The sequence below is a fragment of the Furipterus horrens genome, unplaced genomic scaffold (assembly GCF_987537825.1).
Source record: "Furipterus horrens unplaced genomic scaffold, mFurHor1.1.pri manual_scaffold_6, whole genome shotgun sequence".
NCBI lineage: Eukaryota > Metazoa > Chordata > Mammalia > Chiroptera > Furipteridae > Furipterus > Furipterus horrens.
In genome coordinates this window covers 81,293,897-81,434,544 of record NW_028327176.1, presented here as the reverse complement: position 1 = coordinate 81,434,544, position 140,648 = coordinate 81,293,897, and the positions used below count along the sequence as shown (strand labels likewise).

The 140,648-nt window shown below is 41.9% G+C and overlaps 1 protein-coding gene, 1 non-coding gene and 1 pseudogene across 6 annotated transcripts; 2 read left to right on the top strand and 1 right to left on the bottom strand.

Annotated features, from left to right (window-relative positions):
- The first annotated feature begins 2,564 nt into the window (after nt 1-2,564).
- Nucleotides 2,565-2,768, top strand: LOC150006615 (ubiquinol-cytochrome c reductase complex assembly factor 6 pseudogene; annotated as a pseudogene).
- A 33,018-nt stretch (nt 2,769-35,786) lies between these two features.
- On the bottom strand, nt 35,787-35,893 carry LOC150006614 (U6 spliceosomal RNA). The gene has a single exon (XR_016512049.1). It is a non-coding gene; the product is annotated as a U6 spliceosomal RNA (small nuclear RNA).
- A 24,442-nt stretch (nt 35,894-60,335) lies between these two features.
- On the top strand, nt 60,336-104,250 carry IL1R2 (interleukin 1 receptor type 2). 5 transcript variants are annotated; one of them, XM_090281881.1, is made up of 9 exons: nt 60,336-60,420; nt 80,316-80,443; nt 81,250-81,514; nt 92,729-92,909; nt 96,078-96,252; nt 98,315-98,377; nt 100,121-100,256; nt 101,742-101,884; nt 104,052-104,250. In XM_090281881.1, the coding sequence occupies exons 1-9, from the start codon at nt 60,407-60,409 to the stop codon at nt 104,231-104,233; spliced, it is 1,287 nt and encodes a 428-aa protein (XP_090138007.1). In that variant the 5' UTR covers nt 60,336-60,406; the 3' UTR covers nt 104,234-104,250. The 5 variants fall into 5 exon arrangements, with proteins under 5 accessions (XP_090138007.1, XP_090138010.1, XP_090138009.1 ...); XM_090281884.1 differs by lacking the exon at nt 60,336-60,420 and adding an exon at nt 72,627-72,662; XM_090281883.1 differs by lacking the exon at nt 60,336-60,420 and adding an exon at nt 74,253-74,316.
- The last annotated feature ends 36,398 nt before the right edge of the window (nt 104,251-140,648 follow it).

Below are 140,648 nucleotides of genomic sequence, written 5' to 3'. Positions count from 1 at the left end.
AAAAGACAGAAAAAGAATCAAGAGGTTTTAAGAGAGCTACAGGAAAACATGAAACGTAATAATATCTGTATGATAGGAATACCAGAAGGCGAAGAAGAGGAGCCAAGGGATAGAAAACCTGTTTGAAAAATTAATGACAGAAAACTTCCCTAACTTGATGAGAGAAAAGTCATGCAAGTCCAGGAAGCACAGAAGGTCCCAATGAAGATGAATCCCAACAGGCCCACTTCAAGACACATCATAATTAAAATGGCAACATTCAAAGACAAAAAGAGAATCCTAAAAGTAGTGAGAGAGAAACAGCTAATAACATACAAGGGAGCTCCAATAAGGCTATCATCAGATTTCTCAGCAGAAACACTACAAGCCAGAAGGGAATGGCAAAAATATTCCAAGCAATGAAAAACAAAGGCCTACAACCAAGACTACTCTACCCAGCAAGGCTCTCATTCAAAATGGAAGGTGAAATAAGGAGTTTCCCAGACAAAAGAAGGCTAAAAGAATGCATCTCCACCAAGCCAGCTTTGCAAGAGATGCTAAAGGGTCTGCTTTAAGATGAAGAAACAAAGAGACAGAGAGGAACACAAGTACAAAGAGGAAAATGATAATGAGTCAGTACTTATCAATAATAACAAAAGAACTTATGCATCCCTATGTTCATAGCAGCACTATTTGCAATAGCCAAGTGCTAGAAACAGCATAAGTGCCCATCTATAGATGAGTGAATCAAAAGTCTGTGGTATGTCTACACAATGGAGTACTATGTAGCAGAAAGAAAGAAGGAACTCCTACCATTTGTGACAACATGGGTGGAACTAGAGAGAATTATGCTTAGCGAAATAAGCCAGGAAATGAAAGAAAAATACCGTATGATACCACCTAATACAGGAAACTAATGAACAACACAAACAAATGAGCAAAAATGAACCAGAGGCATGTAAACACAGAGCAGACTAAACAGTGGCAGGGAAGGAGGGGAAGGGTCTGGTCAAAGAACATGTATAAATGACCCATGGACATGGACAATGGGGAGGGGGTTGACTCTGGGAGAAGAGGTGGGCAGGGTGGTGGGGAGCAATGGGGAAAAAAGTGAGACAACTGTAGTAGAAAAACAAAAATTTTTAGCAGGAAAAAAAAGAAAGCAACATAAATAAATAAATAAATGAGCCAGCAAATCCCTCCACCCCCATCCCCCCACCCCCCAAAAAAACTCACATGTAGGAAAGTGAACAAATAAAATGTAAAGCATGGAAAAGCAATTTTAGTGAATATTAGAAGGACAAGGATTTTCCTTCACACTGTATATTTTTCTCCCTACCTGACCCCTCCAGATTTTGGCATTCTGAAGAAGTAAGTAATGGCATAAGGTTCTTTGCATAAAACTAATAGGACCAGTTGTTAATAGAAGTTTTGTTAACCATGACTTTGACTGGAATGTCATGCCTAAAGGAGGCTTGCTTGAGCTTTGGTTGTTACCAAAAAGCCCTGAGGAACTGGGATTGACTTTCAAGGGTAAAAGGCCACGAGAAAAAAGGCCTGGTACCTTGGTCGGTGGTGCAGTTCATGGCAATCTTTCCAGGGAAGGAGCGAAGGTTGCTTTCCTGAACAATGGCTAGAAAGAACCTTAAGACACAATGGAAAACCTGAAGGACTTGGAAAAGACAGGTGTTTATAGGCAAGGCTGAATGGCAATTATGTGGCTCAGCTTCTGTGCCCTGAAGGGCAGACTGAAAGTCACCCTAAAGCTTCCTTGTGTAAGTTCCAGCAAAGCAGACATAAAAATCATATGTGACCCTTTGCTCCTCATGTTGTGTTTATGCAAACGAACAGGATAAATTAAAACTGGACTTAATGCAGTCCCTTTAATGACAAGGAGGGTAATCTTAGGGAGAAAAATCGCGATTCAAGGAAAATCACAATGAGCAGTGGTAGACTATAAAGAAGTGCAGCTAACTGTCTTTAAAGTTTATTTTCACTTAAAGTTTGTTTTCATTTGAAACTTAAACTAGGTCTGTGGCATCATCAAAGATGCTTAATTTACAGGCAAAAAGAATGTCAAATGCCTTGAAACTGGATGTTTTTCCAATAAGACAGTCTCGCAGATTTAGAGACTGGTTTGTGGGTTATGTTGCATAAATTAACATGTGCAGTCTGTTTTCATAGGGCATAAGCCTGTGATCTCATTACCTGAGTGATTGTACGTATAGGCCTCACTTAATCCTGTCTGCATTGCTGCCTCCTGAGACTCAGTGGTTTGGCTGAACTCAGTGGTTGGGTTGGTGAAGCATGGGGTGGTCTGTGAGCTTCACTTTAAAACTGGTTTCTCTTCTATCCTAATGACTTGGACAGAAAGGGCCCAGAGGTCTGAGGGGGGGGGAAACCTAAAATATTCCCCTCAGCTCAAACTAAGTATAGTGGGCAAAAGAGCTTTGGACAGGTATGATGTGCCTTGCACACCATCCTCCAAAGAAGCCTTTTGTTTTTTTCTAATGTGGGACATTGAAAAATTAATCCCTGCTCTGCTGCTGCTGGCATGAATGGCTACTCCTGCCAGCCCCCTGACCATGCCTGCGGGAGTGTCCTGGCCCAGCTATGTGAAGATGGTTGCAGCCAGCCTCCAGGCCATGTTCTCAGGGGCCCAAGTGGTACACAGGTACTACCTGCCAGACCTGACAATACCTGAAATTCCACCAAAGCCGGGAGAACTGAAAACGGAGCTTTTAGGACTGAGAGAGAAACAACACAAACCTCAAGCTTCTCAACAGTAGAAACCTAAAAATACAACTATGCCAAGAACTCTGTGAATAATAAGCTTAAATATATATTTCTGAAATTTATTGAGTCAGACTACTACTCCTTAGCACCTACTGCAGTGCTAACTGCAGGAAGACGTGTGCATTAGATAGTAACTGATGCACTGAGATCTATTTATGGTTTGACCAATGTTTCTTGAAAACTGCCAAAGCTTATATCATCAGCTTCTTAAATGTGGTTTGATAGATATTTAGTTGTGAATATCATGTGTGATAGAATATTTGTAATGACTCCTGCTCTTATAATTCTTATATTTTGTATTTTTTTGTTATTTGCACTTCCATGTTTATCATATTAGCCAATATATAAAAACAACCTCAAATCCCCATCAACAGGTAAATGAATAAGAAAGATGTTGTACATATACACGATGGAATATATTTAGCCATGAGAAAGGAGGATATCCTGCCATTTCCCACAACAGGGATAGACCTTGAACAGACTATACTAAGTGAAATAAATCAAACAAAAAAAAGTATTGTTATGATGTCACTTATGTATGAAATCTAAAAATGTCAAACCTGTAAAAATTAAATCAAGAGCGTAAAGTGGTGGTTAGCAGGGTATGGGGAGTGGCTAAAAGAGTGATGGTGTTTAAGGGTGTAAACTTGTAACAAGCTTTTAAAAAGCCATCTCTAATGCATAATATAATGGATCCAGCCCAACTATTTTCAACCGGTGTGCCACAAGAATTTTTAAAACATGCAATACCTGACTCTTTAGCCAGAGGCACTGACCTCTTTTCCCTTAGATTATCAAATAAAAAGATGACAACAGCCAACACAATAGCCATCTGATTTGAATGAATTAAAATTATACCTACCTTTTTTTTTTTAAAATATATTTTATTGATTATGCTGTTACAGTAGTTCCAATTTTTTCCCCTTTACTCCCCTCCACCCAGTATCTCCCTCCCCCAGCATCCCCCCCCAAGTCCATACCCATGGTTCGTAAAAAATAACTATCCCTCCCTCTCAGATATAAAGACCCTTTGTAATCTTGTAAAGGACAATGGGCGAAGGTCTCAAGCTCCTCTAGCTGCTTCAAGCTGGACATGGTCATCGTCCTACCTACCCTTGGGTCCAGAAATCCCTAATAAGAGTGGGGGTGTGGAGGGGACTACCTTTTTTTTTATATCAGAAAAAAATATGGTATATATTTTTGGCATGCTGCAGAATTTTAATAATTAGTATATGTGTGCCATGAGATTTAAAAAGTTTGAAAATTGCTGATTTAAACAGGAATATTGTATTATAATTAAGTAATGTGATAAATATTGTTACAACAGCAACTATCTACAATATATAAATGTATCAAAGTAACACGTGAACAGCTTAAACTTATATAGTATTACATGTCAAATTTACTTAATAAAAATAATTTCACCTGGCTGCTGTGGCTCAGTGGATTGAGCATCGGCCTGCAAGCCAAGTGTCGCTGGTTCGATTCCCAGTCAGGGCACATGACTAGGTTGCACATCAGGTCCCCAGTTGGGGGCGCAAGTGAGAGGCAACCACACAGTGATGTTTCTCTCCCTCTTTCTCCTTTCCCCCCTCTCTCGTCGTCGTCGTCGTCGGCAGCCGTCCGTCTCGAGAGACGATGGCGTAGCTTCTTGAGAGTCTATCTGCACCGCCGAGAATGGCTGTGCAGTCCGACTCGGGAGTGACAATCCCTGCCGCACTTGTTACAGGTGAAGGCAGATGGCCGTTGTTGCTGCTGTTGACGCTGCTTCCGCCTCGATCTTTTCTGGACCGCCTCCTCGTTGCGCGCAGCCTCCGCGCGTGACGTACCTTGCCTGACCGCGAGCCTCCAGGCTAGGCGGTCGTCTGCTTGAACTTCCCATGTGTTGAGATTGATGGAGCATTGTGTCATGTCCTTTTTGCAGATGTCTTTGAACCGCAGTTTTGGGCGCCCTGTCATCCTCTGGCCTTCTGCTAGCTCGCCGTAGAGGAGGTCTTTGGGAATACGGCCTGCATCCATTCTTTTGACATGGCCGAGCCACCTGAGGCGTCTCTCACTAAGAACTGCATGCAAACTGCTCATGTTGGCTCGCTTCAGCACCTCGGTGTTGGGAACCTTATCCTGCCAGGTGACATGCAGGACGCGTAGCAGGCACCTCATGTGGAAGCTGTTGAGTTTCCTTTCGTGCCTTGCGTAGGTGGTCCATGTCTCGCTGCCACCCCCCTCTCTAAAGAAATAAAATAAATAAATAAATAATTAATTAATTAAAAAAAAATAATTTCAAACTAAAAAAAGGAAAATTAATTCCTGCCTTCTGTCATCTAGTGGTTATGGGTTTAATGATGCCTTTTAACCCCGTTGCCAAATCTGTTGCCCCCAGAATACAACAAGGGTGCCAGACTGTTAAACTAATCATGCCGTTGTCCGGGGACTGCCAACTGACCTGGAGTCTGCACGATCCTTCCCCATGTGGAAAGGCCACTCTCCCCTCCACTCCCCCACTCTTATTAGGGATTTCTGGACCCAAGGGTAGGTAGGAAGATGAAGCACCTAGAGGAGCACGAGACCTTTGCTCATTGTTCTTTATAAGATTATAAAGGGTCTTAAGTCTGAGAAGGGGGAATTGTTACAGAGCGGGGTCCCTCCCCCAAATTAAGTAATTAATTAATTAAAAAATAAATAAACATTAAAAAATAAGGGTGGAGGGGGGAAGCACAGTTTCCAGCCACCAATCTCCAGTTGGGGCCACAATGAATGGTGGATATGCTAGCGAGCCTCTGGCCTGCCACTTGCTGAGGAACTCTCAACCTTGAACATACTGCTGTGATGAGATTAAATGCCTTTTCTGATTTACAGTGGTTTTTAAGCGAACAGTTCTTATCCAAACATCTGCAAGACTAATCACTTCATTTGCCGTAGAGCCAAGCAAGCCAAGTAACACAGACAAGAAGGGCTGGACCTTGGTTTCCCCATTCAGGATCATGCATTTTTCCAGGTCTCATCCACTTACCTGAATAAGCCTCCAACCAACATTTATAATCGCTTCCTTTAAAAGTTACAATCATATTTAAACATGTCTTAGTTTTCGTAAACACATGTTTCAGGCATAGAGGAACATCTGACACAAATGGTCAAAATATTCTTAAGGAATTGTCTGTAAATTGATTTTTTTTTCCAAATTGAGCAGTGTAGAGCAATAGAGAGTACGCATTATTTACTGAAACTCTATGACTAATTCTTTTGCAAAGTTCCCTTTTACAATCTAAACATCCATTCCTGATTTATCTGTTTTGTAATTGCCAATTTTCTTATGTCAAGCATATCTAAAAAGTGCCTACCACAGCACCTGGCAAATAGTAGTCATAAAAAAGAAAAACTAAACAAACTATACATGAGCCACTGTGTTACACGCTGAGATTATTGTAAAGAGTAAAGGAAGAGGATATAATTTGTCCTCAGATTCCAAAGGGAAGTTTATTATAAGAGATTAAAGGACATGGCAGCCTCCTCACAGAGTATGGAGAACCCTGAGGCACAGAGGACAGTGCAGCAAGGCCTCAAGGGAGACAGAGAGGACCCCTTCCAGCTGCAGACACTTAAGTCATCTAGGCTAGTGGTACCACACCTTGAGCATCCATCGGATTATCTAGAGGACTTGTTACAACAGATTGCTGGGCCTTATCCCCTGAATTTCTGACTGAAGTGGTCTGAGGTAGGGCCAGAGAATTTGCATTTCTCACAAATGTTCAGGTGATGCTGACGCTGCTGGTCTGGGGCCACACTTTGAGAACCACTGTTCTATAAAGATTGTCTTTTACTTTTTTAAATTGTATTTTTTTCATTACCATTTAGTACTCATACCACCCTTCCCCCTCACTCCCCACCCTGTTGCCCATGTTCATGAGTCTTTTTTCCTTATTGCTCAATCCCTCCACCCTCTACCCACCCCCGCCTTAGCTGTCGCCCTGCTCTCTATCTATGAGTCTGTCTATTTTGCTTGTTAGCTCAGTTTGTTCATTAGATTCCACATATGAATGAAATCATATGGTGTTTGTCTTTCTCTGACTGGTTTATTTCCCTTAACATTATGTTCTCCAGGTCCATCCATGTTGTCACAAAGGGTAAAACTTTCTTTTTGTTTACAACAAGTAGTATTCCATTGTGTAAACGTCCCATAGTTATTTTATCCATTCATCTACTGATGGACACTTGGGATAATAAGTTTTTTTTTAATGCACGCTGATGTGACAACTGTCACAATACAATCTAATAAAACTGTTTTGAATGAAGTTAAAAGACAACTAAGTACTACTAAGCCATCATATGGGAAAAATGTAACACTTTTTGGCCAACCCAATAGATGTACATTTATTCTATATTGTGTGTTTTGCTTTCATAGCTGTGAGAGATACTAGAAGGGTCTGTATTGGTTCTTCTTGCTCTAAGGCAGCCATGATAGGCACCTAGAAGATAATTTCACTACCAAGGCTTCTGTTTAAGAGTCCAGGCCTACTGAGGAAGTTTGGTGGCAAGGGGCAAAACAGGGTTTGTTAAAGACTGAATTGTGTCCTCTGCAATTAATATGGTGAACCCCTAACCCCCAGTGCGACTTACTATATTTGAAGATGGAGGTAATTAAGTTAAATGAGGTCATAAGGGAGGGTCCCTAATCCAAAAGAGCTGGTGTTCTTATATGAAGAGACACCAAGAGTGTCCACACATGGAAAAAAGGCTATGTGAGGACACAATGAGGAGATGGCTGTTTGCAGGCCAAGGGGAGAGGCCTCGGGAAAAACCAAATGTCCCGACACCTTGATCATAGACTTCCAGCCTCCAGAACTGTGAGAACATTTGTTGTTTAAGTCACTCAGTCTGTGCCCTTTCATTATGGTCGCCCAAACAAACTAATATAGGGTGCAACCAAGATGAGAAAGTGAGCGTCCCAAAGCTGGGGAAGGGGAGAGATTTAGAAGGGTGCTCTGACTTATTTAGCTCCCACCAGGTGACACAATATCTGAAGAGCTGAAGTGTCATGGAAAAATGAGCCTGAAAAGCTGAGGCCATAGGAGGCTGAGCCAGAGTTCCTCAGGGGACAGAGTCTGCAAGTTGACCAGTGAATGGAATGTCTGTCTCATGGCCTGAAGACTTGAGACTCATCACCTGTTTTCAGCTGACACAAAAGCTCCAATGATTCTGGTACAGTCTCACAGAAGCTTGAATTTCTCAACACTTTAACTAGAGGAGGGTTGGAAAGAAGTGGATCTGATGTTTAAAAATAACAGACCATTTCTTGCCTTGAATGTTGTGGAGTAAATTCAATCTGCTATGCAATGTTTATATTAGTAATCTAAGCTTTAACAATTATAAAAACTTCTTATTATGGAAAAAATTTAATAAATGTGAAAATAATAGAAATAATGGACCCTATGTATTCCTCACCCTGGTTCAACTATTATTTAATTACGGTTATTTCTTTAATGTAGTCTCACCCAACTTTCCTCATGAATTTTTAAAAAAATGTAATCCTTACCGAAGGATTTTTTAAAAATTGATTTTAGAAAAATACGAAGGGAGAACGGGGAGAGAGAGAAACATCAACATGAGAAACATTGATCAGAAAGCACCAAGAGTTCCAAACAAGATGGACCTAAGAGGACCACACCAAGATGCATCATAATTAAAACGCCAAAGGTTAAAGATGAAGAGACAATCTTAAAAGCAGCAAAAAAAAAGCAGAGAGTTACCTACAAAGGGGTGCCTATAAGACTATCAGCTGATTTCTCAAAAGAAATTTTGTGGGCAGGCAGGGACTGGCAAGAAATATTCAAAGTGATGAAAAGCAAGGACCTGCAATCAAGAATACTCTATCCAGCAAAGTTAGCATTTAGAATGGAAGGGCAGATGAAGTGCTTCCCAGACAAGGTAAAGCTAAAGGAGTTCATCAACCCCAAGCCCTTATATAAAATGTTAAAGGGGCTTATTTAGGAAGAAGAAGATCAAAACTATGAACATTAAAATGACAACAAACTCACAACTATCGACAACAGGATCTAAAAAATAAAACCAAAAACAAACTAAGCAAATAACCAGAATAGGAACAGAATCATAGGTATGGGGAGTATTTGAAGAGTTATCAGCTGGGAGGAGGAAGGGGGAATAGGGGGGAAATGGTTCAGGGATTAAGAGACATAGTAGGAGGGTGCACAATAGACAGGGAGATGTTAAGAACTGTTGAGGAAGGGTAAAGCCAAAGAACTTATATGCATGACCCATGGACTTGAACTAAGGGGGATGGGATTGCTGGAGGGAGGGATGGGGTGCTGGGCAGAGGGGAGCAAAGGAAAAAGAAATTGGGATAACTGTTAACAGCATAATCAATAAAATATACTTAAAAAAAAGAAATGAGTACTGAAGTATATATGGGTGAATGAGAGAATGTTTGGGGACTGCTTCACAATAATCCATGAGGCGCTGGCCAGGTGGCTTAGTTTGTTGAAGAGTCACCCCATACATGAAAAGGTTGCAGGTTCGATCCCTAGTCAAGGCACATATGGGAAGCAGTTGATCAATATTTCTCACATTGATGTCTCTCTCTCTCCTCGTTCCTCCTTCACTCATCTGAAAGTTACAGTTCAATTAGTTTTAGTATATTTGTACAGTCATGCACCCATTGCCACAATCCAGTGTTAGAATGCACCCATCACCCCAGAAAGCCCCGCGCACTCTGTGGACCCAGCAGAGATAATGGCCTCCCTCTCACGTCATCACAGGCAACTGCATAGTGTCTGTTTGTGCATGCCTTGTGCTTCATTTAGCCAGCCCCAGAATCCTTCAGTTAACAGCCTTGTGCATATCTCATTTAAATTATTTCTAGGGTGTCTTTTGAATAGATTCCTAGAAGAGTTTCTGAGTCTAATTGAAATTGGAAAAGCCAGTGTTTGTGCTGCCTGTCACTACCAGAACCAATAAGCAGAGACAGGATTTGAATCTTTATGGGTGCTTTATTCAGATAGCTGGTGATCTGAGAAGAAATTGGGTTATGTAACCTAAAAGACCATCTTAAATTCTATTTTAAACTGACCCTTTTTATAAGGAGAAGAAAAGTGTAGGTAATGGGTTTGAAATTCAGGGAAAAAGTTAATTAGATAAAAGCTGCAGCTTTCTTTTATCTGTGTCCTGGGTGGTGGTCACCTCACTCTGGAGCACAATGGCTCAGATACCATCTTGATTGCTTGCAGTCCTCCTGAGGCACAAAGCTGCTAATGTTTATGGTCTCCTGGATTCAGGGTCCGTCATACCTTCAGTTACTGGCACAATAGCTTTTTACATGCATTGATTGCTAACTTATTAGCTATTACCTATACTAAAAATTTTCAACTCTTGCGTCCCCCATCAAAATGGTCAATGAATATGTAATTTCTCTAAGTAATGCCCAGTCCCTCTCTGAAGGGAATGTTCCATTTTGCACTTTCACCAGTAATGTATGAGAGTGTCTTGCCCCACGGCCTCACTGGCAGAGTAGATTGTAAAACACAGAAATGGTATCTCAATTTAGTTTTAATTTGCATTCCTCTTACCATAAAGAAGGTTGGACATGTTTTTCAAGAGTTTAAGAACCATTTGCATTTCTTTTTCTGTGAGATGTCTGCTTCTTTCTCTTGCCCATTTCTCTATTAATTTCTTTACTATTTTTAGAATCTCTTCACAGATCAGGAATAATTCTTTTGTGTTAGAAGTTGCAAATTTTTTTCTCATTAATTTTTTAAATTTTCTATAATTGTATTTTTACACTGGATAAAACATTTTATTTTATGTAGTCAACAATCAATCATTTCCCTTGTTTCATCTAAACTTTGGATGCCTGGGAAAACTTTCCAATCCTGGTTGTGGAATAATTTGCTTATATTTGCTTCCAGTACTGGTATGGTGTCTTTTTTTTTTACTTTTCTTTTCTTTTCCCTTGAACATTTTATTTTCTGACTTGTCTGGATTTATACTGATTGCAGTGTGAGGAACAAATCTGTTTTTAATCTTTTTTATGTATGGTTATCTTGATACTTCAGAAAACATATTAAAAAAAACCAGCTTATCCTCACAGGTTTGAGTTGACATCTTCATCATATACTAAATTTGTACGTGATCATTGGGACTATTTCTGGGTTTTTGGTTTTGTTCTGTTACTTTGTCTACTCATGTACAAACCTCACTTTTTTAATGATGGAGACTGTATAATCTGTTAAAATGCTTTTTTTCTTGATTTATCAACTTTAACTATTTATCGACTCCTTGTTAAGAAAGACAAGGCTTTGCCAAATTTACTCCTCATTTCTTATTCTTCCCCCCACTGTGGGTACTCAGTCCTCTTGAGGGTAAGAGGACTAGTTAGGTTTCAGGACTTACACAGGAAATCACCAGCTCACCCCTTCATTCACCATTTCTGTCTGTCTGTCTCTCCCTGCAGCCAGCCCTGTAGAAAACCAGAATCCTAGGCCCTCCTCAGAGAATGTGACACAAACCTGTCAGCTATGCAGCTCTGATCCAAACCCAGGCTAAGGAAAACGACTTTAAGAAAGATCACCTAAAACAGCATTTCCCAAACATTGCTCTGTGGAACACTGGCTTTGCCAGATGGCAACAGGTCTTCGCCAGCAAAAGCAGTTCCATGATTAACAAAATGCATGAGTGCACAGCAAACAGCCTAAAAGGGAGAGAGCGCCTCAGAGGGACCAGTGTGTTCTGCTTGGTTTAAACCAGCCTTGTTGCATAGTCTTTGATGCTGGAACTTTTACTGACAAGTTTTTACTAGAAGTGTACACAGAAAATCTACTTGTCCACTTGTCACCCAGTGCTGTTAGAAAAAAAAACTATCTCTTGTGATGTCCAAAGTGTTCCACAAAATGAGTTTCTTTCTGAATTTGTGTGGAGGAGTGAGTGGGAACTAGGGTGTTTGTCCCTTCTGATGAGCAAGCACAGCCACATAACTTGTTCCCCTTTTTGCTCAAGGAAACTCTGAGTCAAACTTGATATTCAGTTTTTGTAAAGGTATCAGTCCCTATGATTAGCATATTTACTTCCTTCCTCTTTCCATGTTCTTACTGTCTTGCTTTTATTTACTACATCTTTTGGTAAACCCTCTCAAAAATATTTTAGGAACAGTCAAGGCCGAAATGTGTTTCAAAGGGAAACATGGCTAAGAAAACCTGAACAAAATATGACATTTGGCGCTACAGGTAATAATGTATTATCTTTAATCATGTAGATTCCATAAGACAATTCTAGTTTAATCATACATTGCGACAAGTTCCCAGACTTCAAATAATTTTAAGGTGTTTCAACTGTAAGATAATATTTGGCTTTAAAAACCACTACAATGTTCTTGTGCCTTGGCATCATATTTGATGGCAAAAAAAGAAAAACCTCAGGGAAACTATAGTTTTACATTTCCATCTCTTGAGGGAATGTGGACTACATTTAACTAAGAGAATAGTTTAGACATGTTTTATTGCAAAATGCAAATTTATCATCAGAGGGGGTTGGCTGTTTCCCTAGGCTCCCCTTGAATGTATTTCCACATCCACCACATAACCATTCTGTTCTTAGGAAATAGTCCCAGTTGGTCGTTTTGAAGTCACAGTGCGTAATCCTGGCTCACGAGAGAAGGGAAGCTGCAACCAGTGGGAAACCAAGTCCCAGGCTCATGCTGCCTGTCACCACTCAGCCAAAAAGCAGAAATAGGGATTAGATTTGTAACTGTGCTTTTGTTAATATCTGAGAAAGTGGCCGATAAAAACCCTAACATCCACCTTCCCTTGAGTTTTCAGAAGCAGGTTTATATAGGAGAAAATATGGGGATTTGGGAGGGGGAAATTTCTAAGGGGAGTGCAGACAAGCAGTTTCTCTTGGGAGTAAGAGGAGGGGAAGCTTAAAGGGGAGTGGCACAGCTTTCTCCCAAGCTCTCTCCCTTTGTTCCCTTGGTGGTATCTCTGTTTGCATTAGCATTCCGCTCTTCCCTGGACACCTGTGGTTTATGGCCATGGAAGTTTTTTTTTCTTTTTTTTTCCTGGCACCAGAGTCTAGGACCTTTAATTTGTCCCAGAGTTGCTGAAGCGAAATCATGATAAAACATTCTTTCCTTTATACCCCGCAACACACACACAGAAACCTATTTGTAGGGAAAAAAAATGATTTTGTACATGGGAAGAAACAATATAAATTCAAAAAGCTTTGTAGTCTCTGGTTAAGGAGGAGAGGTATAAACCATTTGCTCTTAAGTGTCCTTGGTTGCTGGAGATACGGTCTGGGGATTTACCAGCTGACTGTAAGTTGCTCAAACTGGGCCTTGTTTAATTTTCTTGTTTCAGTTTCCCCATTCCACTTGCCCAGGGATTTCCCTAGCTTCTCACTAACCTGTGTCAAAGCCAGGAGTGAAGAGGAGGATTCAGAGTTGAGGTTTTTAGTAACAAACATTGACAGTCTTTTTCCTTAAAATCCATTAAACCACTTCTCTCAGGAGATTAAATCAGAGGAAATGTGGGTTGCGTTGGGGGGGGGGACCTAAACATCTGATAATATAATACCAGTTAAATAAATTATGGTGGAATATAACAAAACTGGTAAAACCGAATTATACAAAAACATTTAATAACAGTTTTAAGCACTTGTGAATTTGGAATAACAAATGTTTAATTTTTTTATTTTTGTTTTAGGCAACATTTGCCACCTTTGGTCAGAGATACTTGAAAAAAGGTTAAAACGTATTACCCTGAATTACAAAGAACTAAATAAGTCCAAAAGAAATTTAAATAAATTATGCTATTTTGTAAATTTGTAGATTTATGTTCCTAAGTTCATTAAAGCCTAAAACAATGCTAAGACTTTTGAGATGCTCTGTATTATTTATTGAAGAGTGTAGGCCACAGTGTATCCAGGGTGTTTCAAATTTTGTAAAGTATAACCTACATGTCTATATGTTATAGAAAAAAGTCTAGAGAATTATAACCATGCATATTTACAAAGCTATTTTCTCCTTTGTGAGGTTTTTTTTTTTTCCTTTTGTGCTTTTCTGGGTTTTCCACATTTTCTACAATCAACATACTTAGAAGTTTTAATATGGAAGGGAAGAACCTTTAAAATGTCCATGGTGTAATGGGTCTGAGGAGATGCTCCTGTTTAACTGCCCTTTGTCCCACCAAACTGAACTGATTTGGTTCAGGTGTGTGCCCCATGCTGCCCACCACCTCTGACCCGGGCTTGGTGGGGTGAGGTTCCCATACACCTGCAGCTGCGTGAGCAGGAATGGGTGTGTGGCTGACTCTGTCAAGACCTGTGGGCAGGTTTGCTGGAAATTTCTGAGAAAGTGTCTTCACTTTTGAGGAAGAGCTGTAGAAGAGACAACTACTTGCTGTTCCTCTGAAGTCTTGGCAGCAGGTTGAAAGGCCTGGACCTGAGGCTGTCGTGTGATGAAGCCAGCTCACAGGGAAGCAGCAGGAAGGTGTCAGGAAATGTTGCTGGGGCCTCCACCAGCATGGGCCGCCTGACTGCCGGCTGCCTGGGCAGGAGACCCAACAACTGCCCTCTTGTTCACACCAATGTGAAGTTGGATTTCTATTTCTTTCATCCCAAAGCATCCCAACAAATATAGACCCCTTCTGAAATCTTTGCTGCTGTTGGCCATCACACAAAGTTCTTCAGCCCAACCGGCCAGCGCCAGCAACCAGCCATGTTCACTTGATATGAGGCCAGTAAGAAGATGGCGCCTCCCTGGAAAATAGATTTACCTCCTGGAGCTTAAGGTTTTTCATGCATTTTCTTTTATGAAGAAGAGCATTTTATTTTTAACACACTGTGGGGAAGAGTAAGAAGGTCCAGAATCACCCTCTTCAAGTGAAACTTTACTCTCTGAGCTTTGTTCTTTACCCTAAAACCAGTTAGTCCACTTGCACTCTCATCTTTCAGGAGTGCCAAATAAAAGTTGCAGGGATCTGAGTGTCAGTCAGGGTTCTGTAGACCAGCCACACTCACCTGTTCCCAGAGGCTTGCAGGGGAGCCTTGTGCCAAGAAGGAGCTGGTGCGGATGTGCTGGGGATCATGGCACCCCAGGACGGACAACAGCAACACTCTTCCTGAGGGCAGCCCAAGCAAGCTGGTGCCTGGTCAGCCATCCTGGGCTGCCTGAGGTCTGCTCCTATTCAGACACTGCACCACAGACGTGTTCCAGCCAGTGAAGGGCCTAGTGAGTCTCTTCATTCCTTCAGTCTGAACAGCGTGTTGTTAATAATGCAACCTTGCTGTCCTTTGCTGGGGATACTGTAGCCTGTGCTTGCATGGTGGGCTGCCTTTGGAGCTGGATCAGTCCAAATTCCCAAGGCTTTTCCTTCCAGCTACCTTCATGCTGCCCTTTCTCATCCTGTACCTAAACAAGTGAAGAAAAAAATACTTGTCCTTCTCATGCCTGGCGGCATGGACCTACATCATAGTAAAGTCATTTTGGATTATCCAAATGGTAAGTTATTTGTATGCAGGTACTTCATTTCTTGTTTTGAATCTGTATTAGATAAATGTCCAACAGAGACTCTTGGGTTAATAGTATTGACATTTTATAATTCTCAATATGGGCACAAGAGTGAGGGTTCTTTTGTTTGTTTATTTGTTTGCCTGTGTAATCCTAAATGAAGAATTTAGTAAGTTCCACCTTATTAGTTTATGCCCATAATCCTAATTTATGAAAATTTTTCCTGCTTCTGAATCTGTTGTTCACTAAATTAACTATTGATTTGTTTCATGTCATGTTTGAGAAATAAAAATGTTCTTTTGGTTTTGAGGCAGAACCCAAAACAGGCCTGTTTAGGAAAGGGTCAAGGGTAGAACTCTGTGATATGCCCGCAAAAACCTCCTTCTCACTGTTCAGGTGATAAAAATCCAGCTGAGGGGTCTGTCAGCAGGCCCACATTTCTACAGCTTGTCCAGAAGAAGGAAATAAAGGATGATCCAATACCACATGGACAGAACACTTGGCTAATCCTGGAGCTTTGTCATAAAGCATGGAGATCAGTGGGGGCCCTGGCCAAACTGCAAGTACTTAGTCTGTGTCATACTCCATGGGGCTCCAGCTGCCAACTTAGATCAAAGGTGTCCTTGCTTAGCAAGGTCTTCTAAACCCCTAGGATGTAAATAAAATTTCCACAATAATCTTTTGCATCTGTACCGTTTGCTTTTTTATATTTAAGTTTTAATTCATTAGAAATCTATTTTTGCATATAATGTGAGATGGAGAGTCAGCTTGTTTTTTCCTGGGGGATAGGCAGTTGTGCTAGTACCTTCCTTTACCAATAATTTGGGTAATATTTTAAATATTAACTAAAAAATACTTCCATTTATAAGAATCATTTGTTTATTCTTTCTTTTTATCATTATTATTATTGTTATTACATTTTATATCAAAGTGATGCTAGGTTTGTAAAGTCAATTGAGAATATTGCCACGTTTCTATAGTTTGAAATAGATTAAATGACATTAAAATTATCTAAGAACTGGGATTCAGTTATAAAGCCACTTGGTCTTAGGCACCCTTTCAATCGTGTATTTTCAATTGCCCCTTCGGGAACATGTATGATCATTGATTTATTCAAGATTTCCACTTCTTGATTTAATTCTGACAGCTTCATTTTTTGCAAGGAACCCATCTGTTTCTGATATGTTGCCATGGAGTTGTAAGTAGTATTCGTTTACACCAGTCCCACCTGTCCTTGTATCTATGATTATCTGACTTTTTCTATTCATTTTGCTAATTTCTTTTTGCCTTTATTAGTCTTGTAAGATGTTTAACTTTATTATTGGTCTATTTAACATTGTACTGGAAGTTCTAGTCAGAGCAATCAGGTAAGAAAAAGAAATAAAAAATCAAAATTGGAACAAAAGACATAAAATTATCTCTGCTTGTAGATGATATAATCTTATATGTAGAAATGAAAGAATCCACAAAAAAAAGTATTACAGCTATAAACAAATACAGCAAAGTAGCAGGATATAAGATTAATATGAAAAAAAATTCAATTGTCTTTATACATTACAAATGTGACCTTAAAAAACAATTCCACTTACAATAGCATCAAAAAGAATAAAATACTTAGAAATAAATGTAACCAAGAAGATGCAAGACTTAGTAAATTGGGAATGACAGAACATTGCTGAAAGAAGTTAATGAACATTTAATAAATGAAACTATTCATGTATTTATAACTAAATATTAAGATGAAATACTACCAAATTGATTAATGCAACCCCTACCAAAACCCTAGTGGCTTTTTTCCCCTTCAGAAGTGGCAAAGCTGCCCTGACTGGTGTGGCTCAGTGAATTGAGCACTGGCCTGCAAACCAGAAGGTTGCCGGTTCAATTCCTAGTCAGGGCACATGCCTGGGTTGAGGGCAAGGTCCCCAGTTGACGGTGTGTGAGAGGCAACTGCACATTGATGTTTCTCTTGATCTCTCCCTGCCTTCCCTTATCGCTAAAAATAAATAGATAAATTTTTTTTTTAAAAAAAAGAAAGAAAGAAATGGCAAAGCTAATCCTAAAATTCATATGGAAAGTAACAATCATCAAAATAATCTTGAAAAGATGAACAAAATCAGAGGACTCACACTTCTTGATTTTAAAGCTTAATCAAAACAGTATGGTAATGACATAAATATAGACATATAGGCCATTGGAGTAGAGTTGAAAGTCCAGAAATAAATTCATAGATCTTGGCCAATTGATTTTTTTTGATAAGGGTGCCGAGACCATTCAATGGGAAAAGTCTCTTCAACAGATGGTGCTGAGCCAAGTGGATTTGCACTTATGAAAGAATGAAGTTGGGACACTACCTCATACCATCTACAAAAAACTCATAATAAATTGAAGACCTGAATTTAAGAGCTAAATCTGTAATACTCTTAGGAAAAATATAAAGATAAATCCTCAAAACCGTGGATTTGGCAACAGATTATTAGTTATGACACCAAAAGTAGCAACAGAAAAAAAATTAGATACTTTGAACTTCATCAAAACGAAAAACTTGTGTGCATCAAGAAAAGACAACCGGCAGAAAAGGGGAAATAATATGCAAGTTGTGTAACTGAAAAATAAAATTCCAGATATATTATCCATATTATATTATAAAGAATGTACACATCCAGAATACATTAAAAGAACGAAAACTCAACAACAAAAAGAAAAAAATTAAAAAACAGGCAAAGGTCTTGAATATACATTTCTCCAAAGAAGAAATATAAATGTCCAAAAAATCATGTGAAAACATGCTCAACATCATTAGTCACTAGGGAAATGCCATCAAAATCACAATGTGATACCTTCCTTTAGCCATTCTTTGAGGGTAATTCTGCTAACAAAAAAATTCTTAGTTTTCATCAGTCTGAGGATGTGCTTGGGCATGTCTTTCCAGAGCATTCTTCCCTGTAACTTACTGAATCTTCTCATCCCACATACTCATATCTTTTTTTTTCAGCTCAGGGAAGTGACTCTCCACTGTGCGTTCACTGTTTCTCTCCCACTTGCTCCTTTTCCTCCTTCATGAACTCCTACCCTGAGTCTGTCCTCCAAGTTTCCTTTGTTCTCCTTCCTGACTTCCTTTCCTCTGTATTTGGGTTCTTTAGTTTGGCCTACTTGTTTCACTGGATTTTCCACAGCACCATTTTTAGCCAGATTGCCTGCTCTAGGTCTCAGGAGTGTCTACAGCAGTGAATCTTTCAAATTGACTACTGGATTTTCGGCTTGAAAATTTTTTTTAAAGAAAGGTATCTTTTTCCCTTGGAAACCTTGAAGTACTCATTCTGGAGTCAAATTTCCTGGGTTCAAATACTAGCTCATCCTCTCACCAACCACATAAACTTTGGCAAGTTACTTAACCTCTTTGTGCCTCCATTTCCCTTCTATAAAATCAGTATAAGAATAATGCAGTTGTGCCCAAAACTGGAGATTCTTCATAATCTCAATTTTGTACAATTTACAAAATTGGACCACCGGTTCCATCTTTCTAGCTAATTTCCTCTGCTCTCGCAACCATGACTATCCTTTGGCCTCACATGTCTTCACTCCCTCTGCAGCTCACCCCTAGCATCAAGACTCGTTGTAAGCAATTATGGGCCCTCCCTACATGCACCTTTTCTTCCCCCGCTCCCTCTCATATTTAACAATTGTTTTACAAAATCACAACTCTGGTTATATGAAACTCTCCTCCCTTTCACTTGTGCATTTGAATTTGACCATGAACACAGAAAAAGACACATTCAAGCTGAGTGGTGTCCCTTTAGATTAAATCCACAGACCTTCTTTGGCCCTTGTTGTGCCTGGCATTTATTTGTACTACGTTTTTCTTACTCTCTCCATCCCTTCCTTCTCACTTCTGCTATAATGATCACTAGCAAGGATGCTTCCACTTCAGTGGAAGCTGGTGAATTAAGTACTGTGATTTGTAATCAAATTCAATTCTGGAACTCTTCAAGCATCTTATGCACTTAGATTTTGCCACCAAATCCTGAAAGAGCCCAAGATAGTAGAGTGCTTAACCCATCTGCATGCTTAATTATTTAATTCAAATAAGAAAAAAACTTTTCACAACAAGTGCTGATGAAGATGTGGAGAAAAAAGTAGCCACTGTGAAAAACAGTATGGAATTCCTCACAATATTAAAAATGGAACAAGCTTATGAGCCATTGATTTCAATTCTGGATATATACCCAAAGAAACTCAAAATGCTCATTCAAAAGAATATATGCACCCCTAAGTTAATTGCAGAATTATTTACAACGTCTAAGATATATGGAAATGGCATCAATAGACGAGTGGATAAAAAAGCTGTGGTACATTTACACAATGGGATACTACTACTCAGCCATGAAGAGTGAAATCTTACCATTTGGGACAACATGGATGGACCTAGAGGGTATTATGCTGAATGAAATAAGTTTGTCAGAAAAAGACAAATACCATAGAATTTCACTTATATAAGTGGAGTTAAAAGAGCAAAATAAATGAACAAACAAAATAGAAACAGACCCAAAAATACAGAGAACAAACAGATGGTTGCCAAAGGGGACAAGTTTGGGGGGGTTGGGTGAAAAATTCGAGGGATTTGGAACTACAAGTTGGTAATCATGAAATAGTCTGAGGATGTGAAATACAACAAAAGGAATATAGTCAATATTATAATAATTATGAACAGTGTCAGGTAGGTACTTGAAATATTGAGGGAACACTTTGTAAAGCATATGATTATTTAGCCACTATGCTGTACACCTGAAACTAATATAAAATAATATTGAATATCAACTGTAATAGAAAAATAAAAATTTTTTAAAAGAAAAATATTTTGAAAATTTCTATGCTAGACCACATTCTTGACTGGACCCCTCTTGGTGCCCCTGCCCTAGACTTCCAGAAGCACATGGTGAAGGACCACACTGTCAGCCTCTGGTTGTATTTGTATCATTTTCAGGGAAAGGTTTTAAGAAACCCAAGTGGGGAGCAAAATTAACAAGTGGTAGGGTACCCAGTCCTACCAGAAAGAAAAACTAGGAACTTAAATTAAATTATAGCTACTCCACACAATGCTCCAGTGAGTGGAAAGTGTTCTGAGAATCCAGAAAAATAAAGTTTGGGTTAAAACATTTCTCCCGTTGTTTCTCCAGGAAATTAAAGTCAAGTCTTGAAACATCTAGACTTCTCAGAATTATGAGGTCATGCTCATTGACAAATACATTTTTACAACGGGATTTTTTTCCTTTGTGCTGCTTCCTAGAATTCTTCCTACAGCAGGCTGCTCCTAGCTGCAGGGCATTCCCGTGGACTGAGCTTTTGGTATCCTGAAAGTGGTGATTTAGGAGGAGGGCAGCAGCTAGACCACCTCGGGCAAGACTTTTCAGGGGCTTATGAAAAGCAGGTTTTCAGGGGTAATCCCAGGGAGTTTGGGACTTACTCTTTGGGCACTGTGACCTGACCTTGGAGCTGGTTCTGAATGAGCAAAAGCCCCTACTTCAAAGATCAGAGTGCAAGGAGAAGCAGGTTTGGTGAGCAATGGCTGGGTCGTGTAATGCATGGAACCCTCTCCCATTTTGTCTGTTGCCACCAGTAGGGATAATTTGCTCCTCACAGTGAGTTGTTTCCCCTGAGTGGTTGAGAAGACAGGATTGAGTGTGCATCCATGGGCTGTAATATACAGACATGTCCTTTTTCTGCTGATCCTCACTGGGATCTCTCAGGTTTGAGTCCAAAATCAGTGACCAGGAAGCAAAGACAGAAAGGATGGAGAGGACCACTGGGCCCCATGTGCCTGGGAAATGGAGGTGAGAACCTGCAGCACGGTATCAGGAGGGGTGTGGAGACAAACCCACTTCTCTCTTTGGACATTTGCTAGAAGAGAGTAATGCCATTCTGGACTGTTTGATCAGCAGACACTTAGGAAGCCAGTCGAACCCAGCCATTCTACACCCTTGGGTGGCTTAAAAATGTGTTTGCCTGAGTCCAATGCCATGGTTAGGTTATTCCAGTGTGCAGTCCAAGATGAAAACAGCCAGGCTCCTTCAATATTTGTGAGGCTCAGGGAGGGGGGACATCTTTCCAGCCTGTTGGGCACTGTGAATAGGAAGACTGGATGGGGCAGGAGGTGGATGCACCAGGCCCCCTTTCCCTCTGTTGCTCCTTTTATCCCCCCCAACTCTGCATGGGCAATGTGGCTTTAAGAACAGTAACGTCACTCCCTCATTCTCATCTTCTCGCCCTATATACCTGAGAAGAAGTTAGCATCTGAAGAGAAGCCACAATCACTCAGGATAAACTTCTGGCACCAATCTAGGGTGAAAAAGGTAGAAACACAGATCTCCAGTGTTCAGAGCCATTTCTCAGATCCTGTCTCCCCAATGAAGACTGTGTGCCAGTAGGTGCCTCACTCCCTAGCCCTTATCTCCCCCTCCATGTAGGTGGAAGGTGGGTGACAGACCTGTTTCTACAATAAAATTCTTTACCTGGAAACATGAGGTCCTTCCCCAGCATTACTGTTTTACTTTAATGAATAGGTGAATATTTGTAAGGACCATATTTGTTTCATTTCTAACCTTAATTCCATAAACTACTCTTTTCGTACAGTATTACAGTCTCCAAGAATTGTTCAAAGGTTGATTGTACACTAAGCTCATACATACTCAAATGGCCTTATAAACAAACACAAAGTAGACCGGCGCTGAATTTCTAAGGCCTCAGATAACTTACCCACCTTGTCCATTGTCTGGCTAGTTGGCCCGTGTAACCAGGAAAAAGCTGAACAGATTTGGAAAGGAGGAATTGGAAGATGACCCCAATTTCCTTCCCACAAACTCCACCAACCACTCACTTTCTTTCCTAAGCCCAGAAGCACTGGAACTGGCCAGCAGGTAGAGTTGGGAGGGAGGGCCAGGCCTTGGTTCTGTAGGATTTTGCCCCATTAAGCAGGATGAGAGTCAGGGGACTATAGCTAATGACCCTGGGGTAAATATACAGTTTGTGGATGGAGATTCTAAATCTCCCAGAGAAACAGTGATGGATAAGTGAAGTTCTGGGAAGAACTGCTAGTCTCCTTGTCCCCCAAATCCTTCCCTAGACTGGATTAGGCATTTGAGAGACCTTTCTATCCCCAAGACTTGTAGAGTAAGAGGCTTTGTAGTTGAAAAATACCAGGACTGAATCTCACCTAACCATGGTCTAGGAACAATTTTATAAAATAAGTTTCTTTATGATTCCATTTTACAGAAGAGGGAAGTAAGGGACAGAGAAATTCAGTGGTTTTCCCAAGATCACACAGCTACCAACTGACAGACCAAGGATCCCAAATCAAGCAGTTTGGCTTCTAACCACCATACCATGCTTTCCTTTTGAGTTCATTTGTGATTTACTTGGCACATGCTGCTGGAAACTCTAGTGACTCACCAAAGGTAAAGTTAAATTTATTTCTTATTCTATATTAAAAAAGAAATTCCAGATACATTAAATGCTAAGTGTAAAAATAATTAAGTCAAAAATCAGGAAAGAAAACTTAAGCAACTATGTTTTACCCTTAAGATGGGGGAGAATTTTTAAGTCAAGACAATAAATTTGAAAAGTATATTAGAGGAGATAGATGTATTTGATTACATAAAATTTGCTGAATGACAAACTATACTATAAGTGAAGTAAATAGAGTAATGATAAAATTGCAAGGGGGAGATGTATTCTCAATGCATGCTGAAAGATTATTAAGAAAAGCTTTTACATTTAAGAAAATTTGTAAACAATTAGAAAATGGGCAGAAGATGTGAATAACAATTCATAGGAAAGCAAATCAAAGGCTGACAAATATATAACAAGATGTAGAACTTCTATATAGTAGTTAGGAAAATGCAAATTAGAATAATATGATTATCATAAATTAAGAGTAACACCCATTATTGACAATAATTAGGAGAAAGATTTCATATTATTGGTGGAAAAATAAATTGTGTTGACTTTTGAGAAAGCAATCTAGCACACAACAAGAAGGTGGATTTCTACAAGCCAGAAAGAAAGTTCCCACCAGAAACCAACCCTGATGGAACCTTGATCTTAGACTTTCAGCCTTAGGAACTGCAGGAGAATAAATTTATGTTGTGTTAGCCAAGCAGACTGTGTCTTTCTTTCCTTCTTTACTGTCTTTCCTCCCACTGTCTCTGGCTGTGATTGTTTGTCATACTCTTCCTCTTTTCCGAGACCGTTATCAATGGCTGCAATTTTCAAAAATCTACTCCATGTAAAATCTGGTCCTCTCCATTTTATTACTGTACCCAGAACGTCTTACAATGCACTTTTCTCTTCTTTAAGGACTCCTCCCCCAAACCCCTTTTCTGCTTTCCTCAGTGTGGTTGTCATGTTTGTAAAGGCGCTGTTAACCCAGCCTGGTCTCCTCTGGGCACACAGCAGTGTGTAGCTGGAACGTAGCTGTGCCAAATAATATACAATGGTTGTTTGTTCACATATGATATTTGATTTTCCTGAAGTTAGTAATCATCCCATATTTTCATTTGCTTATATTTCTATGGACTTAGCAATCATTAATATTTCTTTCTATTGTTATAAGATTAATTTTAGGTCTATCAGTTTGTACTCCAGATGGTAAAACAAATGAAATAACTTCCCAAATATACTTTTTTTCCATGAAATCTTCCTCTTGGGGTTCTCCAACCTGCTGCTACAGCCTGGGAGGCTTGCTTTATAGGACGACTGACTGTACCACCATCAGTACCATCCTCAGACCAAAGTACGAGGGACCCACCCCAAGTCCTGTGCTTCTGAAAGCCCTCTTCCAGGGATCTGTCTCCCCACAGAGTGAGGAGTCTATGAGATAAAGGTGTCAGGCCAGCTAGAACCTCTGTCCCTCCTCCCATACCAGACCATACGCTGGGTACCTTGGGTCCTGGAATCCCCAGATCATATTGCCCTGAATCTGTTACCCTGAGTATGGGCCTTGCTCTGTGTGTGTGTTTTCGCATGTGTGTACTTCTTGGCCTAACCCTGGCTGGTTTGGCTCAGTGGATTGAGCGTCGGCCTGCGAGCTAAGTGTCGCTGGTTCGATCTTCCAGTCAGGGCATATCAGAGAAGGAAAACTCTGATTCCAAAAAACTTCCGCTGCCTTGCGGCATACCTCTTCAGGGGAAAGGCTAAGGGAGTAAACCCCGACAGAAAATCCGGAGCCGGAGTCCCTAAGGCGGTTTGACCTTGTAGTCAACACTGGCAACTCCTGCAGCGCACCTGAAGCCAAGCTGTATTGACTCCGTCTTTCCCTTGGATCCTTCAGCTGCGAAGAGAGGGGGGGTCTGCTGCATGGGCAACAGCAGACCCTCCATATCACCCTGCCCAGGCTCTGTAGCTTCAGCTTCACTGGAGAGGACACTCCAGCGTCATCGCAAGATGTCGATTCAACACGGGAGGAGACAGATACCGTGTCACTCCTGAGTCGGACTGCACAGCCATTCTCGGCGGTGCAGATAGACTCTTAAGAAGCTGCACCATCGTCTCTCGAGACGGACGGCTGCCGACGATGACTTCTTGGCCTGAGGGATGGCCAGGGGCATCTGTGGAGTTGGGGATGCTGCTGGACTAGAGAGTGAACAGAGCTTCTTGACTGGTGGGCTAGTAGGTCCACCCTTGCATGTGATAGTCCTTGTGCTGCTGGGCAGAATATGGGGTGAGAGAAGGAGGAGATGGGCTAGGGGTTAGCTCTCCTTAAGTCTTCACTTTCCTGCCTAGAGCTGCAAGTGGGAGCCTGAGATCTCCCTCCTTCCAGGTTGGTACACTGGTGAATTGGCTAAGGTAAGTGTACATGTATTTTATTGAACTATTTGTCTGTCACTTGAGTTATATCTTTTAAATACCTAGGTTTAAAGTATGTAAGCCTCCATTTGTAATCTTGCCCCAGGTCCAAAATGTCATAAAGGGAATTCTTTTCTTTGTAGCTTTCTTGAGATAAGCTCTCTATTTGCTAGATCTAGATCACATGTTGATCCATTAGTTTTCACTGAGTAACAACATTTCAAAACTAAGTGACTCAGAGAACAAAGATTTCTATTATTTCTTAGCTGCGTGGTTCCTCTGGTGCAGGCTGGCTCAGCTGAGGCTCCTGTACCTGGCCCCTCTGCTGGGATGGGCATGGTAGCTGGAGCCATTCTCCCCGTGCCTCTCATCCTCCAGCAGACTAGCCAGGCTTGTTTACATGGTGCTGGGGGAGTAATTTCCATCACATTCTGTTGGTCAAAACAAGGCACGGTGCTAGCATGGTTTCAAGAGTGAGAAAACAGAAGGAGCTGCAAAGAATTTGTGATCTTTAAAAAATATTTTTGAAGTCTATCACACCATATCCTCTTCCTTTTTGGTTTATTCTCTAGTTCTCCAAGGGCACAAATTCCAGTTGTTTCTTCAAAGGGGTGCATGGGAAATAAATGTTTTGAGTCCTTTCATATCTATTAAAACCAACGATGTATTTTAGTGTAGGGATTGGTCACACCAGAAAGACCAACAATGTGATTCTGGGCTGAGGCTTTGTGTCATTCCTGAAGGAACTGGAGACTAGAGCCTGAGATCAACCTTGTAAACTGATTTGCGGACATAACGGAGCCCCAGTAAAATCCTGAACAGAGAAGCTCAGGTGATCCTCCCTGGTTAGCAATGCTTCATGCCTATTATTACCTATGATCACGAGGGAAATAATGCACCTTGACTCCACAGGGAGAGAACAACAGAAGCCCTGTAGGTCGTACTTTTCCTGGACTGTTCCTAATGCACTTCTTTCTGTGGCTTATGTTAATCTGTAGCCTTTCCCTGTATTAAACAGTAACTGTGAGTATAAGCGCTTTCAGTGAGTTCTGAGTCCTTCTAGTGAATTACAGAACCTGGGGATGGTTTTGGGAATCCCTGAAACTTGCAATTGGTGTTGGAGGTGAGGAAGGTCTTGGGTGGTCGGTGTCCACTAATTTGGAAGTTGGATAAATTCTTACAGTTTCCCAATAAACATTTCTTGTTCTCTGATTATTCTTTTGTTTTACCATTTTATTTTTATAATATGTTCATGTAGGGTGGGTACAATATCTTCCCTTATTTCTCAAGGACATCCTAAGGTATTTATTTCCTGTTCCCCATTTCTTCTCTCTTCAATTTTCTGTGAACTTTTTGGCCTGTTTGGTTCCTCTCTTCAGGTTGGGCACCTTCCTGAAATGTCTACTCATTCATCACTAGCCGTTCACGGGTAAGAATGAGGCATGAGGTGGCAATAGAAGCCTCATGCCTTGTGGACTTAGTGACCAGGTGGTTGGTTGGCCTTTCCAGAGGAGGATCTCCAAATCTGGAGATGTTTTCTCCGGGGATTTAAGATGTGCTGAATTTCTTATAAACCCTCTGATTTCTTGCAGTGGAGGTGATATAGACCTGCTTAAGGGAACTCTGGAAATAAAACTTGATCTGGGTCAGATTAAAATTAATTTCTTTTGTCTTTGCCCTAAATTTTTACTTCTTTTAGTATCTTGAAGTCTGACACCTTTATGGTTCAATTTGCTCAGAGAATATACCTCACTCTATTGTGGGTTGGGTTGGGGGTGGGGACAAGATTATGAAGAAAAGGTAGTCACATTGTTGCTTGCAGTGGGACAGAGGCCTGCCATTCTTGGTTGGTAGTACTCAATTCAGCTCTTACATATGACTACCATGGGCTGTTCTCAGATGGCTTCTGTCTGTGCCTTGTCTCTTCAATAAGTATCATTCAGTCATGGCATTTACTACAAGTATCAAGCATTAGGCCAAATGTTGGGAGAAACCAGAAAGAAAAAAATCCTGGCTTTCAAGGAAGTTAATTAGCATCTTAAGAGAAAGAATAACTTAATGCGAATAGCCACAATACCAGGTGCATGTGCCATCTACTTTAGGAGAGGAAAAAAAAATGAATCTGTTGGAATCACAGAGAGGAGAGAATGCTTCCAGCATGCCATCAAGGAAGGTTGCCTGGAGGAAGTAAGATCTTGATGAGTTTTTAAGGGTTAGTTGGATTTCAATAGGCAGAGATGGGCATGGGGCAAGGAAAGAGGTGTGGAGAGAGAAGGGGGCCTACCAGTCTCTTTCTACGTGTTTCTCTACCTGGATCATCAGATTCATTTTTGTTGCCATGGTGTGAAGATCGGTCCTAGGCACCTTCTTCATGCTTATATTACAAGGATTGTGTGGGCCTGGTCTAGAAGAAGCCTCTAAGACTGAAACCATAATAACTTGAAAGAACTAGTCCATCAGGGGAGCTGCTGCCTCTGCCATAGTCAGGCAGGTGGAAAATCAGGAGGCCACTCCTGGAACCATTGAGTTAACGGGTTGTTGCATAGCTTGACCTGGGAATTGAAAAGTAGCCTCTATCTCTACTACAACTAGTTCATGAATGGCCCCTGGAGTGCTCTTCTGAAAAATCCAATGTCTTTATGGTCATGCTTGCCAGTAGCAATAGCAGAAGCTACTAAGCAATGGCCATACTCTCTTTTGGCATCTGGAACCAAGAGGAAATGCATCTAACATTTGGCACTTATTCTGCATCTAGAACCCTAGCAGCAAGGGCTTTTAAATATGCAGAACAATACTTTCACATATGTGATTGGTCTTGGGCCTCTGAGATCCCATTAAGAGTGTTTGTTGCAATACTCCCTTCAGCTTATAAAGCATATTTATAATGATAACCTAGATGGTGATGGATATTTATCTGGGCTGATCTTAATGCCAAGGCTCTCCATCAGACCTCAAGTATTGTAGGAGTCCTGAACAACAGACTTTTTTGTTGTTCACAGAGATTAAAAATCCTGTGTGAAAGTGTTACTCAGGAATAGGGAGATGGTGCCTCTGCAGTGGGAAGGAGGACGTATTGGTAATATACTCAAGATACAGCTTTGGGGACATTTGTTCAGGAGAACGAACCAACCATTTTCCTGTCAAAGGCTCCTTCAACATACAACATATTTCTTCTGCCTAGAACATCAGTTCCTTCCTCTTTGTACCTAGCTCCTCACTCTTTAAAGCTCTACTTTCCTAGAAAGGCTGAGCCTGCCATTGGGAAGCAAGTCTTGATGAACCAAACAGGAATAGGGGTTTGCTTGGTCCAGGGACCCCTTTCTACATGGTGATATTTTTGTCCTTTGCCCACCTAGAAGAGGTGGAGATGGGTATTATCAGAGACAATGGTGAGTTTCCAAGGAGGGGATGTTCTGTTTGAGAGGGTCTGCAGTGGGCTAAACCACTGGGAAAAGAACAAAGGAGGAATCACTTGAGTGTTCTGGCTAATGCCTCTGCTATCAGTCTAGCCCTGGCCAGAAGTTGCTATAGGGCTGGATTCCCCTCAAGCATGCAGGTCAGCAGCGTGACAGAGGCCTCCCAGAACTTTTGAGAAATGAAGAGTCATCTCCAAGGTGACCTCACCCATGCCCCTCACTTGACAGAGGACGAAACTGAGGTACAGAGAGGCTGTGACTTATGTCTAAAGCCATTTACTGAGTTCTGCAGAACTAGACTCTGATTTCCTCCCCAATGCAAGGATGAAAACATCTTGCTTTTAGCTAATAAAGCTGTAAGGGAGATTGCTTTTTTTTTTTTTTTTTTAAAGTCAATTTGTAAAAGCAATGTTGTGATCTTGGTCTTTGCATGTCTTGAGGTACAAATCTACCCAAACACTCCCGAGGATCCTGGCACCTTGATATCTTGAAAGGCAAGAGTAGCTGACTGTACCTTTTCTGAGGAAGTGAGAACCAAAGGAGGCTAAGTGACTCACCCAAAGACGTATAATGAAATCAGGACCAGACAGTGCAGTCTGAGCTCCCGCCTCCTCTCCTCAGTCACCATGACTGCTCATGTATCCTCTGAGCTTAGAGCTTCCCCAAAGATAACCAATTATTTTCTTTGGAAACTCTGGGCCGCGGGCCTTCATCTCAGTATTTTGGGGAGTCTGTAAGCCAGCCCTAAAGGACTTAGGGGGCCTCTGGCTTGGCCTAAAGCAACATTTCCCAGGACCCTCCTGCCTCCCAGTCTCTTCCCTGGAGATGAGAACAAATCGTGGCCACCTGGGCTCTGGCGAGCAACATTTCATAACATGCTTTTATTTTGTATAGAGTAAACCACATGCTGTTTCTCAACCTGGTAGAGAAATTCTGGCATTGCTTCTCTGCAAGCAAAATACTGTTAGGCAACCCCTGTGTTGAAACACAGTACAGCTTCTAAAGCAAACCTGGGAGTTCTGTCTTTTTTTCCTGAAGACTCCGCCCTTTCCATGTCATCAGTAAACAGAAGAGATATCAGTGTAGAGAAAACAGGCCATGCCATTTATAGGTTGAGGGAGCCTTTATCAAATCACCTCACACCCTCTGAGTCTCAGTTTTCACATCTTTAAAATGAGAATCGAAGCACCCATTTGTTCAATGTTAGAAAATGAGTTGAGGTAATATTTTGGAAGCACCCAGCTCTGCTCCATTTCTGACTTCCCCACCCTGACCAGGTGAGTTTCCAGGTCCCTGCCCCACAGAATGCTTGGTGGGATTGAAGAAAGTCACAGCAAAGCAGAATTAGCCAAAGTATCTAGAGCTAGGGTGAGGTGGGGAGGACCGACTATAGCACACAAACTAAAGGCACTATAAAACAGTGGAAAATAATCCAGCTCAGGGGTGAGTCTGCTTCCTGCTGGCCTCCTGTTGACATAAGAAACATACCAACCTGTAGAGAATTTTTTATGAGTTTATCTGAGCCAAACTTACAACATCGATGGGTATAAAATCTCAAGAGATTGAGAAAATGCTCCATAAAATGGCAATTTTGCAGCTTATTTTATACATTAGGATCAGAGAAGGAAATGTAATGGGGTTACATGAAATCAATTGGTGGGAGATTGTGGAGGTTGGAGAAAGCAAAGCAAGGAAATCTCTGAGATTGGATAAAGAGTAAAACTTTTTTTCACATTGGGGAGTAAAGGGTAGCTAACAATCAACAGTTACCACATGTAGAAATGGTATGCAGGAACAAGATAACAATGAGGGACTGTGTGGTCTTCTGCTCTGGTGGGAGATTGTGCCCTGAGGGGTCTGGAAAAGGGAATTACTCTGACATTTCAAAGGTATGTTATCATAGATGCCCAAAGACAACCAACAGGCTCAGTGAAGGTGAAGACTGACTTTTGTCAGGGAAGATACTGGCCTAGGATATGACCACTCACCATGACTCGCTTTTAGTTAGAAGATTTTAATTTCAGATCATCCTACGGCCTCTGAGTTTGTCCGGCTGCCATGTAGGCCTCCCCTGAGATTATCAGGTTTAGTATGTGGGTCCTTTTTGTCTATTGGAGGAAGAGGCGGCTTCCCCTGCCTGCTAGCAGTGAACGATTCTGGAATGAAGACTTTCACCTGGGCACTCAAGGGTCTTGAGGTGTAATGCCAAGGGCTGGGCCTGGAAGGCAGACAGAAGGTTATTACTAGTTGTGTGTGGCAGATGCCTAGTGTCAGTCAGGAAGCAGACACACCCCTGAGTTTCTCTATCTTCCAAGGTGTGGGCAAGGTAGGGGGAACCACAGGGAAGTTGAAATAGCAGAGAGAGCTGACCCACCCCCAAGGAGGGCAATAAGAAAAAGGGGAGTTTCCTGAGTGAGGAGTAGGGATGTCTTTCCTGTCTCCTCTCACCTCTGGTCTCCTTTTGGGGCTTCCTGTGGACTGAAGAGAAAGCCTACATGGCAGTGTTTCAGGGCTCAACCTGCAACCCAGAGTAGGGCAGTGTGTGAGCAACGTGTGTATGCATGCACATGTGGGTACACATGATGGAAAGTACCAGGCTCATCCCTTACCCTCTCTGAGCCTCATATATACAAATGGGAAGACAATTCCTGCCCTGACTATCTTGCCTGCTGGTTCCGTAAGGAAACTTTCCAATTAAGGCACCTCTGCCAGGGATGAGACGGTGAGGCAGAGGGCAGAGGTAGCTCTAAAGATGAAGCATGAAATGTATTTGTCTTCTCCAATGTTAGCTTAGAAATTAGTGTAAAAATGTCGATCCAACTGCATATTTGTTTTCATTACAAATAGTATTTCAAATTACTTACATGATTTACTTTTATTACTTAAAATATTCTTAACTACCAAATGTTGGGTACATTGGGCACTCTGGGAACATAAAGCATGCTTAGTTTGTGGCTTTCTGTGTCCTCCATTTCCCCCACCCTCACCCCCAACCCAGGGGTCCTCCCAATGCAGCAACCCAACCCAGCAGCACCACAACCACAGTCCTGACGCCCTGAGGCTGGATTCCCTGAGCAGCCGCCTTGTCCTCCACTGGGTCACACTGACAAGTGCGCAGAAGGTCTTGTCCTCTGTGTTCAGCAAGGTTGGAAGGCGTGCAGCAGCTCTCCAGCCCGCAGCTGTCAACTGCCAGTCATTATCAGAGGTGAGAAGCTGGGACAGCGCCACAGCTCACTACTATCAGGGGGTCCAAGGTTTAGCGGTTTTCCACTCCACTCTTAGGAAATGGAGGTGAGACTATTTTGCCTTACTTGGGAAACAGAATTAAAAACAAGATCTGCTGACCCAAAAATCTCTCACAAAAGCAGAAGAGAAACAAATACAATTTTATTATTAAATAAGTATTAAACCAGAGTATGATACTCATCCCAGACAATCCTCTAAGAACTTGCAAAAGTAGAAAGAAATCTCACTGCTCTTCTAGCCAAGCAGATACAACCCATTATGTACATGTTTTCAAGATAAACAGTAACTAGTCCTCATGTAAGAAAACTTATCAGCATCACCTGTCACTCAGAATTCATTGTAAATTTTCCAGGTAACTGGAGTCACTGTCTGAGTTAGTTCATTGATTTTATAAACATAAAAAGATAAACTTCTCTTATCTTTATAACAGGAAGTAGTTTTGCAACTTGGAGCCAAGCTCTTGTTCTCCCACGGAAATTTGGAGAAAGACTATCCCTCTGGATATTCTGTCTCAAAAAAATGGCTCCCAATTTCTTGAGAAAGATATGCGTGGGTCATAAAGCTTGCAGAAAGCTTATTTAGATTCTAAAAAATATTTACAAACACTTCAAAGAGACAGAGAAATAACTTAGACATTTTCTAAGTAAATGCTTTAAGAAAAGCGGGGGCAGTCTCTGCTTATTTTCAACAAGAAAAATTCAGCCTCTCATTTTTTTTTTAAAGATTTTATTTATTCACTTTTAGAGAGAAGGTAAGGAAGGGAGAAAGAGAGGGAGAGAAACATTGATGTGTGTGAGAAACATCATTTGGTTGCCTTTCATTTGCATTCTTTCTGGAACTGAACCCGCAACCCAGGCATGTGCCCTGACCAGGAATCAAACTAGCAGAACTTTTGCTTTGCAGGACGATGCGCAACTAACTGAGCCACACTGATCAAGGCTCATTTTTAATTTGTATTTATACTTACCCCTCCTAAGTGGAGAAACACACTGCATCATCCAATTGGCTGGTATTCTCTTTGGCACACTGAGAATATCTCAGGGTATGATTTAGATTAGAGTGAGGGTGGCCAGCCAGAGTAAGGCCGGATGTACAGAGGAGTGGCAGCAGAGGATTCAGTTCTTCCATGGGGCTTTTTATGGCTAATGAAGTGGTGAAGGACTGCTTTCCATCTTAAACCCACATGTCACAAGATGAAGCCCCTCAGCAAGAGGGCTTTGGACAAAGCTGATGTTTGAGTTAGGTGCTCAGTGGGCAGTGTTCTTAGATTCATATGAAAGATAGCCTAGCAGGAAGCTGGAGAACCTGAATCCCACCTGCTTAAGTCCTTCATTGAAGGACAGCAACATGCACTGGGCCTGGCTGTCTGAGCTCAGCAGGCTCAGCTCTCCTTTCAGGCCATCTGGTTTCCTCCTGCTTCTGAATGTTGCAGGTGCTCCGGGTCTCACTGCATTATGCCAGCAGCACAGGAGGGTGCTTTTAGTTTCTAATCCTCTCCTTCTCTGTTCTGTACCTATGCCTTCAGGGAACACTTCTGCTTCCTTCTAGGGAAGACACACTCATCATTTGGATTGCTTTTCCACCTCCCTCTTTTTTCACATGAGTTTCTTTGTTCTTTTTCCTCAGAGATTAGAGAGGGAGAGAGAGAGAGAGGGAGAGAGAGAGAGACAGAGAGAGAGAGAGAGAGAGAAGGAAAAAGGAGAAGGAGGAGGAGAGAAGGGGGATGAGAGGGAGGAGGAGGAGAGATAGAGGAGAGTGAGAGCAAGAGGCTCACTCAGTGGTTTTTCCTGGGGGTCCAAGGCAGTGTTGAATAACAAAACTTAAATCAAGGAGAATCTAAAGATCTAATTGGCTTTATTTAATGATTCATGAATCAGGCAGCATCCCATCTAGCAAGCAGAAAGAAGTCCATTGAGCTGTAGAAAAGGAAAGATTTATAACTGGGAAAAGGAGATAAAAAAAAGGAAATTATTAGCAAAGAATGCATTGCTTCAGGTAAGGTTGCCCTCCTAATGGGATGGGAGGGGTCTATCAGTCGATTACCTGAGTAGTGCTAACCAGAAAATTCCACATTAAAGGTTATATTCCTGGAAAAGGTTGAAATTGTAATTATGTTATGTATTAAGTCTTGATTTGCTAATGCAGGGCTGAGCATAAGTGACTCCACTTTGGGCTTGTTGCCTCCTTGTTAACAACAGTCATATTTTTTTTTCTTACATATAGTCTCTGATTTACATCAGACACACCTGAATAGGTTAAAAATGCTGATTCTTGGGCCCTGTGTACTTCCAGAACTGGAAACTCCGGGGGTGGGACTGCATTTCTAACCAGACTCCCCTATACTTCTTTCATGGTAGGAGCTGGAGAAAGGGGCTCTTCCAGAGACAGCCCGCCTAGGAAAGGGCACTGCCCTCTGAAGCAAGGAAGGCAGGACTGCCACTTACTGTGCGGGTGACCTTGGCAAACCACCTAACCTTCCTCTGTCAAAAAGAAAGAGCATTGCACACAGTTCGGGAAAGATTACGTGAGAAAACATATGTATAAAGGGTCTTGAAATCGCAAAGGGCCAACAACAGAATTAGTATGATACTGTTTCTATGTGGGAATCTTCTGGGCCTTTAAGCATCCTTTATGTTTGGAAATACTGAGTGCTCCAAAGCATGAAGCCCTTTTGTCCTACTGGCTGGGTCCACTGCAAGGTCTTACTTTTAAAGATGTCCTAAGGAAACTTCAAAGGGAATTTCAGGATCAACCTGCTCTACTTGGAGAAGTATACCAGCCCCCCTGATCCCCAGTCTTCCCATGTTTGGACCATGTGCTACCTGGTGACTTCATCTACACCTTGTCCCAGCAGGAGGGAGCTGTGTCTACTTCCTCCACTAGAGGCACCATTGAGGTCTCAGTGTTGGGGCTCCTGTGGCGTAACAGCTCATGTTATTTGTGGGTCTCCATTAATGTCCAAATGAGTAATGAGAAAAGAATTGAAGGAATAAAATGGAGTCACTATGGTCAAGCTATTAAAACTATTAAAATCAAGTAGGCTCAGGCACAAAAAAATTATTCTGTTCTTGCATTAACTAGCTGGAAAACTTAAAACTTTTGAACTTTTCAGTTGTGCATTAGTTCCTAGATGTACCTAAACTCCAGAGCTAAACCTCCGAAGGACTTAAGAAAAAAATTTCAGATGCTGGAGATGTATATACCTCTTGTAGATAATCACTTGTTATGCTTAAGAAAGAATGTTTTATTATCCAGACCACAGAACATCTGGAAGGTTATAATCCTGAGTCAATCTGTGCACTAAGAATTCAAGACTAACTTTTCTCAAATGTGTGCTTTTTACTATAAACACTCTCAAACTTTTCTTTCTCTTTTGAAACACTTTGGGTGTTACCCGATAGTATTTTTGATTTGTAGATCCTGAGATCCTTGAAAAAATTTTTGTCATTTATTTCTAGTCAAAGTCTCCTGGTTCACTTATGCTCAGTCAACAGCAACTTATACTACATGAGGAAGTAGGGAATAAAATACATGGTCAAAAACTCATGGGTCCTATCTTCAAAATGTGTTTATCTCCCCAGTGGTTTTGTTTTTTTACTAAATGGAATTATTAACGAATATAAACATTATTATTATTTTTAAATTTTTGATTTATTTATTGTTTTTCTATTACAGTTGTCCCACTTTTTCTGCCATTGCTCCCCCCGCCCCAGCCCACCCCTTCTCCCACAACCCCCACCGTGTTGTCCATGTCCGTGGGTTATTTATACTAGTTCCTTTACTAAACCCATCCCCTACTTACCCCTCTTCTCTCCCCCCCCACCCCCCCATCACTGTTACTCTGCTCCTTGTTTACGTGCCTCTGGTTCAGTTTTGCTCATTTCTTTGTGTTGTTCATTAGTTTCCTGTATTAAGTCATATCATATGGTATTTTTCTTTTGTTGCCTGGCTTATTTCACTAAGCATAATTCTCTTCTAGTTCCATTCACGTTATTGCAAATAAAAATATGGAATGCCTCACGAATTTGCATGTCATCCTTGCACAAGGTCCTCACTAATCTTCTCCATATCGTTCCAATTTTAGTATATGTGCTGCCGAAGTGAGCACCCTGTGGAATCCTAGACTTGCTGAGGCAGTAGACTGGGCTGAATACTCTCATTTCTATACAATGCTTGGCACAATGCTAAATTAACACTCTGTAAATTCTTGTTGAATTGAAGAGTTTTTAGTATGTGTACCTTGATTTTCTCAGATATGGTCCTGTGGGGATCTAATAAAATTAATCTTTAAATAATAATAAAGAACTTATGAGTGCTTCCACCAGTCAGACACCAAACCTAAGTGGGTTACCTATGAATTATCTCCTTTAATTCTCCCAACAATTTATAAATAGGTATATCACCTCTTAATTTACCAAAAGTCACACAACTATTGGTAATGGGGCCGAGATCAAACCCAAGTCAGTCTTATCCCCCAATTCTTTTTCCCTTGAATTAATCAGTAGCCCTTTATAAAGTGCAAGTACTGTAACAGTGGCTGCTACCCTCACTCCCAAACCCCTCCAGAAGAATTATAGTAAGAAGGAAGGTGACGTTTTGTAGGCGATAGTATTTTCTATGTGTATGGCTTTGGTTTTTAAAATGTATTTATTCATGTGTTTTGGTGTTTATTTTGTAAATCATTTTCAAGGAAGATTTGCAAAGTCCATGTGATCAGATCCCCATATCAGCCTGGTAAGTTAGTTAGGATAGGTATTGCTGCGTCTTCCTTGAGAAAGCTGCGATTTGCTCAAGCACTGTAGACTGGAAAGTGACAGGGTTGGGCCTGTGAAAGAAAATTGCTCACTCCTGAACCAGTAAAGGCAAGGGTGGGGGCCAGAGCTCAGGGGAGCACTTACAGGGGTTAGGGGATGGGCTCGCTTGGACCTGTGGTCTCCAGTCTTGGGTTGGGGGATCAGAAGCTGGGAGCAGTAGCAAATCAGTCAAAAAAGCTTCAGTCTCGTACTTGATAAAAGTAATTGTGTTTAGAGTATTAACTGAGAAATACACAAATATAAAAAGTTACAATGAATTAAGCAGTGCTTTAGATAAAATTTTATTTTATGGATTAACAACAGAATCTCTATACGATTGGTAAATAGTAACTTACGCACATGACGGTATAATTAATTTACTCTCCTGATGACTCCTAGGGGGTGGTAAGGATTTCAGAACCTCTTGCTATTCCTGTTTTCCCCATTCTTCACCCCTGCCAACCTCTGCCCCTACCCTTACCCCAGGTTTGTAAGAAAAGCTTCAGAGGAAGACTCATTTCAGGGCTACTTGCCAAGGTGTTGGGAATGAGGCCTCCTGGGGCCTAAGATGAAAAGGTGAACCACCCAAAAGAAAAGCGTCTCAGAATAGAGCCCCCATTGCTGGCTGTTACCTGAAGGGCAAGTTCAGTAGTGGCAGTCAGTGTCAGATAAAGCAGCTGCAGTGACCCAGAGCAGGAATACAATGGGATTTGGATGGTGATCTTGTTCATGAATATACCAGGAAGAGAGGCTTAGACTGTGGGATGTTGTGTAGGGTACAGGCAGGTTTGGGAGGGGCTGGGGTGTTCAAATACTTTTTATAGGAGTGTTGTTTTGGTTCTCCCCTTCTGCAGTCTTCAGGGGCCAGAAAAGGTGGGGACTCATAATGCTGGTCACAATGCTGATCATGCACCCTTCCTATGAGACAAGATGAGAGGAGAGTATACTGTCTTCTTATTGCTTCTGCAGAGAATGAACAGGTAAGTTTTCTCTTCTCTCCAGTAGAGCTAGGCAGTCAGAGACTTTGGATTTTGAATTCTGGTCTCTCGTATTGTAAGGTGTAACAAGTAGTTTATATTCCACTGCACAAGATATGCCCTGGGAAAATAAATGGACACTACCCAAATGAGAAAAGCAAAGGCTGTTTATTCAAAGCTGGCTATAAAAGGGGTCAGCTGCTATCACTTGGATTTTGACAAAGACTCAAAGGCAGGCAGAGGAGTGGGAAAGCTCTATACTGGAAAACGGAAAAATTTCATGTATGCTCTGATTGAAGGTGGTTGGCCCAAGGAAATTGGAGGTAGGCTCACCGAAGCAGGGTGTGCTATGTGTTTGGTTAGGGAGCGTATTTGGCTTTCTCTGGTTGGTCCTACGTTAGAAGCACACTGGAGAGGGGGGCAAACATTAGGGCAGCTATCAGTTACTGATCAAGTCCTGGCCGTTTGGGGTGATTGTTATAGGCGTTCTTGTCTGTCTTCCTGGAGTTGGTGATCAGACTTCCTGGGCTGGTTACTGTAGATTGTGGGTCAGAATGCTGTTATCATTTGTGGTCTGGCCATTGTATATTCAGTTTTGTACTCCTTCCCCCTTCAGGAGGTCTGGGCCCATTGCAGGAAATTACCCTGGATTGAGCCACATGAGGGAGGAACAGAAGAGCAAGGCTGGAGCTCAGTGAGACTTGTGCATTTCAGTGGAAAATTATGCATCATCTAAAGTTTTCCCTTCAGGGCTGGGTTATCAGAGTCTAGCCCTGTTCATTACCTTGGAGCTATTCTGCAACTCTTTGTAAGTTGTAAGGACCTGATAGACACACGAATTCTGTCCTGCATGGCAGAGATTTAATTGGGTTCCCCTGATCCCCTTGTAAAGACCAGTTTTGTCTCTGTTTGCAATTCATCCCAACATTGTTTTCTGCACATAAATCTGTGTTGTGTTAACTTTTCCTTTGATTTGGTTATAACATCTGTTTGCATCCTTCCTAGCTTTTTAATACACATTTACTGTTATATTAGTATGAGAGTCATGATTTTACTTCTTTCTCAAAAGTATTTTTCTTTCTTTTAAAGATTTTATGAATTTATTTTTAGAAAGAGGGGAAGGGAGGGAGAGAGAGAGGAAGAGAAACATGAATGTGTGGCTGCCTCTCATGCACCCCCCAACTGGGGACCTGGCCCACAACCCAGGCATGTGCCCTGACTGGAATTGAACCGGCAGCCCTTTGGTTCATAGGCTGATGCTCAATCCACTGAGCCACACCAGCCAGGACTAAAAAGTATCTTCTAATGCTCTGTGTGTATGTGTGTATCGGTGTCTGTGTGTAGGGATAGATGGCAGCAGGCATCCCCAGAGACCAGATACAAAGGAGGATGGCCTTGAGAGTAATCAGGGTCTTTGGGGTTCATCTGTGACAGGGAGTGAAGAAAATGGTGATGAGGTCCTTCTTGTGGATTCTTGTTTGATGCTGGACTTGAATGAGTTTGCATTTCTCTTCAGCTCTGACTACGGTATGCCTGTGTGTGGTGAAGGGGGTGGGTGGACAGGGTCAGATTTAATTTAGTGTGCAAAAATTAAGAATTGTGAAGTTTCTTGCATGTAAGACTGATGGAGCAAACGTCATGGCTGCTTGACCTTGGAGGTTAGTCTGAGTTACTAAGAACATTTGTGCAGCAGGTACCTGTACCACAGACTCACTATTACTCCAGTTGATTTGGAGACCAGACATGTTTGAGAGAATTTGTGTGCAAATTACTGCTAAGAAAAGGAGGGCATGGAAGTGATTTTGAGGATCCTATTTCAGACTCTGAATGATTAAAAACAGCAGCTGCAACAACCATAACATAAAAAGTTCCCAAAATAAAACAGAGTCAAACTCTGCACACCAGAAGAACTTCCTGCTGTTGAAAGTACTAAAAATAAATAAATAAATACATAAATAAAATAAAAAATTCTGGAATCTTTACTAGAAATAAATGATAAAGATTTATTCAAGGATCTTAGTGTTTACAAACTGGGAATACAACTAGGTCAAAACCCAGAAGTATTTCAAAGAAGAAAGAAAAGTTATGAGTTCTTATAGTAAAAAGTACATTGAGAATTATCAGTTCTGCATTCTTAGTCCTAGGATTGGCCCTGGATGGTTACCAGTCAGATGTCAGGCCATCTGGTTAATGGATGTCAGGTGATCTGAGTCCTTCAAGGGGTAATCAGAAGGTTATCTGGAAATCTGTTGTATGTCCAGGTGCTGACACACACAAATTGATGTATATCTATGCATTGACACAGAACTGGAAAGTTCAAAATTTTAAGTTTCCAGGCTAGTTAGAACCAGAACAGAATCATCTGCTCATGCCTCAATCTTCTTAATGTTAATAATTTTAAGAGCTTGGTTAAAGTGACTCCATCATCTATATTTGTTATCTTCACCCTTTCTTCACTGGAGAAGAGACATGGGCCAACATATTGGGCAGAGAGCAGGGCTAGCTGTGCTGACAACGATGAAAACAGTAAGCTACCAGTAACTGAAGACATTTTTTAAGAGGCTATGCCATTGGGAGGCATGGGTAGAAGAGCTAGAACCTTGACTCAGCTAAGATGCTGTAGCAATGGCAGCTCTCAGAGGTTGAGAAATACTGTTGTTGAAGAAATGCCCAAAGTTCCTGGTGCACACGAGCCAGTGATTTTGGTTTGGTAACTGAAGACTCAAAAACACACCAAAACACATCTTTGGGCACCTACCAGAAGACTGGTCATTCCAACTCCTTAAAAACCTTTCAGGTATGAACCCTGGCTGGTGTGGCTCAGTGGATTGAGCATCAGCCTGCGAACCAAGTGTCGCTGGTTCGATTTGCCAGTCAGGGCACATGACTAGGTTGCACATCAGGTCCCTAGTTGGGGGCGCAAGTGAGAGGCAACCACACAGTGATGTTTCTTTCTCTCTCTCCTTTCCCTTCTCTCTAAAAATAAATAAGTAAACAAACAAACAAACAAATAAATAATTTAAAAAAAATTAAAATAAAACAACACACCTTTCAGGTATGGGTTGAGTTTGGGTCTTGAGATCACTGTGTACTGGCAGAAGGTCTTTGGTCTTATAAATGGAGAGACTGAACACACAAATAGATACTGGCTAGAAAATATATGAAAATACCACTCTGACCAGTCTGCTGTCTATATATCAGCACCATAGGAAATCTGCGTATTTCTCCAGAAAGTCAAAACAATAAGCCCTACCTAAGTAGTCAGCCCCCCAAAGGGGCTGACAGCTTCCTTAATTTTTGCTCCTGCTTCCAACTTAGGACCACATAGAGAAAGCCAAATACACCCCCATACAATCACATAGGATGTCCTCCATTCAACTAGCTCCCCTCCCATCAGGGCATAACTGAGCCTTCCCTTTTTTCAATTATAAATCTTTACCACTTTTCTGCCTGCCTTTGAGTCACAGCCCAGACCAAGTATTGGTGGCTGATTCCCTTGCTATAGTGAGTTCTGAATAAATAACCTTTGCCAGTTCTCATTTGAGTGGTCTTCATTTATTTCCGCAAAAGCATTGCTCTGATCCATGCAGAAACCTAACACAAAATGGGCAGGCCAGCTCAGAGGGCGTCTCACTCAGCTCTCCTCTCAGGTTCCTCAACTCCTGGAAGTGGAACAAGATGGGGGAGGGGAAGCAAGGCTTAGGGACAATTTTAGTGGCTCCTTCCCATGAGGTACTGATGGCAGGGAGACAGGAGGAAGTGTCACCAGAGCTGGGGTCCTGCTGCTTTAGTCACCTGAGAGCTTCAGAGAGCTGGGTCCCCCTGAAGCCAGTTTCTGAGTCAAGAGGTCCCTGGAACCTGGGAAACAGGCTTGTGGGGTTGCCCTCAGTGGGGTGGCCTCAGGTGTGTGCAGAAGGCCTGGGACTCAGGTCTGTGAGCAGATGAGGAAACCAGCTAGGTATGATGGTGTCAGGGAGCTGGCTTTTTTACCTTAAAAATTATTTTGACATAATTTTACATTTAGAGAAAGGATACAAGATTAGGAAAAATAATTTTCACATTATTCACCCAGATCTCCCAAATGTGTATGTGTGTGCATGTGTGTGTGCTATTTTTTTCCTGGTGATTAGGAGTGGCCTGGGCTGAGAACCTCAGTAGATTAGAAAACTGGGACAACTTTCAAGAGCAGGATCCACAGGGCACCAGGGAGAGACTAGAATGTCTTTCTTGGGGTGGATGTTGGGCAGGCAAGGGAAGTAGCTATGCTATGGGTGCCACCACACTGCCCATCACTTTGGGGTATCTCCTCCTTTCCTCCTCTCAAGCTCTTGGAAAGATCCAGGTGTGAACAATGGAGGGACAAATAGCTTGGACAAAGAAGGGCTGGTTGTACATTTGGAATGGGATTGGCTCCCCAGTACTAGTAAATTTAATTCTCACATACCTGTCTTAAAGGCAGACAGCAGCTCACTGCCCATCCTAGGAGGGTGTTCATGTTGAGAGGACCACGTCTAAGGGTCTCTGGAAACTCTCTTCTGGAAGGTAAAGTTTTTGTCTGATGTTCCTGGAGCCCTATCTTCCCTTCCTGCATGGGCACTACCCCATGGTGGGGCTGTGGTGGCTCAGGGCTTCAGCATCACTCTGCCCTCCTCTCTTGAGGGTACTGGGCAGGGCAGGTTTCCATGCTGGCCCAGATCTTCTCCAAGAAAAAGCTATTGAGACATTACTTTCCATTGGTTCCCAGGGCAGTAGGAGGGCCTGAAAGAACTTAGTGAGGTCTTCCTTTGCTTATTTAGGAGAGGCCAGCAAAGCCAGTGTTTAAGTCTTGGCTCTCTGGCTCCAATTTTATGACTTTGGCATTGTAGGGACAAAAGTCAACTGTGACTCATTTGGGAGTAAAGTCCCACTGAGTGTGGCTAACCTGGAGGGTGAAGGAGGGGTTTCTCTGGGAAAGGGGGCAAGAAGACAGTCTTGTCTAGGGGAGCAAGTTCTGGTGCTGGCCAAGGAGGGGTGCTTGTCTGTAGGATGAGGACCTCCAGTGAAGGTCTGGGCCTGTAGTCAATGGACAGGATGAAGGAGCCAGAAAGCTGATGGTGGAGAGTGGCAGCCCTGTGGCTAGACTGTGTCCTGATTTTTTCCACTAAAAAGATGACCATGGACTCCAAGTTCAGTTGTGACCCTGGTCACTGTGCTGGCTTGGTAGACAGAGTGCATTCAGGGGGCTTTGAGTGGCCAGGAACTTCTTTGGAAAATGAGAAACACTGTCAGCTCAGAAGACAGCTACTCTGAGTCCCTGAGCACTTTCAGAGCAGAGGCTCAGACCTGCTGGGGGGTGGTGATGGTCAGAGCCTTCTGATGGACCACATGCCCCTTTATCACCTGCCACTCCAAACCCAGGAATTCCCAGAGGCCCCCTTACTCAGACTTCTTAACTCTGTCTACCCAAACTGAATTTTAAAAGTTATTAAAAGTTCATCATTGTGAGGACCAGTGCTCCAAGGGATATAGACTGATCAGACCAGGGAGAAGTGTCACTCAGTGATGGGCCTGAAGTCCCCTGACAAGTGGGAGAGGTTAGAGAAACAGTCAGAAGACAGAGGCAAGGCAAGACTCCATTCCATCTATACCAGGGAGTGGGCCAGGGGCCAAGGGGCATGTCTTGCAGGAGAAGGGTCCAAGCTTTCCCCAGGATCTAGAAGCAGGAACAGGGCTGGAGTTCAGAGGCCCTCCTGGGGTAGAAACCTGGCTCTATTCCTTACTAGCTATGTGACTTAGGCTCACTGTCTCTCAGTTTTCTTATCACCTCCATAAAGTGAGCTGACACTGCTCAGTGCATGGTGGCTTGTGACTTTAAATGGCAAGATATATGTTGTGTCTTTAATCCAGTGTCTAGAGCATAGAAAGGACTTCATAAACATCAGTTTCCTTTGTCTTCTTTCATGGAACTGGGATGCATGGTGGAGCTGGTCGTGAGGAAGAAGTCAAGAGCTCAGTCATCAGATCCAGGAAACTGTGGGGATTGTTTCCTTAGGGGTCTGTCCTGCAAGGCCAGGCCAGGCACAAAAATCACTCTAGCAGGTGCCCAAGGACAACTCTGAAAAGAGAAATGAGGTCAGTTTCACCAACTCAGAATTCCTTCCTGTTCCCTACCCAGCTACCCTACACCTCTTTCACCTTGCCTCTATGGATGTCACTACCTGCCAAGTTCCTGCACCAGTGTCTTGGCCTCTGACCTCCCCCCAACCCCTTCCTCTTTGGAAACCAGGCCCTATAAGTCTTCTCACAGTCAGGAAGCAGCTCCTGCAGGTCCCAGCCTGACTTGGGGGAGGGCCAGGACGAGAATAATGTCAGAGGCCTGTCGAGGCTGACTAGACCGGAGCCAATAGCTTGGGGCTCCCTAAATCCCCTCTGACTGAAGTAGGCTGGTTCCAGGACCCAGGGTGGGGCTGTACACATGAGTGGAGCTGAGAACACAGGCAACCCAGGCTAGGAGCAGGGCAGGCCACCACTTGACCTTTAGATAAACAGAGCTTTTTCTAGGTGGATTTCTCACAGTAGTGGTTTTCCTTGGTACCTCACCTCATTACACCTCAGGCTGGTTATTCATGTCAGTGTGTTCATGAGTTGGTGTTAGTTGTGTAGCAGTGGCCAACATTGACTGAGTGATTAACTTTGTGCACAGAACTTTCCTAACTATCTTATTGTCCCCACTGTACAGAGGAGAAAACTAAAGCACAGAGAGGTTAAGAATTATCCCAGGCCACTAACTAGTAGAGAATCATATTCAATTTTACACTTCAACTCCTTGAACTCAGCAGGTAGGGTCCTCTGAATAGTGGCTGATATTGCTTGTGCGTTTGTCCTGCAAGGTCAGGCCAGGCACAAAAATCACTCTAGCAGATGCCCAAGGATGTCTCTGGAAGAAGAAACGGGGTACATTTCACTAAATTGGACTTCCCTCCTGTTCCTCACCCAGCTACTCTGCACCTCACCCACCTTGCCTCTGTGGATGTCACTACCTGCCAAGCTCCTGCACCACTCTTCTGGCCTCTGACCTCCTCCCACCTCCTTCCTTCTGGGAAGCCTTGCCCTAGATGTCTGTGCACTATCACTCACCAGTTCCTCTGCTTTGGGGGTGACCATTTAAGATCAGTGGTACAGAGTCTATTCCTGGGGCAGGGCTTCTGTTCAGCTCCCAGCATCCCTGGTCAGGGTCACACTGTGCCTGGTCTTGGACCCAGAGCCAACCCTGGGGTGTGACTATGCCTGAGGGGCTGGGCTTGAAGATGACCTCTTACCTGCGTTGCCTGTAAAAACATTTTGTCCCTGGCTTCTTTCCACTTGGCAAGAATAGCAATGTAGTTAACTTCTTGATGGAATGTGATAGGCTCTGAGTGAAGTATTGTTAGAAAAAGAAAATTATAAACACATCCATCCCGTCTCTTCAAGGTACATACATGACATTCTGGATTGAACTGTTTTGTTGCTACATGCTGGGGTGTTAGGACATGGTTTCAGTCTTGGAGATGTTTGACATCTTTCTTTGTTTATTTTATTTTACTTTATGTAGGAAAGCAATGGTCTTTTAAAATTGAATTTATTGACATGACATTGGTTAATAAAATTATATAGGTTTCAAGCATACATTTCTTTAATACATCATCTGTATATTGCATTGTATGTTTATACATTTTAATCTTCTCAGAGTATTTTGATAGGAACCCATAAATGGTGCCTATTCCATCTTCATGGCATTCTTAGCTAGCCACCTCCACCCTCCCAGCACATGTGAGCCACACTGTGTCCTGGCACCAAGCTGGCCGCTGTCCCCCTCACAGCTACCCTATGGGATGGTGATGAGGAGCAGAAACTCTGAGACCAGAGAGTCCAAATTAGGAGCTCAGCTCTGACACAGACTCCCGGTATGTCTTAGTTATTACATATTGGGTGGTTTAGGACAACAGCACTTTATTGTCTCATGATTCTGGAGGCTGATGGCCCAGAGAGAGGTGTGGGCCAGCCCATGCTCTCTGAAGGCTCTAAGGTAGGACCCTTCTTTGTCTTTTCTGTATCCTGGTGTGACAGCAAACCTTGGAGTCCCTTGACTTGTAGATGCATCACCCCATACACACAGCTGTCTTCTTGTGTGTCTTCATACTGTCTTTCTTTCATGTCTGTCTTGGTCCAAATTTCTCCTTTCTCTATTGGATCAGGGCCCACCCTATTGATGTCATTTTAACTTGATTTGTGTGTGTGTGTGTGTGTGTGTGTGTGTGAGTGTGAAGATCTGATTTCTAACTAAGGTCACATTCTGAGGAACTTGGGGTTAGGATTCCAGTTTTGTTTTGTTTTTTGGTTGTGGGGAGGGAGACAAAATTCAGCCCCTAACACTTTGACAAGTTTCTTTTTATTTTTTAAGTATATTTTATTGGTTATTCTGTTACAGTTGCCCCAATTTTTTCCCCTTTGCTCCCCTCCATGCAGTGCCCCTCTTCCTTCCATCAGTCCCAGCAGCTTAGTTCATGTCCATGGGTCGTGCCTGTATGTTCTTTGGCTTCTCCCTTTCCTATACTATTCTTAGCATCACCTGTCAACTTTGTACCTACCAATTATGTTTTTCTTTAAAAGTATATTTTATTGATTATGTTACTACACTTGTCACAATTTTTTCCTGTTTGCTCCCCTCTGTCCAGTACCCCACTTCCGTCCAGCAATCCCACCCCCTTTAGTTCATGTCCATGGGTCATGCATACAAGTTCTTTGGCTTCACTATTTACTATATTATTATTAACTCCCCCCTGTCTATTTTGTACCTACCAATTATGCTTCTTAATCCCTGTACCATTTCCCCATTTCTCCCCCTTCTCACTCCCAGCAGAAAACCCTCCAAATGATCCCCATATCTATGATTCTGTTCCTATTCTGGTTTGCTTAGTTAGATTTTTTTTTTAAATATGCTTTATTGATTATGCTGTTAGAGTTGTCCCAATTTCTTTGCCCTTTCTTCCCCTCCACCCAGTGACATCCCTCCCTCCAGCTGTCTGTACCCCCTTAGTCCAAGCCCATTGGTTGTGCATATAGTTCTTCTCAACATCTTCCTATCTACTCCACTTGCTCCTACTATGCTTCCTAATTCCTGAACCATCTCCCTCCCTTTCTCCCCTTCCCCCTCCCTCTGACCTCCCCCCATAATATTCCCCATACCTATAATTCTTTTCACACTTTCATTGCCTACTTAGTTTGCCTTTGTTTCAGTTCCCTAGCTTCTGTTGTTGGTTGTTGTGATACAGTTTTCATTTTAATGCTCATAGTTTTGATCCTCCTTCTTCTAAACCAGTCCCTTTAACATTTCATATAACAGTGGTTTGGATCTGATGAACTCCTTCAGTTTTATTTTGTCCGGGAAGCACTTTCCCTGCCCTTCTATTCTGAATGACAGTTTCGCTGTATAGAGTATTCATGGTTGTAGGTTTTTGCTTTTCATTACTGTGAATATTTCTTGCCAGTCTCTTCTTGCCTGCAAGGTCCCCCTTGATAAATCAGCTGATAGTCTAATTGGGACCCCTTTGTACATGATTTTTTTCTTCTCTCCTACTGCTTTTAAGATTCTCTTTTTATCTTTATTTTTTTGACAATTTGATTATAGTGTGTCTTGGAGTGGTTCTCTCTGGGTCCAGTTTTTCTGGAACTCTCTGTGCTTCCTGGACCTGTAAGTCTATTTCCTTCCCCAAGTTTGGGAAGTTCTGCTTTATTACTTTTTCACACAATTTTTCCATTTTTAGTTCTTCTTCTTCACCTTCTGGCAACCCTAAGATTCAGATGTTGGCCCGCTTATAGCTGTCCCATAAGTTTCTGAGGCTCTCCTCATTTTCCTCTTTTTGTTTCCTGTTTCTTCACTGGTTGACTGTTTGTTCCTTCCCTATGTTCTGATTTGTTGATTTGATCCCTGGTTTTCTTGCCGTCACCACTAGTTTTGTATGTGTTTTTGTTCATTTCACCAGGACTAGCCTTCATTCCTTCCCCATCTTGTTTAAGATCTGCTGTTAGGTCTGTAAGTGCTTTTATAAGCAAAGCTTTGAACTGTGCTCAGAAAGATTTTCTATCTGCTGCTTCATTAGATTAGAAATTTGCTGTCTGATCAGCTGCGTCGCTGGGATCTCTATCATGATCTGTGCCATCCTGAACAGTTTTGTGTTTACCTTTGCTTCCTGGGCAGGGTTGTCACACCTCTTACGCTATAGTGGGGGGAGCCCTGTGCACTCCTCACAACTGGACGTTTTCTGTGGGGGTAGGGGGTCCAAGATGAATTCCTGCCGTTCAATCTCTGCTGAGAGACCAGGAGCCTCCTCCTACATCCCCACTCCCACTGGGCCTCACAGTGCAAGGCAGTGGAGGTCTGCCTTCCCCATCTTTGGAATTGCAAGCTGACAGGTTGGGTCTGCAGCTGGGTGTGCTCCCCAGGTGCTTCTCACCACCCCTTAAATATGGGTGTCTGGGCTTATCACTGTCTTGCCGCCGTCACTGCTGCTGCCATGAACAGCACAGCTTGACCTCTCCTCCCTGGCTTCACCCCTCTTACCTGTCCGGATGAGCACCAGTTCTTTATAACTTCATACGTTAGACTTCCATTTATTTTCTGGAACTTCTGGTTATTGCTGGTCTTGCGGTAGTTGTATTCCTTCTTAGTTGTGGAGGGAGATGGAGCGTGTCAGTCTAGGCCTCCATCTTGGCTGGAAGTCTCCTGTCTTTGTTTGCTTCCATGTTCCAGGGAGAGCTGTCACTCCTACTATGTTGTAAGGGGCAGAGCCTTAGGGATTCGTCAGTAATGGGAGACCTCTTTCACCACATTGTGGTGCTATCTGCGGGGGAGGGGTCTGAGAAGGAACAAAGCCGCCTGCTCAGCACTGGCCCCTTTTCCAGGCACTTCTCCCACTTCCGCACAGGACTGGTGCTCCTCTAGCTGCTGCCCTGGCCGTCGTTCCCAGATGGGTGGGTCCGCGGACGTTCTAGGACTGTGGGGGCCCTTTAAACAAGTGGAGTCTGCTGAGAGACCGGCAGTTTCTGCCTCCATCTCAACTCCCACTGGTTTGCACAGTCAAAAGCAATGAGGCTTGATTTTCCTTGGAGCTGGGACAGTGAGCTGCTCTGGTGAGGAGCTGGGAACGCTCCCCAGGTGTCCCTCCTGACTTTTTAAAACATGTAACTGCACTTTCTGCCAGCCTGCTGCTGTTGCCACTGCTGCCACCACCACACCATGTCCTCTCCACCTGGGTTCCACCCCTCCTACCTGTCTGGATGAATATTTTTTCTTTATATCCTTGTTTGCTGGACTTCCTTGCACTTTGATTTTCTGGAACTTCTGGTTGTTTCTAGTTTTGAGGTAGTTGTATTCCTTCTTAGTTGTGGAGGGAGACTCAGCATGTCTGTCTACTCCTCCATCTTGGCCAGAAGTCCTCCAATTATGCTTCTTAATCCCTGTACCATTTCCCCATTTCTCCCTCAGCCCCTTCCCAGCTGATAACCTTCCAAATGATGCCCATACTTATGATTCTGTTTCTATTCTGGTTGTTTGCTTAGTTTGTCTTTGTTTTTATTTTTTAGATTCTGTTATTGATAGTTGTGAGTTTGTTGTCATTTTAATATTCATAGTTTTGATCTTCTTTTTCTTAAATAAGTTCCTTTAACATTTCATATAATAATGGCTTGGTGAGGATGAATTCCTTTAGTTTTACCTTGTCTTGGAAGCACTTCATTTGCCCTTCTATTCTAAATGATAGCTCTGTTAGACAGAGTAGTCTTGGTTGTAGATCCTTATTTTTCATCACTTTGAATACTTCTTGCCAGTCCCTTCTTATCTGCAAAGCTTCTTTTGAGAAATCAGCTGGTAGTCTTATAGGGACATCTTTGTAGGTAACTCTCTTAATTTCTTTGGCTGCTTTTAAGATTCTCTCTTTAGATAACCTCTAGCATTTTAATTATGATGTGTCTTGATGTGGTCCTCTTTGGGTCTAGCTTATTTGGGATTCTCTATATTTCCTGGACTTATATGTCTATTTCCTTTGTCACATTCGGAAAGTTTTCCTTCATTATTTGTTCACACAAGTTTTCAATTTCTTGCTCTCCTTCTTCTCCTTCTGGCACCCTATGATTCTAATATTGGCATGTTTAAAGTTGTCCCAGAGGTTCCTAAGCCTCTCTTCATTTATTTTTCAATTCTAGTTTCTTCATTCTGTACTGGTTGACTGTTCATTTCTTCCTTATGTTCCAAATCATTGATTTGAACCTTGGCTTCCTTCCCTTCACCATTGGTTTCATGTGGATTTTTCTTCATTTCACTTAGCATAGCCTTCATTTCTTCCCTTATGCATTTGTCATACTTAATCTTGTCTATCAAGTCTGTGAGCATTATTATCACCAGTATTTTGAACTCTTCATCTGTTAGGTTGGCTATCTCCTTGTCACTCAGTTCTCCCACTGGAACCTCTATCTGTTTCCTCTTTTGTGCCATACTTCTCTGCCTCCTCAACTTGACTGCCTCTCATGTTTGCCTCTTTGTCTTAGGTAGAACTGTCACTCCTGTTACATTGTAAGGGGAAGAGCCTTAGGTATTCATCAGTGTGGGGCAACCCATTTCACCATGTTGTGCTGCTATAAGTGGGGAAGGGGGCACTTGCCCTTTTCCAGGCACTTCTCCCACTTCATGTATGGGGCTGGAGGCCCTCTAGCTGTTGCCCTGATTGTGGTTCCCAGAGAGAACTGGTCTGCAGACATTGTAGAACCATGGGGGCCCTCTAAACAAATGGATGCTGCTGAGAGACTGGCAGTTTCTTCCACCACCCCAACCCCCACTGGTTTTCACAGTCAGAAGGAATGAGGCTTTATTTTCCCCCACGGCGGAGCTGTGAGCTGCACAGTCTGGTGTGGGGCTGGGATCTCTACCCAGGTGTCCCTCTCGACTTATATTATGTGTGACTTCTCTTTCCACTGGCCAGCCACAGTCACTGCCTTGCTGCTGCCACCATCATGCCACATCTTCTTTGCCCATCCTACCTGTCTGGATGAGTATTGCTTCTTTATATCCTTGTTTGTTGGACTTCCATGCAGTTCAATTTTCTGGTAGTTCTGGTTGTTTTTAGTTTTGAGGTAGTTGTATTTCTTTTTCTTGTTGTGGAAGGTGGCGAAGCATGTCTACCTATGCTTCCATCTTGGCCAGAAGTCTGAAAGGTTTCTTAATGTCTGCATACCTCAGTTTCTCTATCTGTAAAATGGGGCTGTTAATACATTGTAATATTTACCTCATAGGGCTGTTGAGATGACTGAATAATTCAATATATGAATAAAATATTTTGAATAGAGTCAGACACTTAGCAAGTGCTCTGTGAGTGAGAGCAGCTATTCAAATACACGCTTAGGATTTGAAGCTGGATTAAACTGAGTTTGCCTGGACCCAGAGATGGCTCTGAGATAGGACTCCATTGAGGTGTTGCATGGCCTGACACTGTGCAGCTGAAGGGAGCAAACTGCACTCAGGGAGCACACAGTTTAGTTTGGAAAATGATTTTCTCTATCTGCTTCTTCAAAAAATTGTTATCAAAGTCAACAAAGCTTGAAAACTCATTGGGGAATAGGGGGTGGCTTCAGCCCTCAGTATTTAGCTTGGGTGAAATCCCACCACTCTTCAGCTTCCTCAACTACAGAGGGACAAAGTACCCTGGGGTGGCTCCAAGCTTCTTCCTTCTCTGACAATCTGTGGATCTATGAATTTTTAAGTACAAAAACAAAACACAAGAAGGTCTAAATAAGCCCCAGATAACTTTCACTTAGTTCCACTAGTATTTGGCCAAAGATGGCCAAAAAGCTTGACCAAGTCTTTGGGGCTTGTTAGAGTGGGTCTGGCTGGCTTTTTCTGTCTTTCATAGTCCAGAAAAGCCACAGCTTGAGGCTGGGGAGCTGAATGTGTTTTAAGATCCCCAGAGGACTACTAGGTGGTTTACTGAATCCTAGAGAATCCAGCAGATTCCTCCCCACCTCAAGGACTACAATAAAGCCTGGAAATGTAGTTCCTCAGCACCCCTTCTCAGGGCTTACTCCTCTAGGAACAAGACAATGTCTTCTTGGTGACTTTGGTTACTGATGGAGTGTCCAGGATGACTCTCAGGTTATTCATCTTCTGAGGCATTTTTTGGGTGGGTGAGCAGAAAGAAAGGCATGAACCCATGATTCAGGTAAGAAAGGAATGACTCCATGATTCAAGTGAGAAAGGCATGAATCCATGATTCAGGTAATAAAGGCATAAATCCCTGATTCAGGTGAGAAAGACATGAATTCATGATTCAGGTAAGAGACCATTTACTGCCCTATTTGATTCTCAGCCATTATTTTGAGAAGCAGGCTGACATGAATTAGCAAGGGAATGTATACCTTGAAAAAGCAGTTAGAAGTCTGTCAGGTACAATCTAGAAACAGATCCAGACTAACAGAGTATTCTGAACTGAGACACCTGGAACAAATAACTATGATTTGTAATCAATGCACCATCACTTTATGTATGATATGATTATTTTTCATAAGTATGTCATGTGTACTTACTGTAAATTGTTTTTTACTTAGCAATCTTTTAAAATACAGGTAGAATAAGAATATGTTTCACTATAGTCCTCTTCCACAGGTGCCAGCATTATTGGAGTCAGGTGAGGGCTTAGACATCCCAAGGGGAATGGGGTAATGCATTGTAGACTCTGTGGTTTGCATAGGTAATTCTGGTTGCTAAGATAAAATCCAATGATAATTGACATTTGAATGGTTCTTCCTGGTGGAAGAAACCGTCCTGTGCAGAAGACCTTAGTATTAGTTATTGGTTAACCGGTATCTTGCTGTTATGAATAAACATTGATTTTTTTTACATCTTTATTAGTCATTTCCTCTACTAGAATGTGAGTTCTTAGGGTCTAGAGCAATGTTGGGCCTAGAGCAGTAGCTCAAAAATATATTAGTGAAATGAATTCATGGGGATGCTGCCCATAGCTGGAGTCTGATCTCTGTGCTTGAACTGAGTAGACTCAGGGATTAGACCTCAGAAGCTCTGTTGTTCTGTGAGGTCCCTTCTGATCTAGCCCAGCAACCTTAGTTTCACCTCTGTCTTTCTCCTTTTCTTCTCCCCGTTATTCTTTATTGTTTATGCTATTACACTTGTCTCCACTTTTTATTCCTCTACCCACCTCCACCCAGCCCCTGCTTTGCTTCTCCTTCAGGCCATCATCACACTATTGTTCATGTCCATAGGTTATGCATATATGTTCTTTGGCTAATATCTTCCCTTATTTTATCAAGTCCGTCCCTTCCTTATCCCCTCTGACAACTGTCAGTCTGTTCCATGTGTTCATGCCTCTGTTTCTATTTTGTTCATCAGTTTATTTTGTTCATTAGATTCCACATATAAGTGAAATCATATGGTATTTGTTTTTCACTGACTGGCTTATTTCATTTAGCATTATAATCTCCAGGTCCATCCACAGCTGTGTTAATGTACCACAGCCTTTTTATTCACTCATCTACTGATGGGCACTTGGACTGTTTCCAGATCTTGGCTATCATAAATCATGCTGCTATGCATATAGGGGTGCTTATATTCTAAGATTGTTGATTGTTGCTTTGGGATTGTTAGGATATATTCCCAGAAGTACGACTGCTGGGTCAAAAGGCAGTTCCATTTTTAGTTGTTTGTTTTGTTTGTTTTTGTGAGTTTTATTTAGGAAACTCCATACTGTTTTCCATGGTGGCTGCACCAATCTACATTCCCACCAACCATTCTTAAGGGCTCCCTTTTCTCCACATCCTCACAAACACTTGTTTGTAGATTTATTAATGATAGCCATTCTAGAAGGTGTGAGGTGGTACCTCATTGTGGTTTTCATTTACACTTCTCTGATGATTAGTAATGTTGAGCACTTTTTCATATGTCTCATGGCCATCTGTATATTCTTTAAGGAGAAGTGTTTATTCAGGTCCCTTGCCCCCATATTTTGATTGGATTGTTTGTCTTCCTGGTGTTGAGATGTATAAGTTTTTAATATATTTTGGAAATTAAAACATTATCATATGTATCATTAGTGATTATGTTCTCCCATACAGTAGGTTTCCTTTTCATTTTGCTGATGGTTTCTTTTGCTGTGCAGAAGCTTTTTAGTTTGATGTAGTCCCATTTGTTTATTTTTCTTTTGTTTCCCTTGCCCTAGGAGTTATATTGGCAAAAATGTTGATATGTGAGATATCTGAAATTTTACTGCCTATGTTTTCTTCTGGGATTTTTATGGCTTTGAAACTTACATTTTAGTCTTTTATCCATTTTGAGTTTGTGGTGTGTGGTGTAAGATGGTGGTCTAGGTTCATTTTATTTTTTTGCATGCACCTGTCCAATTTTCCTAATACCACCTATTAAAGAGACTGTTTTTACTCCATTGTATGCTCTTACTTCCTTTGTTAAATATTGATTGACTGTCAACGCATGGATTTATTTCCGGGCTCTCTGTTCTATTCTATTGATTTATATGCCTGTTATTATGCCAGCACCAGGCTGTTTTGATTACAGTGGACTTATAGTATAGTTTGATATCAGGTATTGTGATATCTCCGATTTTATTCTTCTTTATCAAGATTGCTGAAGCTATTTGGGGTCTTTTTTGGTTCCATATAAACTTTTGGAATATTTGTTTAGATCTGTGAAATCTGTGATTGATACTTTAATAGGAAGTGCACTGAATCTATAGAATGCTTTGGGTAATATGGATATTTTAATGATATTAATTCTTCTATTCCATGAACACAGTATGTGATTCCACTTATTTGTATTTTCTCAGTGCTTTTTTCTTCAGTGTCTTATAGTCTTTTGTCTATTTGGTTAAATTTATTCCTAGATACCCTATTTTTTTGTTGTTGCAATATTGAAAGCAATTATTTTCTTATTTTCTCTTATATTTCTTAACTGTCCTCCATGAGTCAGTCTTGAACTTTTTTTACTCATTTGCTTTTTCTCCCTGCAGGAGCCAAAAACACAGCCCTGGAAAATGTGAGTTTTCAAGTTCTCAGGCAGTGGCCCTCAACTGTGATTGGCAAATCATGACAACTGTGGGCTTTGAAAGAATTAACTACGCCAGCCCACCCCTTTCAAGGCCTAGTTGGTGTGAGACTGGGCCTGGGCATCAGTGTTTGTTGAAAGCTTCTCATGTGCAGCCAGAGTGGAGAACCACTGGGGTAGCTCTTCTCAAAGTGTCATCAACATCAGAATCATTTAGGAGGCTTGCTTGTTAAACACTTACATTCAGCCCCTCCCCTAGTTTCTGAGGAGGGAGCTCAGAATCCCTGTTTCTAACAAGCTCCTTGGATGTGCTGCTGCTTTCAGTCTGGGCACAGCTTTGAGAAGTGCTGCCCACAGCCACCCAACCCTCCCTGAGCTGCACTGTTTTGTGCCCCTTCCTCTCTGCTACTCTGGCTTCTCCCTTCCACTTATTAAGGCATGTGTTTTGCCCTCTACACTGTTCTGTCCTTTGCTGAGCTCTGGGTTATGTCTGCCAGGGTGTCAAAAAGAAGTGTTTTTTATCTATTCCTAACCTAAAGGAGATTGGAATGCCTCAAAAGATGTTTTATCTGAGGGAGAAAGGGACCCCCAAATGGGGAACTAAGTGCATGAGTGGACACATTTGAAGGTGGTTAGGGTGTAGGCTCTGGGTTGGTTTGTCCTTGAGAGGTGTGCTTGTTGGTGAATGTTTACTGTCTCTAGGACTTGGTGACTTCTAGGAGGGGTCAGCAAGTATCCAGATGTCAAAGCATCAGGATAGAGATGTGTTTAATAAAAGATATGGCTAACACAGGGTGGTTTGCAGGGCAATAAGGAGTCGATGGCTCTGAGCCGGATCATAGTGTTCACTTGGGTCCATTTTAAAGTCACTCTCTTAAAAGCACCATTTGGTCCATAAAATGTGCAGTGATGTGTCCCTGCTCCCGTCCTCTAAGCTCAGCCAGAACTCTACAGCTTGTGGGCTCAGGCACCTGCAGCAGCATGCATCACTGCCACCCACAGACCTGAGGGGACAAAGCCAGTAGTTTTTGTGGGGTGATGTGAGAAGCATGTGGACATCATTTCCTGTGAAGGCTGGTGTACCAGACCATGACAGAGTGTTAAAAATGTGGACTTTCCTCAGTTGAGGCCCTTTCTAGCTGCCAGAGCCCACTGATTTCTAAGTACCGAGCCTGCCACAACTGCCTGCCCTGGGTGCTTTGAAGATGCTAAGTGGAAATTAGGCTTTGCATTAAGTGTGGGTGCCTGTCAGGAGTACTAGGCTGTTTTGTGTAACATGCTACATGGATGAGAAAGCAGTGGGTTTCTCTGGGGCCTCACAGGGTAACTCAGGTCCCATCACATCACTGCTCCCAGAGGCATGGGGCTCAGGTGTCAGCTGAGCCAAATGTTCTACATATTCCTGAGAAATTATTAGAAAGCAGAGAAAGGTCTTATTTTTTAAGAAAAGAAGTGCCTGGCAGCTAGAAGATATTATAGAAGCTGGGGATATATTAGGGTGGGAGGTGGTGGGGATGTGGGTGGGGGTGGCCATAAAGGCTGTTTGACCCAAAACTGACAGTCATGAAATGCTGTGGATGGTGACTTTGAAGTTTTATCTTTGAGTTATGCATCGAGTCACTGAGGTTTGGATGACTCCTAAAGTACTTATTTAGAAATATAAACATTTAAAATACAACCTGATGGCTATTATTTAATTTTGGCATAGATCTTTAATGTCCTGAGAGTGTCCCTTGAATTTTTTTCAAATATTCTGCAGTGGCTGAGGTCTTTCTCCTTACCTGTTGAAGCCCTGCCAGGTGCTAGCTGGAAACAGTAATTACTGGGTAAGCAGTAGCACTGGGAGACTGGCATGGCTCTGGGGGAATGAGAATAAAGTGTAGCACTTCATTAAGGAAAAAAAAAAACAAAAAACCCAAACCCAAGACACACACATGCACACACACGCGCACGCACACACACAAGTCTAGGTTAGGGACCACTTTTTTTCAAACTACCTTTCTTATCAGTCTAAATTCAATTTAATAATTCAGCTATCTATGTTTTTTATTTCTAACAGGAGCCATGAAGAACTAGTGGAATACTGATGAATAGCTGATGGGTGGTGGGCTCCCATCAAGATAAGCTCTGCAGGTCTCAGTTCCCCATGTCAATCTGGGGCTTTGTATTGGCATAGGTGATAGACATACAACTCAGCTGTCAGAGGTGGCAGCAGCTCTCAGTTCTGATGCATAGTAAAGACACTGACCCTCAGATGGACTGAATGTGTGCATGAGGTCATCATGATTTGGTCTATTCTCTTTCAATGTGTATCAGATCCAAAAGAAGCTAAGACTTTTGGCAAGCAAAGTCCTTCTGCCTGCCCCCATTGGGTGGACATGTAAGCTGGAGCTCTGCAGCAGAATAATAGAATGAATGATATGGTAGAGATCACAGGAGAAAATCTTTCCCCTTTCTGATTCTAAGGAAAAGGAATTTTTTTTCAGTTCCCCCACAGAGCACAGAGTGAATGCCTATCAGTGACCTGGGATGTTGGTGTCTAGGGTTTTTCTCCAGTACAGGCCACGTCCCCAGAAATGGCAGGTCCCAGACCCAGGAGGTGACAGGACAAGGCTGAGAGAAGAAGAGCCCCATTCCATACAAAGGAGACAGTGGTCCTTAAGTAAGAGAAGGTGGGGCCTGCCTGTGCCTCCTGAGACCCGTATGGAAGGAAGGCTTGCTTGTGAGTGGAGGAGCAGGGATGCAGGCTGCTCTGGGGCATTCAGTCCTGGATTGGGGTCTGGGTGCCCTGGGGAAGGAGAGTAAACATAAAATGGGACCAGCTTCCAGCTCCCCTCTCCTCTAGGACACATTTTTTTTTCTGTTATTGTCTAGATGAGCATACCAGGCCTTAGAATTTTCAATTTTATAGAGTCTGATTGCCAAATTGACATTATGAATTTAATGACCATATGTTAAAGCATGCAGATCCAGGGAAAGGTCCTGGGACTGAAAATTGACCCCCTAAAGGGAGGGCAGAGGAAGACTGAGGAAAAGAGGCTGGCCACTCCTGTCTAGTAATTAACTGAGTTTATTAAGGGAAACTTAATATATGAAGTGCATTTTGGGTGGCTGCAAGATGAAATGGATCCCCATGCTGCTTGGCAGGTGCCAAAGAATTATCCAGGACAGAAAGGGGAAAGTGACAGGTACTAGCATGTGAATTCTGCCAGGTACAGCAAATTGCTTTACATGTTTAACCAGGTCAGACAACCAGGAACAAGCGTGTACTGGGAGGCAGGGCAGGCAATTGATTTATGTCAGAATGAACATCAGTTATGATCAGACAGTCACTAAGGGAGGTTTGCAGTAAGCAAGCTCTGTTCCGGCCTGAGGCCTGCTTGTAGGTCAGACAGCTGTCATGTCATGGGACAGTGTCTCCTCCACACCATATATTCTTGACTCAAATTTAAGGACTCTGATCTGCTACAAATGAATTTATGGGGACAATATAACAGAAGCTGTCTCATAAAAGCAGGGAAAAATAGTCCCCATTACAGTACACAACAGAGTGGCCAGCACATGCTGTCCACCTCTCCTGCCCTTCTCACTTTCCCCAACCCTCTGTCCTCCACATTGCAGGAAGAAAAGGGATTGGAATCTTTCCAAAAGTGTTTCCAGAGGATACTACTGATTTCTGAAACAGAATAGACTCTGGAAAGGCCTTCTGGGTCTAAAAAGTGAAGGCTCATTACTTTAATCCTCGCAATAAACATCCTGGGTGACTTTCACCTCAAACCTCAGAGGATTTCTAGATACTTTGGTACATTCAGTGTCTGTTTGGTTTCCCATCAGTTAGTGGAGAAATTGAGCCATATGTAGCTGAGATAGTGAGACCAGGACAGTGTAGGCAATGGATAGGAATGAAGGGATGTAGAAAAGGCAGCCATTTCTCCCTGAGTGTGACTACAGATTGGGGACTTGTGGCTGACTGTTGGGTCTGAGACATGAGTTCTTGAAAGACCTAGTCAAGCAATTCTTGCAGCTCTGTGATGGAGTTTTCCCATAGAAAGACATGAGGTTACGTAAATTCTTCTTTATGGATCACAAGATCGGCAGTTACACTTCAGCATGGTCAAAGGCAGATTGCGTGATTTCACTTCCTCTCTTTGGCTATATTAAGCCATAGGCTGCCCTGTGCTATTTAGTGAATAGAATCCAAGGTAGGGCAGCTAGAACTGATGTGTTTGATGTCTTTGACCACAGAGAGTGTAGGGAGGGCTCAGTTGTTCTCATGCCCTTTATCCTGGGATGATTATGGTATTTGCTGAGATTTCCCTGTTGGGGTGAATTCACACCTTTGAAATTTACTTGGCTCTGTCCTTGGAAAAAGAATAAACATGGATACAGTGTAAATTTTACCTGTTGCTCAACCAACTCCATTTTGGGGGTATTCATAGCTTCCATAAGAACACTTCCCCTCATGACATTATATACACTGTCAAATTGTTACAGTTTCCTCACCTGTGGTCCCCCTATGTGCTGTACCTCAACTGCTCTTTTTGAAACTGTATGGCTTTGACCATCTCTAAGTTTCCATCTAGCTGCAACATTGTGTTTCTCTCAGATTTTATTTACCCAATCTGCATTGTGACCTCTAAGTTACCTTCCTTGTTAACAAAAGGATAAAACTAGGGCCATTGGGCCATTGGGCCATTTTGACTTTCAGTCCTTTGTTTGGGATATGAAATTCTTAAGTTTTCTTTAAAAGAGTTTCTGCATCAGTCTTTTCATATGGAAGAACCTCAATATCTGAATAAATCGGACAGGAAGTGTCATTAAGGTTAGTAACATGACTTTTTAAGGACACTTTGAAAAGTGTTCTCTTCCATCCACCAACAGAGGTATCGATGTAATACCTCTGCCTAAACTTTGACACAGCCCAACATGTAGGCAAGACCCAGAGGGCTTGAGTCTGGCCCCATGCCTCCGTGGAACTGGCCAAGTCTTTCCCTTCCCTCCACTTGGCTTCTTATTCATATCAAAGAGGGCACTGGACCAAGAGGTTTTTAAAGCCACTCTAGGTTGGAGAGCAGAGCTGGGGGGGTGGCATGGCTGAAGTGGCCCCTGTGTGTCTATGGGGCAAATGCTATGGTCCTTTCTGACACCATGGGGGTGGCTCATGATGGGAGGCAGGAGCTGTCAATGTCACTGTGGGTCTGTTAGGGAAAGCTAGAAGACATGTTTTGTACAGACACGACTTAGGACCAAATTCTTATTTTCAGAGTACAAACTAATCATTTAGGCAAATTCCACAAACTATAATAAAAATTTAGAAAATCACCCCCTTCCTTCACTTAACAATTAAAATCATGTAAGACTGGGAGCCAGGGATTAATAAGCTTAACCTTCCTTCAATCTCATCCCACTGGTTAAAGACTGAAAGTCCTTTTCTCTCTAATAGGTCCTCAGTTGGTCAAAGTACACACCACTTTAAAACTACCTCTCAGCTGAAAGGACATAAGTCTTAGTGTCACAAAAAATAGGGAAACTTACACAGAGTTTCCTTGGCTACTTCCCCATCTGAGTGATTGTGCATCCTGCACTATAGCCCGGGGTGCTCTCCTGTGAGGAGGGAAAAGGTGTGTCTACCATCACCCAGTCGGAGAGAGTGACACATCCTGATTAGGAAATCCCTGCAGGATGAGAATATATATCCCTACTCTGAACGCTGAGCTTCCACTAAGGTGAAAGTTAGGCCTGGCAACTTCCCCAGGTGGGAAGCAACAAGGTGAAAAATGCAGAGCTGCAGGTAAGAGGCTTCTGGGGGGGGGGGGTTATGGGGGAAGTGGAGAGAGAGAGAGAGAGAGAGAGAGAGAGAGAGAGAGAGAGAGAGAGAGAGAGAGAGAGAAGGAGAGAGAGATCTGTGAGTCATGATTCCAGAGTTCCATTTCTGGATGGAATTTCAGGCAGCTCTCCTGATGTCTTTGGACCTCAGGTGCCTCCTCTGGTGACCATCCTCATCTCTGTGACCTTCGTTACCTGTGTGAAGATAACCTTGGTTTTTAAGTCTTCAGTTTTTCTGTCACAAAAGGGGCTGGATCTGAGGGTTTCTGAGGACATTTGATGAGTCAAAGTGACAGGCAAAAGTGCTGTGGGATTCCGTGAGAGGAAACAAACTGCTGTGGACGGGTCCCCACCCCATGAGAGGCCATGCCTGTGACACTACACTGAAATAAGACTTTTTCTTTGGGAGGATCATGAGAGTTTCTAGTGGGGCATGTTTTCTTTTTTAAAGTAAGTATAACTTTTCTAACAGCTGTGCTCCTGGGGCTGGCTGAGCACTAGCCCTCATGCTTGTCTGGGAGAAGCCACAAGCAATGTAGTGGGAAAGTGTGAGCCCCGTAGCTAAAGGGCTTGGGTTCAAGTTTTGACTTTGCATTTTACTGGCCATATGAGGTCATATATGTTCATAATGTAACTCTCTTTAAAATATTCTGTACTCTACTGACTAAGGAGTACCATTTGAGTAGATGTCATTCACCCACTGGCCAGCAGCTTGCTAGTGATTGACAGCCAGGAAGAATTTGCTTACCTTGCTTATTCTCATGAAATAATAATATAGTGGGCATGATTCTTTAAAAATGTCTTTTTACCCTCAATTATAATGAAATAAATTACACAATTTATTTTTACCTTCTCAGTGCCTCAGTTTCTCCATCTGTTCACTGTGATCTTAATGAGGAGGAGGATCACAGGGTAGTGGGAAGAGTATATGAATATGAATCATGAAAAGCACTTAGAATTGTGCCTGGCACAAGGTGGGTGCTGCCTACATGTCTGCTCTCACTATTAGGCCTCCCCTTTGAATCCCACATCCCTTTGGAGACCTTTCATCATCTTGGAAACACAGCTCCCTTGGGAGTCCCCTACCGCAAGGCCCCAGTTCTGCCAATCATCTCTGAGTTTCCTCCTTTGTCAGCTGGGGCAGTTGAGGGCTTGAACTTCCCAGTCCCTCCCAGCAGCTTGTGTCTGTGGTGCCATGCTCCTGGCCCCCTCTCTGCAGTCCATCCAAACCCCAAGTGCACCTTCTCCCTGGTCTGTTTCTCTGAGCTCTGCCCTCCCAAGAAAACAGTGTGTTTCTTTCTAACCAGCTCAGTATGGTATGAAAGAGCACCCCTTCCTTCAAACATCATCATAGTTTTGTCCATGTTACTTGTATTTTTAGCCACCTTTATTATCCTGAAAGGTAAGAAGGAGGTCTCTGACCAATTTTCCCCAGTTGGCCTGGGAGCTTCTTTCATGTGCTGACAGCAGGCCTGTCAACATCCCTACTCTCACCCCAACCTTCAAAGTCCAATGGTTTGACAACAAACAACTAAATGATGTGGAAGAGTCACAGACCTCTCCTCCACTCCTCCCTCAGGTTAGCAGAGTTGGTCTCTTGTGACAAAGCAACTGAATAGATTTGGGTTGTTTTTTTTTATGTTATCATTACCTGCTTTCTATATAGGGACACTTGATCATGACAGGGCCTTTGGCCAGTTGTTCTCAAACCTGAACCTACAATATCACCTGAAGGGCTTGTTAAAACACAGTTCTGGGCCCTGTCAGAATTTCTAATTCAGTAGGGGTTTGTGTATGTGTGTGTGAATGACTTGTGTTTATAATAAGTTCCAAGGTGATGCTGATACTGCTGGTCTGGGAACCACACTTTAAAGACCTGTTCTTAGGAGATAAGATGAGGAGGTTTCATGTCCAGTGGCAAAACTACAAGTTATTTCAGAACAAGAGCCTTGGAGGCCATTTCAAAACAGAATTCACAGAGTTCTTCTACTGGGTTTGACATGCATGCTAGGAGTGGGGAGGTATTAAATAGGATTATTCTGTTTAACAGATGGAGAAGTAGACACAGCAGGGACAAGCGAGTCCCTTAGTGTCTGAAACTTGACCTTAGTCTCCTATCAATTTTGTTCTCTGCCCACAAAGGAATGTTGCTTAAAGGAAAAAGGCATCAGAAAGGTAACAAGATTATGGAAGCTTCTGTGGCCAGCTGATGGGCCAAACTCAGTGTGGCCACAAGAAAAATAGTGATGGGTCGATGTTGATTCTATAGCATCTCAGAGTCTCTGCTCCAGTAGTTCTTAGCCCTGGATGAACATTAGAATCACCAGGAGAGCTTCTAGAAATCCCTATACCCAGGACTGTTGCTAAACAGTAGGAGGGATCCTACCTTTCACCGTCTACCAGGCAAATCTCCAAAGACAGAGTTTGGTGGAAAAGAAAGTAATCTTTTATTTAATGGCAAGTTTCTGCCTAAAATATCTGGTAACAAAAGGGGAAAGAAAAAGTCAGAGTATGACATCAAAAGCAGCTATTTAAATATCTGTCATTACAACTACTACATGGGTTCAAGAACTGAAAATAACACAAGATCAAAAGTCTGTCCACAGTGTTGACTATTATCACAAAGGTCTTTGGAAATAATGGCAAGTTCCTGCCTCAAATCCCATCTCCTCTAAGACACCCAAAGAAAATCACCCTGTCACCCTCTGCCAGCTTAGTACAAGGTTGCACCAGGAACCTCTTTTCCCACCCAAAAGTATCATAAACATAGATGGCTTAGCTGGTCTCTAGTCACTGTGCAGCTTCAGGCATCTTTCAGAATCTATGCCCTGAGGCCTCTGCTCATAGGCCTGCACCCTCCACTGTTGACAGGCCTGCTGGCAACTGTTGAAACATCCCACACTGGGGGAGGGGAAAGAACCAACTGCCTTTCTGCTTCCTGGCATGCTGTTTCAAAACTCCTCTCCCAGAATCCCGTGTGTGCCAAAAGCCAGTGGGAGGGTGCAACTTTCCAGAAAATGAGGGCCAGTGTTGGCCACGTTTGACTTTGCCCCTCTTCCAGCTACCATATTTAGCAAGGGGGCAAAGTCTCCAGTCACGCATGCACAGCTCAAATCCTTTCCCCTGCCTTTACAGGACCAATTACATCAGAAACTTGGAGTTTGGGGCCCAGGCATCAGTTGCTTTTAAAGCTTCCCAGGCAATTCTGATGTATAGTCAAGGCTGAGTCCACCTCCCTGTTCTACCTCTTAACCTCCTCCCTGCCCTCTCTGATTATAAACTAATCAGAGACTTATTCTCCTTTCAAAACTTGTGTTCTGAACCTGTCATTGATGTGATGATTCTCATAGAATAGTCATTTGACTCATCAAGTAGCACAATCAAGAGAGGAGTCTGAAAATCTGTACTAAACTTCATCCTCTGTGATTGTGGCACTTGATTTTGGGGAAAAGAACCCAGTTTAAAACCTGGATATGACCTTGCTATTTGACTTAGGAACATAACTTGATGTTTTTGGATGCTAGTTTCATTCATCAGAAGAAAGGGATGGATTAGAGAGCAGGGTTCTTTGTTATTTTTAAGAATCTCTGGGTACTTCTGGTCAAGATGGAGGCAGGGGTAGACATGTTTTGCCTCCTTGCACAACATAGAAGAATTACAACCAGATCTCAAAACTAGTAACACCCAGAACTGTCAGAAAATCGAGCTGTATGGAAGTCCAACAACAAAGGATTTAAAGAAGACACACTCATCCAGATGAGTAGGAAGGGCAGAGATGCCAAAATGGGCAGAGAGGTGGTGTGGCACGGAAAGGTGGTGGTGGCAGCAACAGTGGCGGAATCGATAGAAGTGATACCATGGGATCAAGTGGTCCCAAGCCAGACCACACAGCCCAGGGTTCTAGAATTGGGAAGATAGACCAGTGGGGGTAGGGGTGGCAGAAGATACCATCAGATTTTCACTACTTAAAGGGCCAGCATAGTCTTTGAATGTATGTAAACCCACCCACTACTGGATTCACCACTGGGGCAGCAGCTGGAAGGGCACAAGTCGCACTTGGGAAGGGGGTGAACTGACTGGAAATGAGCTGCCAGAAGTCAAGCGGCAGCCTTGTCCCCCCTCTGAGCTTTCCCCACACAGTCACAAAGTAGTGAAGTGGGTTGCCCTGCCCTGGCAATCACCTAAGGCTTTGCACCACACAACTTACAGGTGTCTTTTATACATAGGCCAAGCTACTAAGACAGGACGTAAAAGAAGCTCTACCTAAAACACAGAAACAAATACAGAGTGGCTGCTAAATTGAGGAGACAAAAAAATATGGCTCAAATGAAAGATCAAAACTCCAGAAAAAGAACTAAGCAAAACAGAGCTAGCTAACCTATCAGATGCAGACTTCAAAGCACTGGTTATCAGGATCCTCAGAGAACTCCTTGAGTATGGCAAAAAAATAAAGGAAGAAATGAAGGTTACACTACGTGGAATAAAGAGTAATCCATAGGAAACCAACAGAGAAGGGAAGCAAGCTGGGATTCAAACCAATGATTAGGGACATAAGGAAGAGATAAACATTGAACAAGAAAAAAACAAAAAAGAAAAGAAAAGAATTAAGAAGAACAAGGATAGGCTTAGGAACCTCTGGGACATCTCCAAATGTGCCAGCAGCTGAATCATATGGATGCCAGAAGGAGAAGGAGAAGAGCAAGACATTGAAAACTTACTTGAAAAAATAATGAAAGAAACCTTCCCTAATTTGATGAAGGAAATAGACATAAAAGTCGGGGAAGCATAGAGAGTCCCAAACAAGTTGGCCCCAAAGAGGAACACACCAAGACTCATCATAATTAAAATGCTAAAGGTTAAAAGATGAAGGGAGAGTCTTAAAAATAGCAAGAGAAAAGCAGAGAGTAACCTACAAAGGGGCCCCTATAAGACTGTCAGCTGATGTCTCAAAAGAAATTTTGCAGGCAAGAAGGGACTGGCAAGAAGTATTCGAAGTGATGAAAAGTAAGGACCTACAACCAAGACTGCTCTATCCAACAAAGCTATCATTTAGAATAGAAGGGCAGATGAAGTGCTTCTCAGACAAGGTAAAACTAAAGGAATTCATTATCACCAACCATTATTATATGAAAAGTTAAAGGGACTTATTTAAGAAAAAGAAGAAGATCAAAACTATGAACATTAAAATGACAACAAATTCACAACTATCAATAACAGAATCTAAAAAATAAAAACAAACTAAGCAAACAACTAGAATAGGAACAGAATCATAGGTACAGCTATCATTTGGAGGGTTATCAGCTGGGAGGAGGCTGGGGGAGAAATGGGGAAATGGTACAGGGATTAAGAAGCATAATTGGTAGGTACAAAATTGACAGGGGATGTTAAGAATAGTATAGGAAAGGGAGAAGCCAAAGAACATACAGGCACAATCCATGGGCATGAACTAAAAGGAGATTGCTGGAGGCAATGGAGGGGAAGAGGTACTGGGAAAAGGGGAACAATTGGGACAACTGTAATAACATAATCAATACAATATAATTTAAAAAGAATCTCTGGAAAGTATTCACAGCACCGAAATTTTTCATGAAATGTCAAGAAGCAATTTAAGAATACTTGGACATAGGACTTCCAGCCAAGAGGGAGGCGTAGACAGACATGCTACATCTCCCTCCACAACTAAGAAGGAATACAACTACCTCAAAACTAGAAACAACCAGAAGTTTCAGAAAACCAAGGTGCATGGAAGTCCAGCAAACAAAGATATAAAGAAGAAATACTCATCCAGACAGGTAGGTGTGGCGGATCCGGGGTGGAGAGGACACGGCGTGATGGTAGAAGCAGTGGCAACAGCAGGCTGGTGGAAAGTGCAGTCACAGGTTTTAAAAAGTCAGGAGGGACACCTGGGGAGCATTTACAGCTCCTTACCAGACCTGGAAGCTCACAGTCCCTGCTCCTGGGAATATCAAACCTCATTGCCTCTGACTGTGCAGACCAGTGGGGGTTGGGGTGGAGGCAGAAACTGCCAGTCTCTCAGCAGACTCCGCTTGTTTAAAGGGCCCCCATGGTCCTAGAACATCTGCAGACCCACCCATTCTGGGAACGACAGCCATGGCAGCAGCTAGAGAGGCATCAGTCTGGTATGGAAGTGGGAGAGGTGCCTAGAAAAGGGGCGAGTGCTGGGCAGGTGGCATTGTTCCCTCTCGGACTCCTCCCCCACATACAGTGCCACAACATGGTGAGACAGGTCATCCTGTACTGACGAATCCCTAAGGCTCCGCCCCTTACAACGTAATAGGAGTGACAGCTCTACCTAAGACACAGGCAAACAAACACAGGAGCCTATCAGAATGAGGAAACAGAGAATTATGGCCCAAAAGGGGGAACGGATCAGTATTCCAGTGGTAGAACTAAGTGACAAGGAGATAGCCAACCTAACAGATGAGGAGATAGACAGAAACAGAATTCAAAACACTGGTGATAAAGATGCTCACAGGATTGACAGATATGCTTGAGTATGGCAAACACATAAAAGAAGAAGTGGGGAGGGATAGTTATTTTTTACAAACCATGGGTATGGACTTGGGGGGGGTTCTGGGGGAGGGAGATGCTGGGTGGAGGGGAGTAAAGGGGAGAAAATTGGAACTATTGTAACAATATAATCAATAAAGAAAAGCTGGGGAAAAAAAGAACCTACTCTAACAAAAAAATAATAATAAAAGAATGGACTGTGTTAAAAAAAAAAAAGAAGTGAAGGCTATGCTAAGTGAAAGAAATAAAAATACACACAAAACCAATGGTGAAGGGAAGGAAATGGGTTCAAATCAATGATTTGGAACATAAGGAAGAAAACAACAGTCAACCAGTGCAGAATGAGGATGCAAGAATTGGAAAAAATGAGGAAAATTTCCCAAATTTTGCAAAGGAGATGGACATACAGGTCTGGGAAGCAGGGAGGTCCTGGGTGAGCTGGACCCAGAGGGGACCACACCAGATGCATCATGATTGAGATGCCAAAGGTGCAAGATAAAGAGAGAGTCCTGGGGGCAACAAGAGAGAGGCGGAGAGTTGCCTACGGGGGGTGGGGGGGTGCCTATAGGACTATCAGCTGATTTCTCAGAGGACACTGTGGAGGCAAGAAGGGACTGGCAAGCAGTATTCAATGTGATGAAGTCAACCTGCAACCAGGATTACTCTATCCAGCAAAGGTATCATTTGGAATGGAAGGGCAGATGAAGTGCTTCCCAGACAAGGTAAAGCTAAAGGAGTTCATCATCACCAAGCCATTATTATATGAAATGTCAAAGGGACTTACTTAAGAAAAAGAAGATAAAAACTATGAACACTAATATGACAACAAACTCACAACGATCAACAACTGAACCTAAAAAATAAAAACAAAATCCAACAAACAAACCAGAATAGGAACAGAATCATAGGTATGGGGATCATTTGGAGGGTTTTCAGCTGGGAGGGGGGAGTGGGAGGAATGGGGAAATGGTGCAGGGATTAAGAAGCAGAATCGATTGGTACAAAATATACAGGGGGAAGTTAAGAATAATATAGGAAAGGGTGAAGCCAAAGAACTTATATGCATGACCCATGGACATGAACTAAGGGGGTGGGATTGCTGGAGGGAAGGGGGCACTGGGAGGAGGGGAGCAAAGGGGAAAAAATTGGAACTACTGTAACAACATAGTCAATAAAATATACTTAAAAAAAAAAAAGAATACTTGGACTTAACTGGGGGTTGCAAACCTGAGAGCATTCAGGATCCGTGCAGTAAGTCAAATCTGTGAGGCTGGGAGTGACAGGGCCTGTTGGCCAACTGGACTGTGCTTTTCCCTTGGAAAAAACAGGCAAAGAAAAATAACACCAACACTTTGGCTGAATGATGCATATTTACAAGTTGGATTGGTCTGTGAATACCAGTTTTTTAGCTTTGACAACTTGTGATACTATGATCTTATAACCCTAAATTGAAGGGATGAGGATCAAATCCTTGCCCCACCATTTCTATTTCTGTTTCCTCAGAGTTGTTATTTAACTTTCGTAATCCTCAATGTCTTAATCTCTAAAATGAAAACAATAGTATGTAATTCATATATATTTGAAAAATTTTTAGAAATACAATTTTATATTTTTCTTACTTCCTGGTGGATGTTCAGTAAGGGTTAGCTATCAACACCATCTTCAATATCATCATAATTGTCATAGTCATCAGATTATGAGGTCTGACAGCAAAATTTCAGAAACTATTCTGAGAGGGCTAGGGTGAGCAGAGCACAGGGATTTAACATCAACTCTCATCCCATGTGCCTACTTTGTTTAAGAATACAGTATGCCAATCCTAATGATCAGTGCTTCTGAGATCTCCTGGCAGTCTTGTTAATATGCAGATGATTCTGACTCCCTAGTCTGAGGTGGAGACTAAGACTTCGCATTTCTCACAAGTGATGTCCTTGCTTCTAGTGCGTGAACCACACTTTGAGTAGCAAGGCTTCAGAATATTTGGGGTGAAGTTTTCTTGTTTGGGAGCAAGGAAGAAGTTAATGCAAGGCTTTGGATGAATCCTAAATTTCCTCGTGCTAATATTCACCTAGTGCTAATATTACAAACATTTTCTTAAGGTAGGTAGAATTCTAAGGTGACCCCCACTGACTCATGGCCTTGTCTAAGCCCCTTCCCCTGAATGGGGATGGGACATATGAATATGATGGAATGTCAATCCCATGATTAGTTTACCTTATAGGGCAAAGGTGCAGGAATTTTGCAGATGTAATTTAGGTCCTCAATCGTTTGACTTGAAGTTAATCCAAAGAAAGACCATTCTGGGTGTGACTGAAACAGTCAGTGAGTTCTTGAAAAGAAGGTCTAGATGTCAGAGTCAAGAGGTCAGAGAGCTGTGAAACAGCATCTGATGTCTTCTATTGACCTGGAGAAAACAAACTATTGTATTGTATAAAGGGCCATAGGGCAAGGAATGGTGGATGGTCTTTAGTTGCTTAGAGCGGTCTCTGCTGGTAGCCAGCAAGAAAGTGGAGACTTCAGTGGTAGAATGACAAAACTGAGTTCTACCAACACACTTGCACTTGGAACAGGACAAGCTTTGATATCAGTCTGTGAGACCTTGAGCAGTAACTCCATCCAAGCTAAGACCAGATACCTGACCCACAGCAATGTGAGCAAATAAATGGCTTGTTTTAAGTCACCGATCTTGTGGCAGTTTGCTGTATAGCAATAGAAAATAAATATGATATCCCAATTCTTCTCTTTGATGGCTGTGCATGCCAGTCCCAATTATACTGCAGTGATAATCTAAAAACAACACAAGTTTATTTTTCTCATGCTATATATTGTCATTGGTTAGCTGCGTCAGATTGTGATGGCTTGTCATAGCCTTTTGAGGATATTTGTAAAAGAAAACTTACAGAGACCATCGTTAAACTGATTATTTTGACATGAATACTGTGTCAGGGCAGCCTTGCTCTGAGAAATCACCCGAAGCCACTGTGAGATTAGACAATGGGTTTATCGAGGGAAAAGGGGGGAAGGGGAGAGCAGGGGAGAGGCAGCTCCCGGACCAACTCAAGGGCCTGTAGGAGCAAGGGGAACAGGGAACGGGGAATGGGGATGCCTGGTCCTCCTCGTGGGCCTGTAGGAGTCCCACCTGCACTTCTGCAGGCACCTTTTTTTTCTTGTCAACTACACATTTTGGTGAGGTGAGTTTGCTTATCAACATATTCAGTAGATCATTTACATCTCATTGTCCCCCCTTCCCGCTCCCCCCAACACACACACCAGGTTAGTTAACATATCGGGCTAGGTCCATTACCATTTCCCCTGGGAATGGTTTCAGTCCATCAACATATCTTTTGGGAACTGCTCAGTCCATCAGCATATCCTTTGGGAAGGGCCAAGTCCAGGACCATGTTGATTAGGATATACCAAAAGTCCAGGTGTGCATTCTAGCTGCCTCCATGTTCTGATATACTGTGGTGGGAAATAGGCATTTTTCCTATTTAACAGGAGAAACAGACATTCAGGAATGAGCGAGAGGATCCATGGATATAAAAAGACCCTCACCCTCCTATCAGGATAGCCTGACCATCCTATGTGATCGCTATTGGCAAACAAAGGTTCAGGGTTCATGGTGACAAAAGCTGGGGGTGGGGTAAGGGGGTGGTAGGGCACCAGAAGAGAAATGGGAAGTCCAGAAAGTGACCCACATCCTTCCCACTTACTTTTCATGCCTATCACCAGTCACATGGCCATGCTTAACTTTAAGAATGCCAAGTAATGAACTCCTGTGTGTATCCTAATATAGAAAAGTTCCAGGTATTGGTGAACACAGTTCTCTGTACCACATCGTGTTGCTCAGTATGTCAGTTGGAGTGGCAAGGGGAGCACCAGGATTTCAGGTGGCCCGGTGTCAGGGAGCTGTGCTTATCACCAGGGAACAAACTGACTGGCATCGAAAAGCTGACAGAAGCGAGGGGGGACAAGTGAGTGAATGCAACATTGGCCCCAGCCCCACGGCAGAGGAAAAGCTTTCTTGGTGGCAATTTTGGGTATGTAAAAAACCAGTAAGTCTGGGCTGTCTTCAGGCTAAAGACTGGGTTTTCTTTCAGCAGAGATTTCTCCATGCAGTACGGGTAAAAGTCAGCCAGGGTTTTGATGTTGTATGTGTACTTGACTGTCTGCTCTGATGGCCATGCTGGACACAGGGTTGAGGAAAGCTGCTGCCTTCTGTGACCTTCAGAGGTCAAGCCATTCCAGGTGGGCACATCTTGCAGAGAGTGGAAGCCAATCTTCTAGCATAAAAAGAAAATGCCATCTGTTTTGATGATATAACAATTTTGGGAGGAAATGTTTTAAAATGTTTGTAGCAGGGTGAAAACTTACACTTGCTGCAAATCAATGCCATGAAAATGTACCTTTACTGACTCTTCTAGGTGTCTCATTTGACTACCTTCTGAGATCCCTTTACATCAGGAAAAGGAATTAAATCTACCAGTACACCATCTTGGTGAGCTCAAATATGCCTCTCTTGGAATTGTTCAGTCTCTTTTGGGTAGATGCTGATGCTCAGTCTTCCAGAATTTCTCACAGTGTCACCTTCTTCTAGCCAGGAAGGCATCCAAGCATAGGAGAAACTGTGTTCCCAAGGCATGAAGCAGAGGTGGTGGCTGGTCCACACCTCCTGGCCTGTGGGTTTTCACTGGCTTCCATGGACCTGGCTGTTATGGGTGGCCTGTGGAAATGAATTCTGATTCTGTGGCTGGGAAAACCCATGGCCCGGTATTTCAGCTGAGCTACAGCCGATGCTATGGCTGACACGGTCCCACTGTGTCTCTCACTGGCTCCACAGATCCTCGGCATCTTGGCCATGCCATCATTTCTCTGCTCGCTTAGAATGGCCACTTGTGCAAATGATACTAAGAATATTTACTCACCAGCAGGACACAAGCACCAACCAGTCGGAACAGTTACTGTTGCTGAACGATGAGGATCTCTTGGCAGCACCAGGAAAGTTGAGGTAGTAGAGGGTGGAGAGCTCAGGGCTTAAATATGTGGTTATTCACCAACTGGTAAGCACATGTTTCTACAACTGGCCACCGTGCTCCTCATGGACTGAGTATCCTACAGTCTCCATTCTAGGTTACCTTGCCCTTCATCACAGCAGCCACATATCAGCCCAGATCTCAGTTTATCTCCCATCCTCCATGGGAAGCACAGAAAAACATCTGGATCTTTTCTCTATTGGCAAAGAACTGAGAATAGCAAGGAACTACCTTAGATCCCTCTACTTAAACACGCATGCCATTATTTTCATCCCTAATATCTCCATCTTGGCAATGGCTCCTTGTTTTACTACAGTGGGATTCTCCGAGAGACCCAGTTTGAAAGCAGAGCAAAAGTGCCTCTGCTTTTAGCTTTCCCCTCTCTTCTGCCTTTTGCCTAATGGCAAAGTTTTTGAACCCAGAAGAGGGAGCAGAATCTGTTTGCTTCCTCTTGTGGCTTCTCTCCTTTCATGCTGGAGCCCCAGAGCCTTTTTCTTCTCCTTCCCCTTCCTACCAGAAGGAACTTCCCCTACGTCATATCCACTTCCTTCCCTCCTTTCTGAGGAGGCCTTTGCTCTTCCACTTTCTTGCGGACATAGTGGCAGAAGCATCAAAGATAGTAAGAAGAGAAATACATTGGAAGGTGATTACAATACTATCCTCATTGCAATGTAATACGCTGTTTCATCTTAGAAAAGAGGGTTTTGAACAGAAGTTAAACTGTTCTTAATGATTCAGGGGACTCATTATGAACATCAACTGTTTTGTGCTCTGATATCCTGACATCCTCAGTAGGGCACAGTGAGGTGGAGGAGACTGTTTATGTCTGCTCTTAAGGCCCCTAATTGCTGTACTCTTTGGTTCTTGCATCTGTCTCAATAGTTTTTTTTCTCACTCCTATTATTGGTCAGTCAGCTGCCACTTCTTTCTGTGTGTTTTCTTACACCAGCCCTCTCCCTGTTTCTAATTTGCTACCTCAAATCTGCTTTTGATTAAGCATTTCTGGTCACCTATTGCTGCATATAACAACTGCCCCAAAAGTTAGTGGCTTAAAACAAACATCTATTCTAACTCATATTCTGTAGGTCATAAATTTGAGAAGGGTTCAGCTAGGTGATTCTTCTGCTCCATGGTGTTCAATTGAGTTCAAAGAGCTGGAGAGTCCAAGATGGCTTTACATAGCTGGTACCTTTGAGGGGATTCCTGTGAGGTTTTGCATTGGTGGTACTGTCAACATGATCCTATACATGTGGTATCCCTTTCAATGTGGTCTCAGGAGAGTTTGCATGGTGGCTGCTTTCCCTTAGAGCAAGGGTCCTAAGGAAACCAGGTAGAACCTGCATGGCTTTTTCTGAATTAGCTTCTGAGTTCACCCAGCATCACTCTGTTGTTAAACTTGAGTCACAGGCTGGCCCACATTCAAGGGAGGTGAGCTGGATTCCACCTTTTGATGATGGAGTGGTACAGTCATATAATAGAAGCCACGTAGGATGAGAGATGTCACTGTGGCACTTTAGAAAATACAACGAGCTACTCTGAGAAGCTATAGCCATGCTCACACAAATAGACAGAAAGAAGTTCTGAAAGAGGGCTCCAAACTTCTCCTGAGAGTAAAATACACATGCCTTTGTGTAAGAATCCTATTGGTTATATTTTAGTTGTTTAGTTTCTTTTTTGTCCTTGTTTCTTTAGCCTGTGGTATAGTTTAAATGGGAATGTTTTCAGGACAATGTATGATTCAAATATTTGAGGTGTTTGCCCCATTCAGATTATGAGATTGAGAGCATCATTATGTTTGGAGGGTGTCCATGTGCTCATAACACCTCCTGTCCTGTGTCAGCACAGAGTGTCAGTTACTAGTTAGCATTACCCAGTGAGTACCCCAATAAACTGAAACTCCAATACTCAGGAGAACCCAGAAGGCTTGAGTCCTGGCTCTGCCATTTGCTATCTTGGGGACTTAAGCAAGTGAATGGACCCAGTTGGTGGTTATCTGACTAAGCCCCCCTGAGTCAGTACTTTAGAAATAGAAGCTGTGCCCAGGACTGAAGAGTAAGTTCAAATTCAGATTGGCTGAGAATCCTAGGGTTTCATACCTTGGAGATGTAATAGCTCTCAACACCCCAACTCTTGCATTTAAGTGATGAAGCAATTGTGACCCAAATTGCATAAGTGGCTTGCCCAAGATCACAGCTGCTTAACAAAGTGAAGGCAGGAATCCAGCTTCAATCTCCTGTTCTATCTGCTTAAGACTCCCATGATGATGTCAGTCTGAATTAATGCATCAGAATTCTGTGGTAGGCTTTGTATGTATGTGTGTGTTTACGATTGTGTGTTTATATGTTAAACATCTTTCTATAATATGGATGTGTACATAGGCTTATTGATTCCATTAGGTAAAGCTGTACACCTTTGTGGTGTAGTAACTGGTGTTAGCTAAGTTATTGACTATGATACCAGAAAGTTCTTGGGCTGTGTGAGGGACTGTTAGTAGGAGTTAGAATGCAGACAGTGGAAGCTCTGACTTTTCATTGAGGTTTTGCTAGCTGTGTGTTCTTGAGCAAGTTACTTACCTCCCTTGGTTTTGGGGGCCTACTTCTGTAGTAATGCTATTGAGAATAACCACTTGTTGAGTGCTTTCTCTTTGCCAAGTCTGTGTTGATCTCTTTATATATCATATGTCATCTAACCCTCCTGCGATGTATGTCAGGCCACAGCTGTTTCACAGATTAGCAGACTGAGCCTCACAGAGGCAACGGAATCTGCCTACTGGCACTGAACCCTCCATGTGGCAGAGGCGGCGGACAGGACTCTCCCTGTCCTCCTCTGTCAGACCCACAATTTCTGTGCTTTCTACAGTGTTCCCCTGTATAGACTCCCTGAGTCTCAAGGCTACTGGAAGATGTAGACTTCTTCTGAGCTGCCTCCTAATGTGGAATCTGTCCAATGAGTACAGCTTAGGGAGAGAAAATTTGTGTTTAGAAATGACAAAGTTTCTTTTCATGAGTCTTTTTTAAGACTTGAAATTGTCTATCACAAGAAGGGTAGCTTGTCCAAGCTACAGGAGATGTTGGGTTTGAGAAGGCTGTTTGGGTGAGCTGCTTAGCTCAGTGGCTTCTGGTGCCCCTGCCAGCTCTAGGTTCTACAGAGCAGAGAATGAGTATTAAAACTGAGGACTGTATAGACTCAGACTTATATCAGACTTTGTCATTCCATTAGCTCTGTGGCCTTGGGTAAGTTACTTAATGTATCTTAGTCTATTTCCATTGCTTCATATTTATAATGGGCATGATGCGCTCTACCAGACACATGAGTTCTGCCCTCTAGAGTTGTTCAGAGCAGTAAATCACTTTTACACAATTGTTAGGCTGGGAGAATTTGAAGTTCGGTGAATTTGTATTGCAAGTGCTGAGGACCTCATAGGTAAAGCCCCCATTTTACTCACTTTGAGAAGGATGACAACTATTCTGGGTTAGTGGGGTGGTCTTGTTGGGTGCTTGCCTATGGGGGTGAGGGGCTCTGATATAGGAGAAAAGTAAAGAAGTGTCTTTGGTTGATGGTTCAGTCCACTGGGGGCTCTGAATGATTCATTATGCATGAAAATGCAGTATGTGAACAGAGGATTTGAATGAGTGGGAAGATGAGTTGAGTTGTTATCCTGAAATTCTTAGTGGTTTTTAGGGAAGAAGTTGGTCAAATTCAAAACTTTTGACAGGGATGGTTTTAGGGGTATGAGATTCTTGTTGGCAGAAAGTAAAATATAAAGACAGTGTGTAGCCCTTGGTGGAGGCAAGTCTTAACCTGTTCAGGTTTTCCCCTTGAAATTCAGCCCAGTTCTCCACTCTGCCAAAGATGGGTCTTTCTATGTCACGGCATCCAGCAAGCCATGTTTCCTCAGGCCCCACTGGAATCAAGGACATTGTGATGCTGTCATTCTGACACAGCCATGCAAACCAGAAACAGTCCCACTATGCTCCTCCGTACTCCCTTAATTCTGGGGGGCGGTGGATGGAGGAACTAGCTTCTACCTTTTCTAAAGAACAAAAGTAGTTTCCGGACAACCTATTAAGGGTTCTGTTTTGAGCAAGAACAGTTTTCAACAAAAGCTGCCTCAAACCTGGTCATATATTTCTCTATAGATTCTTCCCTACCCCCAAACTCTTACCATTCTGTGTTTTCCAGAGACTTAGTTCAAAATACTTTTTATTTTGCTTTACTTTAGCTTTTAAAATATTTTTCCAAGCTTAATGTTGATGTAAATATTTATTTCCCCCATGTTTCAGAGTGTTTATACCAGATGCCTGAAACAACATTTTGGGATTTTTGGGAATTGAGTATACAACCTGGAGGTGACTAAGTAATACGCCTAAGGCCTGATGCTGTTTGACTTCACGAATATTCAGGAACTGTTACCTTGTTTTTGGATGAGTGTACTGTCAGATTCAGAGTTTTTAGACTCAGCTGCCTAAAAGCTTTCAGAAACAAGGTGAATACAGAAATAAAGAAAAGTGTAATTTTCTGGATGAATTTCTACTTGTCTGGCACAGTGCTATGTCATCAGCCCTTTCCACCTCACTATATTCTTCCTCCTTTCAACTCTATACATTGTTGTCATTTTTAAAATGCCTGGTCCTGTTATTTTTGTTCTTCACCCTATTTCTTTGTCTTCTTACACTGGGTGTGTCAAAGCATGATTATTTGACCAAAAAAAACAAAAAACAGAAAAAGGTAGAATTGTAACTCAAATACTTGCAACGAGCTGCCTTTAAAACTACTTTCTTCCAGTAGAAGGTCAACTCAAGCAGAAATGTAGAATTGTCTGTAATTTAAAGACACAGTTAAAGAAGGTAAAGCAGGAGAATAGTGTTTTGCTACAAACCTCAGCAAAACAAATTCTTTTCCCTCTGGGTTGGCCAAAGACTTAACTGTTTCCCCACGCTATGGCAATTTGAGTTCCAGCCTTTCTAGGAGGTTTTGATTATTGAAAACAATCACCATGATATTTTTGTGGTTTAATTTCTGAAGCCGCTACCTGGAAAAGTCATAGTAAAGCATCCACTTTGCCCAGGTCCACAGAGAGAAACCGATCTATTTGGCAATGGGAGGCCCGAGTGAGGGTTGGGGGATGGGGAGTGACTGCTACTTGAGGAGGACAACAATTTAGAATTTTATTTTATTGAAATAGGGTCCTTGTTGAAACACCTCTACTTCTGGCCCTGACTAGATATGTGATTTTGAGAAGAGGGTTAACATCCAACTCACTTGCATCACTTGAAAAAGAAAGTGATGGGACTAGATGTCTCTAAGATTCTTCCAGCTCTGCAGTTCTGTGAAGCTTGAGCTAGCAACTGTCCCTGAATGAATGCAGCCTGACTTTCTGGTGTAAAAATAATTTAAAACATGATCACACACCCTCACATAATCCAAGGCTAAACCTGAACCTGAGTTTTGGGTGAGGGGGATGATTTCATCCAAGGGGAGGTTGCACAGCTCCTCCTGCCTTTGAGCTGAAGTGACTTTTTAAGGTCCGTCATCAGAAACTGTTGAACATCAGAAACAGAACAGTTAGAACACAACATCTGATAGTACCTGGCAGGACTTTTTACCCTGGGATCCTTTTCATAAACTTCAAAATTATCATTTGAGGTTAGGTTTGGCTGTGCATTACAGAAGGCAATCTGGGGAGGATGGGGTGGTCCATAAAGCTATGCTCCTTTCTTGTGGCTGAAGGTGGTGGCTATAATCCAGTCCTCATATTCATATGGAGCCAGCAGAAAGGAAGACTAGTAGAGACTCTTAAATAGACTGCCCAGAAGGATATTACATCTCTACTTACATTTCATTGACCTAAATTTTGTCACGTTGCCACTCTTAGTTGCAAGTGAGGGTGGGAAATGTAGTCCTTGTGTGTGATGGTGAATTATTTAGTTAAGAGCCTGGGAGTTTTATTATTGGGGAAGCAGGGAGGACAGATATTGGAAGAAGAAACTAGCAGCATCTGTCACAGTAACTATATATTTGAAGAGTAAGGGCTGTGGAATCACTAATCCTGGGTTTAAACTTCACTCTGTGCTTACTAGATTGAAGATTGGCCAAGATACTTAAGTTCTTTAATCTCTTCTATTATATCATCTGTAAAATTGGCATAATAGTCACATCATGGGGGTAAAATAGAAGAACAAATGCTCAGTGTTTAGCACAATATCTGTCACTATTACCCTAGTCCCTGCTTCAGTATCTTTGACTTCTTTCACTTATTAGGATATGCTGTATTAGTTATACCTGGTGTATGTAACTCCTACTTCTTTCATATTTTTACCAGAGAACTAGTGAGTCTGGCTGAGACCAATGCGGTTGGGGACAAAACAACTTGGGCAATATTGATATAACTGTTTTGGTAACCAAGTAGTCTGACAAGCCAGAAGGTAGAGTTATAGGTAAAGTTACAGGAATATTTGTGTTTCAGAAACACGTGAAGGATAGGACTATGTAGGAGTAGGAAGAGCTTAGAGGAGACAGCCCTGGGGGAGACACCCAGCTAAGGGAAAAATCTCACTGCCCACCTCTTACTCCTCATCACTAGAGTGGGGGTTTAGACTGCAACTCTGAGACTGTGCCTTCTGATGGTCCTGACTGTTGAGGGAGGGTCCCTAGAGTGCAAGGATCATTTTCTCAGTTTGACAGTCCTGTCCTGGCCAGTTAAGAACCATTTGGGTGAGACCTTCAGAATGATAATCTGTTCCAGAAACGAGAACAAGCGAAATTCATTCAAGGAAATGGGGGAGAGGTGGTGGTAGAGACTTTTTTTTCTGGATTTACTCATTACTCCCAACTTTCTAGTAGACTTTCAGTAATAAATATTCCCTGGTACTTCTGGGACTGGGCTTTCTGTAGGCCATGAATGCTGTGAATGAGACCAGGTCTTGGTCCTTAAGGCTGTCCCCACCCATTGGGAGCTAGACGAGAAACAGGTGTGGTAGATAGCATGCCTTCTCCCATTTCTTTTCCCTCTTGGAGTAACTTTTCAGCTCCTCCCACCAGAGGTGGGGGCATTTCCCCACCCCACTGATAACAGGTTTGGCCATGTGACTTACTTTGACCAGTGGAATGTGGACAGACAAGAGCAAGCTAGTTCTGAGCAAGGCTGTGAGTGCTTTTGCTCACATTGCTTTCATTTTTCCATTACCTGAGAAGACAATCTCCCAGAAAGACATTGGTCCAAGGAGGATGGGAGACACATGGCGCTGACTTAGATGCCATCTGAAGCTTGGAGCCGAGCCTAACCCAGACTAAACTAGGTCAGCTAACCTCCATCTGACCCACAGACTTGTAAGCAAAAATAAATGATTGTTGTTTTACGTTATTCAGTTTTGGGGTGGTTTGTTAGCAATGTTGTTGTGGCAATGGTTATTTGATACAACAGGCAATTGCAGTGTAGTGTGGGAGGGACTATAGGGAGATACAGAGGCATCTGATCATCTTGGGGACATTTGTACAGAGGAAGAATTCTTCCTGGACTTGTGTACATTATTCACTTTTGGACTTCATGTTGCTTTCCCCCTAGGATGCTCTGCAGCAGAGTTAGCTGTATATAGACTCTTCAAGTGTTTGTCAGAATTGTATGTAGAATAAGAGTTAATCCATAAGGATTAACCCTATAAGGACTATAGGAAACTTTCTCTGACGAGTAAAATGAGGACCTTTGACCTGAAGTGATTCACTCAGTCATTTAGTCTTTCAATAAACAGGAGGATGAATAAAATAAAGTAAGTTCCTTCTGCATATACAGCTTGCCTTCTAGAGAGAGGAAACATGGTTGATTATAAATACCATAGTGAATAATAGAGCAGAAAAGGAAAATGTGGGAGTATTGAGGCAGAAGAGTGGTGCCATTTTACACAGAAATGTTAGAAAGACCTCAACAAGAGTGATGTTTGAGCAGAGACCTGAAAGAGGAGAGGACCCAAACAATGGCCTTAGCTGAGGAAAGAGGGCCTCAGGCTGAGGGGCAGGGAGTGCTAAGGCACACTTCAGGAGAGACAGACACTTAGTGTATGGAACCCCTAGGCCAAGGCCATTTGTAAGCTGTCTGTGGATTTGATATTAGGTGTATCCAGTGGATATAGCTGTCGAGGAGAAAATTCCCGAAGTTTGAGTTTTCCTGTTTAAAAAAATCTAGGCAAAAAGGTTTCTATTATTAGGTGAAGCTTCCAGAACTTGTCCATTGCAGCATCTTCAAGGGGTTCTCTCTTTGGATGTTTGCGCCACTTGGTGACCCCTCTGTCTGCTTCTCTAGACTGCTGAGTGCTAGACCTAAGGTCTCTACTTCCTGTGTCCTCTGGAAGCTATCAGCACCAATGTTCTTCTGGTACCTGTTGATAATGGGTGTTTCTGCCTTCACCAATCAGCCTGAGGAACACACCGGTAAGAAGTCACTCTTTCAACTGGGAAAGCAGGTGTTTTATCTAGGGAGGTTTTGTTGTTATTAAAAAAAAAAAAAGTATGATTACCAGAGGGGAATGGATGTGGGGGAAGGCAAAATGGGTAAAGGGAGTCAAATATATGTTAATGGGAGGAAACTAGACTTCAGGTGGTGAGCATTCAATAAAGTATACAGATATCAAATTATTATATTGTACACCTGAACTTTATATAATGTCGTTAACCATTGTTTCCTCAATAAATATACTATAAAAAGAATAAAATGAAATTCAAATACAAAATCAAAGAATAATAACAAAAGCTAGGTGTGACTATTCATGCTTTGATAAATGACAACTGCTTCCCTTGACCGATCTCCGCTGCTCCCCTGGGCTCCTGCCATTCCTGCCAAAGGAGTGAACCAAACAAGTTGTGCTTTGCCCTTGATAAAAGATGATTTTGGATTTTAATCACACATCCTGTCAGGACTAAGCTTTAAAAAAAAATCTGAACTCAGCAAAGGTCTACTTTAATAATGAGTCAGAAAGTGAAAAATATGGCCAAACATTTTAATCTTAATTTTTTTGTCACCATGTGAACCTGATTTAATTTTTCCCACAAGATGTAAATCAGAATTGATGGCAGCCCTAAAGTTGCTATTTAGGAGTTTTCAGACCATTCTAACAAGAGGTGTTAATGGGGTACCCAAGATATGGGCCACTTTGTTAGGAGAACGCTGCTTGTATGGATGTGCCCATGAAAGGAAGGTTTAGGATACAAAGCCTGACTGTAGTCTCTCTGTCCTTTAGTGGTTCCAGGAAATTGCCAATTCCGTGGCAAGCATTTTAAAACCAACTTCAAGGTAGAAGGGGAACCTGTGGTCCTGACATGCCCCCAAGTGCGGTATTGGTTGGGGGCCTCTGCCAACCCCCTCGTCAACCTGACGTGGTATAAAAATGATTCTGCAAGGGTTGTCCCAGGGAAAGAAGAGACACGAGTTTGGGTCCAGGATGGTGCTCTCTGGATTTTGCCAGCCATGCAGGGGGACTCTGGCACCTATATCTGTACTGTCAGGTAAGTCCCTCTGGAATGAGGGTGGGTGTGGGAGCTCTTAAAGAATGGACTCTTATATGGTTCTTCAGTGATGACCTGGATTTTAAAATCCAGTGTACAGGTGAGAATCCATCTATGTCCTCTTCACTGTTCCTGCAATGCCTCTTATGCAAGAGCCTTTCTCCAGATATCCTTATGGCTCCTCTCTCTCATCATTTAAGTCTTTGCTTAAATGTCACCTCTTTAGCCTTATTATCTAAAACAGCACTCCTGTCACACTTTCTCCTTACCCTGTCATTATTTTTCTTCATCTGGCATACAGATATGTGTATATGTAGTTAATGTTTGTCTACCCCATCAGAATGTAAACTCCAGGAGGACAGGGACTTGGTTTATTTTGTGCACTGCTGAATCCACATAAACACTAGAAATAGATATGGAATGTGGAATAGAATTTGAGACCTGGATGAGACATTAGGAATAAATTAATCCAAATGCTTATTCTGCATGTGTTAGAACCAAGCTCACTAATGGAGTTCTCCCAGGCGGTAGATGCAGAGCTGAGATGAACCCACAGCTTCTGATGCAGGTCTAGTCCCTCTTCTTCTTTGTCCCATTGCTTAAAAAAAGAAAAAGTGTGGTAACATATGCATAACATAAAACTTACCATTTTAATCCTTTAAACTATACAAATCAGTTGTGTTGAGTACATTCACACTCTTGTGTTACCATCACCATGATGTGGCTCATGAACTCTTTTTATCTCCCCAAACTGAAACTCTGTTTTGGTTAAACAATAACAACTTCTCATTTTCTCTCCCTCAGCTGCTGGCATCCACCATTCTACTTTCTGTCTGTATGAATTTGACTACTCTCTGCACCTTATATGAGTGGAACCATGCAGTAGTTGTTCTTTGGTGATTGGCTAACTTCATTTAGCATAATGTTTTCAAGGTTCATTCATGTTGTACAATGTACCAGAATTCCATTCCTTTTTAGGATAATGGTATTCCATTTATTTATAGATTATATTTTGGTTATCTGTTTATCTATCAATGGACACTTATGTTGCTTCTTCCTTTTGGCTGTTGTGAATAATACTGTAATGAATGTGGGTGTATGGGTTTCTGTAGAATTGATGGGTCATATAGAAATTCTGTGTTAATTTTTTGAGGAACAACCATGCTATTTTCCACAGTGGCCGCACTGTTTTACATCCCACCAACAGTGCACAAAGTTCCAATATCTCCACATCCTCACCAACACTTATTATTTTCTGTTTTTTTTTTCTTCTGGTGGTAGGGTGGGTATAATAGCCATCTTAATGGATATGAAGAGTTATATCATTGTGGTTTTTATTTGCATTTTCCTAATGCCTAGTTATGTTGAGCATCTTTCCATGTGCTTTATCAGCTATTTGTGTATCCTCTTTGGAGAAATGTCTGTGCAAGTCTTTTGTTCATTTTTTGATTGAGTTGTTTATTTGTTTTTGACTTATAGAAATTCTTCATATATTCTGGATATTACTCTCTTACTAGATATATGATTTGCAAATATTTTCTACCATTCCATGGGTTGCCTTTTTACTATGTTTCTAACGTTGTTTAATGCACAGAAGTTTTTACTTTTGATGAAGTTCAATTTATCTACTTTTTATTTGGATGACTGCTTTTGATGTCATATCCAAGAAATCACTGCCATATCTAATATCATAAAGCTTTTCCTCTGTGCTTTCTCCTAAGACTTTTTATAGTTTTAGCTCTTCTGTTTAGGTCTCTGACCCATTTTGAGTTAAATTTTGCATATGGCATAAGGTAATGGCCCAACTTCATTCTTTTGCATGAGGTTGTCCAGTTTTCCTAACACCTTTTGTGAAAAGACTGTCATTTCCCCATTGAATGGCTTTGGTTTCTCTTGCTTCTTTGTGAAAGAGAAAGTTGTAGGTGTAGTGTCGGAGATCTTAAAAATATCTTGAAAAGAGTAGGGCCAACTGTTGACCTGATTGGGAAACGGGGCTCCTGGCCTTCTCCTTCCAGCTATTTCCTGTATCCCTTCCCCAAAGTTACACCCACTCTTCCTACCAGGCAACTTTAGAATCTCTCCAGATTTCATAAACTCATTTGATTTAAGGAAAAGTCATACCTGTGAGTACTGACATTAAGAAAGAGAACCAGACTTCCGGCCAAGATGGAGGCTTAGACGGACACGCTAGGTCTCCCTCTACAACTAGAGAGGAATACAACTACTTCAAAACAAAGGATAACTAGAAAATCCAGAAAATAAAACTACACGGAAGTCCAACATATGAAGTTATAAACCAGCGGTGCCATTTGGGCAGGTAAGAGTTAAAGAGGGCAAAGCTGTTTGCGGTCGCACCTGGAGCGGCGGGGCGGTGAGGAATCCCGGATCCGTCAAGCCCCTGGCGGTGCGCGACCCCAGCGAGGAGTCCCGGCTGCGCAAGCCCCTGGCGGTGCGCGACTCCGGCGCTGGGGAGAGCGGCCGCCGCATCGCCTTGAACAGTGAGGCCCAGGGGGGCGGGAGGATGGATCCCGGTCTCCTAGCTGAATAACTGTGTGAATCCATCTTGGACCCCTGCCCCCAAAGAAAGCACCACAGGGCTGCGAAATAGGTCGTGGACAGGCAGACGCCGGTCGCTGATTTGTGACGCCAAACGGCGTCCGCCGGTCGCTGGGTCATTACGAGTACACAGGCACTGCCCCCGACAGCCGGCCCAAGAAAACAAAACGCATCTGTCAAAATGTGGCAGACAACTATAGAAATACCGGTAACACAACTCACCAGACAGCAGATAGAGAACCTGACAGATGAACAGATAAGAAACCTGTCAGAGGCTCAGTTCTGGGCCATTGTTATCAGGTGGCTTACAGAATTCACAAAAGAGCAGGAAAAAGATAAGAAAGAAGCGAAAAAATTTCATAACGAAAGGAACAAAACCGCATACGAGATAGAAGGTGAGAAAAAATCCAGAGTTCATTTCAACAAACTGGAATATGGAGAAGGAACAAGCAGTCAACCAATGCAGAGAGAGGAAATGGGAAGCAACAATGAGAGGATCAGAAACCTCTGGGACAGCTATAAAAGGCCCAACATAAGAATCATTGGTTTGCCAGAGAATGAGGAAGATGAACTAGAACTTGAAAAATTGAGTGAAAATATAATAAAGGAGAACTTCCCAGACTTGGGGAAGGGAATAGACTTGCAGGTCCAGGAAGCAAGGAGAGTTCCCAAGAGACTGGACCCAGGGAGAACCACTCCAAGACACATTATAATCAAAATGTCAAAAATTAAAGATAAAGAGAGAATCTTAAAAGCAGCAAGAGAGAAGAAAAGAATTATGTACAAAGGGGTCCCAATTAGACTATCAGCTGACTTCTCAAGGGAGACCCTACAGGCAAGAAGGGACTGGCAAGAAATATTCAAAGTAATGAAAATCCAAAACCTACAACCACGAATACTCTATCCAGCGAAATTGTCATTCAGAATAGAAGGACAGAGAAAGTGTTTCCAGGACAAAATAAAACTGAAAGAGTTCATTAGATCCAAACCACTGTTATATGAGATGTTAAAGGGACTGGTTTAAAAAAACAGAAGCTAGGGAGATGAAACAAAGGCAAACTAAATAGGCAACGAGAGTGGAAAAGGAACTGTGGGTACGGGAAGCATATTGGGGGGAGGTCAACAGGGAGGGGGAGTGGGGAGAGGGAGGGAGATGATATAGGAATTGGGGATCATGGTAGGAGGGAATGGAACAGACGGAGAGAGGTTGGGAGGAACTGTATGCACAACTAATGGACATAATCTAAAAGGGGGGGGACAACTGGAGGGAGGGGGGGCCACTGGGTGGAGGGGAGCAGAGGGAAGGGAAATTGGCACAAATGTAATATTTTAATCAATAAAACACATTAAATCTGGAAAAAAAAAAAAAAAAAGAAAGAGAACCAAAGAAAGGGACATTCTTAGCACAAAGGAATTACTGGGGAATGTGAGGATTTCAGACAATATCACCAGTCTTAGATTCCTAGATGGTGTGTGTGTGTGTGTGTGTGTGTGTGTGTGTGTGTGTGTGTGTGTGTTACATTCTGTTAATGAACCCTGCCTAGAAATCAGGCAAGCAATCTCTTGTTTCTATATTGGGGAAATGTGGCTGTGTGGTTTTATATAGTTGTAAATAGATAGTTTTTTTCCTTTCTAGTCCAAAAAATCTTTTTTCCCCACCTAAGGAACACTAGTAGGAGAACTTAAAAGTATATTAGAAAAACAATAAAATTTGGAGTCAAGCTGAAATGGAGGTGAATCTGAACCCCCCATTTTCTATTTGATAGGACCTTGGTCTGATTATTGACCTTTATGGATCTTAGTTTTATCTTCTATAAAGAGGTTTGTTGGGAGCACCCTGTGAAATCGCAGCATGTGAAGAATCTAGTAAAGGGCGCACCATAGCAGGTGGTCAATAGATACATAGACATGCCCTTTCTTTCCCTAAAGGCAATATTTATTGACTAGTGAAGTGACTGTATGCAAAAATAAGGAAGACATGGACTGAATCATGTTTCTCTTTAAGATTGTTTTTATTCTTCACTAAAATATTGTACCTAATACCCTTATTTTATTTTCTGTTCTTCTAGAAAAATAGAGATCTGGAATGAGGGCCAGTAGAAATCCAAATCTGGGTCAAGCTTCCTGAGCATGCAGAGAGCTTACCTAGTTGATCTTTAAAACTATCTTCCAGTCAGAGGGCATGAATTGCCCTGTCTCTGTGATTTTTATAATTTTGTATCTAGAACTCACATGGCCCTTCTGTCAATCAGGGTAGGGAAGGTAATGCTGCTGAGTCAAACAGCCTTCAAATCTCAGTGGCTTTAATTAACAAAGGTATATTTATCACACATTCAACAAGCTCTGGATGGTTCAGTCAACACTCAGGACCAAGACTAAAGGAGAGGTTGTAATCTCAAATGTTGGTCACTATATCCAAAAAAAAAATATGTTCTGAAGGATCTTTCCTGGCTATTAAAACTTTGGTGTAGAAGTGATACGTATATGACTCATTAACTAGAGTCTTATAACTGCACCATCCCCCAGTGGGGCCAGGCCACGGAATCCCATTGTGTGCTCAGGACTGGGACAACTGGATATATGTAGTCAACAATGCTAATGACTATCACCCTTTGCTGTGGGGATACCAAACTGCATTGGGAATATGAGAGGAGTTCACATTACTCCCCAACCTATCTCTCTATTAGGTTATTTTTATAGAGTATTTTGCTCAAGGGGAATTATTAGATCAATAATGTGAACAGGTTTGTAACTCTCAATGTGTCTAGTAAGCTTGGTTTCTGGAGATACTGTCCTAATGTAAGGGTTTTCTCAGGGCCCTCTGACTTTCCAATCTTGGTTTGACCTCTTTGTAGCTTTAAAGCCTTAGGAAATTACTTAATTTATGTGTACCTAATATTCCTCATCTAAAAGTGATATAATAATTCCTAACTTATAGTGTTGGAGAATAATGAAATAATGTAGGCAGAGCACCAGCACAGGCCTGGCAGGTACCTTCTCACCTGGAGGAGCTGCTGGGTTGACTGCTCACAGATGTACACTGTTCTTTAGCTTTGTCCTTATTCATAGCTTCCCAACTTGCATTTTTCAAAGTGATGGTTAACTTTTTGTATTTCTTTGTGCATAAAATGTTTGTTCATCTCTATTTCCTATTTCCAAAACAGATAGGAATATAATGTAATACTAGCTTATATACTTGAATTCTTTTTACTTTCAGATAGTAAGCTTTTATCACATATTTCTTTCACATATATTTTTCAAATTTTGTTTCTTTTTCAGCTATAGATTGTTTCCATTTTGCTGTGCAAGTTCTCCCATGCCACAACACATTTTCTTTTTTTTTTTTTTTTTTAATTTTTTTATTTTGGTTTTTCAATTACAGTTGTCCCCTTTTCCCCCAATTTCTCTCCCCCACCCAACCCACCCCCTCTCCCGCAATCATATCCCTCCCCGATGTCCTTGTCCATGAATCTTTCATACAGGCTCTTTAATTAAACCCTTCCCTTACTTATCCCCCTTCTCTCCCTCTCCCCTCCCCCCTATTGACTGCTATTCTGCTCTTTGTTCTATTTAGTTCCTTTGTTTGTGTTGTTCTTTAGTTTCCTGTATTAGGTGATATCATATGGTATTTTTCTTTCTTTGCCTGGCTTATTTCACTAAGCATAATTCTCTCTAGTTCCATCCATGTTGTTGCAAATGGCAGGAGTTCCTTCTTTCTTTCTGCTACATAGTATTCCATTGTGTAAATGTACTACAGTTTTTTGATCCACTCATCTACAGATGGGCACTTAGGTTGTTTCCAGCACTTAGCTATTGTAAACAGTGCTGCAGTGAACATAGGAGTGCATAACACATTTTCTTATTGTCTCTGTTGATGTCCTGTGCTTCTTAGGTAGCTAGAAACTTCGTGAGATAATTATATTTTTATGTTTTTCTACTTAAAAATTAGTTTATATTAGTATCCTTTGTCCTTCCTTCCATTGCTTATACTGTTTCCCCAGTTCTAGGGTCTTAATAGAATTATTATTTTGAGATTATAGTTAACCCGAACCAAAAAAAAAAAAAAATTAAAATCCAAACAAACAAGTTAATTCCCCCCATGTAGCCTTGTAAAAATCTTTATATTTTTTATACTAAGTTCTCAGCACTTTTCTGAAATTAGACTTCAGTTAATAAGTGATTCCCTGGAAAAGTAAGGGGAGTTTTATTTCTAAGGAAACAGAAGCTCTTAGGAAATAAGTTCTTCATTTGGATATGGTTCCCTGGACCAAGAAGTTGGTGCATTTTCTCAAAGAGCCCCAGACTGGAAGGGTTTAGGCCTTGGGGATTTCTCAGTGGCTCTTGATGGTATTGAGATCAGGCTTGTGAAGAGTCCTTTGGGAAAAAATGCAGAATATGATACCATTCTTATATAACATTTATAATATGGTGATTTCTTTTGTCTTCTAAGCATTCAAAAGGATCAAGGACAGAAGTATTGCACTACAAATCAAGAAAATGCAGAATGCACATTTAATGGGAATGGGAAATTGTTTTTAATTTTATTTATTTTTAAAAGTATATTTTATTGATTATTCTGTTACAGTTGTCCCAATTTTTTTCCCCCTTTTCTCCCCTCTGCCCAGTACCCCTTAGTTTATGTCCATAGGGCATGCATATAAATTCTTTGGCTCCACCCTTTTCTATATTATTCTTAATTTCCCCCTGTCCATTCTATACCTACCAATTACACTTCTACATTCCTGCACCATTTCCCCCTTTGGCCCTCTTTTGCCTACCAGCTGATAACCCTCCAAATGATTCCCTCACCTATGATGCTTTTCCTATTCTGGTTGTTAACTTAGTTTGTTTTTGTTTTTATTTTTTAGATTCTATTATTGATAGTTGTGAGTTTGTTGTCATTTTAATGTCCACAGTTTCCTATATTATTCTTAACTTCCCCCTGTCTAATTTGTATCTACCAATTATACTTCTTCATCCCTGCACCATTTCCCCCTTTCTCCCCTTGCCCCCTCCCAGTGGATAACCCTCCAAACAATCCCCATACCTATGATTCTGTTCCTATTCTGGTTGTTTGCTTAGGTTTTTTTGTTTGCTTTGTTTTCATTCTTTAGGTTTTGTTGTTGATAGTTGTGAGTTTCTTACCATTTTACTGTTCATAGTCTTGATCCTTTTCTTTCTTAAATAAGTCCTTTTAACATTTCATATAATAAGGGCTTGATGATGAAGAACTCCTTTAGCTTTACCTTGTCTGGGAAGCACTTTATCTGCCCTTCCTTTCTAAATGATAGCTTTGCTGGATAAAATAATCTTGGTTCTATGTCCTTCCTTTTCATCACTTTAAGTACTTCTTGCTAGTCCCTTCTTTTTTTTTTAAATATGCTTTATTGATTATGCTGTTACAGTTGTCCCAATTTCTTTGCCCTTTCCTCCCCTTCATCCAGTGACATCCCGCCCTCCAGTTGTCCGCCGCCCCTTAGTCCATGCCCATTGGTTGTACATATAGTTCCTCTCAACATCTTCCTATCTACTCCACTTCCTCCTACTATGCTTCCTAATTCCTGTATCATCTCCCTTCCCTTCCCCAATTCCCCCTTCCTGCTGACTTCCCCCCAATATATTCCCCATACCTATAACTCTTTTTCCACTCTCATTGCCTACTTAGTCTGCCTTTGTTTCAATTCCCTAGCTTCTGTTGTTGGTTGTTGCGATACAGTTTTCATTTTAATGTTCATAGTTTTCATCATCTTTCTCCTAAACAAGTCCCTTTAACATCTCATATAAAAGTGGTTTGGATCTGATGAACTCCTTCAGTTTTACTTTGTCCTGGAAGCACTTTCTCTGCCCTTTGATTCTAAATGACAGCTTCGCTGGATAGAGTATTCATGGCTGTAGGTTTTTGATTTTCATTACTTTGAATATTTCTTGCCCGTCCGTCTTGCCTGCAGTTTTTTTTTTTTGAGAAATCAGCTTATAGTCTTCTTGGGACTCCTTTGTACATAATTCTCTTCTTCTCTCTTGCTGCTTTTAAGATTCTCTATCCTTACTTTTTCACATTTTCATTATAATGTGTCTTGGTGTGGTTCTCCCTGGGTCCAGTTTTTTGGATCTCTCTGTGCTTCCTGGACCTGTAAGTCTATTTCCAACCCCAAGTTTGGGAAGTTCTGCTTCAGTATTTTTTTATATAATTTTTCAATTTCTAGTTCTTCTTCTTCACCTCTGGCAACCCTATGATTTGGATGTTGGCCCATTTATAGCTGTCCTATAGGTTTCTAAGCTTCTTCTCATTTTCCTCACCTTTTGTTTCCTCTTTCTGCACTGGTTGACTGTTTGTTCCTTCCCTATGTTCCAATTTGTTGATTTGATCCCTGGTTTTCCTTCCCTCACTACTCATTTTGTATATGTTTTCATTCATTTCAGCAGCACTAACCTTCATTCCTTCCCCATCTTGTTTAAGATCTTCTATTAGGTGTGTAAGCTTTCTTATAACCAGAGCTCTGAACTGAGCTTCAGAAAGAAAATCTATCTGCTGGTCCAATAGATCATATATTTGCTGTCTGGTCAGCTGCGTGATTGGGATCTCTATCATGATCTATGCCATCCTGACAGTTTTGTGTTTACCTTTGGTTCCTGGGCAGGGCTATCACACCTCCTATTCGATAGGGGGCAGAGCCCCATGCACTTGTCACTACCAGGCAACCTTTCTTACCACACTGTGGTGCTTTGTGTAGGGGCAGGGGTCCAAGATGAATTCCTGCCATTCACTCTCCGCTGAGAGACTGGGAGCCTCCTCATCCATCCCCATGCCCTCCAGCCCTCACAGTCTGATGAAATGGGGGTCTGCCCTCCCCGGCGTTGGAATCGTGAGCTGACGGGTTTGGTGTGCAGCCATGGGTGCCCCCCAGGTGCTTCTCACCTCCCCTTAAATATGGATGTCTGTGCTTACTGCTGTCCCACTACCGTCACCGCAGCTGCTGCCACCAGCACAACTTGACCTCTCCACCCCGGCTTCACCTCTCCTACCCATCAGGATGAGCACTACTTGTTTATAACTTCATATGTTGGACTTCCATGTAGCTTTATTTTTCTGGAACTTCTGGTTATTTTTGGTTTTGTGGTAGTTGTAGTCCTTCTTATTTGTGGAGGGAGATGGAGCGTGTCAGTCTAGGCCTCCATCTTGGCCAGAAGTTCACCAGTTCCTTCTTGCCTGCAAAGTTTCTTTTGAGAAATCAGCTGAGAGTCCTATAGGTACCCCTTGTAAGTAACTCTCTTCTTTTCTCTTGCTGCTTATAAGATTCTTTATTTTTAACCTTTGACGTTTTAATGATGATGTGTCTTGGTGCGGTGCTCTTTGGGTCTTGCTTATTTGAGACTATCTGTGCTTCCTGGGCTTGTATGTCTATTTCCTCCCACAAATTAAGGAAGTTTTCCTTCATTATTTGTTCACATAAGTTTTCAATTTCTTGCTCTTCCTATTCTCCTTCTGGCACCCCTATGATTCAGATGTTGGCACATTTAAAGTTGTCCCAGAGGTTCCTAAGCCTCTTCACATTTTTTCAATTCTGGTTTCTTCATTATATACTGGTTACCTGTTTATTTCCTTTTTATGTTCCAAATTATTTATGTGAACCCTGGTTTCCTTTCCTTCACCATTGATTTCATGTGGATTTTTCTTCATTTTACTTAACCTAGCCTTCACTTCTTCCCTTATGTGTTTGCCATACTCAAGCATACCTGTCAAGTCTATGAGCATCTTTATCACCAGTGTTTTGAACTTTGTATCTGTTATGTTGGTTAGCTCCTTATCGCTTAGTTCTCCCATTGGAATCTTGATCTGTTCCCTCTTTTGAGCCATATTTCTGTCTCCTGAACTTAACAGGCTCCTGTGTTTGCCTCTGTGTCTTAGGTAGAGCTGTTGCACCTGTTACATGTGTAAGGGGCAAAACCTTAGGTATTCATCAGTATAGAGCGACCTGTTTCACCACGTTGTGGCACTGTATGTAGTGGAGGGATCTGAGAGGGAACAATGCTGCTTGCTCAGCACCTGCCCCTTTTCCAGGCACTTCTCCTGTTTCTAGTATGGGACTGGTACCCATCTAGCTGTTTTCCTGGCTGTGGCTCCCAGAGTGGGTGGGTCTGCAGATGTTCTAGGACCATGGGGGCCTTCTAAACAAATAGACTCTGCTGAGAGACCAACAGTTCCTTCCTTCACCCCAGCTCACACTGGTTTTCACAGTCAGAATCAATGAGGCTTTATTTTCCCTGGTGCTGGAACCATGAGCTGCTTGTTCTGGTGTGGTTCTGAGAGCACTTTTCAGATATTCCTCCCTACTTTAAAAAAATGGGTGACTGTGTTTTCTGCCAGCCAGTCACAGCTGCTGTTGCCCCTGTCTCTGCACCTCATCCTTTTTTCCCCCTGCTCTGCCCCTTCTACCTGTCTGGATGAGTATTTCTTCTTTATATCTTTGTTTGTTGGACTTCCATGCATCTCAGTTTTATGGAACTTCTGATTGCCTCCAGTTTCGAGGTGGTTGTATTTCTTCTTAGCTGTGGAGGGAGATGTGGTATGTTTACCTATGCCTCTATATTGGATGGAAGTCCCCATTTATCTTTATTTTGCCTTGCCATTTATTACTTTTATTTTCTCTTTTAAATCAGAAATGCCTCCTACTGTGACGAAATGTCCATTGAGCTCAGGGTTTTTGGAAAGACAGAAGCTTCCGTGCCTGTCATCTCATACCCACAAATTCTAACGTTCTCAACCTCTGGGTCACTAGTTTGCCCTGAACTGAGTGAATTCACCCACAACAAAACTGACATGAAGATTCAATGGTACAAGGTACATCTTTAAAAATTACTGTTTAATTAAAATATGTTTTACTGGCCATAGGGATGATATAAAATACCCATTCTGAAGATAACATTCCCTTTTATATTTCTGTTTTTTAAAAACTAGTTAATTTTTAAAAAGGCCATGATTAATATGCTCTATTAATCCTTATGTGGCTTGGGTGAGGATCCTTAGAATAGTGATTTCAGAATATGAAATGAATCCAGAGAAAATAACAGGTAAAGAGATAGCTTTTTACTGTATTTGTATATTAAAATTCAGAAAACAATTGTTGGTTTATTTAACAAATTCATTATTACTTTTGGGTTAAAGGAGTAAATAGAAACACAATTTCTTCTCTTGCCTGGTTGAATAAATACTATCATCAGATCATGTAGGTAGACCAGACGCGGGCAAACCACAATCCAGGGCCAAATTCAGCCACCATCTGTTTCTGCAAGCAAAGGATAGTTTTCACTTTTTAAAATGATTAAAAATAATTAAAAGAAGAATACTGCTTTATGACATGTGAAATGATATAAAACTCAAATTTCAATGTCATAAATAAAGTTTTACTAGGACACAGCCACACTCATTTGTTTTCATGCTTTCACATAGCAATAGTAGAATTGAGTAGTATGGCCATGTGAACTGTAGGCCTAAAATAGTACCTGGCCCTTCACAGAAAAAGTTAGCTGATATAGAGCATAGACTAATATTGGAAAGTACAGTTATTTGCTTAATCATTGATAGAAATTGACTCTTTAACCAAGAATTAGGTCCATTTAAAAAACATATATGAAAACAATGGGACAAGTATATATAACATTATGTAAAACATGGTTACTGAATCATTGTTTATAATAAGATACCAGAAACAAAAAAATGTTTGCTCTGGCTTGGTGGCTCAGTTGGTTGGAGCATCATGCTCTACACCAAAAGTTTGTGGCTTCAATGCCTGGCCAGGGCACATAGCCACATTGCAGATTTGATCCCAAGTTAGGGCATTTATGGGAGGCAACTGTTAATGTTTCTCTCTCTCTTTCCCTTATTCTCTGTAAAATCAATAACCATACCTTCAATGAGGATTTTAAAAAAATGTTCAGCATTAGGAATTAAACTAATTTTCTCTCATGGGAATAGTAGAATATCACATAGCTGCAGTATTTACAAAGGTGAGATTATTTTATATATTAACATGGAAGAAAAATACAATATTGTTATAGCTAAAAGGTTTAAATGGTATATGTTGTATTTCCTAGTTATGTAAAATATGGTTTAATATATTAAAAAATCTAGAGAAATATACACTGAAATAATAAAAGATGTATTGAAGATAAAGAAGGATTCATTTTCTATTTTTGTAAGTCAGTATTACATAATTTTTTCATGTTGTACTTCTTCACTAATCAGCAAAAGCACTGAAGGCATTTCCATAGTGTAAAAGAAAAAGAAGTAAGGAACTTTCTTTCATTTAAGAAATACATGTGTTATTCCTTAATCTATACTCAATCTATATAAACCTAATTTTCTTGTATAATCTCAATCAACATTGTCTATAATGTTTTCAAAATTATTAAAATGTGCCTTTTCAGAAAAAAAGAATAAGTTTATCTAGTTGACTGGTCTTATAACTTCAAGATATAGATAGGATATCACTGAATGTTGGGAACTTTTAAGTGATTTTTTGAAAGTAGAAGAAAGTGGCCAGCCCCTATGAAGTAGCCAGACCAATTAAGGAATTAATTCTTTTTTGATTTAGAAAGAGTATAAGTAGGACAAGTAAGCGGTTGTACTTATAGAGAAAAAAGCACAGACTCTGGAGGTGACCAGTCTGGGTTTAAAACCCTTTTTTTTTGTTTAGTGATAGTGTGGCCTTGGCCAAGTTATTTCACCTTTTGAACCTGCTTCCTCTGCAAAGTGGTAATTAGTCATTTCCTCCTGCCTGAGATTATCTGGAACATTAAATAGAGTACTGCACATGAAGCACTCAATGCAGGGCTTGACATATAAACGGAGCTCAATAAATATGGGTGGATCACGGTGGTACTTAGTAATATTTGTTTCCTTCCAAAGAATGCTAATCATTACTAAGCTAGTACTGTACACAATTCTGTCCTAAACTTGCTGATATGTAACTCAGTGAAGCAGACACTGTTAATATTTCTATTTTACAGATTAGGAAACAGAGATACACAAATGTAAAGAACTTGTCCGAAGTCACACATCAGATAGATGGTGAAGCTAAAACGCTACCCCAGGAGGCTCCATGCACCACACCAAATAGGGCAGCCATGAGGGCTCAGGGCCTTGGCAGAACTGTGATGCTGGGCCCTATTTGGCTTCTTTCGTATTTGACCACTCATGTTAGGAATGTTGAAATTTCTCCTTTTAATTAAATACATTAAAAAATAATATTTTATGAGCTATGTGGTGAACAAATCTTCCAGTTATGTCTTTATTTCCATTCAGAGTAAGAATCTGAAATTACTCAGGTTATATTTGACTATTGCAAGCTTTTGAGCATCATGGTTTTGAAAGAGCTGTTCCCGAGAACAATTTGCTTTCATTAGGATGTCTTTAAAATCCCATTCAGCTTTTTCTGTTATTGGACACTTTGCTCTTGAGGGTTCTAATTCTGCAGAACCCACATTATCTTTTGTCTATATTAAAAACATGACCTTGTTTCTCACATTTAGTTCTTTCTAGAATTTTTTTCTACATCTCTGCCAACGCCTAAAAATTCAAATGATTTTTAAAACAATAACAGAAACATTATGTCTTCTGAACATTGTTTTCCAAGTCATCATGACTGTATAACAGTACTTTTTCCTGGAGGTCTCCTGAGGTCGATAGGTAGCTATTAGGCCATTAATATATTTGTATTTTAAATGGTCTACTTTGTCAAACAAGAGTTTCTTTTCTTCCCCCATTATGCTTAAGCAAATGTGTTTTAAGCATTGTGGTTAAACAAATTCAACAATTTTGTGTTATATGTTAACAAATTCTCTCTCCTAAAAACAGAATTAAAGGTATGCTCAAAGTGCAACATTTGCAAAGCAAATAGGGCAAGTCTTTGGTTGCAAATTCAACACTGTTTGATAATGCTGATCTTATTCATAACTTTTGGGATAAAAATTAGTATATAGTCTAACATTGGAAAACATTTTCCCTAAGGATTCTGTCCTTTTGGATCCAGACAATGAGAAATTTCTGAGTGTGAGGGGGACGACTCGCTTACTCATACATAATGTGTCTATGGAGGATGTGGGCTATTACAGCTGTGTCATGACATTTGCCCATGAAGGCATGCGATACAACATCACTAGGAACATCAAACTACGCATCAACAGTAAGTGCTTGCCATCAAGGTACCTCTCCACCCTGGTTCAATAACAAGCATGCAAAGAACAAATTAGGGCTCACTTAGAATTCCTTGAATGTTTTGGCATGAATGGAAAACAAATACATCAACTTTCTTAAAATATCTGACTAATAAGACGAGTGTGATACCTTGAAATGTAGAAAGCAGGGCGTTATTTTGAGGAAAGGTAAATCCCTGGATTCCAAATCTGAGGCTAAAACACACCACTAGAGGGGCCCAAACAGGGTTAACTTGGAAGATCCTTTTGGAAAGCTTGCACCTCCAGGGCCAGCTATCAGAACATGATTGCCATAACTTTATGTATAATTCTAGGATACTTGGTTTTTATTGGATTTTTCAGTTAGAAGGCTATCATGCAATGGCGTATCTAGAGAAAATTGTCCCCTGTTGTGTTCCTCAAGGCATGTCTAGTTGCCCTTGAAAGCAGGATTTCAAATAGTGAGTGCTCTTATTGGTTTAAATGAGCTCTACTTGAAAATAATGTGAACAGTATTGATTATTACTTAATATTTGTTCAACATTTATTCCATACCTCCTACATGCTGGACATCAAGCTTGGTGGCAATGGTCAAAAAAGTGTTTAAGTCCTGAGCTCTGCCCTAGAGAATAGACTGCTTTCACTTATTTTATATAATAAGTAACTACACGGCTGGAGTCTTCTAAGGGCACTTCAGAGAGCTTTGTAAATATATTAAAGCTAAATAGTTGGTCTATGAAGGGAAAAATATTAACTTTTTTTCTCACAGAATCCAGAGATTTAGTTTTACTACAGGGAGAATCATGTCTCCCCTGAAATCAAATTGCTAGATTATGTTTCTTTTACTGTCTTGTGAGTATTCATTTATCTCAACTCCTTCTCTCACAGGGGAACCCTGAGACTTCCTGTGGCTTTGAAGGATGTTCCATGTGACACTGCACAGGAACACTAGGGGGCAGTCAGCCTACATATTATCCTGTACTGTGATCACACTATCTCAGCAGTTGTGGAAGGGAGGGGGCAGCAGCCTCATCACCTGGGTACTGGTTAGACATGCAAAATCTCAGGCTCCATCCCAGATCTACTGAACTAAAAACAGGGGCCAGGGGAGCAAAACACCCACCACTCAGGGTTATGCTATGCCCCACTGGTGTATCAGGTCCTCAAAGTATCTGTCTCTCCTGTGTTTCCCCAGCCTGTGAGGTTGCAGCCATGGGACTCAGAGGGGAGGGAAAGGCTACTGGTGACAGTTGGGAAGCCACCTGCACTTTGAGCTCTACTGTGATGCTGCCTTATGCTTACTCATGTTAGGGTTTCAAAATGCTCTTAATGGAAAAAGTGTGGATGGAGCAAGTGGGTGTGGAAAAAGGCAGCCCTTTCTCTACCCCCAAGCTGTCCTTCTTGCTCCAATTTAGGTGCCCAGTTTCTTTAAGCTGCTGGGAGACCTGCCTCTTGGGGATCTGCGTTCTTATTCCTAGTAGATCCACCTTTGCCTCCCCCCGAAATTATCTCCTCAATTAATAAGTCACAGTAGCCAACCTGAGCCACTCTATTTATCAGTCAGCATGGGATTAGCATTGCACGCAGGTCGTCCCAAAGCCCATTGCCTCTTTTCTTTGAGGTGATTCTTCAGTAGTCTGTGGAAGGCACTTAGGGAAGTGAGGATGGAGTAGAGGGAGATATTTTAGGGAAAGTTGACCATGGGGTAAAACCTATCCTGTGGACATTATGAATGTTACTTTTAAGAATCATTCAGGAAGCCAGGGAGGGTAATAGTTAATTGTTTATCACAGAATGAAGAACATCTGTGACCTGGATGTGCATTTGTGAGACTGAGAGATTCTTCCAGAAATCTCTCTTCTGGGAAAGGCATTGGGCAAGGATGCTCAATTTGTGGAGAGCCTGTTTCCTTTGCCACACAAAAGTTGAATCCCACAATGCCTGGTCATACTGTCAGGAATAACTTAGTTAATTAGCTACACAATGAAACGGAACCTCAGCTTTAAAGAAAGTCTTTCCTAATTGAATCTCTTTTCTGTATATTTATCTCAGAAAAAGAAGAAGAGACAATTCCTGTGATTATCTCCCCACACCAGATCATATTGGCTTCATTGGGTAAGGTTTGCGAGGATATGCAACTTACAGGGTGCCTGTAATGTCAAAGTCTGGGGCCCTGAGACCCCTGTATCTGCTGACTGCACCTGTCCTTTTGTGTGCAGCCTGCCTAGGTAGAGACCCTACAACCCCAGGATGAGGGGCTGAAATGACAAATGTGAGAGAACATTTCTCTGTGTTAAATGTTGTTATAAATAGCATTGTTTGAAACAGGTGTATTTGTTTCATGAAAACCCTACTTACAAAAATCTAAATGTAAAAAATCTGAATATTTTGGTAGCAGTTATTAATAGTGGGAAAGAATGAATGGCATGATTCCCTGATAGAGCCAGTACCTGAAGTATATTTAAAATAATTCACTTCACTGAAACACGGTTGAAGCTCACATTTCCCGAAGACTCCATTTGTAAAATGAGGCCAATCCAGCCATAGCTGGCCTCTCAGAGACCATTTCCTGTTGCCAAAGTTGTTGGTGGGGTGATGGAAATGATTGACAGGGTTTTCCTTTTTTCATCCCGTTTTGGTGCAGGCTGTCTGGGCCAGCATACTCCGCCTTACTTAACAATAGTGTGTTTAGTGTGGTGTCATGTTCCCACCATCAACACTGTAGAAAGATTTTATTTCTGCCATTCTCCAGAAGGAAAAGCTGCCCGGGAGTCACAGTGATGCCAAGAAAGGTCAAAAGCTACGCCTGGGTCAGGCTGGGGTTCAGACTCAGGCCTGTGTGTCTGTGAAGCCTGTACCTTTTTGTGTGCTTGTTTTTGTCTAATGGTTTTGCAGGTTTATATTCATTTATTAAACCCTGGCTGCAGAGTCCTATTATCTCTCTCTCTCTCCCTCTCTGTTTTCAATTTCTTCTGTTTGTTATTGGGCTTACATTTAACATTTTAAGTGGTGGCCATAGAGAGCTCCTTGGTGTTCCCCAGCTAAGTGGAGCTGAGTTTCCTGCACCTTGCTTGGAAGGCACTGATGTGCATGGCAAAGTCACATGAGGCAGGATTTAATGGACTGCTTTTGGTTGAGAAATTTTTAGGTTATCAGGTGTGGTGAAGCATGGAGAAAAGCTGGCATTCTCAGCTTGAGGTGGAGCCAGGTGCACTACAAGTCAAAGCACAGGGAGGCATAACACCCATGATGAAGAAACAAATGAGAAGGATTTGTTCATTTTCTCCCCCATCTCCCCTTTGGTGACTTAAAAAATGTAACTTATAGTTACCGAGTCTTGGGCACCTATTACATCACATTAGGCAACCGCAGAAGGCATCATTCCTATAAAATATAGTGGCTCTTAAAGGGTTAATTACAAGTGGACATGATATGGGAAGGAGAATTCCCAGGGAAAACAGGAAAGCTGAGATCAGCAATGGGCAAAGGGAAAGAATCCACATGTTAATCTAGATTTTTGGGACAAGTAGAACGAATTGTGAAAGAAAGCAATCCTTGAATTCAGAATGCCCTGCAGGAGTTGAGTGGACTTGGGGAAGCCATTTGCTTCTGAGTTTTTATCTGCCATGAAGATCAGTTCAAGGAACTGGAGACACTTGGTAATTACTGATGATCTTTTTTAACAGAATTTTTTGAGGGAACCAAGTTTCCTTTGAAGAAAAGAGTTTACTGGTGAGAGGTATTTGAGGAGATGAGGAAGGGTCCACTGCTCAGATCTTGTGACGGACAAGGAGCTAGGCAAACTCCTCTGTCCAGCTAGGTTCTGACATTTGATGTGCTGTGTCTTGCTGTACACAGGGTCAAGACTGAAAATCCCATGTAAGGTGTTTCTGGGAGCTGGCACACAGTCAACAACCATGCTGTGGTGGATGGCCAACAACACCAACATAGACAATGCCTACCAGGATGGCCGTGTGACCGAGGGGCAGCGCCTGTAAGTGGGTGAAGATGTTTGTTAGCTTAGAGTTATCTTCTGGGCAGAGCTGTTGTGAGACCTCCAAAGGCTCTACTCTTTTTTAAAAAGAGGCAATGTAATACCCAACCTCTCAAAATATGACACACATACCGTATTCAAAATAATTGTTTATTCTAAACTGTTGAATTTTTAGAATTAAAAAATAGAGTTTTGCTAAGAATTACCATTTGTTCTTGAAAAGCAAACTTTCTATATGAGTTCACTTTCAGTCAGTTACTTGGCATTGAGGTTGCATTTTCTAGCCATTTGATAAAAATATTTATTTTTCAATTTTTGCCATTAAAAATACTTTTTAATTAATATATTTCCATTCCCCACTCTGCAACCTGAGAGTCAAGCAATTTCACAAATCCTTAAAAAGATTCTGAACCTTAGCCACAGTGTCTGAGAGAGCCTTCTGTTTCTAAGGGAACTCTTGGCTGCCACAATCTCTAAGGAAGTTTAGTATTAAAAGTAAGAAAGAATTCTGTTCTCATAAACATTCTTCTCTGGAAAATGTTTTCTCACTTTGACTATAGAGCAATCAGACCTTATAAATAGGAACCATTTATGTTTGAAGGAAGGATACCATTCAATGATCCAAATCATAAAGTACAGATTTTAAAATTATAGTTTCAATACCCTGAATTAGCCTGAACTTTGGCTTGCCAAATTTTTTACTTTTTTGAAAGACTTATCAAAAAGGGTTTTTCTGGATACAATTTAGTGGATAAAAATTATGTTTGGTTAGCACAATTGTTTGCTTGCAAGTCCTTATTGCAAAACTTACATGCCCATGTCAGTTACTCGTACTATCCATTAACTAAAAGAGCCTATTTTTACCCCATAGATTAAAAAAAAAAAAAAGCCCTCTTGGATCCACATCAACATTTTAATTCATACTAGTAGATAGTAAAGCACCTTCAGATTTCTGTAGCATTACAAGTGGTAGTTATACTGACTAGAGTCATTCTCCCTGGCCTGCGTGCAGCCCTCAACTCTGAACTTGAGTTTCCAGAGTGAGAGTTGGCAGTGGAGATGAGAGGAGGGAACATTGTTGAAAACTAGATTCCTGGAAACTCCTTACCCTTCAACATGCAAATGATCTGTTGTTGATACAGTCAAGTTTCCGCAAATGAGACATTTCTATTCCCACTACTGGTTCTTTGTTTAGTAATGGTCTTAACAAAATGAAAATTTCCATTGTTCAAAACATACTGGCTCCTGTAAGTTCTCCTTATAACAAGTGTCCAAAAACAGTGACCAACATCTTCAGTGTCACTACTACCTTCAGAAGGAGGCTTAGAAATTCTCCCAAATAAGTAACAAATATAATAGCAAGTGCTCCTAACTTTCTTAAGTTAGCAAGCACAATGGATCCTCCTCACTGAGAATGCTTGATGTCTACGTTGTAAAGACAAGCTCGCATTTACACCATGTTTAAGTAAATATTTTCTCACTCAGGGACTACTCAGAAAATAATGAGAACTACATTGAAGTGTCATTGATTTTTGATCCAGTCATAAGAGAGGATTTGACCACAGATTTTAAATGTGTTGTTCATAATACACTGAGTTTTCAGATGCTACGTACCATAGTCAAAGAAGGTATGTATTTTGGGGATGGTGAAGGGGAAAAAATAAGTAGAATGTTCTGTGGATGCTGGACAAGCCTATCAGATCTCCTGATGATCACTTAGCAAGTCCCTTATGTTTCCTGCCAGTGGAGCACTGAGAACAAATCTCTAATATTTTATGTCTTTATTTTATTTTTTTTTGGTAGGGTGGATACTAGCTTTGGGAGATTATATTTAAATTAAAAAATTAAAGAGCAAGTTGATATTTGGTTCTGTGATAAACTCCAAGAAACCCTGTGTTCTCTTGTGGATTTTCCTGGCTCAGCAGGACCAGCTGTCCCTTATGACCCCTTGAGAAGGGCGGGATGTTCTTTATCCTGAAGTTGAGAAAGTTTATCCTCCAAGAGTCAGGAAATGGAAGATATCTAGGGCTCAAGGCAGCTTTAGGGTTAAAGTAATCAGTTAACAGGAAATAAAGTAAAAGACAAAACAACCCACATAAGGACATTTTAAAAAGGATAAAAAGAAAAAGAAAAACCCACGCTATTATTCTGATCAATTGAATTCTTAGTTTAAGCACTGAGCATGAAAGGGAGACATAGGTAATGCCATCTGTTGGCAGCCCCAGGAAATAACAAGGGACAAGCCAAACCCATCCCCAGCTGTAATCTCATCATACCTTCTGGGCAGTCTGCAGAATCAAATAAACACAGATTGCTCCACGGTCTCCATGTTTGCTGGGGAGGCAGCTGCAGACACACTTCTAATTGGAAAGCTGAGGCTTTGGTTAAGTCTCAAGGCAGAGAATGACAACATGACATAACTTTTCTCCAAAAAGAAAAGTCTGTGTACCACAACATTGCTCACTTGAGGCGCTCATTGAAAATATAGGTCCCTGGGCTCACCCCAGAGCTACCCAGTCACCTTCTCCTGGGGTAAGTCCAACTTACCGAGCAGATGCTTTTATATTAAAGTTTGAGTGCCATTGTCCTTAGATATATATGCAAAGGTTGATATTTCATATAATTTCCATGAGAGGATTGGTGGTAGTTTAGACTTGGAAGTGAAGGATTCCACAGAATGCAGAATCAACTGCCGGGGTTTAGATTAGTGACCCAAAGGAACCTGTGGTTTTCTGGTCCTGATGCTGGGAACTTTTAAACATTTCTGTAACATGAGCCCATTCCTGTTGCTGGACTGGCTGTGACTGACAGTAGAGGACAGAGAGGTACATTCAAATGTCTGCTCAGAAAATGGAAGCAACACTCATTGAAAGCCTTGTTAGATTTTAGGGTGTAAGAATCACCCTTGTTGGATTTTAAAAAGCCAACTGGTATACTATGTGTATTAGGGCTAAATATTTGTATAAAAATCTTTTAATAAACTAGTAAGAAAGAGTGATAATGATGCCAATAATAGACAATATTTTCCAAACTCTACTTAATGTTGCATATATATCTCCACCTTTATACCAAATCTATAATATAAATATAAATAGTATCTGAATTGTAAAGATGTGAAGATGAGGATTAAGCAACAAAAACAACAACAAAAGAATCATCTGAAGAAAATAATCTGATATTGTTTTGGTTCCTGGATGCTTAGACAGACATGTGGAATTATGGCCTCATCATCAATGTGTCTAATGACACTCATGTTCTTGTGTTTACTTGTTAACTTTTTATTCATAGTCTTCCTATATTTTCATAACACAGAAGCCAAGGAGTAGAATATAAAACAGCTGGATCCAAGCAATAATCTCGACATCTAAAACTTTATTTTTCAGTTTGTTTTCATTGCCTTTGTAACTTAATTGAATCTTCATGACATTCATGTTTATTGGAAAAGGGCAAATTTTACCCTGGTCATATTACAGTTGGCTGGTTGAGACCTAGCCAGATGAAATTTAACTGCACACTACCCAGTGGGTGAAACAAAGTTAGACCCTCAATACCTGCCCTCTGCTCTGCTGTGTTTCCCTTTGATGAAGTGTTCTATTTTGCTTGTTTCTCTAATGCCACAAATAGCATTCTCAAATGTCCTCTACCTTGGTGTCGGGAACACATTATAAAAATCAATGCACATTTATTAGTAAAAACAAACTCCAATGGCTTTCTTCCCTCTAAACCTGCACTACATTGTCCTATTTGGTAGTGAGAGAGCATTTGACCCCTGATATCACTCTGTTCTTTTTACAGCTCCCACGTTCTCCTGGGGGATTGTGCTGGCCCCTCTTTCACTGGTCTTCTTGGTTTTGGGGGGGATGTGGATGCACAGATGGTATAAACACAGAACTGGAAAAGCATATGGTCTGACTGCATTAAAGACTGCCCATCAAGATTTTCAATTCTATCCAAGTAAAATAAAGGAAATAAAGTAATTCAAATACAAATGATATTCTTACTTATGAAAGTGGCTGTGACTTTTTGAGGGACCTTGTTCTTTCCCTTATTTGTTTAATAAAGCTGCTGTGTTTATAGTGCATTTATAGTAAATGAGAATTCATGTAAAGTTTATTCTAAAACTGAATTACAGGAGCAAATGTGGGTCCAGTGAGTGACCCTCTGCCACTTGTGACCTGTTTAAAAGAGTGAGGTACTCTCAGACCTGAAAAGAGTTAAAAAAAACATCTAAATGAGTTTGAAATTCACTTATTCATCATTTAACAAAAATGTATTAAAAGTCTATTTTGGCTCTGTTCTGTGGGAGATGTTATAGATACAAAGAGAGTTAAAACATAGTTTACCTCTTTGGGAAGATGAAATTCATTTTGACAATTGGAAGGATAGTTTAGAAACACTAAAGAAGAAGAATTAGAAGGAACTGGTGAATTTTTCCAAAAGGATGACCCCCCAAAATAGCAATTAAAATAGAGTAGCCTGTCAGAAAAATACATGTTAGAATATATTAGTGAACTGAGAAATAGACTCATTCTCATAACAAAGCTTCTGAAAATAAAGAGGAAGGAAAGGGATAGGGAGATAATTGCATAGACACTAGGAAATAAATAATCAGAGCCTTTTCTATCATATACTCAAAAATTCCCAATTAAATTATTTAAAAAAATCAAATTACAGAAAAATTAGCATGACTCACTCCTTCACCCATTCAAGTCTTTGTTCCAATGTGACCTTCCCAGAAGTCCTTCTTAATAGCACCTCTTTAAATGCTCCCTGCCTCCTCACTCTGCTTTGAATTATTAGTTCTTATCACCACCAGACTACTTTTTTATTATTGCTTATGCTGCTACAGTTGTCCCAATTTTTCTCCCTTAGCCCCTTCACCCAGCTTGCCCCCACTTCCATGGTCAACCCCCAACCATTGTTTATGTCCATGGGTTCTACATGTATGTTCCTTGACTAATCCCTTCACCTTCTTTCAATCAGACCCCACTTTCCCTCTCCTCTTACTGCTGTCAGTCTACTCCATGATTCTACGCCTCTGGTTCTATTTTTCTCATTAGTATTAGTATTAGTACTTGTTCATTAGATTCCTCTTATAAGTGAGATCATATAGTATCTATCTTTCACTGACTGGCTTATATCACTTAGCATAATAGTCTCTATTTCCATCCATGTTGTTGCAAAAGGTAGGAATTTCTTTCTGCTGCATACTATTCCACTATGTAGATGTATCACAGTTTTTTACTCCACTCATCTACTGATGGGCACTTAGGCTGTTTCCAAGTCTTGGCTCTTGTATATAGTCCTGCTATGAACATAGGGGTGCAGAAGTTCTTTTGAATTGGTGTTTCAGGATTCTTAGGGTATACTCCCACCAATGGGTTAGGTTGTTCATTTCAGATTTTTCTGTCTTCTTCAGGTAGGCCTGTATTGCTGTAAACCATCCTCTCAGGACTGCTTTCGCTGTGTTCTATGGTTCTGGGTGGTTGTGTGTCCGTTTTTATTTGTTTCCAGATACTTCTTGATTTCTTCCTTGATCTCATTGTTAACCTAATCATTATTTAATAACATGTTATTCATTCTCCATGTATTTGAATGTTTTAAAGTTTTTTTCCTTAAGGTTCGTTTCAGTTTCAAGCCATTGTGATCTGAGAAGATGCTTGATATAATTTCAGTTTTCTTGAATTTCTTAAGGTTTATTTTGTGACCTATCATGTGGTCTAGCCTTGAAAATGATCCATGTACATTTGAGAAGAATGTATATTTTGCTTTTTTGGGGTGAAATGGTCTGTATATATCAATTAGGTCCATTTGATCTAGGGTGTAGTTCAATGCCATTATGTGCTTGTTAATTTTTTTGTTTGAAAGATCTATCCATTGTTGACAGTGGCGTGTTAAAATCCTCTAGATTGACTGTATTCCTGTCAATATTTGTCGTAAAGTCCTTTAATATTTTATTTGTATATTTAGGTGCTCCTATATTGAATGCATATATATATGTTTACAAGGGTTATATCCTCTTGTTGGAGTATTCCCTTAAGTATTATGTAGTGACCTTATTTGTCTCTTGTTATGACCTTTGTTTTGAAGTCTATTTTGTCTGATATTACTATTCCTATGCCAGCTTTTTTAAAATACCCATTTGCACAAAATATTTTTCTGTTCCTTCACTTTCAACCTGTGTAAATCTTTTGTTCTGAGGTGGATCTCTTGTGGACAGCATATATGCAGGCTGTGTTTTCTTAGTCATTCTGCTACCCTATATCTTTTGATTGGAGCATTTAAACCATTTACATTTAAGGTTATTATTGTTAGGTACTTATTCATTGCCATTTTTTCCCCCTTTATACCTGTGTTCCTCTCTCTCTCTCTGTATTTCTTCTTCTTCTTAAAGCAGTCCCTTTAGCATCTCTTGCGATGCTGGTTTGGTGGAGATGTACTCTTTTAGCCTTCTTTTATTTTTATTTTTTGGTCTGGGACACTCTTTACCCTTTTTTATTAAATGAGAACCTTGTTGGATAGAGTAGTCTTGGTTTCAGGTACTTACTTCTCATTATTTGGAATATTTCATGCCTGTCCTTCTGGCTTATAGTATTTCTATTGAGAAATCAGCTGATACCTTATTGGATCTTCCTTTTATGTTACTAGCTGTTTATCCCTCTCTGCCTTTACAATTCTCTCTTTGTTTCTAAGTTTTGCCATTTGAATGGCTTCTTTGGGTTCATCTGAATTGGGACCCTCTATGCTTCCTTGACTTTTTCCCCCACCAAGTTAGGGAAGAATTCTGTCATTATTATTATTATTTTTTTTGGATAAACATTGTTTCTTCTTTTTTTTTTATTTTTGGTTTTTCAATTACAGTTGTCCCCTTTTCCCCCAATTTCTCTCGCCCACCCAACCCACCCCCTCTCCCGCAATCATATCCCTCCCCGTTGTCCATGTCCATGAGTCATTTATACGGGTTCTTTGACTAAACCCTTCCCTTACTCATCCTCCTTCTCTCCCTCTCCCCTCCCCCCTATTGACTTCTATTCTTCTCTTTGTTCTATTTAGTTCCTTTGTTTGTGTTATTCTTTAGTTTCCTGTATTAGGTGATATCATATGGTATTTTTCTTTCTTTGCCTGGCTTATTTCACTAAGCATAATTCTCTCTAGTTCCATCCATGTTGTTGCAAATGGCAGGAATACCTTCTTTCTTTCTGCTCATAGTATTCCATTGTGTAAATGTACCACAGTTTTTCGATCCACTCATCTACAGATGGGCACTTAGGTTGTTTCCAACACTTAGCTGTTGTAAACAGTGCTGCTATGAACGTAGGGGTGCATAAGTTCTTTTGAATTGATGTTTCAAGATTCTTCGGGTATAATCCTAGTAGTGGAGTCGCTGGTTCAAAAGGCAGTTCCATTTTTAATCTTTTGAGATAATTCCATACTGTTCTCCATAGTGGCTGCACCAGTCTGCATTCCCACCAACAGTGCAGTAGGGTTCCCGTTTCTCCACATCCTCGCCAGCACTTATTGTTTGTTGATTTGTTGATGATGGCCATTCTGACTGGTGTAAAGTGGTATCTCATTGTGGTTTTTATTTGCATCTCCCTGATGGCTAATGATGTTGAGCATTTTTTCATGTGTCTATGGACCTTCTGTATGTCCTCTTCGGAGAAGTGTTTGTTCAGGTCCTTTGCCCATTTTTTAATTGGGTTGTTTGTTTTCTTGATGTTGAGTCGTATCAGCTCTTTATATATTTTGGAAATCAGTCCCCTGTCTGTGATGTCATTGGCAAATATGTTTTCCCATATGGTTGGTTTCCTTTTCATCTTGCTTATGTTTTCTTTTGCTGAGCAGAAACTCTTTAGTTTGATGTAATCCCATTTATTTATTTTTTCCTTTATTTCTCTTGCTTTAGGAGATGTATCCATGAAGAAATTGTTACGTGAGATATCTGATATTTTCTTGCCTATGTTTTCCTCTAGGACTTTTATGGTGTCACGGCTTACATTTAAGTCTTTGATCCATCTTGAGTTTATTCTCGTGTGTGGTGTAAGTTGGTGGTCTAGTTTCATTTTTTTGCAGGTCCCTATCCAGTTCTCCCAGCACCATTTGTTAAAGAGGCTCTTCTCACTCCATTTTATGTTCTTTCCTCCTTTATCAAATATTAGTTGACCATAGAGGCCTGGGTTTATTTCTGGACTCTCTATTCTGTTCCACTGTTCTTATGCCAGTACCAGACTGTTTTGATTACAGTGGCTTTGTAGTATTGTTTGATATCTGGTGTTGTGATTCCTCCTGCTGTGTTCTTCTGTCTCAAGATTGCTTTTGCTATTCGGGGTCTTTTTTGGTTCCATATGAATTTTTGGAGGATTTGTTCTAGGTCTGTGAAATATGTCATTGGTATTTTAATAGGGATTGCATTGAATCTGTAAATTGCTTTGGGTAGTATGGTCATTTTGATGATGTTGATTCTTCCCATCCAAGAACATGGTATTTGCTTCCATTTGTTTGTATCTTCCTTAATTTCTTTCTTCAATGTTATGTAATTTTCAGAGTACAGGTCTTTTATCTCTTTGGTTAAGTTTACTCCTCGGTACTTTATTTTTCTTGTTGCTATAGTAAATGGTATTTTCTTTTTTGTCTCTGTCTCTGCTATTTTAATGTTGGTGTACAGAAATGCCTTAGATTTCTGTATATTTATTTTGTACCCTGTGATTTTGCCAAATTCACTTATTATATAGAGTAGTCTTTTAGTGGAGTTTATAGGATATTCTAGGTATACTATCATGTCATCTGCATATAATGAAAGTTTTACTTCCTCTTTCCCAATTTGGATGCCTTTTATTTCTTTTTCTTGTCTGATTGCTGTGGCTAGGACTTCCAACACTATGTTGAAAAGGAGTGGAGAGAGTGGACAACCTTGTCTAGTTCCTGAATTCAGGGGGAATGCTTTCAGTTTTTGTCCATTGAGTATGATGTTGGCCTCAGGCTTCTCATATATAGCCTTAATTATGTTAAGGTATGCTCCCTCTATTCCCATTTTTCTGAGTGTTTTCATTATAAATGGATGTTGTACTTTATCAAATGCTTTTTCTGCATCTATTGATATGATCATGTGATTTTTGTCTTTCATTCTGTTTAGGTGATGTATTATATTTATTGATTTGTGAATATTAAACCCTCCTTGCATCTCTGGAATGAAGCCCACTTGATCATGATGTATGATCTTTTTGATGTATTGCTGGATCCTGTTTGCCAATATTTTATTGAGGATTTTAGCATCTATGTTCATCAGTGATATTGGCTTGTAGTTTTCTTTCTTTGTTGTGTCTTGACCTGGTTTGGGGATTAGGATAATACTGGCTTCATAGAAAGAGTTTGGGATTTTTCCCTCTTCTTGGGTTTTTTGGAACAGTTTGAGGAGGATAGGAGTTAGTTCTTCCCCGAATGTTTTGTAGAATTCGCCTGTGAAGCCATCCGGTCCAGGGCTTTTGTGTGCAGGGAGATTTTGGATTACTGTTTCAATTTCCTTTTTTGCTATTGGTCTGTTGAGACTTTCCACTTCTTCTTGATTCAGTTTTGGAAGGTTGTATGTTTCTAGAAATTTGTCCATTTGTTCTAGATTGTCAAATTTCTTGTCATACAGTTGTCTGTAGTAATTTCTAACTATCATTTGTATTTCTGAGGTATCAGTCGTGATTTCTCCTCTTTCATTTCTGATTTTGTTTATTTGGGTCTTCCTCTTTTAATTCTGTCATTATTTTTTGAAACAGATTTCCTATCCCGTGTTGCTTTTCTTCCTCTTCTGGTATCCCTATTATATGAATATTGTTATGTTTCATGTTGTCCTAAAGCTCCCTTAAACTATCCTCATTTTTTAAAAGTCTTTTTTAATTTTGTTGTTCTGACTGTGTTTTTTCTACCTTGTCTTCCATCTTGCTGATTTGAGCTCTGTTTCATCTAGCCTGCTTTCAATTCCTTCTAGTGTACTCCTCATTTCAGATATTGTATTATTCATTCCCCTCTGGTTCTTGTTCATAGTTTCTAAGTCATTTTACATATTGATATAGTTCCCACTAAGTTCCTTGTAGCTCCCATAGCACAGGGGGAACAAGTTTTAAAATAATTCCTGTTGAGTTCAATTTTTCAGCTGTTTTAGACTTAAATAGACATGATGATTTAAAAACTGCAGTTAGTTTTCTTCTAATATGTCAATTTTTTTCTGTACAGCTTATCTTAATGCGACCACTCTAGGCTGGATCAAGCCTGGATCGAAGGAAGCACTAGTGCTCTCCTATTGGCTGAGAGAAAACCTCCCTCAAGTGGGAGGGGGTGGGGGATGACCTTGGACACCAGTGACAGGTGCACACTTGTCTAGGCTATTCAGTTACACATGAGACAACGTGGTGCAAGGTTGTATGCCACTCTGTATAGTGAATCATGTTCCACAGTGTAGTCTGAGTTCTTGTCTGTATACAAAGAGTTAGCAGAATTTATTTTTTTATTTACATACATACTTATTTCCTTTCCTTCAAGTCATGTCTGCCTCTGCTATTTCTCGTTGTAAGTGCCTAAACAACCCTGATTAGTTTTGTTATATCTGTGGCAGCTTCACCTTTCCCAAAGGACAAACATTAGCACTTTTGTCAGGCAGTCTATTTTGCATATTTTAAAGTAAAACTTGATGATCAGGATAAGTCTTGGGTCCCTCACAAGGTGTGCAAGCAGTGTGCCAAGAGTTTACGAATGTGAACAAAAGGAACATGTGATAAATTGCCATTTGGTATACTTATAGTTTGGTGAGAGCCCAGAGATCATTCAAGTGACTGTTAACTTTTGTATAGTGAAAACGTCAGGATATAACAAGAAAAATAAATGTAAAATAGACTACCCTAGTCTAACATCAGCTATACTCCCAGTGCCTCATTCAGCTGAAATCTCAGTGCCAGTTTTCATTGAACTACCCTCTTTTGAAAAACAAGAGTGTGGTGAAGAACTAAGTGAAGATTTTGAAATTGAAGACGACTCAGTTCAAAAGGGATTTGATCAGCATGAGTTGAATGATTTGGCATGAGATTTGGGACTATCCAGAAAGGCTTCAGAACTCCCAGCATCAAGACTGCATGGGAAAAACTTGCTTGAAAAAGGAGCGAAGGTATCCTACTTTTGATCAAGAGAAAGTGCATTTCTGTAGTACTTTTGAAGTGATGATGGCTTTGTGTATTGCCATAACATACATGGTTTAGTGGAGGAATTGGGAATTCCAATCTATAATGCAACTGAATGGCGACTATTCATCAATAGCTCAAAGCAGAGCTTGAAGTGTGTCCTCTTCCACAATGGCAATTTATTTGGTGCAATCCCAGTTGGGCATTCAGTTTGTTTTTGTGAAGAATATGAAGAGATAAAGAGAATCATTGATCTGCTGCAATATCATAAACACAATTGGATCATCTGTGTTGACCTAAAAATGGTCTGCTTCCTTCTTGGTCAGCAATGCAGATACGCCAAATATCCCTGTTTTCTGTGTATGTGGGACAGCAGAACTCATGAGAAGCATTGGGTGGAGTCGAATTGGCCTCCAAGATCTGACCTCAAACCTGGTGATCCAAACATTTTACATGAGCCACTCGTTGATAGAAAAAACATTCTGTTCCCACCTCTGCACATAAAACTGGGTCTCATGAAGCAATTTGTTAAAGCTTTGCCAACTGAAGGAGGCTGTTTCAAGTATCTCACTTTGGCATTTCCTAGCCTGTCGTTTGAAAAGATGGAATACCTTAGTACGTATGTTTGGAAGCAGAACTTTACTACTTGTACACAATTTGACTTACAGTACCAATATAGTGCCTTTATATGGATAAAATAACTCTAAAGAAACAGTATATTTAGGTAATTTTTTCTTTATTTTCTTTTGTATGTACATTTTGTATGATTTTTGGGACAAAGGGAGGGTATCCTGTACCTTAAAAAGTTGACGTGATAGAGAAAACTGGGGTCATTTTTTGATTCAGATGCCAAAAGTTAGTCAAAAACAAGTGTCAGATCTAACTCAATAAAAACTATGTTCCCCAGTATAATGTATCTTGTACTTCTCACAAGGTAGCTTGAGCATTCTTATAACTATTACTTTGAACTCTATGTCTACTAAATTGCTTGCATCAATTCTATTTAGTCTTCTTCTGGGGATTTTTCCATTCCTTTTGATTGGGGGTTGTCTTCCCATTTTAGGTGACTCTTTTTCTTTGTTTTGACATATTTATTGATCTGCTTTGACTCCATGTCTTCAGAGTGTGGCCTTATGTGAAAGGAGTCCTGTGGGACTCAGCAGTGAAGTCTACTTGATCTCCTGAACTGCTTGTTCTAAGGATGCTCTTTATGCATTGTGTGTGGGTTCTCCTGTTGTATTTGAGTTTTGATTATTTTTGGCTCATTATTTGGTGGGTTCCCTCCCCTGGCTGGCTGAGAGTCTCAATCTCCACCATGTCTTTTAAGCTATTGTACAGGTGCTGGCAGAACAAAATGAAGCAACATAGAAAACCAAACCCACACCAACAAAAGTACCCCTAAACAAGAACAGCAATATCAATCACAAGTGAGCAAAGATCAACAAAAGTGGAAAGAAAATAAGAATATTATAATAATCATAATCATTGAATTTCAGCATGAAATGATTCATCGGCAGCCGTCCGTCTCAAGAGACGATGGCGTAGCTTCTCGAGAGTATCTGCACCGCCGAGAATGGCTGTGCAGTCCGACTCGGGAGTGACAATCCCTGCCGCACTTGTTACAGGTGAAGGCAGATGGCTGTTGTTGCTGCTGTTGACGCTGCTTCCGCCTCGATCTTTTCTGGACCGCCTCCTCGTTGCGCGCAGCCTCTGCGTGTGACGTACCTTGCCTGACCGCGAGCCTCCAGGCTAGGCGGTCGTCTGCTTGAACTTCCCATGTGTTGAGATTGATGGAGCATTGTGTCATGTCCTTTTTGCAGATGTCTTTGAACCGCAGTTTTGGGCGCCCTGTCATCCTCTGGCCTTCTGCTAGCTCGCCGTAGAGGAGGTCTTTGGGAATACGGCCTGCATCCATTCTTTTGACATGGCCGAGCCACCTGAGGCGTCTCTCACTAAGAACTGCATGCAAACTGCTCATGTTGGCTCGCTTCAGCACCTTGGTGTTGGGAACCTTATCCTGCCAGGCGACATGCAGGACGCGTCGCAGGCACCTCATGTGGAAGCTGTTGAGTTTCCTTTCGTGCCTTGCGTAGGTGGTCCACGTCTCGCTGCCATAGAGGAGGGTGCTGAGTACGCAGGCTTGGTAGATGCGCAGTCTGGTTTTCTCAGTGAGGCTGGAATTGTTCCACGCTCGCCGGTTCAGTTTGGCCATAACTGTGGCTGCCCTGGCGATTCTCCGGTTGACCTCCAAGTCAACTGACAGAGAGCTCGAGATGGTGGACCCGAGGTAAGTGAAGTCGTTGACAACCTCCAGGGTGTATCCGTCGATGGTGATGCATGGGGGAGTCCCCGTGCCTTGAGCCATAACGTTCGTCTTCATCAGGCTGATGGCTAGTCTGAACTCCTTGCATGCGTGGGAAAGGCAAGTGACTAGCTGCTGGAGTCCCTCTTCGGAGTGTGATGTCAAGGCTGCGTCGTTGGCGAAGAGCATCTCACGGATGAGCACCTCTTTGACTTTGGTCTTGGCTCATAGACGGGCCAGGTTGTAGAGCTTGCCATCGGATCTGGTGTGAATGAAGACACCCTCGCTGCAGTCCTTAAAGGCGTATTGGAGGAGCATGGAGAAGAAGATTCCGAACAGCATAGGCGCAAGAACGCAGCCCTGCTTTACTCCGCTGCTGACTGGGAAGGCCTCAGAGGTTGCGCTGTTGTAGGACACCGTTCTGTGCATGTTGTCGTGAAAGGACATGACCACAGCAAGCAGATGTGGTGGACAGCCAATCTTCCGTAGCAAGCTGAAGAGTCCGCTCCGACTGACCAGATCAAACGCCTTTGTGAGGTCGATAAAGGCGAGGTAGAGTGGTTTATGCTGCTCGTGACACTTCTCCTGCAGCTGGCGTAGGGAGAAGATCATGTCCACTGTTGATCAGCCAGCTCTGAAGCCACACTAGGACTCTGGGTAGACGCGGGAAGCAAGGGTCTGAAGGTGGGCAAGAGCGACCCGGGCGAATACTTTGCCGATGACGCTGAGGAGAGAGATACCCCGGTAGTTGTTGCAGTCGCTGCGGTCTCCTTTGTTCTTGTACATGGTGATAATGTTGGCGTCTCTCATATTCTGGGGGATGTAACCCTCCTTCCAGCAGAGACAGAGTAGATGGTGGAGCGGCTGTAGCAGGACTGGTTTCCCGCTCTTTAGGATTTCTGGAGGGATTCTGTCGCTTCCTGGTGCTTTCCCGCAAGCGAGGCGGTCGATGGCTTTGCCGAGCTCTGCCGCAGTAGGTGGGGTGTCTAGCTCCTCCATGACTGGTAGGTCTGGGATGGCGTTAAGAGCAGTGTCTGTTATGGTGTTCCTCGTCGCGTACAGCTCGAGGTAGTGCTCGGTCCACCGCCGCATTTGCTGTTCCTGGTCAGTGATGACCTCACCTGTCTTGGACTTAAGGGGGGCGATCTTGGAGGGGATTGGGCCTGTTGCCTTCTTGATACCCTCATACATTCCTCGTGCGTTGCCTATATCGGTGGCTTCCTGGATGCTTCTGCACAGGTTTAGCCAATAGGTGTTGGCACAGTGGCGGGCGGTCTTCTGGACTTTGTTCCTGGCAGCCCGTAGAGCTTGAAGTGTACTGGGAGTGGGCGTGGCCTTGTAAGCCAGTAGGGCCTTCCTCTTAGCCTCGATCACGGGTTCCATTTCTTCCCAGTGAGCCTCGTACCAGTCAGCGTTCTTCCGCTCTTTCTTCCCGTAAGCAATAATGGCGGAGTTGTATATGGCGTCGCGGAGACGTGGCCAATTGGATTCGATAATGTCATCTGCCGCCATTCCCTTGCCGAGTGCATCTTCCATCCTGTTGATGAATTGCTGGGTCTTAACTGGGTTGCTGGCACAACTGGTGTTGATGCGTGGGCGACCCTTCATCTTGGAGTGGTGCAACCTCTTCGGCATTATGCGCATCTTGCTTACCACGAGGGCATGGTCCGTGTCGCAGTCTGCACTGTGGTAGCTGCGGGTGAGGAGGGTGCTGCCAATATCCGTTCTTCTGGTGATGACGAGGTCAAGCTGGTGCCAGTGGCGGGAGCGGGGGTGCCTCCATGACACCTGGTGGATCTCTTTGCACTTGAAGAATGTGTTTGTCATGCACAGGCCGTGGTGACACGAAAGCTCAAGCAGTCGCTGACCATTCTCATTGATCTTTCCTCTCCCAAAGTTTCCGAGGCAGGTGGGCCAGGCCATGTGGTCGGCTCCTACTCTTGCGTTGAAGTCTCCAAGGAGATAAAGAGCGTTACTTCTGGGGATCTTGGATAACGCTTTGTCCAGTGCATGGTAGAACTGTTCTTTCTCTTCGGTGGTGGCACAGAGGGTTGGGGCGTACGCGCTAAGAATGCTGACTGGGCCGAAAGTTGTTGACAATCGGAGGGTAAGTAATCTCTCTGTGCCTCCTGTGGGTGGCTCTATGGAGTTAACAAGTGTGGTCTTCACAGCGAACCCAACACCGTGCTGTCTTGGTTGGTCTGGAGACTTCCCTTGCCAGTAGAAGGTGTAGTTGGTTTCTCTGATAGTTCTGTTGTCAGCCAACCGGGTCTCCTGTAGAGCCGCAATGTCGATGTTTAGTCGTGCCAGTTCCCTGTCGATGACTGTGGTTTTCTTGGCACCACTGATCCACGGAAGGTCTGCAGTAAGTCCGGGACACATGGTCCTGATGTTCCAGCTAGCGAGGCGAAGAGCTGGAGGCTTCTTTCTTGTTGTTTGCTTGGAATTGCCTGGTGCGAGTGTTTTGTGGCCCACTTTTCAAGAGACACCTCTCTGATCCCCACGCACCCAGTGGGGCAGGTGAGCCATGGTGAGACGGCACCTAATTGGCTGGGGGCTGCCCAGCTTGAGGCGGGCGGTAGCTGTCCAGTGAGGTGCGATGACCTCTCCCACCGTCAGAGGAGACCCCTGGCGCTCATTTCCTTCACCAATCGGATGAGCTTATAACCGGTAACTGTCTCCTCCCATGTTAAGTCGACATCTTGCGATGACGCTGGAGTGTCCTCTCCAGTGAAGCTACAAAGCCTGGGCAGGGTGATATGGAGGGCCAGCTGTTGCCCATGCAGCAGACCCCTCCTCTCTTCGCAGCTGAAGGATCCAAGGGGAAAGACAGAGTCAATACAGCTTGACTTCAGGTGCGCCGCAGGAGTTGCCGGTGTTGACTACAACGTCAAACCGCCTTAGGGACTCCTGCTCCGGATTTTCTGTCGGGGTTTACTCCCTTAGCCTTTCCCCTGAGGAGGTATGCCGCAAGGCAGCGGAGGTTTGGAGTCAGAGTTTCCCTTCTCCTTAGCCTTTCCCCTGAATAGGTATGCCGCAAGGCAGCGGCGGTTTTTTGGAGTCAGAGTTTTCCTTCTCTGGTGTGCCCTGACTAGAAGATCGAACCAGCGACACTTAGCTCGCAGGCCGACGCTCAATCCACTGAGCCAAACCAGCCAGGGGTGCAAAGAAAAGTACATCTTTGTTTACTCATAAACATTAAGCCAGCTCCTAAAGTTTAACTTCTAGGTAAACAACACTCCCCCGGTTTTATGATGCACTACTACTAAACAAAATCTTCATTGGAATAACAAGTTCTTCTCTATGAAATTTCCCATGTAAGTGAAACTAAATTTCTCCCTAGAGACAGTTCCTTTCCCAGAATGGCCTAAGCTCCATAACCTACTGCCTAGAACACAAAGAGACTAATCAAACCTTATCAGCTTACAATACTCAAAATTTGACTTTCATGAGATAAGTTCATAAATTTATATTTGCAAATGTAATTAATATCACTAAAATCAGAGGTTATGGCTTATGTTCACTAAAACTTAGATTACTTAACGGTCTTATTGAAACTATTTTCTTATAGGACATTTGCCATAAAACTATATATTCCAAGAAAGATATCATCCAAAGAAGCAACACATTCCATTGTACAATTTTATGGGTTTTAAAAATGTTGTTGGTAGCAACTTGAAATGCTTTTGTCTAAAAAATAAACAGACAAATAGGTATTCAAAGATGATTCTGTGTGACAGAACTTCTCAGTAATTGAATAAATAAAAGATCAAACTATCTCATCAATAATTTCTAAACCGAAAGCAGGACCCAGAGATTGAACTCATGACCAAAGCATCACGACCTTCCTCTAAACAAACTTTGGACAAATCAAAAGAATTAGAAGCTACTGATTATACCACAAATTATTACTCTATTGACTTTGTCATTAAAAAAATCAGCCACCCCGTTGTACTAATGCAAAGTGGGAAGAACACGCCCTCCCATCACGGGAGGGAAGTTGTAACCTGCCATAGCATCACCTAGATTCAGCACAGGTAGGTTCCAGGTTTGAAATACAGTGCAGCTACAAGTGTGTCTAAACACAGGGATGATGCTAAGACTTGCAACAATAATGGCTGTGACGCAGCCAGAAATGCCCCCAGTGGTCTGACAGAAGGTGGAAAGAGACATGTCTCATGACATACCTGTATTCTCCATGGTGGTGGCTGTTGCAAGTGTCGGAGATCTTGTACGCCAGGTGGACTGCAGGTGCACTGGTGGCGAGCGTGAACACTAGTGCCTGTGATCATGGGGAAGGTGTTATACTCTGCAATGAGGTTGTGGATGTTCCTCCTCCTGCAGCAGCCATGCTGTGGCCAGATGGATCCCCAGTTAAGAAAAGAGGTGGTGACTTTAGCCAAGGGAATGTTGCCACTGGGTGGTATGTGGTCAGAATTAGGAAGGGCAAGGACAGGGGGAAGTGGTTTTCCTATGGAGCAGGAGTGGTGTCCATAGGCTCCTCGGGGTCCATGGCAGGGATTTGGTGAACTGCCATGGATCTTACACTGCCACTTGGAGATGATAGGATTGTGGTGGCATAGTACGGAGGAGTCGTGTCCATTTTGGTGTCATCATCCTGTAAAGCGGGCTGAGAGGTCAAACGTGTAGATGCTCTGGCAGTGATGGTAACAGGGGCCTGCCCCATTTGAGTGGCCAGGGGAAGGGTTCCTGCAGGCACCGAGGCAGGTGGAGGCAGAGAAGCAGCAGGCTGAGTGACCTGTGTCTTGTCCCCCGCAGTCTTTTTCCTTGGACCCTCAGATCTTTCCATGGTGTGCAGCTTTGGGTCCATAGCAAGGCAAGGAAGTTTAGCAGGCAGGGGCAGCTCACCTCGATCCCACCGCAGTGGTGGCAGAGGAAGCAAGAGTGGCCCAGACTGCTTTCTTTTGCGGGGCCTCCTGCTGGCAGAGGCCGGGGGAGAATTGCTGCTGGATTGCTTCTCCTTACCTACACATACTGAATCTGGAGTGCTGGGCAGATGCCCACTGCTGTGGAGGCTGTCCCCATGATCCTGCCCTTTTTCCTCTACCTGGCTGGTCTTGTGTGCCGTGCCTTTTGGGGACTCTTCCCGGACCTTCACCACCACCTCCTTTGGGAAAGGAAGTGGGACGATTATAGAGGGTCCCGGCTCCTCAGCCTTGACTGCCTGCTCAGGTGGTGAGCACAGGCCAGAAGATCTGCGACCTGAATGATGAATAGGGCCCGGTCTCAAGCTTCCAGACCTCCCAGATGTACAAGCAGGAAGCACAGGCTTCTGCAGGGGGTCCTTCCATTTCACCAACTGGTGGACTTCCAGAGGGAAGCGCACTGTCTGTGGGAGAGGACACCGCCCTCTTGGGACAAGGCCAAAGGCAGATGGACCAGGAGCATGACAGAAATGAAATAGTGGGTGGAAATGGCTGACAGCAGGGTGGTCCCAGCCAGGTGGGCCATAATCACGGGTGACAGGGTGATGGCCACCAGGCAAGGGATGGTGGCCGCGGTGGAGGCGGCAGAAGAACAAGCGAATCCGAGAAAGGAAATTGCCCATGTAGAGGCAATTGTGCGCCAAACGAACTCAAATAAGAGTGGAAACAGGGAGAGCCTCTCCTTTGCTTCCTCCTCCTCTGGGGTTCTAGCACGCACTGAACTGACTTCAGCCAGGACCTTCTGATGTCTCCATGGAAACATCAATGGACCTTGAGAGGTCACAGAAGAAGGGGCGGGGCCTCCGTGAATGGCCAATCCCATCATGACCTTCTAGCTCATATAAACTACTAGATTGAACTAAAGTTCATGTTAGCCCCCTCCAAAAGAATATTATAATAAAGGAAAAAAAGAGTGTGAGATGGCTAAGGGAATGAAAAATGATTTTGAGACGGTAGAAGGAGGAGAGAACTGGAAACAGAGTCAAGGTGAAGAAAGGGAAAAGTAAAAGCCAAAATGCAAATTAAAAGGGAAGGAAGAAGGCAAATTGGAGTAGTAAAAAGGGAGAGCAAAAAAAAAAAAAAAGAAAAAGAGGTTTGAAATAAATAATAGTAAAAAATAGAAACAATTGGAGAAAAACAAAACAACAACAATATCAAGGACAAATGGGCAAAGATAGTAAAAGTGGAAAGAGAATAAGAATATTTTAACAAAGAAAAAAATATGAGATGACTAAAGGAAAGGAAAATGATTTTGAGAGGATATAAGGAAGAAAAATAAGGTTAAGGAATAGAAACAAGATAAAGAAAGGGGAAAATAAATTTAAAACAAAAATAAGAGAGGAAAAGAAGAAGGCAAAATGGAGTTACATAAGGGAAGAATAAGTTATGAGATCTAAAATAAAAAATAGTGAAAAATTAGAAATAAAATTGAAGAAAAACAACAACAGTGATAGCAATGACAAGTAAATTTGGGAAGATAATATGATAAAAAAGAGAAAAAGAATATAAGATGACTAGAGGGAATAAAAATCATTTTGAGAGGATAAAGGAAGGAGAAATAATAAAAGTAAGGAATAGAAAGAAGACAAAGAAAGGAAAAATAAAATTTAAAATGAAAATAAGAAGGGGTAGGAAGAAGTCAGGATGGAATAAGAAAAGAGAAGAGTAAGATATGAGATTTGAAATAAAAAATAGTAAAAAAATAGGAAAAAAATTGAAAAAAAAGGAGAAAATGTTAAAAATCTATGTAAAAGAAGAAAATAGCACAAGTATTGAAAAAGAACAAGGAGGAATTTGTCTCAGTACCATTTAGTACTTGTCTGCTAGCTTCTCCTTCTGGACACATCTCTGGTAATGTCAGGTGGTGTCCCTGTCTAGCTCTAGCCAGGCTATAAGTGATCCACAGTCTGTGGGTGTCTCCTTCAGGCTTGGCTGCATCCAGGATGGACCTCACTGCCCTTCACTGCTTGCTTTTTCTTAGCACAAGATCCAGTGGTGGCTCATCTAACATTTGAAAGCACTGCATGTACCACATCCACCTGCCTCTATCTGTGCTTCTTCACTGAACCATCTGTTTCTGATGGACTTCAGGTACAATCTGGAGGATGAGTCTCCTAGATCTCCCTTGGGAGGCTGTGTTCAGACTTCAGGGAAAATATTGGGTGCATTCTCCCACCTCAGTGCCACACATCTTGGTGTGTCTGATTATTTCCAGTAATGTATAGCCTTTGATATGTTAGTTGTTTCATGTGAGGGGACAATCTGTGTAAAAGGGTCAGATCTTTCTTCTTTCTTTTTTTTAAAGTATATTTTATTGATTATGTTGTTACAGTAGTTTCGATTTTTCCCCCTTTCTCCCCTCTGCCCAGTACCCCCTTTCCACCCAGCAATCCCACCACCCTTAGTTCATGTTCTTGGGTTCTGCATATAAGTTTTTTGGCTTCACCCTTTCCTATATTATTCTTAACTTACCCCTGTCTATTTTGTACCAACAAATTATGCTTCTTATTTCCTGCACCATTTCCCCATCTCTCCCCTTCCCCTCTCCCAGCTGATAACCCTCCAAATGATCGCCATACTTATGATTCTGTTTCTATTCTGGTTTGCTTAGTTGGATTTTGTTCTTATTTTTTAGATTCAGTTGTTGATAGTTGTGAGTTTGTTGTCATTTTAATGTTCATAATATTGATCTTCTTTTTCTTAAGTAAGTTCCTTTGACATTTCATATGATAATGGCTTGGTGATGATGAACTCCTTTAGCTTTACCTTGTCTGAGAAGCACTTTATCTGCTCTTCCATTCTAAATGATAACTTTGCCGAATAGAGTAATCTCGGTTGTAAGTCCTTGCTTTTCATCACCTTAAATACTTCTTGCCAGTCCCTTCTTATCTGCAAAGTTTCTTTTGATAAATCAACTCATAGTCTTATAGGCACCCCTTTGTAGGTAACTCTCTGCTTCTCTCTTGCTGCTTTTAAGATTCTCTCTTTATCTTTAAACTTTGGCATTTTAATTATGATGTGTCATGGTGTGGTCCTTTTTGGGTCTAGCTTGTTTGGGACTCTGTGCTTCTTGAATTGGTATGTCTATTTTCTTCATCAAATATGGGGAGTTTCTTTCATTATTTTTTCACATATGTTTTCAATGTCTTCCTCTTCTTCTTCTCCTTCTGGTACGCCTATGGTTTGGATGTTGGCATGTTTAAAATTGTCCCAGAGGTTTGTAAGCATCTCCTCATTTTTTAAAAATATGTTTTATTGATTATGCTGTTACAGTTGTCCCAATTTCCATTTCCTCTGCTCTTTTCCACCTGGTGGCCCCCTTCCCTCCAGTTGTCGCCCCCCTTTTAGTTCATCTCCATTGGTTGTGCATATAGTTCTTCTCAACCTCTTCCTGTCTATTCCATTCTCTTCTACTATGCTTCTTAATTCCTATACCACCTCTCTCCCTCTCCCCTTTCCCCCTCCCTGCTGACCTCCCCCCAGTATGTTCTCCGTACCTATAGTTCTTTTTCCACTCTTGTTGCCTATTTAGTTTGCCTTTGTTTCAATTACCTAGCTTCTGTTGTTGGTTCTTGTGATACAGTTTTCATTTTAATGTTCATAGGTTTGATCCTCCTTCCTCTAAACCAGTCCCTTTAACATCTCATATAATAGTGGTTTGGATCTAATGAACTCTTTCAGTTTTATATTGTCCTGGAAACACTTTCTCTGCTCTTCTATTCTGAATGACAGTTTCACTGGATAGAGTATTCATGGCTGTAGGTTTTTGCTCTTCATTACTTTGAATATTTCTTGCCAGTCCTTTCTTGCCTGCAGGGTCTCCCTTGAGAAGTCAGCTGATAGTCTAATTGGGACCTCTTTGTACATGATTCTTTTCTTCTCTCTTGCTGCTTTTAAGATTCTCTCTTTATCTTTAATTTTTGACAATTTGATTTTAATGTGTCTTGGAGCAGTTTCTCCCTGGGTCCAGTTTTTCTGGAACTCTCTGTGCTTCCTGGACCTGTCAGTCTATTTCCTTCCCCAAGTTCAGGAAGTTCTGCATCATTACTTTTTCACATAATTTTTCAATTTCTAGTTCTTCTTCTTCACCCTCTGGCAATCCTATAATCCGAATGTTCAATCTCTTATAGCTGTCCCAGAGGTTTCTGATCCTCTTCTCACTTCCCTTACTTTTTGTTTCCTCTTTCTGCACTGGTTGGCTGTTTGTTCCTTCTCTATGTTCTGGTTTGTTGATTTGATCTCTGGATTTTATTTCCTCACCACTTGTCTCATATGTGTTTTCTTCGTTTCAGTATGAGTGGCTTTCTTTCCTTCCCTGTCCTGTTCCAAATCTTTTGTTAATTCTGTAAACCACCTTATAACAATAGCTCTGAACTGAGCCTCTGAAAGGTTTCTTATTTGTTCATCTGTCAGGTTCTTCACCTGCTGCCTGGTGAGCGGCGTCACCGGGATTTCAATTGTTGTCTCCTTCATTTTGACAGATCTGTGTTTTGCTTTGCTTCCTGGGCAGGCTGTGGGGGGCAGAGCCCTGTGTACTTGTCACTACCCCAGCGACTGGCGGCTATCCCGACCTTTTACACTGTGCTGTGGCGCTTTGTGTGGGGGCGGGGGTCCAAGAAGTATTCCTGTCATTATTCTCCGCTGGGAGACCGGGATCTGTACTCCTGCCCTCTGGGCCTCACTGTCCAGTGCAGTAGGGGGGCGCTGCCCTTCTCTGCGTTGGGGTCATGAGATGCCAGGGCTTAACTGCAGCTGGGATTGCTCCCCCTGCTGCTCTCCCCGCTGCTACCACAAACAGCACCGTCCGACCTTTCTGTTCTGGTTCCGATTTCGCCCCTCCTACCTGTCCAGGCAAGCACCGCTGGTTTATAACTTCATACGTTTGGCTTCCATGTAGTTTTATTTTCTAGAATTTCTGGTTATCTTTTGTTTTGAGGTCGTTGTATTCCTTTCTAGTTGTAGAGGGAGACTGAGTGTGTCCGTCTAAGCCTCCATCCTGGTCGGAAGTCTCTCCTTATTTTTTAAAATTCTTGTTTCCTCATTCTGTACTGATTGACTGCTGTTTTCCTCCTTATGTTCCAAATCATTGATTTGAATTCCAGTTTTCTTCCCTTCATCATTAGTTTTGTGTGGATTTTCCTTTATTTCATTTAGCATAGCCTTCGCTTCTTCTCTTATGCGTTTGCCATACTTAAGCATATCTGTCAAGCCTATGAGCATCTTTATCATTAGTGTTTTGAACTCTGAGTCTGTTAGGTTGGCTATCTCCTCATCGCTTAGTTCTCCCACTGGAACCTTGATCCACTCCCTCTTTTGGGCCATACCTCTCTGTATCCTCATCTTGACAGGCTTCTGTGTTTGTTTGCCTCTGTGTCTTAGGTAGAGATGTTGCTGCTGTTACATTGTAAAGGGCAGAGCCTTAGGTTTTCTTGTCAGTAGAGGGCGACCTGTTTCACAACGTTGTGGTGCTGTATGTGGGGGAGGGGCCTGAAAGGGAACAATGTCACTTGCTCAGCACTTGGCCCCTTTCCAGGTACTTCTCCCACTTTGTATGGGACTGGCGCCTCTCTAGTTGTTGCCCTGGCTGTTGTTCCCAGAGTGGGTGGGTTTGTGGACATTCTAGGACGGTGGGGGCCCTTTAAACAAGCAGACTCTGCTGAGAGACTGGCTGTTTCTTCCTCCAACCTAACCCCCACTGCTTTGCACAGTCAGAAGCAATGAGGCTTCATGTTCCCCGGTGCTGGGACTATGAACTCCGTGGTCTGGTCTGGTGCTGGGAGCGCTCCCCAGGTGTCCCTCCTGACTTTTTAAAATGTGTGACTGCACTTTCTGGAAGCCTGCTGCTGCCATCACTGCTGCCGCTACAACACCGTGTCCTCTCCGCTCTGGCTTTGCTCCTCCCACCTGTTTGGATGAGTATTTCTTTATTTCTTTGTTTGTTGGACTTCCATGCAGCTTGACTTTCTGGAACTTCTGGTTGTCTCTAGTTTTGAAGTAGTTGTATTCCTTCTTTGTTGTGGAGGGAGATACAGCATGTCATCTAGGCCTCCATCTTGGCCGGAAGTTGGGTCGGCTCTTTCTTGCTTGGCATTGATGACAACTCTGTATAAGAGCTGAGGCTAGGCAGGGTCCTGAATACCCCTTGTTGTGCCAATTTCTGGTCTTTCTGCCCAGCAGCTTCAGTGGAATAAGACCTGGAAAAACAGCTTGTCTTGTTCAGCTGAGAAAAGTTCAGAAAGACCCCTTTTGGAGTCTTTCTTTCCCCTGTGGCAATGGTTTGTACTCTGTAGGGGGTGAGGAGAAGTCTGCCTGGCAGCAATAAATCTCAGGCACTCAACTCTTGCCTGTCTAACTTCCAGCCCACTGCCTTTGCATGAGACACAGTCCAGACCCCTTTGTTCTGTTAGCCCTGGGCTTCCTTGTTAGCTGAGCTGGGTGGGGCCCAGCAAACCCTTCATTGCACAACTTTCTGAACTCCTTGCCCTGCTGGATCAGTGGGAATGGACTTGGAGATCTGGTGTGGCTGAAAAAGGTTCAGAATGTGTCAAAAGGCAATTTTCCCATTTCTGCAAGATTCCTCTCCACAGCTGTATCCACAGCTTGTTCTGGTGGCGGGGGTTGGGGACTTGAGACTGTGGAAACCAAGTTTTCTTCCCCAATTCACTTAGTAAGGTCTCTGTTTTGGCTTCCCCCCTGTGTTGTTGGCCAGTCTCTTGTCTCTCTGCCTAGCTGGTCTCAGTGGGGTAGAACCTGTAAATCCAGTGTAGCTTGTCATGGCTAAGAGAGATTCAGAATAGATCCAAGAGAAATAATTTTCCCATCCTGCTAGATTTCTTTCTGTAACTAACACTTTCAGTCTTGTCTCTGCTGGCAGAGCAGCTGCATGCGAAGTTCTTGTCCAGCCACAATTCAGCTCCTCTTTAAAAAGTCTCCATGTGGTACCCACACTGCAGCACTGAGTCACTGTCTGGTTCTCTGTGCATACCAACCACCTCCCCCTCAAGCAAAATGTCTCTCAAGGTCACAGCTGGCTGGAACCTGCAGGTGCCTCTGATAGATCCAGGTGTGGCAACTTGCTCTTTTTAGGAGACTGAGTCCCTATCTGGAACTCTCCAAGTTGGTGCTACACCTATGTGTGTGCTGCTCACTGTGTGTGTAGCCTGGGTTTCCCAGACTCCATATATCCTCCCAAGTCACCCCCCCATTAGGGTTGGGGATCCCTGTGTGGGACTAGGGCACCCTGCCCCAAGAAGGAAGGGAGCTCCAAAGCTGTGATTTCTCTCTGGTCTCTCCACTGCTGTAGGAGCCACACACAGGGTATTCCCCCTTCAACTTATAAAATCTTCTTACTGGACAGTATGAAACATCTTCTGTACTCATTTTCTTCAAAACTTCCTATCAGCTAAGATATGACTGATTGTTCAGATTAATTGTCAGAAGATCAGCTGAAAATCTGAGTTAGGGGCAAGAACAAGTGGATTCAGCTTCCACCTACTGAGCTGCCATCTTCCACATGGACCTTCCATTATATATTTGCTTGCTTAATTTTTACCTGCTTTTCCCACTGGAATGCAAACTCCATGAGGACAGAGATATTGTTTGGTCATGGCTGTATCACTAGTATCTTGAATCATACCTGCTACATATTGGGCATATAATACATATTTGTGGAATAGATGAGACCAGGATGAATTATCTTGTGTTCACTACCAATAAAAGAATCACCAGAGTAAAGATCAACAGTTTTGATGATGTTACAATTTCTGCATGACAAAGTAATAGTGTAAAACCAAAATGTAAAGGGAATTGTGTAAGTAAAATTCAAGGAATTAATAACTATAGTATATAGAGTTATATACAGTTTAAAGAAAAACATCATAATTCTAATAAATAAAAGAACATGAGTGAGAAATTTGCAGGAGAAACACAAAAATAACCATGGAAAATGACCTTTTAAATAATTATCAGGAATGTAAATTAAAGCAACACTGAGATACAAAAGCACTCACACACTATCAAATTTTAAAAGGTGTTATCAATGTCACTTTCACACCCTGTAATCCCATTTATAATTTGGTACTTGAAAGTACAAAGGCAATATTTGTCAAACCAGTGGGGTTCTGGGCCCAGCTTGCACCTTCTTGCAAGAGCCAGATGTGACTGACATTTTTTTTCCCAAATCTGTTCAATGATATCATATAGGTAGATTAAAATGGCCATTGTGGAATTATTTACACCATAGAAATTGATAAATGCAACAGGTGAGCTCTCCCCTCCCCAGAACACCACTCTAAGGGTTATAGAGATGCCCAGTGATGCTACTTGTGGAAATTAATCTTACAAAATGATAGGCCAGTGAAACTTATTACCCTGATGATGAAAAATTATGCATCAATGATAAATTATAGTTCTTAAGAATGTGAGACTGAAATATTTGTAATGTTAAGAAAAAATTCTGTACTGTTTTATACAATTTATATGATTTCAACAACTTTCTAGATGCCTCTGGACTGCGTCCATTACACATTTCTTCCCCTTCATAACTCACAAGTGTGGTATTATGCTGTTAGAAAAAGAAGGAGACATTGGGGAATTTTGGACACTGGATTTGTGATAATCTCAAGAAACATATGTGACATTGAGATTGCTACATTTTTAAAGCAGATTTGTATTTCTAAGAGATATATAGAAACAACAAAAGCAAAGCTTATTTGTAGCTAAAATAAAGAGAGAAAAGCAAGGATTTTGAAGACAGATTTCTTGGGTTCAAATCAAAGTCCACCCTGATGCCTTTGTGTAATTCTGAGCAAGTCCTTTATTCTCATAGTAGTACCTCAATCTTTTCAACTGAAAAATTGGGATAATACCAGAAAAATATCCTAGAATGCGAGTATTTAATAGTCAAAAACACAGGAGGAATATCCAAAAATAAAAATAGTTGTATTGTTTTAGACCAAAGGTCAGCACACTGCCACCTTCTGCCCAAATCCAGCCTACCCTGTTTCTGTAAATTAGGTATTATTAGAACCCAGCCACACCTGTCTGTTTATGTGTTTTCTATGTGCACGCTTACTCTTTAAATCAAGAGTTGAGTAGTGAGACAGAAAAATCTGAAATATTTACTCTCTGGCCCTAGATAGAAAAAGCTCACTGTTTGATGGTTTAGACCAAGGAAATTATGGGCAGTTTTTAGCTCTTACTTTTATGTTTCCCATTTATTATATTTTCTCCCTGTCCTCTTCAATTTGCTAGGCATGTAAGGAGGGAGAAGAAAGGAAGTGTGGCAGAGGCCTTTTAGCATCAAATTAGGAAATGAAACTGTGAGTGAGGTGGAAACATGGTTCCAGAAGGAAGGATAGGTGAAGACATTCAACCGGTGGCTCTGGGGGCTGGGTATTTCCGTCCTTTCTGAATCTGGCTCGGGTGGGTGCCACACTGGTTTTATTGTTCTTCCTTCCCGGAAATCCTCCCCCAGTGTCTGTGGAGTTCCCCAACTTCATATTTTTGACAGCTTCAACAATGACCCAGAAAATGAGCTGACTACAGCCAGAATAAAACAGCCAATGACTTTCTAGGTGCCCCTTGACTGTACCCATTATGTATTTCTTCCCCTCCACAACTCATAAGTGTGGCATCATGCTGTTAGAAAAGGTAGGAGACATTGGGGAATTTCAGACATTGGATTTATGATAATATCAAGGAACATGTGTGATACTGAGATGGTTACATTTTGAAAGCAGTGTTATATTTCTAAGAGACATATACAAATATTTATGAATGATAGTTGAGATTTATTTCAAAATAATCCAGTGCTGGGTGGGAGTATAGATGAAATAATATTGGCCAGGTATTAACACTAATGATGGATGCATGGTGGTACCTTATACTATTCTCTTTATTTTTGTATTTGTTTAAAAATTTCCATAATACAGAGAAAAAAAAAAAAAACCCTCCATAGAAACAACCCAAATATCCACAGACAAAAGAATGGATATGTAAACTGAGGGGTAATAATATAGAGTAAGAATGAAAAAAATTACATCTGCATGCAATACTATGAATAAATCTTAGAGATATATTATTGAATAAATAATAAGTCCCAGAAACATTTATTTATAGCATGATAACTTTTTATATCAAGTAAAAAAACATCTAAAACTAACTCATTCTCTTTATACATACACCTACACATATACATAAATATATGTTAATATGTGTATATTGAAGAGAAAATATGTTTCAAAACTATATTTTAACTATATACAGATCCATATATCTATATTTAAAAGTCACATATATAATTTTAAATGTTGAAATTGTCTATATTTTAACAAAGTAAGAGAGTGAGGAACCCAGGGGTCAGGACTGTGAATACATTCGGGCACTAGGGTGGAATGGGTTAGGAAGATACAAGTTTTATCAAGTGCTAGATCTCATGCTGGCTGATGGATTCTCATTGTTTATTATCAAACACATTAAGAAACAGGCCACTCATGGGTCAATGAAGAAGAGCATGTGTCTTCAGTCAAGTGTTCTGACTAATCTAATTCTGTGCACCTGAGTCCAAATTAAACAAAAAGAAACAAGGTGGTTTCTTTCCTTACTGTATCCAATCCCATCTATTTTATGTTGATTCTTTTGGTTTAACTCTCTGAAGCTAAGTTTTTTACCCCTTCCCTATAAAATTTGGAGGAGACATGAGGTATTAAATAGCATTTGACAACCTGACACTTCAAAGCACTGCCTATAAGGAAAAAATATCCCCTGTGTAATCAAACAACACTTCTCCAAGAACTCACTGAGAATGACAGTGGATAGCAGAAACAGGTACCAATGGTAATTTATGCACTAAAAATGAACTTGGGTGGCTCAGTATTTCATATGCTATGGGAATACATAAGGTTTTTTTAGAGAGGGTGGGATGGTACACTGATGGTGCAAGCCTCCAGGGAGAAGCATTCTTGCTTGTCGATGCAGCCCCAGCATCTGGCATGGTGCCTTGCCACCTGGTAGGGACTTAAGAAGTGTCTGCTGAGCAGAGGGATAAATCGTGTGTTCCCTGGGTTTTCCTAGAACTGGACAGCCTGTGTGGAAAAATGAGAACCCATGAGTGGGACTCTTCTAAGTTTCCTTGCTCCTGATTCTGCTGCCAAACTCATACTGGTTATTTCCATGACACCTGCCAATAGCTCACTTAGACACATCCACTGATCTCATGTTTTTGTGGTTGTTTTCTGTTCTTGCTGTCCTATCTGTGGGCATCTGCCACCCATGCCATCTTCTCAGGGCTCTTTATTGCTGCCAGTAGCCACCAAAAGAGCACTGACAACCAACAGAGGGCACTGTCCTGTGGTATCCAGAATACAAGCAGTCCAGCTGCCACCCTGGACTTCAGCTTTGGTCACTGTGGAGCCAGGAGCCTCCCTGTACAGTCACCGAGCTTCCCCTTCAGTTGCTCTCATGGTCAGTCAGACACCACAGGGATGGCTTGCCTGCAGCCCCTTTCCCACAGGGCTCAGCCATGGATTATACTCTTCTTCCTTACATGTCTGCAGAAATCACTTCCTTGTTTTTCTTCAGGCAAAACAAAACAAAGCCTCCCGCAAAGAAACTCCCAGAGGTAGTGCCCATTGGTTCTTCAGAAATGGTTCAGTCTACAGTTACCAGGCCTCTGAGGGAGGCTAAGGTGTTGTGCTTCATGGGGTCAGGAGCTGTTCTGTCAGCTTCAAGGACTAGGAGACAGGAAGCTTTCAATGTGGGAGACAAAAAAAGCAAGAATGAAGAAGAGAAACCAACATTTAAGTATCTACAATGTGAAAATTTTATGTTTTACTCAATTTAATCCTCAAAAAAAAATCTACAAGGTGAATATTGTAAGCCACATTTTCAAGATGAGGAAACAGAGTCTCATGTAGTGGAAATATTACATCATAGAGAGTGTGGCTTAGATTTGCAGCAACACAGGACTTCCTAATACTGAATCCCAGAACTCAACACAGCTGGAGAACAGATGGCCCCTAGCTGGAATGAGGTCTTGGAAAGAACACAGGAAGTAACAGAACAAGTGTCTGTTTTTCTGGGGGCATCCTGGATCTTGAGAAGCTGAGATATATGCAAGTATGTCTGGTTCCTTTCCAAACTCACAAGACATACATCTGGAGCCTGTTGAGGGGACAAGAGTGACTCTATTGGGGGGCCCTCCACAGGGAGCTAAGCACCACAAATGCGACCCAAGCATCCCTCTCCCCTACAGTATTTCCCAGGTTTTTGTTCTCTTGGCCTGTGGGGCTCCAACCAGCCTGTGGCCAACCAGGGAGCTGCTGTGTCTCAAGGGAAAGGAGATTAGCAGCCTGCCCCACAGTCCCTTTGCTCACCCAGTAATAAGCACAAGTGCACTTTTCTGATCTTATAGAGCCCAAGGCTGGGCAATGTAGATTTAGCCCCCAGAAGGCTCAGAAATTATTAAGAACAGTATGAGAATTACATTAGATGCAAAACCATGCTATACTCAAGCCTGAAAAATTCACCCTATTTCCTGTCCCAGATTACTGTTTTAAAATGTAGGTTTTATCATTATTTAGGTATGGTGAGGCCAACAGATCAGGAGATGACTGTAACTGAAAAGGTGGTTTATTACTCACAGCTCCCAAGAGAAGGGGCATGCCAAAAGGGGAAGCACCAGGGTGGCTGGGAGGCAGAGGGTGTGAGGAGAAAGCACCCACCTTTATTGTGGTTTCTGTGGAAGGAAGGGACAGGTAGGGGAAGCAGGCTCAGGGTTGGCTAGTGTGAATGATTTCCAGGGGCTCTGGGGCTCTGGTGGGGAGTGTGAGAGCTCCGTAACAGCGGGTTGAGGTTTGGGTTCTGGATTGGCTGTTTTGCATTTGAAAAGCATGCTCTAGGCCCAGAGGCCAAAATATCAGAAACACATAGTTTACAAAATTATTCCCAGCTTGTCTGATACAGCTCATCTGAGGTTCTGTAAGGAGATTAAATGGCCCAAAATAAAGAGACAAAAAAAAAAAAAAAAAAGATAAATTTTAATTTTACTTTATTTTTGCAAGAAGAATCTCAAACACCCTCTATTAATCTCAGTCATGCCAGTCAAGCAGGCACCATGAATCTGTCCAGCAGTAGCTATAGAAGGTTGGTGCTGCAGAGAAATGTAGCTTTGCATTCATAGCCTTGGTAGTATACAAAATGATGTAAAAAGAATATTCTGTAGCCCAAATTTGATTTTAAACTGTTTCTCCTTATCAAATTCCCGAGGAGACATTTATATTCTAAGATTAAATTATGTTGCTTCTGTAAGCTCATTTTAAAAAAATCTCAAAATGTTGAAATTAAGTCTGAGTTTTCTCCTCCACAGTTCCTTTTTGCTCAGTCCCAGCGAGAAGCTCTTCTGTCCAGGGAGAGGGGAATGTAGTCTTTGGTCTCTCACATGTGCCTTTAAAAAGTCCCAGGGGTGAATACAAGATTATAACAGTGTTGCACTGAAGTGCAAAATAAGCCATTCCCTGGACTCTGGAGTGGATTTCCCAGGCAAATCTTGCTTCCAGAACTTGGCCCTGAGGGTTGGCAGTGACTATAACAGAGCCTCAGGGGTACCTGGGGAAAGAAGGAAAGTTGAGGGCCAGCAGAGAATACTGGTTCTCAGAGTTTCAGCATCAGAATCCCCAGGAGCTAACTGGAAAGGACAGCTGCTCATAAGACACAGGGTAGGCCCAGTGCCCATGGGTCATAAGGCTCTCCAGGTGATTGTGGTGTGTGCCCAATGTTTGTCTAGAATCCACTACCTGAAAATGTAAACTATTGGGCCAGTTACTCCAGCAGCATTCATGGCAGTGCCATATTGACCATATTTGGGAAATTCTACCCATGCATTCTCATCTGAGCATTAGAATTTCCGATGCTTTCTGAGAGTATGCAAGGTGTGTCCAGAAAGTACCCAGTCATGTAATATGAAAAATAGAGATATTTAAGATGATAAAAGGTACAAGAAACATTGTACATAGGACAATGACACCTCAGTCCCCTTCAAAGTAGGCACTTTGAGACCTCACACAGTTCTCCCAATCATCATCAGCTGCCCCATCGTATTTTCCTGAATCTCATCAACAGTCTGAAATCTCTTCCCTTTCAAAGGTGATTTTAGTTTTGGAAAAATTCAGAATTCACAGGGTGCCAAATCTGAGCTGTAGGGGGACTGAGTCACTTGGGTGAGTTGATGTTTCACCAAATAACTCTACATGAGACATGATGCATGAGTGGGTGTACTGTTGTGATGAAGCTGCCAGTTACCAGTTGCCATAGCTGCGGCCCTTTGAATCATCTAATAGTTTCTGTGGAGGAATGTTCAAGCTTAATGCAAAATTTGATGCAGATTCACTGCTCTACTTGCAGTCATTTTAAATGTGATGGCCACACAGTACACATGCTCACTCAACAGGTGTTTATCATCCCCACTGACTAATACAGTGAAGTCATCATTGTTCATGCATGTACATTCCAGTCCACTCTCCTTGGCTGCCAGATCACATTGATGTCCTGCAAATCATTCTCATATTAACAAAGGCTGGACTTTTTCTGGACAGATCTTATATATATCTCTAAAGGGAGCCCCTTAGTCTCCCAAGTGCTGAGTCTTTTTTGGTGCCTTTTCTCCCCACTGAGCATATTTGAATCTTCTCATTGAGTCTTTTCTTAAGGGTCCTCTGTTTGGACTCTGTCTGGTGACAGCTTCCCCAGTATGCGGTCAGCAGGCACATTCAGTCCTAGGCCAGAGAGCCAGCAACCACAATGTCTTGCCATGGAAATTTTCTAGGCCTCTGCACCTTTCACAAGGAAGGGCTCTTTTCCACTCCCACTTGAGGTACAAAATCACCCTCATCAGATCCCAGACCCTGCCTGTTTCTTGGGGTCCTGTGAGGATGACCCTCTTACCATGTGCTGTCAGCTTTTCCTCAGCTTTTGAGTTATCAGGACTCTATGTGGCATTTCTCCTACATAAGTATAATTTTCAAATATTTTTTATTTTTAGTTACAGTTAAAATACAACATTATATTAGTTTTAAGTGTATAACATAGTGGATAGACCTTTATATAATTTACAAAGTGATCATCCCAATAAGGTCTAGTACCACCTGGCACCATACATAGTTATTGAAATATAATTGACTATATTTTCTATGCTGTACTTTACATCCTTGAGACTATTTTGTAACTGCCAATTTGCACTTCTTACTCCCTTCACCTTTTCACCCATTCTCCAACCCCATGTTTCTGAAGTGGAGGGAGATGCTTTGAGTCAGTGTGTTCCAGGTCAACTGGAGGCCCCCAGCCTTGGCTGCATGCTGAGATAATCTGGAGAGATGGAATCAGTCTCACTGCCATCTGGCCCCACCTCCACCAGTTGTGCTGCGGGTAGTCTGGCTACTGGGAGCTGCCTGAGCCCTGCAGGTGATTCTAATGAACATTCTGGGCTGAAGCTCCTGTTTTAACCTCTTCTGTTTTCTAGTGCCTGTGGGCCTGAAAGCTTTTCTTTTTTAAAATTTTCTTTGTTTTCTGGACCAGGCATTCATTTATTCCTTCATTCATCCTAGCATACTCCTCTGTTTTACAGAGAAGCTGGTGCTGGAAGGTGTGTCATAAATGTGTGGCAAAGAAGCTTCCTGGTCATGAGTGCCTGAGTACCCAGTCCCAGGAAGGTTGGGACACTGCAGGCCTTCCCTGTGTGTACTCTGGCCCTGGAAAATTTAGAATACTGAGGAGCCTAGGAGAAGCTTGCTATCTGTCCATAGCCTGGCCTCTAAAAGGCAGAACAGGACCCCATGACTGAACATTGGATGCTCCAGTCCTCTCTAAAACTCACAGAGGGTCCCTCATACTCTTCCCCTGGGTTGGACCAGGGAGTGATGAGGGTCTAGGAGTGTTCAAACAGAAGGAAACATTAGGAGAGGGGACCGGGTCTTACCTCCTAAAAATGAGCAATTTTTGGTTATTTGTAGCAACTGTCATGCAACTTTTGTCACTGCTATTCTTATCCAATTCTCATCATTAAGACTTTCTTTCCTGGAAAGAGGACAGGTGGAGTAGTTGGGCTATAGTCACAGTTTGAGTACCACTGAGCTATCTCCATGAGGTCAGAAAGCGGGACAGAACCTTTGTCCAAAGCTTTGTTTCTGGTGTAATATGGTCTCACCTTCTGTCTGCCAAAGACATCTGTACCAAAGCCAAATAGTCCAGTAGCCGTTCAGAGACATTCAGGAAAGAAGAGGCCCTTACATAGTCGGTGATCAATTAGTGATTGTTGAATGACTGAATGAATGGCTTCTGCACTAAAAGGATGGGCAAGAGGAAGATCTTGCCCAGTGATTGTTTGCTTTCCTCGTGTTTTTTCTTCCTCTCCAAACCTTACTTCTACTTTAGGGTTCTGTTCAAATACCCATCCCATTACAAAGCCTTTTCCAAATACAGGAACAATCTCTCCTGGTCCTGAATTCTATCTGGGCTTTCATTGTAGCACTCACTGCTTTTAACTCTTCTTGTCCTTGATCCCTTTTCTCTCTTATCTCTTCTATGAGGCTGTAAGTAATTTGAGAGCAGTTTCAGGGTCTGATACTGTCTTTATCTCTTCAAAGCATCCTGCAAATTATCACAGGAGAAAAACCATGTGGTAGGCATGGGCAGAGGCTCTGACATAAAAAACTCACACCTTAGTGGGCCCCAAAATCCCGCCGATGGGGCCATGGTACTACACAGACAGGTTGAACCAATGAGATTCTCTCCTGGAGTCTGAACATGCACAGAGTCAGCCGCCAGGGGGCGCCAGAGCAGAGCGCTTAGTATTCACGCGCTGGGTGGTGGGGTCCTCTGAGTAATGAGGTTTTTCTCTGTCCTATTCTGGGATCACGCCCTCCTGCACTCGGAGATCGGAGCATCCTCTTTCTCGAAGGTCAAATGCTGCCAGGCTCTGCCTGCTTCTTCTTTAGCCTTGAGCTCCTTTATCTCAGGGTGAAAAGAACTCTCAAACCCGTCCTTTAGCTTTAGATTTAACACCTCTTTTAACAAAGTGGGGTGCACCGGGAACTTGGTGTGAACAGAGAGTAACTTTATGAGTTACTGGCATGGTCTGAATGTTTTTTTTGTTCTACACACTTAGAGTTTCCTGTTTAAACGTCTTAGAGAATATCACACTGTTGGACACAGGGCCCTTGTTGGCTTCTGACTAATAAAAAACCTATAAATTATTTCAGAAGCTAAGAAAAATATTTTTTGAATGAAGCCATTTGGGAATTCTATCAGGTGCTGACCATACTTTTCTTGATAAACATTCAAATCTGCTGTATTTTTTTAGTCAGCTTTTACTCAGTAGCGTTCATCCTGAGGAAATTCAGGAGATTTATCTTCAAAGTCAAAGTTGATTTCAGAAACTTGGAGATAAAGGATCCTGATGAGATATCACATGGGGAGTGCTTTTGTTTTAGCATATTTTTCTTAAATAAAAATTTCCTATAACACACTTGAAATTATAATTTTTTAGGGGAGAACATTTATGAAAAAGTTGCTCTTAGTCTCCCTTTCTCTGCTCCTCTACCCCCAAAATATAGAGCAGCTGGTGATAGAGTGGGGGTGAGGAGAGGAGTTGGGGAACTGTGAGCCTCTGGACTTCCCATGCTCATTGACAACACTGACTCCAGGATTTCTTAAATTACATTTTTTTCCTCCAATAGCCCAAAGTAGATTTTCTATTTCTTTCCTCTGAGAAGCAAATTATTAAAAAAAAGAAATTAAACACCTCCCATGAGCAAGATGCTGTGCATGGTGAGAGTTTGGGAGGAGACCCATCAACACATGAGACAGCATTTCCTTGCTTTCCAGGAGCTTGTGGAACAAAAGTGGGCATGACATTTTCATAGGTTGTGCATGCTTCTCCGACCACAGCAGTTTGTGGGGGCTGCTGATGCTTGGGACACAGGAATGGCAACTAAATGTCTTCTTTAGCTTTATATCTATACGTATTTGGCTGCAAGTAACAGAAAATGAATAGAGTGGTTTAAACAAAATATTTTTTTCTCACATTGCTAAAGGTACAGTATCACAATGGGAGACTCAGTGACTCTTGAATTTTTTACCTTTTCTCACGGTCACAAGATGACTGTTGGAGTGCGAGTCATAGAGCCTACATTCAAGGCAGGGAAAAGGTGAAAGGGAAACCTCAGTCCTCTCTCTACTTTTATCTGGAAATCCTTTCCGGAGCTTGCTGCAGGTTTCTTCTACATCTCTGGTGGATTAAAGAGGGTTGCACATTCTTTTCTACTTCTCTCATCAAGAAGTGCCATTTAAATCTCCTCTCCTAATTTTGGTCTGGTCTTGGTGAATTGCTTTGCCAATGGATTGAGGCCGAAGTGACTTTCTGGGACACCCAAGGTTTTCTCTAGGAAACCTCGCAGCCTGCAATTGGGTGGCTTGAACAGAACGCTTGCCCTTAGAGTCCTGAGCTTTTGTTAAAGGTGTCCAGCTGCTCTGAGGCTGCCAAGCTGGAGAGGCCCCAGGTAAGCAGTCCAGGTGAGCACATAAACTAATCCCAGCCTTCCCTGACTGTCCCTGCTGAGGTGCCAGACAAATCAGAGACCCACCAGACAAGGCCATCTTCCAACTGAGTACTAGCAAGTAACCTCTGTTGATACCACAGGGAACAGATGAATCACCCAGCTGCCTGTACTCCTGACCTACAAAATTGTGTGCTAAAGTAACACACTTGTTATTTTAAGTTTCTGAGTTTTGGAGTAATTTCTTACTTAGTAATAGAAAACTGGAACACAACCACCACCTTCTATTTCCTGTAGTCACTGCAGTCTTTCTTTCTTAGAAGATGTACCATCTTTAAATTTAGGCCAAAATGTTAGATTCAAATTAAGCTGTTTGGACTAAGTTCTAATATACACACATTTAGAAACTACTGGGAAGATTGGGCATTTTTTCTCTCTGTGATCTATGTCTGGAATTTTGGATCAAGCATGTGAAGAACTTGCCCGCAGCAGGTGAAGGCAGATTGCATTCTCAGCATTGAATTGTAAGTGGTGGACATGAGTCTTAGTGTTAATCTGTAGTCATAAGCGCACTAAGCAGTAGGTACTATACATATCGTGAGGAGGTGTCCATAATGGGTTGGTAAGTAAAGCAATGATTGTGGAAGTACTTTCTGAGAGAAAGCTAAACAGAAAATGGAACAAAAAACTTGGGTAATCTGAGGAGACTCAGCTGGGTAATCTGAAGAGAAAGAGATGGTTTTCAGAGTTCATGTCAGGGCTACAGGAGGAATTCCAGCAGGAAGCATTGGTATCCCGTGCCACAAAGAGATTCAGGAGACTGCAGTTCAGGTAAGGCTATCAGCTTTCAGGCGCCCTCGTCACAGTTCCCTGTGGCCTCAGTCAAATATGTATTGTTGAAAAAAAGACACCTTTTCTTACTAATTGTGTAATTAATTTAGTGAGGTATCTCCCCTTTTGGGGGCAGAGACATGATATGATTTTATTTATTTTTTCAATAACCACAGCCAGCTATGAACTGCTGAGCCCCCTTTTCACTGGGTGGGAGCCCCCTAGTGACTTTCCGTCCATTCCTATGACTTTTTAATAACAGCAGGTTATTGGAACAGTTTAGTTCTGAGTTCTAAGGTTTAGTCTTGTTTACTTTAAAATATTAATCTCACAATTATCCACTGTTGTGAGCATGTGTGCATGCATGTGTATGTGTGTATGTATTTTGTGCTTATGTTTATGACGGGTCTGTCATCTCACACCCTCTTTATTTCCCTTGGACTCCCAGCTCTGGGTTGGGGGCACTGGCAGGAGGACAGGGGAAGCTCTGTGGATCGCTGCCTTTGGCAAGGCTGTGGTCCTTCTACTGGCCATCATTGCTTTTTTAGCTGCCTCTGAACTGGGGTCCTTTTGGTGCTTTTCAACAATGCTGGCTTTCTGGAGCTGTGAGAGGGCACTGGTTGGTTTCCCAAGGGTCCAGGAGGCAGTCTTATCCTACACACTCACCTGGTTTTCATGATAATGTTAACATCCCCAGCATCTTGACCTTTTTTGGTTGAAGATCCTCAACATGTAGGCAACCTTCTCAGATCATTCCTTCCATTAAAAGGAAAAATAAGGCTTTTCCTAAGCGCTCAGTAAGTTTCAGCCATTACCTAATAGAATCCTCTCAACTCTGGATGGAACAGAGGCTGAGAAGGGGAAAGACTGCCCAGGCCACACCCATGGCCAGTGCCTTTGCTGGAATTTTCATTCCAGTTCCTTGTTTTCTAGTCCAGTGTTTATTCTCCACAATCAATCATTTTTGCTTCTGAGAATTTACTTCAGCCAATTTTGTCTTTTTATTTATTTTGTTTTTTAAGTAGGTTTTATTGTTATTCTATTACAGCTGTCTCAGTTTTCCCCCCTTTACCTCCTCTACCTATTCCACAACCCACTCCCACAATAAATTCCTACACTATTGTTCATGTCTGTGGGTCATTCATATATGTTCCTTGTCCAGTCCCTTCCCCTTCCTTCCATCAATTTCCCCACCCCCACCCCCTCACCCCCTGCCATCTGGTTACTTTCAGTCTGATCCATGTTTCCTTGCCCGGGGTTCTATTTTGTTTGTTAGTTTATTTTGTTCATTAGATTCCTGTTATAGGTTAGATCGTATGGTATCTGTCTCTCACTGACTGGCTTATTTCACTTTTAAAGATATGGTAACCCAAGTTCAAATATGGCTGAAACTTGGTTTTGTGTAAACACAGGATGATGGTTTGTTTGTGACAACCGTGGCTTTGTTATCCTTTGACTCAGTGGGACAATGGGAAAATGTTGCCAAGAAATGGTCACAGTAAATGACTACATTTCTTCTCAGGGTTGTAATGGACAGGTTGGGTATTTTTATTTTAAAAACATAGTATAGATGACTTCTCTGGAAATCATTTTAAGGAAATGTATAATCACAAAATACTTCCAGAGAAATATAGCTACAATTTCCTGCCCATTATTCATTTCTTTGCCAGATCTTCTTGAAGTCCATTAGCTGACATATTATCTGAAAAAACTGAGAGTCATTGCAAAGTTAGAGATTTCCCTGTGTAATCCCTCAGTTTAGACCACATAGAAGTATTCATTTTTCTTAAAAGTTGGTTTTGGTCCCCAGGTTTCCTGTCTAGACTCTAAATGCCTGCTCTTCTATTGGCTATATTTTGAAGTCATCTGGTTAGATCTTGGGCAGGTCTGAAGCAGGACCAGAATCCAGAAGAGATGATACCTTTCAGAAAAGCTAGTTTATCAAAACCTGGACTTTCACTCAGGCAAGTAAAAAACTGGCATTATAAACCTATATAATCATAAGGTAATTTAAATTAGATTTACTCAACCTACTAGAACATACTAGAGAGTGCCACTTGGCATTTGATAGGGAGAAAGAATGAAATGACTCTATCTTTAGGAAATGTATGAAAGTCATTCATAAAGAGGTGGTGCATATTAAAATAGCAAAAGATTCAGATAGGGTCTGAGTTATTCTTTCCATAACAATAAATACATATCTACAAGAAAGGTATTTTCATGTCAATATACTAAAAATTATTTAACCAGTCTCTACCATAAGAAATTGTTTCTAGTTTTAATTATCATAAACTAAGGTACAATAAACATCCTTACCTCTTATGACACTTATTATAACAGGTCCTGGAATCACATCATTTAGTTATAATGTTGATGAGATGCCTTAGGAACTTAACTCTTTTATTTCAGTTAGCCTATATTAACATTGGTTTTGTTTTATGTCTTTCCGCTTCAAGTTGCAGAACCTATTGACGATGTTAAGTGAAACTATTCCTTATGGCAAATTCCTGGGAATGAATCTGTTGTGCTCAAATGATATGTCTTTCAAGGGCTTTAGGTAAAATACCTTCAGGAAAGTACTACATATTTACAATTCTTGACATTGG

Excerpts from the sequence above, each read along its gene's own strand:
- IL1R2 (XM_090281881.1), top strand. Across the intron at positions 80,444-81,249 it reads TCAGCCTGAGGAACACACCG|TGGTTCCAGGAAATTGCCAA; the intron begins GTAAGAAGTCAC and ends TCTGTCCTTTAG. Across the intron at positions 96,253-98,314 it reads CATCAAACTACGCATCAACA|AAAAAGAAGAAGAGACAATT; the intron begins GTAAGTGCTTGC and ends TATTTATCTCAG.